This window comes from Capricornis sumatraensis, chromosome 2, assembly GCF_032405125.1.
Source record: "Capricornis sumatraensis isolate serow.1 chromosome 2, serow.2, whole genome shotgun sequence".
Lineage (NCBI taxonomy): Eukaryota > Metazoa > Chordata > Mammalia > Artiodactyla > Bovidae > Capricornis > Capricornis sumatraensis.
In genome coordinates, this window is record NC_091070.1 from 136182995 (window position 1) to 136327173 (window position 144179).

Here is a 144179-nt window from a genome sequence, read left to right on the forward strand (position 1 = left end):
CAGATGGAGCAGTGCTCACTCTCCGGGTCCCAGGGCCCCTCCCGGGCCCCACCCCCGCAGCCTTTGCACTTCCTGCCGGTCCCAGGCTGCGCCTGGCCCGTCCCCCGCGCTTCTCGGGGAGGCCGGCGCCAGCGAGCTCCTCCCAGAGCCGCAGCGAGAGCGGCCACTCCCTGTGCGCCGAGGCGGCTCGTAGGGTCTCGGCTCGTCGGACTGCAAGTGGCAGTCCCTTAGCCGCCAGGCCTTGCCCCCCCTGAGCTCCCTCGGCTGGGCGGGCCAGCACCTCCGGGACCATGCTGCGCTGGCTGCGGGGCTTCGTGCTGCCCACGGCGGCCTGCCAGGACGTGGAGCCGCCGACGCGCTACGAGACCCTCTTTCAGAAACTGGACCGCAACGGGGACGGCGTGGTGGACATCAGCGAGCTGCAGGAGGGGCTCAAAAGCTTGGGCATCCCCCTGGGCCAGGACGCCGAGGAGGTGGGTCCCTGCGGGGCGCGGCCCGAGGGCCGGGAGGGCTGCAGGGACTCTGGGTGCTCCAGGACTAAGGCGGCGGCCCGCTGCTCTGCAGGAAGAGGCCGGACTTGAGGCGGCCAGCCCGCGAATGGTTCAGAAGCTCGGGGATGGGGACCGCGGCCAGGTACTCCGGAACGGATGCTCGTCGAGATCTGAAAGGCTACTGGTGTTTTTCCAGACAAATGAGTGCGGCAGTGCTCTAGCTCGCTCTTAACAGTTCAAAATCCTGTGCCCAATACTTTTGGTACCCCTCCACTCCCTTTTTGTAGCTCTCAGCCTCTGCACACATTTAATGAAGGTTTTTTTTTTTTTTTTAGCTCTCACACTTCAGTGGCTCCAAATTGTGTAAAAAGGCTCACATTTTGTATCTCTCTTCGAAGCAGCTTTCTTACACCAGACATCTTGCAGTTTTAGAACTGTTTGAGAAACCATCGTATTTCCCTCCCAACTTCCCGTTGAGGAGGAGAGGCAACATTCCATTGTTTAAGACATTCTTAATACCCAAAGTCCACAAGTTGACCTGAAGGGTTGGCCCGTCGTCTGAGCAATTTCGGCTTCTCTGAGTCATAATTGTGAGCCTGAGAGCAGCTCCTGTAAGCAGGGCGGAGATATTTGGAACCGCTCCAGCCCCCCTGAAACGTGAGAGGACACTTTGGCATTCTCTATCCCGAGAGGGAAAGTGAATACGTTCTGAGAGCCGACAACTGTTTTACAGTAGTATTTTAAGCTCCTCATCCAATGCCTGTAGCAGTTACAGGTCTCTTCAAGTGGCTGTTTCTTCTTGAGTCAGATTTAGTAAGCTACAACTTTTAGGAAACTGCCCGTTTTGTCTGAGGTTCATAATACTTAGATTCACTTAGGGTTTTAAAGAAGTTCTGACTGTATCTCTAGTTGTTTTCTTCTTCCTCCCACCTTCAATCTCACCAAATCTTTTTTTCTTGCCAGTCCTCCTCCCTGTCGCGGCCAACTGTGGTATTTTTCGCTGACTGTCTGTTTTTAAATTTTCTCCCGTTAGCTTTTGTTTATTTCTTTCTACTTTCTTTAGGTTTACTCATTTGCCCCTTTTCTGATTTCTTGAGTTGAATGTTTGATTCAGTCACTGACTCTTTGTGACCGCATGGACTGTACCCTGCCAGGCTCCTCTGTCCATGGAATTCTCCAAGCAAGAATACAGGAGTGGGTTGCTATTCCCTTCTCCAGGGAATCGTCCTGACCCAGGGGTCGAACCTGGGTCTTCTGCATTGCAGGCAGATTCTTTACCATCTGAGCCACCAGGGAAGCCCATTTTGAGCTACAATATCCCTTTGATCACTTTTTTCGTCTCATCCCATAAGTTTGTATTTTTGTCGTAACTTAGCTCCTAGTGTTTTCTAATGTCCAATATGATTTCATCCCTGACCCATGAATTATTTAAATGTGTGCTTTAGATTTCAAAATATATGCTTTCTTTGTTGGTTCTTGGAAAGTATGAATAAAATAGATAAAACCTCTGGCAAGACTGCTTAAGAAAAAGAGAGAACTCAGGAGTAAAAAATGTCTTCAGTTTTCTAAAATTTCTATAAGAATATATTATAAAATAAGTTGTGTAAAACTATGTGTATGCAAATCTATATAACAGGATGGCATGTATTTGTCACATACCTAATATATGTATCTTATACATATACATAAAATATATTTTACACACACATACATATACATACTATCACCATCTGTGCTCACGCCAGATATTAACTATTCTCAGTACTCTTTTTTGATTCTTCAATAAAAGTGTAATAATGATTGCTTTTGGATGGTAGGAGTTAAATTACCTTTTTACTTTCTTCTTCATAATTTTTGTATTATTTCAGTTTTTTAAAATGATCATACATTATTATTTTTATGATTGGAAAAAATAGAGGATTAAAAAAAAATTAAATATCATCTCTCTGGGATGAGCTTTTCCGGACCACCCTCTATAGACGAGTTCATCACTGGTCTCTCCAAAAGGTATTTTTATTTATTGACTGTGTCCTCCACTAATACCAAACATCCTGAAGATGAGGATCATGTCTCATGATCTAAGCACAGTGATACAAAAAGATGTAAGGCTTGTGATTTGAAATACCCTAAACAAGGCAGTGGCTCATTTGAAATAATTAAAAGTTGGTTATTAAAAATTAATCAATTAAATATTCAACTGTAAAGCAGTTGTTAATGGTTTTATTTCCAGCATATATAGGACAGAAAACCAAAAGTTCTCCTGTTGTAAGATGCCCAGAAATGCTGTATGCTGCTGCTGCTAAGTCACTTCAGTCGTGCCTGGCTCTTAGCGACCCCATGGACTGCAGCCTACCAGGCTCCCCTGTCCATGGGATTTTCCAGGCAAGAGTACTGGAGTGGGGTGCCATTGCCTTCTCCGAAATGCTGTATAAGATAAGATAAATATATAAAAGTATTTTTTAGAGCAGTTTTTAGTTTACAGCAAAATTGAGAGGAAGGTACAGAGATTTCCCATACACCCTCTGCCCCTAGACATCACATACATAAGCCTCCCCCACTGTCAACATCATTTAACAGAGTGGTACTTTTTTTTTTTTTTTTTTTTACCAAGGATGAACCTACATTGACACATCATTATCACTTTAAGTTCATAGCTTACTTTAGGGTTCACTCTTGGTATTGTATATTCTATGGGTTTGGACAAATGTATAATGACATGCATTCATTATTATAATATCATATATAGAGTGCTATTACTGCCCTAAAAGTCCTCTGTGCTCTGCCTATTCATTCCCACCCCCAACCACTGATCTTTTGTTTCCATAGTTTTGCTAGACAAACATCTTTTTGCACACATAGATGAACTTGTAAGAAAAGTCTAGCCAAACTATCTGGGTTTAAATCACGATTGTGCTACTTACTTGGTAACTTTGGGGCAAATTTTAAAATCTCTCTGGCCTCAGTTTCCACATCTGTGACAGAGGTGATATCAGTACTTATTTCATAGAATTATTGTGAAGTATAAATGAATTAAAATATGTTAAATACTTAGAATAATACCTGGTACCTAATAAATAATCAACTAATTATAGGCTTTAAATATCTAATACTGTTTTTATAGTCACTATTAAAAAGAAGTGTCAGAATCTCTGTAGATTTGCCAACTTTATAATTTTGTCAGTTTCCCCCTTTTATAGTTTAAAAATAGACTATAGTGGACTGTACACCCACTCCAGTGTTCTTGCCAGGAGAATCCCAGGGACGGGGAGCCTGGTGGGCTGCCGTCTATGGGGTCGCACAGAGTCGGACACGACTGAAGTGACTTAGCAGCAGTGGACTGTACTACTGGTGAATTCAGATTTAGCATTGTTATATCTTCTTGGTGAATTGCTCTTTTTATGGTTTCTTGCCTACCCTTGTAGCATCAGTTCAGTTCAGTTCAGTTGCTCAGTAATGTCCGACTCTTTGTGACCCCATGAATCACAGCACGCCAGGCCTCCCTGTCCATCACCAACTCCCAGAGTTCATTCAAACTCATGTCCATCGAGTCGGTGATGCCATCCAGCCATCTCATCCTCTGTCGTCCCCTTCTCCTCCTGCCCCCAATCCCTCCAAGCATCAGGGTCTTTTCCAATGAGTCAACTCTCCGCATGAGGTGGCCAAAGTACTGGAGTTTCAGCTTCAGCATCAGTCCTTCCAGTGAGCCCCCGGGCACAGTGCCTGACACACAGGCCAGAAGTGAATGCGCTACAGTTTCTCCTTCTGATTGACCCTGCCTTTACATGTTTCCAAATTGCCTCATTATGCAATTAATGTTTTAGAAGAGATAAAATTCACATTAAGTTCTTCTGGGGTTCAGGAATTGTTTGTAGAAGGTAGTATGAGAAACAAGGAAATACAGTAGTTATTACTAATATTCCCATAAGAATCTAGTAATTCTGTCTGCTTTTTTTTCTTAGAATATCCCTCTTCCCTTTCCCCCTTCCCCTCCCCTCCTCCCTCTCCTTTTCTTCCTTCTGCCCTTCCTCCTCCTCCTTGTTTTTCATCAAAGGCCACATTAAAACATTCTAAAAGGATATTAATATTTGGATATCTTTTGAGATACTCTGAGGAAAAAAATTCAGAACATCAAAGAGGAGAAGAAATAATCTGAATTTTAATTTACTGAAGTGGAAATCAGAAAAATAAACTGATGAAGAGTCAGCAATTTTACCTGGAAGTTCTTATTTTGATTCAGTTTAGGCTTGGAAAGCTTTGTAATAGTATAGGACCAAACAAACAAACAAAAAAATCTAGATTTAGAATGAATAAGGCAACATAATGAAAAAAGGAAGATCTTGACTTTTTTAATACAGATTTTTACAGATTATTTTTTATTTCTCCTCAAATCGTGGCACCATTTAGTAGTAATTCTTTTATTAATAGGGGAAGGGGAAATGGGGCAGACTGTGTAGCATATGAAGATATTCCTGTACCCATGTTCACAGCTAACTGATCTAACAGTTGTGTTCAGTTGGCCTCTGAAGTCATGGACAGTTTTAAAACTTAAGTTGCCTGCCATGTATTCACAGGCACAAACTCTTCTCTTACTGTAACTTTCTCAGGAGAGACTTAGAATCATAAGAGGCATAGGACTCTTACAGCTGAGAGGATTACCAAGAGCTGGAAGGTAAGCAGCTCAAAGAATTTCATATTTGTTCTGGAGCCACTGCAGAAACCCAGTGAAGATAATGACCTGGCGTAGGGGCGTGGGGGTGATCACAGAAGGAAAGGCCCATGCTGGCCAATTTTCATTCAGGTTCCTAGCATCGTTACAAGGATTCCCAAGTTCCTTAACCTTAGAAGAAGTCTTAAAAAGTGTGATTAAACAACTTAAAGAAAAAAAAGGTGGACCACACAGTCCATGTCTCAAAATTCCCCTACCCACTTTTCTCTAAAAAGAAGTTCTACCTTTAGAGACAGACCTGTGCAGAAGTCTTTCAGGAAGCTTCTGGAGAAAAGACTCTCTGGAGTGAGGTGGAAACAGGCTTTCTGATTGGATGATCAGGGGGTGAGGCGGGAACTCAGCGACCTCGCACGCCAGATCTGGCCCCCCTTCTACGTGCACCGTGTGCCTCTGCTCTGGAGCCGTTGCCTGCACGGTCGCCTTCCTGTTCTGTACCTGGCAGAAGGGCTTTGGCTTTGGTAGCAGAGAGACAGCTGCTACTTCAGGTCTCTTCCATCTCGGCCTGCGGTGGGCAGAGATTGCCATCTTGCCTTTCACATTCACCTCGAGACTCACAGGGTTACAGCGTGGACCACTCTAGTCGCTTCTCTCGCCAGAGACATCCCAAATGGACGCCTCCTATGAAAAACTGTTTTCTCACCTAGACCATAATGAAGACGGGACCCTGGACATCTTTGAGCTTCAGGAAGGCCTGCAGGGTGTAGGGGTCGTTCAGGATGGAGAGAAGGTGGGCTTCAGAGGGGCTGTGATCGGAGAGATGTTGGGCCTGAGAGTTCTGGCGGAGCCTTGGGCAGAGAAGCCTACGGTCAAATTTACAGGTTCCTAAACTTGATCTGGGCTGCCAGTGTAGTTTTCAGGTCAATTACCAACGTTACTGTAGGAAGAATAACAATGTTACTAATGGTCTTCTCAAGCATTTTTCTCAGTTTCCTCCCTGGCTCTAATATGATAATTTAGGAATATAGTAAGGAATACAATAACTAATCATTATTAAGTGTTCCAAAAGTATCCAGGGAAGGAAAAAGACTTCAAGGCAAGTCCTGAGACGAAATAACTAACTAGAGATGAACTCGGGCTTCTGAATTCAAATTGCTCTCAAGATATTGGATGCAGACTGGTTTTTGGAGTCACCTTGTTCAAGGTACTCACATGTTATTAGTAGCCTATGAGCATCAACCCCAAGAATGCTCCCTCCCCTCTTTAGGGAACTGGCATAATCACTATGTGTGTGTTTTGAGAGTTGTGTGGTAGTTGAAACTTCTCTAATATTGGACTTTGAAGGAGGACAATCAGTCTGAATGGCTTGTAGTCTTGGGGTCTCACCCAAGCCAATATGTCCTTATAACTTGCTTTAATCATCAGACTTTTAAAAATGAGCTTGGGCATTGTTTGCTTTGCAGATCTTTCCCCCAGCAACCTAGGTTAGAGGATCCTTCTCAGTATGTGATGCCACATGCATTTCTGTTATTTCCAAGTAATTTTCTGTTTGGAAGTTATTATTGAGTATAATTATTGTTTTCCAATAATATTTGCTCTTTGGATGTTTAACTCAGAAGACTGGGAGATCCATGAGAGGTAAAGATTGGCAAATTCATTTGAAAAATTGGCACTTCATCCTCAAAAAACTGTCAGTTGAGTTCTGTCATGTTAAGATTTGGTAAAACTCTTCTTCTTATAAGCTGTGTGAACTTTGGAAGTCTATATTTTAATCATCCATTCAGTCATTGACCAGTTGTATTTTGAGCACATTTTATGTGCCAAGCACTGTGTCTTGATTTCTTCATTTGTAACATCAGAGGCCTGGACTGCATGTTGTCTATAGACCAGTCCAGTCGAAAATATTCTCTCTGTAAATTGCACTTGGATTTTTATGTTTTTCTTTTTAAACCTATTGCCCTTAATGCTTTTTTAAAGCTTCTCTTGTACTTAGATTTTCAAGTGTGACTTTTATTTATTTATTAGGAATAAACTAACCTTTCATAAGAAATTCTAGATTATGCCATAAACAGGTTCAGTCTTTGAAACACTTTACTTCTTTATCAAAACAAAAATTTTGTTTGTTTGTTTGTTGTTGTTCTTGGTAATAGATGGTGTGAGCCATATAAAAAGGCTTTTTGATGCTGATGAGGGCTTACGTATCAAAACTCCAGTGGACTCTGCAGTAACCACATCAGTTCAGTTCAGTCACTCAGTCATGTCCAACTCTTAGCGACCCTATGGACTGCAGCACGCCAGGCCTCCCTATCCATCACCACCTCCCAGAGTTTACTCAAACTCATGTCCATTGAGTTGGTGATGCCATCCAACCATCTCATCCTCTGTTGTGCCCATCTCCTCTCGCCTTCAATCTTTCGCAGCATCAGGGTCTTTTCAACTGAGTCAGCTCTTCACATCAGGTGGCCAAAGTATTGGAGTTTCAGCTTCAACAGCAGTCCTTCCAATGAACATTCAGGACTGATTTCCTTTAGAATGGACAGGTTGGATGTCCTTGCAGTCCAAGGGACTCTCAAGAGTCTTCTCCAGCACTACCATTCAGAAGCATAAACTCTTCGGTGATCGGCTTTCTTTATAGTCCAACTCTCATGTCCCTACATGACTACTAGAAAAACCATAGCCTTGACTGGACGGACCTTTGTTGGCAAAGTAATGACTCTGCTTTTTAATATGGTGTCTAGGTTGGTCATAACTTTACTTCCAAGGAGTAAGCGTCTTTTAATTTCATGGCTACAATCACCATCTGCAGTGCTTTTGGAGCCCCCAAAATAAAGTCTGCCACTGTTTCCACTGTTTCCCCATCTATTTGCCATGAAGTAATGGGACTAGATGCCATGATCTTCGTTTTCTAAATGTTGAACTTTAAGCCAACTCTTTCACTCTTCTCTTTCACTTTCATCAAAAGGCTCTTTAGTTCTTCTTTGCTTTCTGCCATAAGGGTGGTGTCATCTGCATATCTGAGGTGATTGATATTTCTCCTGGCAATCTTGATTCCAGCTTGTGCTTCCTCCAGCCCAGTGTTTCTCATGATGTACTCTGCATAGAAGTTAAATAAGGAGGGTGGCAATGTACAGCCTTGACATTCTCCTTTTCCTATTTGGAACCAGTCTGTTGTTCCATGTCCAGTTCTAACTGTTGCTTCCTGACCTGCGTATAGGTTTCTCCAGAGGCAGATCAGGTGGTCTGATATTCCCATCTCTTTCAGAATTTTCCACAATTTTTTGTGATCCATACAGTCAAAGGCTTTGGCATAGTCAATAAAGCAGAAATAGATGTTTTTCTGAAACTCTCTTGCTTTTTCAATGATCCAGTGGATTTTGGCAACTTGATCTCTGGTTTCTCTGCCTTTTCTAAATCCAGCTTGAATATCTGGAAGTTCACAGTTCACGTATTGTTGAGCCTGGCTTGGATAATTTTGAGCATTACTGTACTAGTGTGTGAGATGAGTGTAATTGTGTGGTAGTTTGAGCATTCTTTGGCATTGCCTTTCTTTGAGATTGGAATGAAAACTGACCTTTTCCAGTCCTGTGGCCACTGCTGAGTTTTCCACATTTGCTGGCATGTTGAGTGCAGCACTTTCACAGCATCACCTTTCAGGATTTGAAATAGCTCACATGGAATTCCATCACCTCCACCAGCTTTGTTCATAGTGATGCTTGCTAAGGTCCACTTGACTTCACATTCCAGGATGTCTGGCTCTAGGTGAGTGATCACACCATCATGATTCTGGGTTGTGAAGATCTTTTTTGTATAGTTCTTCTGTGTATTCTTGCCACCTCTTCTTAATATCTGCTTCTGTTAGGTCCATACCATTTCTGTCCTTTATTGAGCCCATCTTTGCATAAAATGTTCCCTTGCTATCTCTAATTTTCTTGAAGAGATCTCTAGTCTTTCCCATTCTGTTGTTTTCCTCTATTTCTTTTCACTGATCGCTGAGGAAGGCTTTTTTTTTTTATTGCTTCTTGCTATTCTTTGGAACTCTGCATTCAGATGGGTATATCTCTCCTTTTCTCCTTTGGTTTTTGCTTCTCTTGTTTTCACAGCTACTTGTAAGGCCCCCTCAGACAGCCATTTTGCTTTTTTTGCATTTCTTTTTCTTGGGGGTGGTCTTGCTCTCTGTCTCTTCTACAATGTCATGAACCTCTGTCCATAGTTCATCAGGTACTCTGTCTATCAGATCTAGTCCCTTAAATCTGTTTCTCACTTCCAATGTATAACCATTAGGGATTTGATTTAGGTCATACCTGAATGGTCTAGTGAGTTCTAAGGAGTTCATGATTTGAGAGACAGCTACAGTCAGCTCCCGGTATTGTTTTTGCTGACTGTATAGAGCTTCTCCATCTTTGGCTGCAATGAATCTCTCTTTCTGATAGATGTGAAATCTATCTGATTTCAGTGTTGACCATCTGGTGATGTCCATGTGTAGAGTCTTCTCTTGTGTTGTTGGAAGAGGGTGTTTGCTATGACCTGTGCGTTTTCTTAGCAGAACTCTATCAGCCTTTGCCCTGCTTCATTCCATATTCCAAGGCCAAATTTGCCTGTTACTCCAGGTGTTTCTTGACTCCTGCGTTTGCATTCCAGTCCCCTATAATGAAAAGGACATCTTTTTTTGGTGTTAATTCTAGAAGGTATTGTAGGTCTTCACAGAACTGTTCAACTTCAGCTTTTCAGTATTACTGGTCTGGGCATAGACTTGGATTACCATGATATTGAATGGCTTGCCTTGGAAACAAGCAGAGATCATTTTTGGCATTTTTGAGACTGCATCTAAGTACTGCATTTCAGACCCTTTTGTTGACTATGATGGTTAATACATTTCTTCTAAGGCATTCTTGCCCATAGTAGTATATATAATGCTCATCTGAGTTAAATTCACCCAGTGCAGTCCATTTTATTTCACTGATTCCTAAAATGTCAATGTTCACTCTTGCCATCTCCTGTTTTTTCACTTCCAATTTGCCTTGATTCATGGACCTCACATTCCAGGTTCCTATGAGATATTGCTCTTTATAGCAATACAGTAACCACACAAAACCTTTTATTTCAGGGAATGCTATCTCTGGTGACAGTCCAAGAAGCTAAACAATGACTTAGGTAACAGCCCCAAATGGCCAGGAATTGATTGATCACTGACAGTTTCCCCTATTTTTGTCCCTGCTTCCAATTTAGGACTAACCAGAGAGAGCTAAATATGTCCCCCAACCAATCACACAGGGTGATCCACTTAAATCCAGAAGTTTTCCCAGACCAGCAGTCTCCAGTCAGGGCACACTGGGAAACTCCTTTTTTCCTACTATAAAGTTTCTCACTCTTCTTCCTGCCTCTGAGCCAAGACACAAGTGCAAATCTCAGTGTATGTATTGAGTAATCAGAAAATAATTTCTAGGTGAAAATCATCCTTAATCTAATTTTGAAAGTAATTAAAGATTAATAGTTATTTTTTAGTGACAATAAAATGTATTTGCTTTTAAAATGTAATGATTGGTGGCATTTGAATCAAGACTATTTAGGTTTCAGATAAGAGAATTCTACTGATACTAGTTTAAACAAAAAAGACCAGAATTCTTTGTAGATACTCTTTATTAGTTTGAGGAAGCACTACTCAGAGTTTTTAGTTTGCTCAGAATTTTTAGTCATAATGATGTAGAATCCATCAAAAATTTTTCCACATTTACTAGGGTGATCATATCACTTTTTTATTCTGTTACTGTGGTAAATTATAGGATTAAAAAAAAAAAGCATGTTAACCTAACCCTACATTACTGGTATACATTTATCTTTTGTATATATGTGTGTCCATATATAGTGTTATGTGTATACATATTATAGTATTATATGTGAATATATAGTATCCATCTTGTGTTGTATTCATATAATTATATACATAGTATACATATTATATTATTGTATCCATATACATTGGAAAAGACCCTGATGCTGGGAGAGACTGGGGGCAGGAGGAGAAGGGGATGACAGAGGATGAGATGGCTGGATGGCATCACCGACTCTATGGACATGAGTTTGGGTAAACTCCAGGAGTTGGTGATGGACAGGGATGCCTGGCGTGCTGAGATTCATGGGGTCGTAAATAGTCGGACATAACTAAGCGACTGAACTGAACTGAACATTATATATATATATATATATATATATATAGAGAGAGAGAGAGAGAGAGAGAGAGTGTATGTATATTATTGTTTATGAAATAATATTTCTCAAAACAAATGATTTTTCTTGATAGAGACAATTTGATAGACAGCTTTTTATAAGGATCATCTTTAGGAAAAGGTCATGTAATTTCGGGAATTCAAAGGGAAAAAGACTATTTTAAACATTTAAATTTAGGTCAAGATTTTGTCTTCTATCTTAGAATTTATAAAATACATTTCTTAATAGGAAAATAGCCAATTTGCTTAAAGTTTTTGTACAAAAAATTCAGTATTTTTAACCCATATAAAATATCTCTAATTTTTTTCTTTTTTATAGAAAATTTTCACTACTGGTGATGTCAACAAAGATGGGAAGCTGGATTTTGAAGAATTTATGAAGTACCTTAAAGACCATGAGAAAAAAATGAAATTGGCATTTAAGAGTTTGGACAAAAATAATGATGGTTTGTCTTTATTTTCTGTTTATCAACAGCTATGAAGAAGCACTTCTATGCTTCCAAAAGTCTAAAAGAATGTATATTTTAGTCTGTCTTTTTAAGATGATAATTATTGCTTATGTTAATATTTGTTTTCCTTAGTATATGATTTTTATATAGAATGTTTTTAGTGGGGAAAAGTTATGTGTAGTTTTGTCCAATGAATCATAAACTGTGAGTAGGGCCTTTTGTAAAATATTAATTATGGAACCTTATACTGATTTGACTTAAAGTTGTGGTTTAAAAATAACAATTATGTTTTCTTGCTCTCTGAGCAAGAGAGATTTATTTTTATTCATACTAAGCACAAGTGTTTTCCCTGGAGAAGGAAATGGCAACCCACTCCAGTATTCTTGCCTGGAGAATCCCATGGATGGAAGAGCCTGGTGGGCTACAGTCCACGAGGTTGCAAAGAGTCAGACACAACTGAGTGACTTCACTTTCACAAGTGTTTTATATTCTAAACTTTAAACAACTTTCAGATTATCTTATATTTGATAAGTCTTTTTGAAAGAATTACCTGTGATCAGAGAAGATACTCTCTGATTATGAAAGTTAGAAAAGAAAATAGCAGATAGATATTTAAATATATACCTTCTGATTGGGATTATCGTTTTTCTATTTATTAATAGCTTGGAGATAGAGTCCCAGTCATGTAGAGCAAAAAGCAAGGGCCACAGTAGGAGAAAGGAAGCAGCTATCAAACTCTTATCACCAGAGGCAACCTTTGATAAGAAGAGGGAGTTTATTTTAAAAATATATAATGTAGCTTCAGACCCCTCCCTATGTATAAGTGGTTGAGGCCATTTCATTCACAGATTTATTATTCAAGAAACAAGTTAAACAAATAAACAGAAAATATGGTTCATACCAGGGTAGGCAAACTTTTTTTTTTTTAAATAAAAGGCCAGATAGGAAATATTTAGCCTAGTGAGCCATATGATCTCAGTTGCAGGCACTCATCTCTGTTGTTACCCTGCGGAAACAGCCTTAGATAATATGTAAATGAGTGGGCATAGCTGTGTACCAATAAAACTTTATTTGTAAAAGCAGGCAACTGGCCTTATTTGGCCAGAAGGTTATAGTTTGCTGAAAAGTGAAAGTGAACGTCTCAGTCATGTATGACTCTTTGCAACCCCATCGACTATATGTTTGTTAGTCTCTCAGTCTTGTCTAACTCTTTGCAACCCCATGGACTGTAGCCCACCAGTCTCCTTTGTCCATGGGATTCTCCAGGCAAGAATATTGGAGTGCATAGCTGTTCCCTTCTCCAGAGGATCTTCCCAGCCCAGGGATCGAACCCAGGTCTCCCACATTGCAGGCAGATTCTTTACCAGCTGAGCCACCAGGGAAGCCCGAAGTGAGTCCACTCAATCAAGTCCTATTCTTTGTGACCCCATGGACTATAGAGTCCATGGAATTCTCCAGGTCAGAATACTGGAGTGGGTAGCTGTTCCCTTCTCCAGGGGTCTTCCAAACCCAGGGATCGAACCCAGGTCTCCTGCATTGCAGGCAGATTCTTTGCCAGCTGAGCCAAAAGGGAAGTGCAAGAATACTGGAGAGGGGAGCCTATTTCTTCTTCAGCAGATCTTCCCCACCCAGGAATCGAACTGGTGTTTGCTGCGTTGCAGGTGGATTCTTTACCAACTGAGCCACCAACGAAGCCCTGGTTTATACTGAACCTTAACTTTAGTTAGATTCAAGGCAAGTTCCTTCAAACAAACAACTAAATCCCTTGAATGGTTTTGATGATTGTTCAAATCTGTGACTCTCAGCTAGGAAGAACTGAGTTTGTGGTAGAAAGTAGTACTGTTAGAACATTTATTAGCACCCATAAACCTTACATTGTATGCCCCAACTCTACCTTAGTCTAATCTTACAGCAAAATTCAATTCTTACAGTCAACTTGGTTTCTTCCCACAACTTTCATCCCAAGACTGTCTATATAGTGTTAGGTCAGGCAGTTCCTGGAGATGGAGCTAACTAAGGATCATCTCCAGATGAGTAGAGGCTGATCATCCAGTGTGTATGGTGTGCACATATCAATGGTTAATTTCAGAAAGTTCTGAATGAACCAGAAGAAATAAAGGTGAAGTATTTCTATTTTATTTTTTAATTGAAGTATAGTTGACTTACAATGTTGTATTAAAGGTGAAACTTATGATACATTTGTAGTAGATAAAACAGTTTCCTCTCAATTTATCTTGTTTATATATTTAAAAACACTTTCTCATTATAGGTTCATATTTGTGTTTATTAGACTTTCATAAAGGAAACTGGGACTTCCCTGGTGGCTCATTGATAAAGAATTTGCTGGCCAATACAGGAGACATGAGTTTGATCCCTGGGTTGGGAAGATTCCCTGGAGAAGGCAGTATTCTTGCCTGGGAAATCCATGGACAGGGGAATCTGGCAGGCTGTAGTCCATTGGCTTGCGAAAGAGTTAGACACAAGTTAGCAATTAACCAACGACAAAGGAAAGCATATATAATCTATCCTAATTATTCATGAATTCTGTATTTGAGAATTTGTCTACTTGATAAAATTTAACTCCAGAAGTAACCCCCAAATTATACTCACAGTACTTTTGCAGTCATTCATGGATTTGCATAGCAAAGCCACAAGCTTCATTTTCTTGGTGAGCACATTTCTAGCTGAGACAGAATAAGGTGATGCTCTGCTTCCCTGTTGTAGCTTTTGTAGTGTAAATAAGTCCTTCTGCAGCCTATTTGGTGCCATGTCTTTTGCATTTTTGTGTTTTTTTGTTAATGATTTCACTATTTACAATGGCTACCAAGAGCAGTGCTAAAATGTCGATGTGCATTCCTAAATGTGGGAAGGCTGTGAAGTGTCTTTGGAGAAAAATATATGTATCAAAACACTTTACTCAGACAAGAGTTATAGTGCTGTTGACCATGAGCTCACTGTTGATGAGTCAGCCTTAACTTATATATATATATATATATATATATGTATGTATGTATATATAACTTAATATGTGAATAACATATATATATATATCGGTTTTTATATATATCAAGGTGAATTTAAACAGAAACACACAGCAAACAAGTTTTTGTATTGATCAGTTGATGAGAAAATTGATGAGAAAACGAGAGGCTTACAGGAACCTAACCCCATATTTCCCTTAGGAACAATGGTTCCGTTTCCCTTAATTCTGTGTTCACAGTGACCTTATAGGAAGTAACCAGCTTGAATAATGAAAATCAGCTGTATTTCTTTGGGAGGGCAGTTATAAAGGTGATTACTCAGAACGGTGTTTGAAGACTTTCATTGCTGAGAAGGCCGGCTGTTTCTGAAAGCCTCTGGCTGTCCAGATTCTCATGCTGCTCCGTTCTTCTCCCTAGAAAGTTCTCTCCCAATCCTGTCATCCCTTCAAAGTCCTTCTCTTAAATCCTGTCTTTTCCTCTCACCACTAACAGTAATTTTTGTCTTCCTCTTTTCCTGGAGAACTTTGCTGTTAATCCTGGTTTGGCATCAGACCCTCTCTTGTTTTGTTTCATCCTTTCCTATTCATACTAGTCTTAGGATCATCATGAGTCTGTGAACTGCTTCAGGGAAATGCAGTCTTACAATTTACTGCTTGTCCTTTCTCTTTCTTCTCCTCTGTTTCTCCTTTCCACAGCATGCTCTAATTGCTCTCATCATAATAATTTTCCTTCTTCTATCATCCTGCTATCCCTGCTTTCTTCATTTTTATTGCCAGATCTCTCAAAAGAATATTTCACACTCTTTGGCTTCATTTAGTCATTTTTCTACTTTCTTTTAACTCAGTGCAATACATCTTTATGCATAATAAATGCTTCATCATTTAATAAATGCATACTTTATATTTAAGAGATCCTACCTTAACTGAATTTACTTCAAAATTTGAGTGTCTTGGTTTGTACTTCAATTCTGTTGCTTCTTAATGTGGTTTCTTTGTAGGGCCATGTAAGCTCAGTCTCTTCTTTCAATGGAATCATTATTTACCTACAAGGCTGTTATGATTTTTGAATGAAATAATATATATGTACTTATTTAATATATTTGTTAAAATTTGAGTTGGTGTTGCAGTATGTATTTAAGCAAATCTGTAACTCATCTAAATTCATAATACTACCTTAATCAGTTCAAGGCTTTCCCTTATAAAGTAAGGGATTTGAAAGTCATATTTCTAAGGTCCTTGTCACTTCTGAGTTTATAATTTTTATTTTTTAAAGGAAAAATTGAGGCTTCTGAAATTGTCCAGTCTCTCCAGATACTAGGTCTAACTATTTCTGAACAACAAGCAGAATTGATTCTTCAAAGGTAAGCTCTTGATGTATTGACAACTGTTTTTGTTTTTTTTTTTTAATTTTAATATCCTGTGTTAAAGATCTGCATTTGTAAGCATGGCTTAAAACAATTCTCTGCACCTTATCATTCCTCACAATATCTTTTCCTGCTTTTCTCCCTTTTCATTTTGTGTGTGCTAATGCACCTAAAGTGTAGGAATGAGAAAACTCTCTCAAGGCCTCCAGGACTGGTAGAATGATAGGAAGGTGCTAAATCTCTACAGAAGGAGCCTAAAAGTTTTAGTGCTATCTTGTTTCCTATTTGGTTTCTAATGTGACAGTAGAACTCATTGTTTCAAGATGAGGAGTCAAGCAGATGCATCACTGCTTTATCTTATGCATGACATGACTGGATAAGAGAGAAATCCCAAAGGTCTCCTCACTGACTGACAAAGAAACTGATTTCAAAAGAACAAACAAGTCGAATAAAAAAATGGCAGAAAAACTGAACAGACATTTTTCCAAGAAAGATATACAGGTGGCCAACAGGAGCATGAAAAAGTGCTCAACATTGCTAATCATCAAAGAAGTGCAAGGCAGAACTACAGTGAGATAGCACCTCACACCTGTGAGAATGACCATCATCAAAAAGACCACAAATAAAGAATGCTGATGAGGACATGGAGAAAAGGGAACCCTTGTACTTTGTTGGTGGGAATGTAACTTGATGCAGCCACTGTGGAACACAGTATGCAGGTTCCTCAAAAAACTAAAAATAGAACTATTTGATCCAGCAATTTCACTCTGGGTATATATCAAAAAAAAAAAAAAAAAAAGAAAAGACTATTTCAAAAGATGCATGCACCCAGAATTCATAGCAGCACCATTTACAATAGTCAGAAAGAAGCAACCTAAGTGGCCATCAACAGATGAATGGGTAAAGAAGACATGGTAGATATATACAATGGAATATTACTCAGCCATAAAAAAGGATGAAATTTTCCCATTTGCAACAACATGGATGGACTTAGAGGGATTATGTTTAGTGAAATAAGTCAGACAAAGACAGATAAATACTGTAGATTATCACTTATATGTGGAATCTAAAGAACTAGTGAGCAGACTAGTGAAACAGACCCATAGATATAGTGAACAAACCAGTGGTTACTAATCAGGAGATGAAAGTGGAGAGGGCAAGATAGGGAGACAAGAGGTGCAAAGTACTAAGTGTAAAATAAATAGGCTTCAAGGGTATATTGTGCAGCACAGGGAATAAAGCCAATATTTTATGATCACTGTAAGTGGAGTATAGTCTATAAAAATTTTGAATCACTGTTGTACACCTGGAACTGATATATTATAAATCAGTTGTACCTTGATTTAAAAAAAAAAAAGAAAAAAAGAGAAAATATCCCCCCAACACACATAAAAAGAAATACCTATTTCTTTCAGAAAATAGAGGTACAGTTTGAACATTAATGCCCAGGGCAGTCAGATTTAGTGTGTTATTTCACAGGATAGAGTGATAATTTCTGAAGTCTAAGTGTCCTTGAAGGCTTTTTTGTTACAAATACAGTACAGGGACCAATTTAAAAAAAAAGTGTAACAGAAAATAGAAAAGGATAGTTACATTATATTAGTATTCTTGTCAGTGTTTCCAGTCTTCAACAGTACCTGAAAAGTTTCTTCCAAATGGCTGTATTGTCACGTTTATCTCCTTTTGTGTCTGTAGCATTTTCCTCCCTTCTGTCTATTCAGAATTTCCTCTGCAAGCAGCTGTGTAATAGGAAGGCCCAAATCTCAGAGCTATGCATTGGCGTCCCTTTTGTTAACATTGGATCGGAAAGGCTGTCCTGAGGAAATGTAAAGCTAAAACATGAAAAGGAGATAAACAGCAGTTTTAAAATTTTAATTTTTGGCCTCGCTGTGCGGTGTGTGTTTTCCCAACTAGGGATCCAACCCGTGCCCCTTGCAGTGGAAGTATGGAGTCCTAACCACTGGACCACCAGGGAAGGCCCTTAAATAGCATTTTGATAGTGGAATATGGGGTATGCAATATTCTTCCCCAAAGCCACATTTTTCCAGGAAACAGAGTATTTCTCTGATTTGCTGGCCAGAAATCCTATTCCTATATTCCTTTTGGTAGCTTTAGGACCAATGCAAATTCTAGCCTAAGCTCCAGAATATATCACAGGTAATATAGAGGGTGGATTTTTAAATGACACTATATAATTGTATATATAAATATTTTATGACAACCTTATTGATAAGTAGTTTACATACAAAAAATTCATTCTTTTAAAGTTTACAGTGGTTTTTACACTGGTTTTTACTATTTTCAGGGAGTTGTGCAACCATCACCATTATCTAATTTTGGAACATTTTCATCAACCCCCAGAGTAACTCTGTATTCACTAGCAGTCATTCCTTACTCCTCACCTTGCAAGCTCCCAGCAGCCACTGATCTACTTTGTCTGTTCTGGACATTCATACAAAAATGGAATCATTCAGCATGTGGCATTTGTGTCTAGCTTTTTTCACTTAGCGTGTTTTCAAGCTTCATCCATATTGTAGCATGCATCACTACTTCCTTCCTTTTTTAGACCAAGTTATATTCCATTTTATGTATATATTACACTTGATTTATCCATTCATCAACAGATGGACATTTGGGTTGCTTCCACTTCCAATATTTGTTGCTTCCAATATTCAGCTATCATGAATATTGCTGCTATGAATATTTGTGCACACAGTTTTATGTGAACTTGTTTATAATTCTCTTGGGTATATACCTAGTGAAGAATCGCTGGGTCATATGGTAACTCTGTGTTCAACTGCTTGAAGAACCGACAGACTGCTTTCTGTAGTGATTGCACCGTTTTACAATCCCAGCAGCAGCGTGTGGAGGGCCTGAATTTCTCCACATCTTCCCTGATGTTATTTTCCGTCTTTTGATTTTAACCGTGGGTATGTGGTTATGAAGTGGTATGTCATGGTTTTTTTGTTTCCCCAGTGGCTAATGTATATTCTTTTGCACTGTTAGGCTATTACTATTATTATTAGCATTTATACTTTTTCAGTACAAATTTTAGAATATGTTTGGATTAGAAAAAAAGCTCAATTTTCCCTTTTACGAGACTTCTTTGTTACTCCACAAAACACTTTACTTCTGAAGCTTCTGGTCACCAAATATGTGGGTTTCCCCCCCAACAGGCACTTCTCAGCGATGCCAGCTGGATGTCATACTGTGTAATTCAGTTCTAACATTGTCGACCTGGAGGTAGTGTCAGATCCCACAAGTTCAGGGCTCAGTTTCACAAGACTGCTCTCCACTTCGGATGCCAGTCACAAGGAGTAGGAGGTCCCTAGGTTACCCACATATTCTGCCTGACTTGGCTACAGATCAGAGGCTCCCATGACCTTCTCCCCGCTGGGTTCAGTTATTTGCCAGACGGGTTCACAGAACTTGGGGAAATGTGTACTTGTGTTTATCAGTTTATGAAAGAATATTATAAAGGATACAGGTGAACAGCCAATAAAAAGATACACACAAGAGGAGGTCTGGGAGGGTCCCGAGCACAGGAGTTGGGATATATCACCCTGCTGGTGTGTGGATGTGTTTATTAACCAGAAGCTCCCTGAATCCTATACTGTTGGGATTTTTATGGAGGCTTCTTCACATAGGCATCATCACTTATTAACTCCATTTTCAGTCCCTTTCCCCTCTCTGGATAATTGGGGGCTGGGTTTGGGAGGAAGGGGCTGAAAATTCCAAGCTTCTGATCATGGCTTAGTTTTTCTGATGACCATTCCTCATCCAGGTGCCCAGCCAGAGTTGCCTCATTAGAACAGGAGATGCCCCAGAGCTTGTATCACTTATAAAGTAGAAGGGCTATCAGGACTCTGAGGCAGGATCAGTGAACAGAGACCAAATTATACATTTTCTATTATCTCACAGTTGTGTTTTCAGTAGTATAAATCACAGATTTCCCCTTGAGGGCTCAGCCATCAGTGTGACTCATATACCTCCAAATGTCAGTTTCTTTTCTGCCATTTCACTGTCTCTTACCGTTTCCAAGACTGAATTCATGGAAAAGAAATGTGAAAGGTGCTGTTTGAAACAGCTGTGGCTGAATCATCAGAGTATGAGACAGGAACCATAGCCTATTGAAATATAGCCTCCTAGTTCTCCTTTTTCTGTAGAAGATATGGTGGGGAGTAGCTGAAGTAGGTGTCTATCCAAATATGTATGCTTCATGTATCTTTATCTTCTGCCCCCAAGTAAAAAAGCCACTTTCCTTTTAGGCTCTCATCTCCATCCATCTTTCCTCTTATTTCCTTGCCTCTAGTTCCCTCTCTACATCTATTGAGGACTTGTCAAATGGTCATTTTCTCTTTGTCCAAAGTCCTAGGAAGCTGCAGTATTCATGCTGGTGGTTCCCCTTCCTTTCTAGCATTAATGTTCCTCACTTTCCCCAACACCTGAGCCTTTTATTCCCTTTTGCTTCGGTAGCCCACTCTCTCTCCAGTTGTATCATAACTTGAAGCTGCTCCTCCTCCGAAGTCTTAAATACCTGTATCTTACCTTATGACCCTTCTTCCTCTAGATTCTACACTGTCTTGCTCCTCTGGTATTTGCATTTTGACTTACAGACCTCCGGCCCCTTCATTTCCACCAGTTCATCAATCTTCTCTTGATTCTTTCACCATTCCTACTTGCTTTCTCCCAATCCTGAACTATCCTCTCAATTGTTCTCTTTGCCCCAGCATTTGGACTGTGAAGTATTTCCAGAGAAAAATGAAACTGTACAGATCCAGGAATAACCAAGACATTCTTGGAGAGCCATAAGGAGCTGGGGGCCTGCTCCATCAGATTATCAAGAGTTGTTATAAGCTATAATTAAGATATAGTGAGTGGTGTTGCTACACAGATAGACAAATTGACAAATGGAACTTACCCTCCCAGTAACAGACGCATCCATGTTTGGGATTTGTCACATGAGAGAAGTAGCTTTGCAAATCCCTTTGAAAAGAAGAGACTATGCAATAAATGGTACTGGTGCTTCTGGTTATCCATGCAGACAGAAATACAGTTGGATACCTGCCTTACGCCATGCATAGAAATCACAGAAACAGAAGGCAAATTATGGTTACCAAAGGGGAAAGGGTGAGGGGAGGGATACATTAGGAGTATGGGATTAACAGATACAAACCGCTGAACATAAAATAGGTAAGCAACAGGATTTACTGTATACCACAGGGAACTATATTCAGTATCTTGTAATAACCTGTAACAGAAAATAATCTGAAATATATACAACTGAGTCTCTTTGCTATATACCTGAAACTAGCATAATATTGTAAATCAACTATATTTCAATTAAAAAAAATCAAACTAAATGTGTAATACCTCTAAGGGAAAAATAAGCAGATGCCTATATATCAGTATAGGGAAGAGTTTATTTTGAAAAACGCGGAAGTCAATAGCCATAAATGAAAAGATTGATAAATTCAGCTATATTAAAATTAAAAGCATCTAGGAGATCAGACCAGTCAATCCTAAAGGAAATCAACCCTGACTAGTCATTAGAAGGACTGATGCTGAAACTGAAGATCCAATATTTTGGCCACCTGTTGCAAAAAGCTGACTTATTTGAAAAAACCATGATGCTGGGAAAGAGTGAAGGCAAAGGAAAAGGGGGTGGCAGAGGATGAGATGGTTAGATAGCATCACTGACTCAATGGACATTAATTTGAGCAAACTCTGGGAGATAGTGGAGGACAGAGGAGCCTCGCGTGCCATAGTCCATGGTGACACAAAGAGTTGGACATAAATTTAGCGACTGAACAGCAACAATAATTCATGGATACTATAAATAAAGTGAAAAGACAAAGTACTTGCTAATTTATAACTTGAAGGATTAAATCGATTATATAAAAAACTATATACATTTAAGAAAAAGACACAGCCCATTAGAAAAATGGGCAAAAGATATGAACAAGCATTTGACAAGAAGAAAAAAATGAATAGCAGGTGAATAGGATAAATTGGTCAACTGCGTTAGTAATCTGAAGAGAAATACAGTTTAAACCCACCATGGGACTATTTTAAGTTTGTTGACACTGAGGGTTCTGTGGCTGTAAGCTAGAGTTTGAAATTCATTTATTCATTTAGTTAGTAATTTGCTCTGTGCCAGGCACTGTTTTGGACACTTTGGCCATATCAGTGAATAAAATAAACCAAACATCCTTGCCTTGTATAGGATGTTTGCATGTGGAGCATTGAGGGGTGGGATCAGATAATAAGCAATTGCATTAAAATGGAAAATAGCACTGAAAATAGAGTAATAAATATGGCAACCCTGAAGAATAATGTTATAAACATCAGTAGTAACTAGGACTTAGGCAAATATGAAATGTTAATACCTGTGTGCTAGAACAAATGAAAATTTAAGTGTAATTTCATGTGTGCAGATCAAAGTTAAAAATGGAGCTGGGAAATATCAAAAATATATGAAAATAGAATTTTATTTGTCTGATATCTTTATGCATCACTTTCACACAATTCATAGAATAAATTAAAAAAGGAGGAGATGCTTAGGCTTTTTTTCAGAGATATTCATTAATTAAACAAATAATTGAGCGCATTCTTTTTGCTGACCACTTTATGTCCAGGGTCTCACAGTAGTGAACAAAACAGTCAAAATCCTGGGCAGTTTAGAGTCACTTTTAGGGAGAGAAAAACAGGTACAAATGACATTATTGCCAAGAAACTTCTAAAACAAGCAAAAAGTTAATGAAAAATATTCAAAGCTACAGTATATTAACCATAAATATTGAAGATAAGGTACTAGGATTTCTTAAGACTCGAAAGGCTGAATCACCAAGTTTGATTTTTTAAAAATTCTGTTTCTTTTAAACTGATGGATGGTTGCTTTACAATAGATTTTTAAAGTATATAATCACTGCTAGTTTCTTAGCATAGAGAAAACTGGAGAAGGAAATTGATAGCGTATATTGAGTATATTCCAAAGTTATATCCAAATGTTAAAATAGAACATTAAGAACTATCTTCCTGAGCCAGTGTAATAAAAATGAATCACTAGTTTATTCATTACTACCCCCCATTTTTTTTTTAATTTTTGAAAATTTATTTTAATTGGAGGCTAATTACAATATTGTGGTGGTTTTTGCCATATAGTCACATGAATCATCCATGGACTACCCCCCAATTTTATCTTTGTTAGCTCATTGACTTGGAGTTTGATGGAGCACCAAAAGTAGCTTTTAGTGAGATCTATAAATTTGGAGTCCTTTTTATTTAAAATGGTTAAAACTAACAGATCATCAAATGCTTGTTGCCATTTGCCATTTCCAAAAACCTTAGAAGAATATTAAGTTGGAAGAAAAATTGTCATTCTGCAACATGGCCAATAATGTTATTTTTATTTAAAAATTATATTTTATTTTTTAACCAGCTTCGTTTTGTTTTCAGCATTGATGCCGATGGGACAATGACAGTGGACTGGAATGAATGGCGAGACTACTTCTTATTTAATCCCGTTACAGATATTGAGGAAATCATCCGTTTCTGGAAACATTCTACTGTGAGTCCATTTTATGTATTAATTGTCAATTATTTGGAGCTGTAAACCATTGGTATAGTTATCATCCAGGAGTCCTCTGCCACACTTGTGGGTCAGGTGCCTAAGTCTCTGTAGCTAGCTCATTGACTTATAAGAATTCTACATACTCTGTTAGGTGTGGGGACTTCCCTGGTGGCTCAGACAGTAAATCTTCTGCCTACAATGCGGGAGACCTGGGCTCGATCTCTGGGTCGGAGATCCCCTGGAGGAGGAAATGGCAACCCAATCCAGTACTCTTGCCTAGAAAATCCCATGGATGGAGGAGCCTGGTTAGGCTACAGTCCATGGGGTCACAAAGAGTCAGACAGGACTGAATATCTTAAAAAACAACAACAACAAAAAACAACAACTAAGACTTCATAAAGATTGCAGATGTAGTTCCTATGTTTGCCATTCACAAAACTTGGAAGAGCTACTGCCTTCCAGAAATCTTGTGAAGATGCGCTGCTCAGCTTTTATAGGCATTTAAGGATTCTGCCTTCAGTTCAGTACAGTTCAGTCACTCAGTTGTGTCCGACTCTTTGTGACCCCATGAATTGCAGCACGCCAGGCCTCCCAGTCTATCACCAACTCCCGGAGTACAACCAAAACCATGTCCATTGAGTTGGTGATGCCATCCAGCCATCTCATCCTCTGTTGTCCCCTTCTCTTCCTGCGCCCAATGCCTCCCAGCATCAGGGTCTTTTCCAATGAGTCAACTCTTCACATGAGGTGGCCAAAGTATTGGAGTTTCAGCTTCAGCATCAGTCCTTCCAACGAACACCCAGGACTGATCTCCTTTAGGATGGACTGGTTGGATCTCTTTGCAGTCCAAGGGACTCTCAAGGATCTTCTCCAACACCACAGTTGAAAAGCATCAATCCTTTAGCGCTCAGCTTTCTTCACAGTCCAACTCTCACATCCATACATGACCACTGGAAAAACCATAGCCTTGACTAGATGGACCTTTGTTGGCAAAGTAATGTCTCTGCTTTTGAATATGCTATCTAGGTTGGTCATAACTTTCCTTCAAGGAGTAAGCATCTTTTAATTTCATGGCTGCAGTCACCATCTGCAGTGAATTTGGAGCCCCCAAAATAAAGTCTGATACTATTTCCACTGTTTCTCCATCTATTTGCCATGAAGTGATAGGACCGGATGCCATAATCTTAGTTTTCTGAAAGTTGAGCTTTAAGCCAGCTTTTTCACTCTCCTCTTTCACTTTCATCAAGAGGCTTTTTAGTTCCTCTTCACTTTGTGCCATAAGGGTGGTGTCATCTGCATATCTGAGGTTATTGATATTTCTCCCGGCAATCTTGATTCCAGCTTGTGCTTCTTCCAGTCCAGCGTTTCTTATGATGTACTCTGCATATAAGTTAAATAAGCATGGTGACAATTTACAGCCTTGACATGCTCCTTTTCTTATTTGGAACCAGTGTGCTATTCCATGTCCAGTTCTAACTGTTGCTTCCTGACCTGCATATAGATTTCTCAAGAGTCAGCATAGGTTTTATAGATATATATATGTGTGTATATATATATGTGTGTGTGTGTGTGTGTGTATATATATATGTATGTATATACAGCATATAGAAACTGATAGGTTTCTATACTGTCAGCAAAAACAAGACTGGGAGCTGACTGTGGCTCAGATCATGAACTCCTTATTGCCAAATTCAGACTTAAACTGAAGAAAGTAGGGAAAACCACTAGACCATTCAGGTATGACTTAAATCAAATCCCTTATGATTATACAGTGGAAGTGAGAAATAGATTTAAGGGACTAGATCTGACAGACAGAGTGCCTGATGAACTATGGACAGAGGTTTGTGACTTTGTATAGGAGACAAGGATCAAGACCATCCCCATGGAAAAGAAATGCAAAACAGCAAAATGGCTGTCTGAGGAGGCCTTACAAATAGCTCTGAAAAGAAGAGAAGTGAAAAGCAAAGGAGGAAGGGAAAGATATAAGTATCTGAATGCAGAATTCCAAAGAATAGCAAGAAGAGATAAGAAAGCCTTCCCCAGCGATCAATGCAAAAAAAATAGAGGAAAACAATAGAATGGGAAAGACTGGAGATCTCTTCAAGAAAATTAGAGATACCAAGGGAACATTTCATGCAAAGATGGGCTCGATAAAGGACAGAAATGATATGGACCTAACAGAAGCAGAAGGTATTAAGAAGAGGTGGCAAGAATACACAGAAGAACTATACAAAAAAGATCTCCATGACCCAGATAATCACGATGGTGTGATCACTCACCTAGAGCCAGATATCCTGGAATGTGAAGTCAAGTGAGCCTTAGGAAGCATCACTATGAACAAAGCTAGTGGAGGTGATGGCATTCCAGTGGAGCTATTTCAAATCCTGAAAGATGATGCTGTGAAAGTGCTGCACTCAATATGCCAGCAAATTTGGAAAACTCAGCAGTGGCCACAGGACTGGAAAAGGTCAGTTTTCCTTCCAATCCCAAAGAAAGGCAATGCCACAGAATGCTCAAACTACTGCACAATTGCACTCATCTCACACGCTAGTAAAGTAATGCTTAAAATTCTCCAAGCCAGGCTTTAGCAATACGTGAACCATGAACTTCCAGATGTTCAAGCTGGTTTTAGAAAAGGCAGAGGAACCAGAAATCAAATTGCCAACATCTGCTGGATCATGGAAAAAGCAAGAGAGTTCCAAAAAAACATGTATTTCTGCTTTATGGACTATACCCAAGCCTTTGACTCTGTGGATTCTGCCTTAGGGAAGGGTAAAGGTTACAGGCTGTTACTTTGTACAGATAATATATCACTGAGATAATCTCAGTGCCTCATGGTTGATATGCCAAAGATCCCTTCTGAAACTTGCTTGTTCAGATTTATCTCTGGAATAAAGCATCTATCATAATAATCATTGTAAGTTAAATAAATGTTTGGCTCATCTGCTCAGCACTGCACACCTATCTCTCTGTATTCCTCAAAACTTTCAAATTTTAATTAAATTCCATTAATATCCTGCTGAAATATCTTGACCTAAATAAAAATTCACTTCAGTGTGCAACCTGTTCCTGGAAACAATGGAAACTCTTTGAGAAAATTTTAATTTTTCTAATAGGCTTGACTTCTATACTTATTCCTGGTTTTTAGTACATTTTATATGTACTAAATGAAGCCTAGCATTCACATTGCCACTAGTAACAATGCCTAACCTTACCTAGAAAATTGTAAAATGAATGGTGATAAATGCTGGCAGAGGATGAGATGGTAGATAGCATCACTGACTCAGTGGACATGAGTTTGAGCAAACTCCAGGAGATAGTGAAGGACAGTGGGACCTGGTGTGCTGCAGTCCCTGCGGTGCAGAGTCAGACATGACTTAGCGACTGAACAACAGAAAATGATGCCTTTTCAACTCTGAGTATAAATAATACTATATTAGTAGTTCAGTTGCCTTGATAAAATTTATGTATGCTTATGTAAAATCATATTTACATAATAAAATTATTATTTTATCTTTGGAGATAGTTAATAGTTGAGGCTATAACCGCATATCCATTTTTTGATAGTAAAAATGAAGTAGAGGGCTTCTATTATAGCATTGCTTCTAACTCTGACACTCTTACTTATAAAATCTTTTATACTAGAACCATTTAGATAATAAAGCTGTAAAAATATTATTATATGATTTTGTTTCTGTCAAGTTATATTTGTTATCCACTGTAATGTTTAGAATAGATTGAAAGGTAGATAATTTTAAACAGTACCTCCCTGTTAGCTAAATTTTTAAATGGCAAGTTAAATTTATAAAAATATTTATATACAGGAAATAAGTTTAGGGGCATTCACATTATAGTTTTAATTTAATTTTCATTTATATATTTAGTGCACATATCATGATATAAAATATAATGTAGATATAATTTTGAGATAAAAGGAATATCTTTGAAGAACTGACAAAATAATTCTTTCTATAGCTAGTAAGATTCTCTATATCTGATAAAACACTGCTCTTTCATTCTAACTGAGACCTGGAAAAGTTATCCTGAATCTGTTAAGAAAATTTGTAATTGTTGGTATTGTAAATTTGTAATTACTGTTAATTTTTTTTCCTTGTGGACTGATACTGTACTTTATTTAGTGTAAATAGGCTATTTATAATCATAAATGCTCAGATTGGTTCAGTATAATACTTTCTAAGGATTGAAACTGATCTTTATAAAATAACACGTAATTCTCTGAAAGAAACAAACCTCTTGGAATGATCTATCTTTAATTGAAGGAGCCTGGGGATTTTTCTTCCATTTTAACAGGGTATTGACATTGGAGATAGTTTAACTATTCCAGATGAATTCACAGAAGATGAAAGAAAGTCGGGACAGTGGTGGAGGCAGCTTTTGGCGGGAGGTGTTGCCGGGGCTGTCTCTCGGACAAGCACGGCCCCTCTGGATCGTCTGAAAGTCATGATGCAGGTGAGCTTTATGACTGTGTGTCTAAATGTGAACAAAATATTCTGAAATAGTGAGAAATGTGGTACTTTGAAAAAAGATAAAAGATATCTCAGTAATAATCATACCTTTAAAAAAGAGTCTCTCATTTTTATTGCTATTAATCCTAAATTCAGTCCATGTAAGTATTTACTTTAAGCTGTTGGTACATAGGTATGTGCTCAGTCACTCAGTCGTGTCTGAGCCTTTGTGACTCTATGGACTATAGCCTGCAAGACTCCTCTGTCCCTGGGATTTGCCAGGTAAGAATACTGGAATGGGTTGCCATTTCCTTCTCCAGGAAGGTGTGATGAATATGTGTTTAATGAACTTTTAATCTTGGCATCCTGTGCCTATTCAAATGTTTAATTAGAAAGGAAAATCTCTAGCCATTGTTGTAGTACTCTCCTTAAACTACTTATATTTTCCTTCTATTTTATGTACTTTCTCAAAAGAGGGTTTTTACTGAAATCTAGACTGTTGGAACAAAGATGTAATTTAAAAAGTTATTCTAAATCTGAGGTTAGTAGAAAGGACCTGGTTTTATAGATTGACTTTGCTATTTACTAGCAGTGTAACCCTGGCTGGTCAGAGTGGACAGAAAGAGGAAAAGGAAAGGATTAATATTTGGTCTTCATTATGGTAACCCATTTAATCTTCTAATAATGCAGCCAGGGGATTTTATCCTCATATTACCTGGCTCAGAGAGTTGAATAACTTTTCCTTCACAACAAATTAGGCAAGGAATGGAGTGTTTTTGACTGTATTTCTCATACTGCATGAAACCCCTGAGGCTCCATTTTCTTTCATTCTCGAATGGGAGCAAGACTATCTAACAAGAGTGGTAAAAACATTACACAATGTAAGTTATGGGAAAATGCCTAGTAGGCTGGAACATCCCACTAGAATATAGTAGCTGCTTTAAGAAGGTTTTTGAAAATTGTGTTATTATTCCTGGTCAGTACTTTTGTATTTGTCCTTAGATTTCTGTGCAGAATGATTTCTGACAATATTTTCAACTAGAATTCTAGAATTCATCTAGAATATATCTACATCTCAAAATATATTTAGGGGTAATGATACTGCTTTAAAGAGAAAGGAGAGAGAATTGGCATGTATTTTTGTTTTTAGGAATGGTAGTAAATTGACTTTGAGAAATTTTGAATAAGCATTCATCTTTCCTTTGTCATATTTTACTGTGCAGTTTATTTAAAATAAAATGGATATATTTTGACTTTATTTCCTACAAGTTCAGGAAGTTTCTCAAAGTACCTTCAGATTCAGTAATTCACAGAACTCACTTTAAGCTTTTATACTTATGGTTATGGTTTTTTAGAACTAAAGATACAGATTAAAATCAGCCAAGGATCATAGGGCTGAGTCCATGGAAGACTCTAATGCAGAATTTCTGTTGTTTTCTCCCCGAAGAGTCACAGTGTGTTATTTCTTGGCATCAGCCTGTGACAGCATGCACAGAGTTGCACACCAGTCAAGGAAGCTCACCTAAGTCTTTGATGTTGAAGGTTTTTATTGTGACTACATCACATACTGCCCTCATGGCTAACTTTTAATCTTCAGCTCCTCTGATCGTATTATTATTTTTTTTAATGTAGTAGTGACTCATTTTGTGTAAGCTGAAACAATCAGAAGAATAGCTGACTTTTGACAGAGAAGGAGAAATATTGTATGACTTCCCTTAAATGTGGAATCTAAAAAGAAATGGTACAATGAACTTGCTTCCAAAGCAGGAAGAGATTCACAGGCTTAGAGAACAAACTTATGGTTGCCAGAGGGAAGGGATTGTTAGGGAGCTTGGGATGGACATGTGGCGCACTGCTGTATTTAAAATGGATAGCCAATGAGGACCTACTGCCCCTGGTAGCACATGGAGCTGCTCAATGTTATGTAGAAGCCTGGATGGGAGGGGAATTTGGAGGAGAATGGATACATGTGAATGTATGGCTGATTCCTTTTGCTGTTCACCTGAAACTATCACAACATTGTTAATTGGCTATATCCCAGTGCAAAATAAAAACAAAAAAGAATAGCTGACTTCTTTATTTGGGGTTTATTATATGTAATCAGTTTTAGATAGAGGCAAGCATAAGGTCTAGTTTATTTAAACAACTATGACATTGGTAGTATGAGTCAGGTAATTTATCGATACTCACTGGGTCCGGAGTTCACACATGATACCTCAAGATAAGCCATAGAATGTACAGGTTTTATTTTTGGTGTCAGGCTATGTATATCCTAGTCTTTGTGGTTCTGATAAACATAATATCCAAATTGTTTTCAGTCCCATTTATATTTCATGTCTGTCTTATTTCTCAGGGAGGAGGAATAATATATTGCCTTCACTATATTTTTCTAATTTTTCTTACATTGAACTTGCTCATATGCCAAAGGGTGTTTCATAGCCTAATAAGTATTAAGTTGGTTCATTTTATCTTATGGGTGTTGTTCATGATTTTAATTTCAATCATGTCTTCTCTGCTTTCCCAAAATGAGGATATCATTTTTTCTTAGAGTCAGGCTCCTACAATGGTGGCAATAGTTCTTCCCATCATATATTTTCTCAACCTTCTATATTTTCAAATACATCTTTTGGTAGTAATAAACAGTATTGAAGAAAAGAGAGTGGTTGTATTGCTGCTTTAGAAATAGTAATGATAACATCTTACCAGTATTTTATATCATTTTGCTTTATTTTTAGGTCCATGGATCAAAATCAGCGAAAATGAACATATATGGCGGCTTTCGGCAGATGGTGAAAGAAGGAGGTATCCGGTCGCTTTGGAGAGGAAATGGTACAAACGTCATTAAAATTGCTCCTGAGACAGCTGTTAAGTTCTGGGCGTATGAACAGGTAATAGTTATCGCCTATGGAATTTGTTAATAAAGGAGTCAAACTGATTCAATAACAATTAAAATATAATGCATTTTAGATTATTTATTTTAATACCTGATAATTTTCTACATATACTCTATGAAGAATTTCTGTTACAGGAGATTAGATTAATTTAGAGATTCCGCACTAAATTCTGGGATTCTGAATTTCATATTACTTATATCAGAAAGGTTTTTGTGTTTTCTAAGTAGCTCTTAAAGGAAATGCAAGATTTTAGCTTACTCATTTTGGATTCAGAATAGAAGTTGCACATGAACATAAGTTTTTATGAAAGTGTCCCCATCCAGAATTTGGAAGGAAAACTTTTAAGTTCAGATCCTTTGCGTAATCTGACATTGCTATAAAACTGAGTTGAATTTAGAATAAAGCTCCATCAGTTGGGGGCTTGGCTGCTTCTCCATGCGCTCCAGCACATGGACAGAGCCTGGCATGTGATAAGTCTTCAATAAGTGTTGAATGAATGAGTGAATGAGTAAATGAATGAATGTGATTTACTTCTGAATTAACCTTTCTGTTAATTTGATGTTAAGAGGAAATACACTAGTGGATTTTAGAATTGGCTTCTCTTTATGGTCAGTAGCAGAGTTGTCTAGTTAAGCATGCACAAAATTATTCTTTCCATGATTTATTTTGTCATTGTTAACCATTGATAATAAGAACCTTGAAATTTAACTCCACCTTATAAGTTGTATTATTTCAAATAGATTTTTGAGTGTTCAGTTTAGTTTGTTTTTTTTTTTTTTTTTAGTGTTTAGTTCTTGGGCAACAGAATACTCTTGAGAAGATTACAAAGTCTAGAGGAGTCTTTTCTTGGCTTAAAAGAATAGAGAAGCAAAGAAAAAAATTGAAAAAAAATCTAGCCTCTATGACTTAAATTACAGCCTGTCATTGGGAAGGATATTTTCCCTCTATGAAATCATGAGTTACTGCTTACATTTTAGATACCTGTAGGTTATTCTGACCACATACTGGATTTTATGATAGGAAAGCCAGAACCTAAAACAAATATTGAAGTATATTAATAAAACCATTATTCCATAGGCAGGAAGTCAATGTTTGCGGAAGTTTGTATTAGTGTAAGCAGTTATGTGTATTACACTTAATGCTACTTGGCTAATTTTCATCTTGGACACCACCAACAGGCATCCTCTGCTTCCATCCAGCCAGACTCCTTTCTGAGTGCTCTTCACAGTATTCTAATTTCTGCATGATAACTTTTCTTAGAGATCAGGAGACAGCTCTCTGCACAAGGTGGTGCAGTGTCCTTGTGGTGGTCTCTGGGGCCTGTTTTACCTGTTTATTTTCTCTCCCTGGTGTAGGTATGTTTATCCCTCAGGGCTCTGTTAAGTCCAGCTTCCTATTAGAAGCATTTCCTAAGCATCCCAACCAAAACTGATGCCTCACCTGCCTGACTTCCTTAGAATACTATATTATGGAATATTCAGTTTTCCACTGGATAATAGAAAACCCATTCTTTTTCCCAGTGAATTGTAAACTACTTTGGGATAACTATTATTCTCAAATTTCCCAGAGTATCTAGCTAGCTTCCTTCTGGATTCAAATAGGTTTTGTTTCATTGAAAAACTAACAGTTTAGAAAAATGAAGAAAAGGATAGTGTCAGTCTGGTATGTAGATCTCTTAAACACATCAACAGAGGATAAAGTGGTGGTCCATTTTGGTTCTCACTGGTGTAACAGTGCAGTTTTATCAGGATCAGGGAGGCAGTGTGGTGTTGTGCTCTCATGGTTTCAGCTGCCATCTGTATTCTAACTGCCTTCCCTTCTAGCATTTTTCTATTCATCTTGGTACCTACCCATCCACCTGTGCACTGCATATCTGTGCATCTCCACCTAGATATCCCAGGGGTACTTCACAGTCATCCCTCCACCACCCCAGCTCTAGTCACACAGACAGACACACACAGACACACACACACATCCCATTCCTCTTTCTCTAGGTCTTATGGTGGTAAACATGCTTCAGCACTTATACGGGAGAGTTATTTCCTCCAGGAAACCTTCCCTTTGTTTTCCTCTGTGAGCACTTTCATCAGAATTCAGTACTGAATTCAGGACTGTGAGCTTCCTTAGGCAGTATTTGTTTTCAGTGTATGTTCCAGTTCCGGAAAATCCCTGTTGAATGAATGAAAACAAAGAACTGCCAGAGCTGGGTTTGGAGCCCAAGGTTGCCCTCAGTCTTAAGTTCATTAAGATGAAGGGAAAGGTATTTTTAACAGAAGTGGCAGCCTGTGGACAGAAATGTAGGCACAGGAGAGCATCGTTCACTAAGCAAGCTAAAGTTTCACTGGGCTCAAGTGTCATGGAGTGTATGTCCAGGAAGATGATGATGAAAACAGGCTGGACAGATAGGCAGGAGCCAGATGTGATGGGAGTCTGGATTTTATCCTGAATGTGGGGAGGACATTATTGAAATGTCCTATGTAGGGAAGTAGAATGAGTATATTTGTATTTAATATCAACCTGGGAAGTAGAGAGGTGTTGGAAGAGAGTGAGGCTCCATTGGAGGCAGGAAGACTATGTAAGAAAATAATTCAGGGATTCAGGTAGGAAATGATGAGTGTCAGTATAAGGCAGTGGCTGCAGTGATTGGAGAAAAACTGATGTGAACTGAAAAATATTTGGGGAAACAGAAATAACAGAACTCACTGAGTGGATGTGGAGGTGAAAAAGAAGAATCAAGAATGATTTCTGATTTCTAACTTGAGCAACCAAATACACAGAAAAGACAAAAAGAAGAATCAATTTTGAGATCAAATGACAGGTTGCATTTTGCACAGGCTGGGTTTGAGCTCTTTCTGTAACATGTAGAAGGAGTAGACCATAGGACCTTTGATCTCTGATAGGTTGTCATTGAGGTGAAGGCTTTGGAATGGATCGCTCAAGAAGAGTTTATAAGGCTCGGAGAACCGCACTCTGAAAAGGACACTCAGGGACAGCCTCTAGAGGACTGACAGAGTTTATGATCTAACTGCGCAGTTTTATAATTCTCAGGGAATAGAGCATAAGGCAGACTTGCACGTAGCCATTCCAGATAAACACTAAAGCATTCAAGCATAAGATACAGTTCCCATTGCCCAAGACATAACATAGCTTTGGCGAAACTCTAAAGGGAGTCTTATCATGAAACAACAGTCCTTGCTCCCAGAAACAGGTGGTCATAAGGAAGCCTTCGAATGCCTCAAGGCCGGGTATATAACCCTTCGTTATCCATTCCCAGCCTCAGGTACTCGGTGAACGCTCATAACCCTTTGTTAGGCTCGTTCCAGCTTCCAAGCTTCATCATGAGTGGAGCAAATACATTTTCAGTGTTTGCTCAAAGCCTTCCAGCTCCTCCACAGACTTATAGAATGTGACGAGTTCTGGGGATAGGCCCAGGGAGAAGTAGAAGGAGAAACCTGCAAAGGAGACTGAGACAGAGCAGCCAAGGGGACAGAAAGGAATCTACAGAAAGTGATGGCCTAGAAGTAAGAGGAAGAGACTTTCATGAAGGGTAGGAAATATGATAAAAAGTTTTATCTTTTAGGATTTATCACCTCAGGGATAGGAAAACTTGGTATAAATGTTTCAGAGAAGTAATGAGGTGAGAAACCAATTGAGATGAGCCAAAGGGAATGGGAGGCAAAGAAAACTGGACAGTAGACATGTTTGTTAGGAATTTACCTTCAATGAAAGGAAGGAGAAAAGACAAGGGAGAGAGTGACAGAATGGAAGGATGTTGGGTTTTGATATTTTGTTTTCATGGCATGCCTGTGGCTGAAGGAAGCATGTCAGTACAAAGAAGGAAGTCAAAAAATATAAGTGAGAGAGTTAGACAAGTATTGTAAGTATTCAGGCCAAGTATGTGTGTGGGGTAGGGAGTGGAAGGGCAGAGGAAGAAATGTTATCCAGACTGTGACAGGATTTGCCATTTGACTGCATGGAGAACTCTTGTCATGTCAGCTTAGGAAGAAGTGAATGTGGGTGATTTGTGGGAAGTGGACAGAAATACCAAGATATCCTTGCCTGTTGGCCTCTTTGTTCTTCCTTGAGTTCCCAAGAAAGGACCTTTCTTTTTAGAATAAGGGAGGAAGTGGTACTGGAAGCTGGAGGAGAATGGAATGGAGAAGGTTGAAATAGATATTCTGACAAATGGAGAGAGAGTTGACATGGATGGGGTGGATGGAAAGAAAAACAAACTGGAAGAAAGAAAGGAAAGAAATTGAAATCCTGAAAAGGTTTTCAATGCCTTTGAGAGCCCATCTAAACCTCCTTTGAAAAAGTCAAATTCTGTGGCCTTGAGCAAGCCTCTTAAAGCCTCTTTCACCTGACACCACATCCCTGGGGTAGAAACTAAGCTTGGGTGACACAGGGTTAAGCCCTTGTCACTTTGCCTAACCCTGTATCTCTGTCCTCAGCTCTTCCCTTTGTGCATGGTATGTTTTGGGGTGCAAAAGTCCCAAACCCATACTCTTAAAATGTTTATTTTCTACCAGTCACTAAGTATTTACTGAGTACTTTTGATGGGTGCTTTGGGTTGGGGTACAGTATGTAAAAGATATGTCTTCAAGGTTCCTATTCACATGCAGGATGGCTTTCGATAAATTGTATTTAATGATTGTGATGATCTAACATACAGGAAAATTAATAGGGCCTATGCAGAAGAGGAGTTTTGGTTATTAACATTATGATGTAGTTCAAGAAATAGAGCCCATAGAAACATTGACTTTTGGGGGAGACAGATATCTGCCATTTGGGGAACTTTTTGAAATTGTATTCAATTTTCATTATGAGCAGAGAAGCACAACTTTATTAGGACAAAGTATTCCTGTAATTTTGCACTAAGTTCTTCTGATTTTAAGAAATTGAACTCTGGCTGGCTCAGGAAAGCCAGGTGGGGGTGGGGGTAGGGGTCGCTGTGGGGATGCCTGGGGCATTAAGGGGAGGAGCCTTAGGAAGTGCAGAAGTGGAACCTCGCTGACCTGTCCCTTCTCCATGTGTCTGCTTCTTTGTCACTTTGTCCATTTCTCCCTCTGATATCAGTGCCTAATTACACTTATAGACCCATGTCACAATTCTAGGAGAAAGAATCTGATTTGCTTGGCTTCTAACCACAGTCTAATTTGAGCAGAGGTTTTCTCGCCAAGCTGTATACAGATGATAATGATAATAATAATAACAACAACAACATTTATTGAGCATTTGCCCAGCACTGTGCTAACTGTGTTATGTGTATTACCTAATAACTCTTTCATCAAGCCCGTTTGGTATAGGTCTTGTTGTCACAGATGAGGCACCTGCAGTTTGGGTATGTTTGTGAACTTACTCAGAGCCATATAGTTCTGGGGTTCCATTTCAGGTCTGCCTGCCTTTGGAGCCCATGATATTAACATCCTGCCCCATCGGTACTTTGGCTGCACTTGTGCCAGACTTCCAGCTGTGGCCAGATCAGCCTTGTCACTTGCTTTAGTACTGGTGGGCCAAGGGGTCTGGGGTTGTTTTGTTAGTGTAATCATATGTATTATCTACAAAAACTGTTTTTCTAAGTTGTTTTATTATGTGTTTGTTTATTTGTACTGGTGAAAACCATGGGGACAGTATCTAAAAGCTGTGAGCACTTTATTAACCTGTGCATCTGGAGAAGAATGCTGTGATTCTGTTTCAGCAAAGGAGCTACAGGGTCACCTCTGTGGACCATCTGTGTTTTGTGGAATTCTAACTTGAAAATCCCTCTCCAGTAAATGAGTCTATTAGCATTCAAGCCTTGCTTTTCTGTTAGATACTGTTAATGCAGTGTGTGCATTTTGAGAAACATCACATTGTCAATTGATTGCTTTCTAGGAGCTGATTTGTATTTTGGTATTGTCTTAGCTTGGGCTGCCATAACAGAGCACCATACGCTGGGTGGTTTAAAGAATGGAAGTTTATTTCTCATGGTTCTAGAGCTGGGGAATCTGTCATCAAGGTGCTTTGGTTTCTGGTGAGAGCTGTCATTTTGGCTTGCAGATGGCCACCCTTTCACTATCTGTTCCCATGGCCTTTCCTTGGTGCATGCATGTTGGGTGAGGGGGGAGATAGAGAGAAAGGAAGAGGCAGAGAAAAGCGAAGGGGAGGGAAGGAGGATGAGATTGAACATGTATGTGGGAGAAAGGTAAAGAGAACTCTGATGTCTCTTAGAACACTAACCCTGTCATGAGGGCCCAGTCTCATGATCAGACCATAATTTCTCCCAAAGGCCCCATCTCCAGATATCATGCATTGGAGGTTAATGCAGTTTCAAAATATGAATCTGGGGTGGGGGGCGGGTGGGAGGGAGAAATGGGGGAAGAACACAGTTCATTCTATAGCAAATATTAATATGCACATTTAAAACTTCATTTATACAGTACAAGAAGTTGCTTACTGAGGATGGACAGAAAATAGGAACCTTTGAGAGATTTGTATCTGGTTCCATGGCTGGAGCAACTGCACAGACTTTTATTTATCCTATGGAGGTAAGTACTATTATGAAGTCTATTGTATTAGTGGTGTTTGTATTTTTATCTATTGCTGCATAATAGGTATCCCAAAATTAATAGTTTAAAACATATTTATCATCTCACAGTTTCTGTGGGTCAGTAATCTGGCCTCTGGTTCAGGATTTCTCACAACCTGCAGTCAGGGTGTCAGCCAAGGCTGCAGTCCCTGCAGGTATCAATGGGGGATGGACTTCCTCTTAAGTTTATTCCTGTGTGTATTGCCAGGACTCCATAGCTATTGGTTGAAGATATCTTTTCCTTATTGCATGGGCCTCTCCATAGGATGCTTGTGTATCCTCATAACATGGTAGCTGTATTTTTTTCCAAATCAGTTATTAAAGAGAACACCCAAGATGGAAATTGCACTCTTTGGTCACATCTGCTCTACTTTGTAGGTTGCACAGACTGCCCCTGATAGACTGTGGAAGGGGATACACATGGTATAAATACCAGGAGGCTGGGAGAGTTGGGCTTTATCTTGAAGGCTGGTTGCAATAGTGTTAATAAGAATTAGAACACCCAATTCTCTCTAAAGCGTTTCTATACCATAAATTTTATAATGGAACCTTAGAATTAGATTAGGTGATGGTAATCCTAACTGGACATCCTTCCATTAGAGCATAGATTAGCAAACCATGGATCTGTGAACTATTTTGTACAGCCTTTTTTTTTTGTTTTTGCATTTTTACCTTTCAAAGGTGGTTTAAAAAACAAAACCACACAATACAAAACCAAAGAATTTGCAAAAGAGACCTGGTATTTTAGTCCTACAGAAACTAAAATATTCACTTTATAGAAAAAGTTCACCAACTCCTCCTTTAGGGTAAAAATAATATTATAGATGTAGATATCTTTATTGATATGACAAAGGGTTTTTTAATAACTGAAAAGACCTAAGAAATACCTTTAATTTTCATCTTTATGGTATGTATGTTAATATAGCTTTCCTTTCAAGCATCTTAATATTATTGTTCATATTACTCCACATACCCCTCAAAAGATATCCTGATTAATATCTAAGCTTCCTCTTACATCCTCCACCTCAGTTAATAACATCACCTTCCCTCTATCCTGCTGGTCACATCCTGAGTTCCATGCTAGAAACTCTTGAGTCATCCTTCCCCCACCCTCCATATCTAATTTGTCACAGTTTTGTTAAGATATCAATAGATTACCTTCTGTTTCCTCTGCCACTGCCCTAATTCAGATTCTTTTTACAATTAAAGCATCTTCTGGACTCTGAGCTTAGACCCTCAAGAGATATACTGTGTAAGAGTTTCTTACACATCAACAAATTGGACAGTCATTTGAGTGACAGTATATGCTAGGTATTTGTTCTCTGTAAAATTACTTCTTTCAAATTCTATGATGTGTTAATAATAATATTTGTTATATTCTTTCATAACCAGGTTCTGAAAACCAGGCTGGCTGTAGGCAAAACTGGACAATACTCTGGAATGTTTGATTGTGCCAAGAAGATTTTGAAATATGAAGGCATGGGAGCTTTTTACAAAGGTTATGTTCCCAATTTATTAGGCATCATACCTTATGCAGGTATAGATCTTGCTGTATATGAGGTGAGTTTGTAGCAATCTTTTGAATCCAACAATATAGTTAAGTAGTTCTCATTGTTAGAATTTGACTATATAGAGAAGTACATGTCTGTCAGGAAACAGTTTGTAAACGAAAGTAGATTCAAGGGTGTATTCTTTGATCTTTCTGAGACCCCATATGCCTGTGATCTTTTGTGTTAGATTTCCCTGTTAATTATTTTTATTAATGAAGATAATAGACTCATATTCAGATATAGTTGTTTAATTCTCTAATACCATATACAAAAATAAAATAAAAATAGATTAAAGTGCTAAGGCTGGATACCATAAAACTCCTAGAGGAAAACATAGGCAGAACAAATCTTCAACATAAATCACAGAAATATTTTTTTGGACCCATCTCCTAGAGTAAAGGAAATAAAAACAAAAATAAACAAATGAAACCTAATTAAACTTAAAAAGCTTTTGCACAACAAAGGAAGCCGTAAACAACATGAAAAGACTGCATGTAGACTAGGATAGAATATTTGCAAACAGTGCTACCAGTGAGGGGTTAACTTCCAAAATTCACAAACAGCTTAATATCAAGAAACAACCCAATCACAAAATCAGCAAAAGGCTTAAACAAACGATTCTCCCAAGAAGACATATAGATGGCCAACAGGCACATGAAAATATGCTCAATATCACTAATTATCGGGAAAGTGCTGATCAAAGCTACAGTGAAGCATCACCTCACAGCAGTCAGTTGGCCATCATTAAAAAGTCTAAAAATAACAAATGCTGGACGCAGTGTGGAAAAAAGGGAATTCTTGTACATTGTTGGTAGGAATGTTAGTTGGTACAACCATTATGGAAAACAGTATGAAAGTTCCTTAAAAAAACCTAAAAATACAGCTACCATATGCTTCTGCAGTTCCATTCCTGGGTGTGTATCCAGAGAAAACTTTAATATGAAAAGATACATGCACCTCAGTGTTCATATCAGCACTATTTAGCCAAGACAAGCAAGCTACCTAAGGTCCATTGACAGATGAATGGATAAAGAATATGTATTTATACACAGTGGAAACTCAGCCATAAAAAATGAAATAATGTCATTTGCAGCAAGATGGATGGACCTTGTTTTGTTTAGTTGCTAAGTAGTGTCTGACTGTTTGCGACCCAGTGGACTTTAGCCTGCCAGGCTCCTCTACCCATGGGATTTCCCAGGCAAGAACACTGGAATGGGTTGCCACTTCCTTCTCCAGGAAATCTTCCCAATCCAGGGATTAAACCTGTGCCTCCTGCATTGGCAGGTGAATTCTTTACCACTGAGCTACTGTATAACACAGGAAACTATATTCGATGTCTTGTAATAACCTATAATGGAAAAGAATCTGAAAAAAAAGACTGTATAACTGAATCACTTTGCTGTATACCTGAAGTAACACAACATTGTAAATTAGTTATACTTTAAAAAAATTATTACAGATGTAGTTGTTCAGCTTGGAAGATGATACTACGGCTTTTAAGGAGAGAGATAATAAGCAAAAATGGCATATTTTCTTTGGTTTGTAAAAATTTCATTTTGATAAAGCCAAGAGACTGATGTGTGAGTAGCACAGATTTATTCTTTGTACTTGCCAGCCTGAAGAAACCTAGCAGGAAATAATCAAACACAAATCATTTATTTGGGATCAAAGAATTGCAATTCAGTGCACCCAGATTTGGGTAGCAATATCAACATTGCCTGCTAGGGAGTAAAAGGGGTTTTTAATGGCAAAGAAGGGAGGTTTTCATTACAAAGAATTTTAGAGGGAGCTGAAGGCAGAATTTAGTTAGCTAAACATGATTGATGGCTAAGGCTGTCACTGGAGGGAGATAAGAATTCATTACTGTGACAAGTTGTCAGTGTTCTTGCAGAGTCCTTGGACTATCTGTGGTGTGGCCCAGTTCTTAAGTTCATGGTTCTACCTGGTGAGACGTACATAAGGTCTAACTCTTGAATGGCCTTTTGGCTTCATTTTAAAACCCCTTGGCATAAATGATGCCATTTTATTTCACATATCGCCCTTTGGATCAAGATCATTCTCTAAAAGCATTGCCAAACAATTTAGAGGTTTACTTTGTCCCATATCTCTGGGATGGACCTGTGCCATAAAATCATGTTCCTTGTTGCGGAGAATTTTTAATCTCCAGTGCTTATTTCAGAGAGTCAGTGTCATAGGGTTAGACCACATTTGAGCAACAGGGAGATATTCAGGAAATGACTCTTGGGCAGATTTGGTGACTCATAAGGAAGTTGTAAGTCACTGCTAAGGGTTAATAACTGACCAGTTAGGATCAGACAGTAATGAGTAGTTTTGCCACTATGTAAAGGGAGAAGAGTTGCAAGGTTGAGCTTGTTGTAGCAGGAAAGGGTTATGTCACAAGTTAGTAATGATACTTCATATGGGGTAAGACAGCTTGCAGAAAGGTATTGAGTGTGATGAGAATTGAGCAAGCCTCCTGTTGCATGGGGGAACATAGATATATAAGTGGAGAGACTGTAACCATTTCCTCAGTTATGTTGTAAGGGCTGCTGCTTCTGAAATAGCTGTTATGCATGGAGGCAGACCTCTGGCCACAGGTCCAACTGTTGAGTGTCATAGCCAAGGGATTGGTGTTGACTTCTGTGCCTTTGGGTAAGCAATCCTAATGCATTTCTCTGCTCTTGAACATGAGGTAGAAAAGGGGAAGCTGATAATTAGAATGTCCTAAAGCAGGAGACAATAAACTCCACTTCTCAGGTTCTGGAGCCATAAAGATGTCTTCTTTCTACTCTAAAGGATCTTGTCTTTGAGCTTTGAGCAATGAATAAAGAGGCTGGGCAACTAAAAGTGTTTGGTCAGCTCAAGATGTTTTATTTATTTATTTTAGGCTGGTGGACTTTATTTTTTAAATTAATTAATTTATTTTGATTGAAGGCTAGTTACTTTACAATATTGTGGTGCATTTGGCCATACATTGACATGAATCAGCCATGGGTGTACATGTGTCCCCCATCCTGAACCCCCTCCCACCTCCCTCCCCATCCCATCCCTCAGGGTCATCCCAGTGCACCAGCCCTGAGCACCCTGTTTCATGCATCAAACCTGGACTGGCAGTCTGTTTCACATATGATAATATACATGTTTCAATGCTATTCTTTCAAATCATCTCACCCTTGCCTTCTCCCACAGAGTCCAAAAGACTGTTCTTTACATCTGTGTCTCTTTTGCTGTCTCACATATAGGGTCATTGTTACCATCTTTCTAAATTCCATATATATGTGTTAGTATACTGTATTGGTGTTTTTCTTTCTGACTTACTTCACTCTGTATAATAGTCTCCAGTTTCACCCACTTCATCAGAACTGATTCAAATGCATTCTTTTTAATGTCTGAGTAATATTCCATTGTAATATGTACCACAGCTTTCTTATCCATTTGTCTGCTGATGGACTTCTAGGTTGCTTCTGTGTCCTGGCTATTGTAAATAGTGCTGTGATGAACATTGGGGTACACGTGTCTCTTTCAATTATGGTTTCCTGAGTGTGTATGCCCAGCAGTAGGATTGCTGGGTCATATGGCAGTTCTATTTCCAGTTTTTTAAGGAATTTCCACACTGTTCTCCATAGTGGCTGTACTAGTTTGCATTCTCACCAACAGTGTAAAAGGGTTCCTTTTTCTCCGCACCTTCTCCAGCATTTATTGTTTGTAGACTTTTTGAGAGCAGCCATTCTGACTGGCATGAGATGGTACCTCATTGTGGTTTTGATTTGCATTTCTCTGATAATGAGTGATGTTGAGCATCTTTTCATGTGCTTGTTAGCCATCTGTATGTCTTCTTTGGAGAAATGTCTGTTTAGTTCCTTGGCCCATTTTTTGATTGGGTCGTTTATCTTTCTGGAAGTGAGCATAGGATTTGCTTGTATATTTTTGAGATTAATTTGTTGTCAGTTGCTCGTTTGCTATTATTTTCTCCGTTCTGAAGGCTGTCTTTTCACCTTGCTTATAGTTTCCCTCATTGTGAAAAAGCTTTTAAGTTTAATTAGGTCCCATTTGTTTATTTTTGCTTTTACTGCCCTTACTCTGGGAGGTGCTCATAGAGGATCCTGCTGTGATTTATATCAGAGAGTGTTTTGCCTATGTTTTCCTCTAAGAGTTTAATAGTTTCTGGTCTTACATTTAGATCTTTAATCCATTTTGAGTTCATTTTTGTGTATGGTGTTAGAAAGTGTTCTAGTTTCATTCTTTTACAAGTGGTTGACCAGTTTTCCCAGCACCACTTGTTAAAGAGATTGTCTTTTCTCCATTGTATATTCTTGGCTCCTTTGTCAAAGATAAGATGTCCATAGGTGTGTGGATTTATCTCTGGGCTTTCTATTTTTTGTTCCATTGTTCTATATTTCTGTCTTTGTGCCAGTACCATACTGTTTTGATGACTGTAGCTTTGTAGTATAGTCTGAAGTCAGGCAGGTTGATTCTTCCAGTTCCATTCTTCTTTCTCAAGATTGATTTGGCTTTTCGAGGTTTTTTGTATTTCCATACAAATGTTAAATTATTTGTTCTAGTTCTGTGAAAAATACCATTGATAGCTTGATAGGGATTGCATTGAATCTATAAATTTCTTTGGGTAGTATATTCATTTTCACTATATTGATTCTTCCAATCCATGAACATGGTATATTTCTCCATCTATTTCTGTCCTCTTTGATTTCTTTCATCAGTGTTTTATAGTTTTCTATATATAGATCTTTTGTTTCTTTAGGTAGATTTATTCCTGGGTGTTTTATTCTTTTCGTTGCAATGGTGAATGGAATTGTTTCCTTAATTTTTCTTTCTGTTTTTTCATTGTTAGTGTATAGGAATACAAGGGATTTCTGTGTGTTACTTTTATACCCTGCAACTTTGCTATATTCACTGATTAGCTCTAGTAATTTTCTGGTGGAGTTTTGGTAGGGTTTGCCATGTGGAGGATCATGTCATCTGCAAACAGTGAGAGTTTTGCTTCTTTTCCAGTCTGGATTCCTTTTATTTCTTTTTCTTCTCTGATTGCTGTGGCAAAAACTTCCAAAACTATGTTGAATAGTAGTGGTGAGAGTGGGCACCCTTGTCTTGTTCCTGATTTTAGGGGAAATGCTTTCTATTTTTTACCATTGAGGATCATGTTTCCTGTGGGTTTATCATATATGGCTTTTATTATGTTGAGGTATGTTCCTTCTGTGCCTGCTTTCTGGAGGGTTTTTATCATAAATGGATGTTGAATTTTGTCAAAGGCTTTCTCTGCATCTATTGAGATACTCACATGGTTTTTATCTTTCAGTTTGTTAATGTGGTGTATTACATTGATTCATTTGTGGATATTAAAGAATCCTTGCATCCCTGGGATAAAGCTCACTTGGTCATGATGTCTGATCTTTTTAATATGTTGTTGGATTCTGTTTGCTAGAATTTTGTTAAGGATTTTTGCATCTGTGTTCACCAGTGATATTGGCCTGTAGTTTTCTTTTTTTGTGGCATCTTTGCAAGGTTTTGGTATTAGGGTGATGGTGGCCTCATAGAATGAGTTTGGAAGTTTACCTTCCTCTGCAATTTTCTGGAAGAGTTTGAGTAGGATAGGTGTTAGCTCTTCTCTAAATTTTTGGTAGAATTCAGCTATGAAGCCATCTGGTCCTGAGCTTTGTTTGCTGGAAGATTTCTGATTAGTTTCAATTTCTATGCTTGTGACGGGTCTGTTAAAATTTTCTGTTTCTTCCTGGTTCAGTTTTGGAAAGTTATACTTTTCTAAGAATTTGTCCATTTCTTCCAAGTTGTCCATTTTATTGACATATAGTTGCTGATAGTAGTCTTTTATATTCCTTTGTATTTCTGTGTTGTCTGTTGTGATTTCTGCGTTTTCATTTCTAATTTTGTTGATTTGATTCTTCTCCCTTTGTTTCTTGATGAGTCTGGCTAATGGTTTGTCTCTTTTATTTATCTTCTCAAAGAACCAGCTTTTAACTTTGTTGATTTTTGCTATGGTCTCCTTTGTTTCTTTTTCATTTATTTCTGCTCTAATTTTTATGATTTCTTTCCTTCTGTTAACCCTGGGGTTCTTCATTTCTTCCTTTTATAGTTGCTTTAGTGTAGAGTTAGGCTATTTATTTGGTTTTTCTCTTGTTTCTTAAGGTAAGCTTGTATTGCTATGAACCTTCCCCTTAGCACTGCTTTTACTAAATCCTATAGGTTTTGGGTTGTTGTGTTTTCATTTTCATTCATTTCTATGCATATTTTGATTTCTTCTGTGATTTGTTGGTTTTTCAGAAGGGTGTTGTTTAGCCTCCATATGTTTGTATTTTTAATAATTTTTTTCTTGTAGTTGACATCTAATCTTACAGCATTGTGATCAGAAAAAATGCCTGGAATTATTTCAGTTTTTTTGAATTTACCAAGGCTAGATTTATGGCCCAGGATGTGATCTACCCTGGAGAAGGTTCTGTGTGCACTTGAGAAAAACGTCAAATTCATTGTTTGGGGGTGAAATGGCCTATAGATATCAATTAGGTCTAACTGGTTCATTGTATCGTGTAAAGTTTGTTTCCTTGTTAATTTTCTGTTTAGTTGATGTATCCATAGGTGTGAGTGGGGTGTTAAAGTCTCCCACTATTATTGTGTTATTGTTAATTTCCCCTTTCATGCTTGTTAGCATTTGCCTTACATATTGCAGTGCTTCTATGTTGGGTGCTTACATATTTATAATTGTTGTATCCTTTTCTTGGATTGATCTTTCTTTGTCTCCTGTCACAGCCTTTATTTCAAAGTTTATTTTATCTGAGTATTGCTAATCCTGCTTTCTTTTGGTCTCCATTTTCATGAAATATGTTTTTCCAGCCCTTCACTTTCAGTCTGTATGTGTCCCTAGGTTTGAGGTGGGTCTCTTGTAGACAGCATATATAGGCGTCTTGTTTTTGTATTCATTCAGCCAGTCTTTTTCTTTTGGTTGGAGCATTCAACCCATTTACATTTAAGGTAATTATTGATAACTGTGATCCCATTGCCATTTACTTTGTTATTTGGGGTTTGATTTTATACACCTTTTCTGTGTTTCCTGTCTAGAGAAGATCCTTTACCATTTGTTGAAGAGCTGGCTTAGTTGTGCTGAATTCTCTCAGCTTTTGCTTGTCTGTAAAGCTTTTGATTTCTCCTTCATATTTGAATGAGATCCTTGCTGGGTACAGTAATCTGGGTTGTAGGTTTTTCTCTTTCATCACTTTAAGTATGTCATGCCATTTCCTTCTGGCCTGAAGAATTTCTACTGAAAGATCAGCTGTTATCCTTATGGGAATCCTCTTGTGTGTTATTTGCTGTTTTTCCCTTGCTGCTTTTAATATTTGTTCTTTGTTAATTTGATTAATACATATCTTGGGGTGTTTTGCCTAGAGTTTATCCTATTTGGGACTCTCTGGGTTTCTTGGACTTGGGTGGCTATTTCCTTCCCCATTTTAGGGAAGTTTTCAACTATTACCTCCTCAAGTATTTTCTCATGGCCTTTCTTTTTGTCTTCTGGGACTCCTATGATTCACATGTTGAGGCATTTAACATTGTCCCAGAGGTCTCTGAGGTTGTCCTCATTTCTTTTAATTCTTTTTTCCTCTCTGCTTCATTTATTTCCACCATTCTATCTTCCACCTCACTTATCCTATCTTCTACCTCTGTTATTCTACTGTTGGTCCCCTCCAGAGTGTTTTTGACCTCATTTATTGCATTATTCATTATTGATTGACTCTTTTTTTATTACTTCTAGGTCCTTTTTAAACATTTCTTGCATCTTCTCAATTCTTGTCTCCAGACTATTTATCTGTAAATCCATTTTGTTTTCAAGATTTTGGGTCATTTTTACTATCATTATTCTGAATATTTTTACATTTAAACTCCCTATCTCCTCCTCTTTTGTTTGGTTTGATGGGCATTTATCTGTTCTCTTACCTGCTGAATATTTCTCTGCCCTTTCATCTTGTTCAGATTGCTGTGTTTGGGGTGGCCTTTCTGAATGCTGGAAGTTTGTGGTTCCTCTTTATTGTGGAGGTTCCTCCCTGTGGGTGGGGTAGGACGAGTGGCTTTTCAAGGTTTCCTGGTTAGGGAAGCTTGAGTCAGTGTTCTGGTGGGTGGAGCTGGATCACTTTTCTCTGGAGTGCAATGAAGTGTCCAGTGGTGAGTTTTGAGGTGTCTGTGGGTTCGGTGTGACTTTTGGCCCCCTGTATTTTAATGCTTAGGGTTATGTTCCTGCATTATTGCAGAATTAGCTTGGTATGTCTTGCTCTGAAACTTGGCTCTTGGGTGGAGCTTGGTTTCAATGTAGGTATGGAGGCTTTTGGATGAGTTCTTGTCAATTAATGTTCCCTGGAGTCAGGAGTTTTCTGGTATTCTAAAGCTTTGGATTTAAGCCTCCAGGCTTTGGTTTTCAATCTTATTCTTACAGTAGCCTCAAGACTTCTCTATCCATAATGCACTGATGATAAAACATCTAGGTTAATTGAGAAAAAATTCTCCACAGTGAGGTACACCCAGAAAGGTTCACAGAGTTACATGGAGAAGAGAAGAGGAAGAAGGGAGATAGAGGTGATCTGAAGGAGAAGAGGGGGAATCAAAAGGGGAGACAGCAAGCTAGTCATTAATCAATTCCCTATGTGTTCTCCACAGTCTAGAACACTCAGAGAGGTTCACAGAGTTACGTACAGAAGAGAAGAAGGAGGAAGGAGATAGAGGTGGCCAGGAGGAGAAGAGGGGGAATCAAAAGGAGAGAGACAGATCTAGCCCATAAGCAGTTTTCTAAGTGTTCTCCACAGCCCAGAATACCCAAAGAGATTCATAGAGTTGGGTAGAGAAGAGAAGAGGGAGGGAGGAGATAGAGATGACCTGGGGGAGAAAACAGAGTCAAAAGGGGGAGAGGCCAATTAAGCCAGTAATCACACTCCTAAGTAAAAATGGGTACTGAAGACTGGATTCTTAAAGGTACAAAATTGATAACCAATACCAAAAAGCAATGATTAAAAATCTAGAGTAGAGGTTAGACTCTCAAAAATACAATATTAAAAAAACAAAGCAAAATCACAAAAATTATTAAAAATGAAATTTGCTTTAAAATAGGGTCTTTTTTTGCAAGGTAATAGTAGGTTATAAAAGTGAAAATTAAAGGAGTAATAATGATCTTAAAAATTAAAAAAAAAGTTTTTAATGATAACAATAAAATATATCTAGGAATTTCTCTGGAGCTGTTGAGGGCAGTGTGGGGTCAGTTCAGTTTCAGATAGTTCCTTGTTCCAGGTTATATTTCTTCTCCAGGTCTATAGGCCCTTTCCAGTATAGTCGGTGCTAACTACAGAGTTTTAATCTGTTGCACCTGTCACTTCCAAAGCGGTTCCCTCTTTGTTTATTTTGGCTTCCTCTGTTTGCAAGTCTCTACAGTGTCTGATTTTCACCCTGACACAAGGTGGTGAAGGTGGTCACTATGTAGGCTCACTTGTTCAGTCGTGCTGTTGGGAGGGAGAAATACTGCAAACAAATATCACTGGCATGTGTGAGGAGTGCTCTCAGTGTCTGGGTCACACTGGGTTGGCCCCTGCTCATGGTGTGTGTGCTTTCCCAGTCTACACTGCTCAGGTTCCAGGTTGCTCTGCAGGGGAACTGTCTAAAGCAGGCCGTGGGTTGCGTGCACTTCCCAGGTCTAAGCCGCTCAGGTTCAGGTTCTTGGGTACTCCACAAAGGCACAGACTTGGTTGGGCCTGAGTTTTGTGCCCTTCCCAGGTGCAACCAGCTCAGGTGACCAGGTGCTTGGCGAGCACACTCTCCCCAGGTGGGGGGTGCATCTTATCACCTCCCCAGTCCCAGCCGCTTGGTTTCTTGGGTGTGCAGTGGGGGCATCATCTCAGGTGTGCTGTGTGTCTCCTCTGGGGAGCTGATCTCTGGCTGTGGCCCTCCTGGCAGATATCAACCATCCAGGATCCCAGGAAGACTTGGTTAGCAACTGGGGGCCTGATCACAGTTTGGTAGAGGATGCTGTCCCTGGGGCTGAGATTGCCCCTCGCCTTCTGGCTCTGGGTGTCACCTGCCTGCCTCTCTGCCTCCAGCGTGGGATGGGCTGGTCTGCACCTGGCTAGCTGTCCTCTGATATTCACTCAGTTCTTTGTTCTGTGAGCTGGTCCGGCAGTGCCTTAGGTTAGAGCTTTTCATGGGAAAATTCTCTCTTTCTCTCTTTTCTCTCTCTTTCTGGCTATCCCACAGTTTGGGTTGCTATCTCACATTAGCTCCCTCAGATTGTCCTCAGGGCATTCAGGCCTGGTCCTTACCCTAAGCAGTACAGCCCGCGCCTCCCTGTTCAGCCCCCATTTGCTGCTGGTGAATGTGAGCGTCTGAGCTACTTCTCTGCTGGGAGTTGTGGTTAGGTACACAAAAAAACCTGTGGCTTTTTTTTTTTTCTTCCCATTTATGTTGCCCTCTGAGATTCCAAAATTCCCCACAGACCCACCAGTGAGAGGGTTTCCTGGTGTTTGGAAACTTCTCCTCCTTCACAACTCCCTCCCCAGGTCAGGTCTCTGTCCCTAACTCTTTTGTCTCTCTTCTTATCTTTTATGGACTTCCCTGGTGGCTCAGACAGTAAAGCATCTGTCTCCAGTGCAGGAAACCTGGGTTCAATCCCTGGGTCGGGAAGATTCCCTGGAGAAGGAAATGGCAACCCACTCCAGTACTCTTGCCTAGAAAATCCCATGGATGGAGGAGCCTTGTGTCCATGGGGTCCCAAAGAGTCAGACATGATTGAGCGATGTCACTTTCACTTTATCTTTTATATTTTGTCCTACCTCCTTTTGAAGAGAATGGGCTGCCTTTCTGGATGTCTAGTGTCCTCCGCCAGCATTCAGAAGTTTTTTTTGTGGAATTTGCTCAGTGTTCAAATGGTCTTTCAATGAATTTGTGGAGGAGAGTGGTCTCCCTATCCTATTCCTCCGCCATCTTAGGACCGCCCGCTGCAGATGTTTTAAAGTTGTCTTTTGGTCTGTGGCTGTGGGAAATTTAACACACTTTAAATCCTAGTAGGGTCTAAAAGGAGTCCTTAATCTGAGGTTGGGTGTCCTAGGTATTTGACCTGTGTTTGAACAAGTTGTAATTTCTCTTTGGAGACCTTCATGACCTTCAGTTGCTAACCAGCTTGAGGAGATGATGCTGACTTGCTCACTTGCTTCCTTGGAAGAGAAGAAGAGAAGGTCATCAACATATTGCAAAGAGTGGGCACTTATGGAAAAATGACAGATGCTAAATCTGCTTTTATTATCTGTAAAAAGTAGGGCTTTCAGTCTAGACTTCTAACATGTCCAGGTGTATTGTCCTTCCCACATGAAAGCACATAACATTTGACTTTCACAATCCACGGAGATGCTGAAAAAGGTGCTACAGAGATCAATTATGATGAAAAACTACTCTCTGTAGGAATTGCCATTAAACGAGCATGAAAGTCAAGGGCAACTGGATAGCAATTAATGACAGTGTTATGAATAGCTCTCAAATCTTGGGCAAATCTCCATTCTTTGTGGGATTTCTTAATAGGGAGAATGGGTATATTACAGAGACTAGTGCAGGGAACTATGAGGTCTTGTGTCTTATATTCATGTACGATTGGTTGAATTCTTGCTAAGGCCTCAGGACTTAAAGGACATTGTTTGATGTTAGGAACAGACTTACCATGGTCTATTTGAATTTGAATTGGGGGACTCAGATGAATCTGCCCAATGTGGGTTGTGGATTTTGCCAAGTCTCTCAGAGACTTCTTTGAGTTTCAAGTTTTTGTTACCTTCTGAGCTTGTTTTAAAGGCAAAAACTGCTGACAAGGTTGAGGAACTTGGAATGCCACCCATTGTTGAGGGGTTGAATTAATTTCAAGGATAATTTCCCCTTTTGAGAAGAAGGGATACAAATATTTCTTCAAGTCCCCGATTTCAGTTCGTTTGGGTGTATACCTACCAGTAGAATTGCTGGGTCATGTAGTAATTCCATGTTAAGCTTTTTGTCAGTTCAGTCACTCAGTCTTGTCTGACTCTTTGGGACCCCATGAACTGCAGCACACCAGGCTTCCCTGTCCATCAGCAACTCCTGGAGCTTGCCCAAACTCATTTCCATAGAGTCAGTGATGCCACCCAACAATCTCATCCTTTGTTATCCCCTTCTCCTGCCTTCAGTCTTTCCCAGAATATGGGTCTTTTCCAATGAGTCAGTTATTCGCATCAGGTGGCCAAAGTATTGGAGTTTCAGCTTCAGCATCAGTCCTTCCAATGAATATTTAGGACTGATTTCCTTAAATTGACTGGTTGGATCTCCTTGCACTCCAAGGGACTCTCAAGAGTTCAAAATACCACAATTCAAAAGCACCAATTCTTTCACGCTCAGCTTTCTTAGTGGTCCGACTCTCACATCCATACATGACTACTGGAAAAACCATAGCGTTGACTAGATGGACCTTTTTCAGCAAAGTAATATCTCTCCTTTTCAATATGCTGTCTAGGTTGGTCAAAGCTTTTCTTCCAAGGAGCAAGCATCTTTTAATTTCATGGCTACACTCACCATCTTCAGTGATTTTGGAGCCCAAGAAAATAAAGTCTGTCACTGCTTCCACTGTTTCCCCATCTATTTGCCATGAAGTGATGGGACCAGATACCATGATCTTAGTTTTTAGAATGTTGAGTTTTAAGCCAGCTTTTTCACTCTCCTCTTTCACCTTCATCGAGAGGCTCTTTAGTTCCTCTTCGCTTTCAGCCATGAGGGTGGTGTCATCTGCATATCTGAGGTTATTGCTACTCCTCCCAGCAATCTTGATTCCAGCTTGTGCTTCATCCAACCCAGCAGTTCACATGATGCACTCTGCATATAAGTTAAATAAGCAGGTTGACAATATATAGCCTTGGTGTACTCCTTTCCCAATTTGGAACCAGTCCATTGTTCCATGTCCAGTTCTAACTGTTGCTTCTTGACCTGCATATAGATTTCTCAGGAAGCAGTTAAGGTAGTCTGATATTCCCATCTCTTGAAGAATTTTCCACAGTTTGTTGTGATTCACACGGTCAAAGGTCAATAGATGTTTTTCTGGAATTATCTTGCTTTTCTGATGATCCAATGGATGTTGGCAATTTGATCTCTGGTTCCTCTGCCTTTTCTAAATCCAGCTTGTACATTGGGATTTTCTTGGTTCATGTACTGTTGAAGACTAGCTTGGAGAATTTTGAGCATTACTTTGCTAGCATGTGAGATGAGTGCAATTGTGCAGTAGTTTGAACATTCTTTGGCATTGCCATTCTTTGGTATTGGAATGAAAACTGACCTTTTCCAGTCCTGTGGCCACTGTACCCTTTTTCATTCCCATTAACAGTATACTTTTCTACATCCTCACTAATATTTGTTAGTTTCTGGTTTTTTGATAGTATCCGTCCCAACAGTTGTGAAACAATATCTCATTGTGCTTTTGACCTGCATTTCTCTGATGATGAGTGATGTTGAGGATCTTTTAATATGCTTGTTTTCCATCTATTTATTTTTTTGGAGAAATGTCTATTCAAGTCTTTTGCCCAGTTTTTAATTAGGTTTTTAACGTTGTTGTTTAGTTTTAGAAGTTCTTTATATATTTTGGATATTAACTACTTATCAGATATATGGTTTGCAAATATATTCTCCCATTCTGTAGGTTGCCTTTTTTTCTCTCTCATTTCCTTTGCTGTGCAGAAGTTTTTAAGTTGATGAAATCCATTTTTCTATTTTTGCTTTTGCTGCCTGTGCTTTTAGTATCATATCCAAGAAATTGTTGCCAAATCCAGTGTCCTAAAGCTTTAATTATCCTGAGTTTTCTCCTAGGAATTGTATACTATTATGTCTTATGTTTAGACCCTTAATTTATTTTGAGTTAGTTTTTTGTGTATATTGTAAGAGAAGGGTCCAACTTTATTTTTCTGCTTGTGGATATCCAGTTTTCCCATTTGAGAAGAGAAGTTATTTCTGAGTTCTATTGATCTATGTATTCATCTTTATGCCAGCATGGCACTATTTTGATTACTGTTGCTTTATAGTATATATTGAAATCAGGAAGTGTGAGGCCTCCAACTTTGTTCTTTTTCAAGGTTATTTTGGCTAGCTGGGGACCCTTGAGATTCCATTTGGGTTTTAGAATTTTTCTTTTTTATTTCTTCAAACAGTATGATTGAAATTTGAATAGTGATTGCATTGAATATGTAGATTGCTTTGGGTAGTGTGCTAGTTTGTTTGGACTGCCATAACAAAATACTAGATACCAAGAATTCTGAGGTGGTCCAGTGGTTGGGACTCTGCACTCTCACTGCCCAGGGCCTCAGGTTCAATCCCTGACTGGGGAACTAAGATCTCACAAGCTGTATGGGATGGCCAAAAAAAAAAAAAAAAAAAAAAAACCACAGAAAAACCAAAAAACAAAACAAAAAAACCCCGGAGACTGGGTGGGTTAAACAACAGAAATTACTTTTTCACAGTTCTGGAGGCTAGAAATCTAAGATCAAGGTTCTGGCTGATTTGGTTTGTGGGGAGGCTGTCTAACTGGCTTGCAGACTGCTGTCTTCTTGCCATGTTCCCAGAGGGAGAGTGAGTGAGTGAATTTTCTGGTGTTTTCTTTTTATAAAGATACTAGTCCTATTGAATCAGGACCCTGTTATGACCCTGATGTTGCCAGAGAATCTTCATAAGGAGATAAAATTTTGAGGGGTACAGAGCTGATGAAGAAGGAGAGACAGACAGAAAGAAATAAAAATAAATAAGTAAAAAAGTTTAAAAATATAGCATGACCTGAGAGATAGGTAATGATAATGGCCCTTAGCATGAGAAGAAAATGGATTATGGAATAAACAGAGAGGACTGCAAGATCATATATATTTTATAGAACTTTAATTGTTCCAAGAGTATGTTTTCCTCCTGTTCTAGTCTTCACAGTGTAAACAGTTGATTAGTTTCTAGTCAATCACTTCTTTTATTTCTGCAGTTCAGACATGATTATCTTTAGCCTTCATGACTCTATTTATTGTCATATATTATAGTACTAAGTGAATATTAAATAAACACTTAAATGTAATTTTTGCTCCCAAATATATAAAGCTCTTTGTGTTATATAATTGTGAGGTCCAAGTATGCAAATAAATTTTTCATTAAAATATTTTAAGTAGTGTATGATTTCTCCCATATATTAGCATATATTTTAAAAATTAAGATATTTTTATTTAAAAAGTAAATTAGCATATATATTTTATATAGTTTCTCTCAATTATGGCCTGCTCATGGAAATACAGGGGGCCAGGATAACAGGGAAAAAGCGTGGCCTGGGGATCAGTACACTTGATTCTACACCCTTGTTTAAAAAACACTCCACTGAGTCTCATTTCTAAAATCAAAAGAATAGCTCCACCTTTTGTAGAGCTTTTGTAGAAGAACTGAATGAAATATATGTAAAGTAAAAATCAGATGTACTTCATAGTATTATGTTATTTTCATTGATACTGTAGGAAATATTGTTTAGATCCTACATTGGTATGTGATTGATCCTCACATTTACTCAGAAGGAAGGGCGCACCCAGTGCAAGTTGTTGGTGTTTTGAATCCCTGGTGGCTTCCTTGCTTCTCTATAGAGCTGCTGCCTCTGCAGTAGCTGCTGCTCCTGGGAACGGGTTGCCCAGCGTTGCAGAAGTGTAGCCTGTTGATTCTACCAGGATGAGAGCTGCTGTGGGAATGTCCCTGTTGAGTGCAAGCAGTTGTAAGTAGCTGTTTATTATTTTTCTTTTCTGTTTCTCTGGCAGCTCCTAAAGTCTCATTGGCTAGATAATTTTGCCAAAGACTCTGTGAACCCTGGAGTCATGGTGTTGCTGGGTTGTGGTGCGTTATCCAGTACCTGTGGTCAGCTGGCCAGCTACCCCTTGGCTTTAGTGAGAACACGCATGCAGGCTCAAGGTGAGTTTTGAATGAAAGCAGGACACTGCTTTAAAAGTATAGCATCAATAACGTGCTTCTGGAACTCTCAAGTTCCACTAAGACAGCAGAGTGTGGTTTTAAGATAATATTTCTTAACCATTTTTTTACGTTATTGCCTCCCTAGGGAAGCTTTTTAGAAATTCTTTTCTAAATCAGTTCTTCTTCATGAAATCTTAATAGCACAGATACACTATGCATATACTGAATGTGTGTCTGTGGTTTCTTCACAAATAGAGTAAGATTTTCATGCTTATGTTGAGAATGCATGTTTTAAGAGTACAGTTGGCTGTCCCCATTCGTGGGCTCTGCATCTGAGGATTCAACCTACCGTGGATTGAAAATACTCAGGGGAAAAACTCCCAAACTCCAGAAAGTTCCAAAAAGTAGAATGGGAATGTGCCATGCAGTCCACTCTTTACATTGTATTTACAAATCATCTGCATTGGAAATGCTGGTTAATTAATGATTGACTGCTTGGTTGGGGGATGTGTGGTTGGTACTTGGAAGAGAGGTTGTGGATAGAGGTGTGGATGTTCAGGGCGTACTGTTTAAAGAAATGATAGTGGATGAGATAGGCCAGGGATGAGATGAAAAGAGAGGCACAGAATTCATGCTATTTAATATAGCAATGCAATGCATTCATGCATGTGTGCTTGGTCGTATCTGATTCTTTGTGACACCATGGACGGACACCAGACTCCTCTGTCCATGGGATTCTCTAGGCAAGAATACTGGAGTGAGTTGCCATTTCCTTCTCCAGGGGGATTCTTCCCAACCCAGGATCAAACCTGCATCTCTTTCATCTCCTGGATTAGCAGGCGAATTCTAGTCAGCAAATTGTGAACAAAGAGAACAATTAGTGAGATGACAGGAGATCCAGAAGGCATGGTGTAATCAAAGCCAAGGAGACAGTGTCACAGTGGGGAGGAATCACAGTTCAAAAGTGTTAGGTCCTATAGTAATAAAAACTCTAGCCTCCATTTACTGAGAATTTGACAAATGCCAGCTGATTTACATAGTTGTTACTGATTCTTACAACACTGTACAGTTTTCATTCCCCATTTACAGAGGAGAAAGACCATCAGCTGTCAGCTCTCCTACTTGCTGGCTAAGTGTGTTGAGACAAGTTTCTCTATCTTTCTAAGATTCCTTACTTACTAAATGGATATAATAACTCTTACCTTGGAGGATTGGTATATCAAGCAATTAACCCAACATCTAACACAAAGTGATAGTACCATTGTTATTCTTACCAGAGCACTCACTCTTAGGTGCTATCCAGGGAGAATTATATAAAGGGACACTTTTTGAGGACCCTTGGAATAAATTTTATCTGTTTATTGTATTCTAGAGTATCATTCTGAATCATAATTGCATATAGTCATAATATAATGTGTGAATATTAAATTAGCCTGATTTCTTTTCTTTTTTTTAAATTTTCTAGCCATGATAGAAAGAAGCCCACAGCTGAACATGGTTGGGCTCTTTCGACGAATAATTTCTAAAGAAGGACTACCAGGACTTTACAGAGGCATCACCCCAAACTTTATGAAGGTGCTCCCTGCTGTAGGCATCAGTTATGTGGTTTATGAAAATATGAAACAAACTCTAGGAATAACTCAGAAATGACATGTTGAATTTTTTGCTTTAGCATGATTACTGAAACTTTCTACTGTCTCCAGAGTGACATTTTCTCCTAGAATTGAAACAAATCTATGGCAAAAAGAAGCTTTATTTATTTATTTTTTTCACTAAAAGGAAGAGCATATTAATGATAATTTCAGACATTTGAACTCAATTTTATATATTCAGAAATATATAAAAAAATCATAGTTTTGATAAGCTCATACAATCTTGAGAAGGCCACAAAATTATAGTTTATCTTTTCTTATTAGTTCTTTCTACAATCTCTGCCCAGAATCCTAAATCTGAAGAAATGTACTTGCTTGAACTAAATTTGTGTGCTAGAATTTTAAATCTTTCATCTTTATTTTGGTTGGTTCAAGTTTATGCCAGTTCCTTTATACTTAAGTATCATTTTCGTAAAAACAAAATGATCAGAAAACTTGGAAACTTAAATTGTTCATATACTTTGAATTTCTTAAAATTTCCTTGTAGGATCATTAATGGAGAATCATTGCATGAAAACATACCTTACAGCAGCCAAATAGGTATAGAATTTATATTCTTTCTTTAAGCAGAATAAGAATGAACGTTAAATGGCAGAATTTCAAGGCATGTGAATACCCTAGTCCACTCATATAATTTTTGTGTAAGGAGGAGTGACAAAATAATATTTATTTCAGTGACCACTTCTCCATTTTGCTTGTACTATTGTTTGGTTTTCAGGACAACACACTGATTGTTAGCATATCACTGGTAAATTGCCCACACAAGGCAACTTATTTGAGAGATTGTTTATTATCATTGTTTTGAAAAGCATCAGGAAACAAAACTCCTTTACTTATATCAGTCTCTAAAGAGCACCTCTCTTCTGTTTGTCCTTTGTCTCCTACTTGAATCAAACTCCTGTTTTCACCAAGAAGGCTTCTGGAGGCCATTCCTGGTTATCTGAAATTTCTTAATTACATGAAATAGGTTGATCATGGGTGAATGGCATTCTCTTTACCCTCTCACCATTTATTTGACCCTGCAATTCTCAACTTGGGCAGTGCAAACCTAGCAGAATAGTATGTATTAAAAATAGTATATATTAATTCTGCATATTTGGGGCCTATAATGAAATGAAAGGCCTGGTTTATAAACAAGTACATTCATATTTTCTCTCGCCCCCAGTTTTAGGAACATGTTTTGATTTAGAAAACTTAAAATGGAGCGAGAGCATGATTTTATTTTACTGAAGCCATTTTTATAATCAACTGTCTTTTCTGATTTGTGTGATTAGGACTTAGACAACTATTTAGTAGTTGAAATTATTCTTATCACTTTTCAGTGTAATTCTTAAACTCAAGTTTGATTTCTAGCAATTTCTGTCATAAATTGTCAACATTTTAATGAAAATCTGGTGACATAGTAGGCATTTACTTTATTTGAACCTACCTCTCATGTTTTCTAAACCAAAGAGAAATGTTGAACTTGTGTTTGTGTAACGTATCCTAACATATAGTTTTCATTATATTTGTTATGCCTGATAAATATCTCAATGTTTTTATAATACATATAATAAGTGTGAAACTCTGTCTTCAGGGTGTTTGTACTTTTGAGTAATGCATAAATGATAATATTAAGGTACTAGATTAGCTCTTTTTTCACTCATAAAATTATAGGATGAGTAAAATTTCAGGCTACTGAAAAAATTCATTGTTCATTATGAATTTAAATTGTTTTCTATTTAACATTTGTAAGGTATGAATGTGATTTATCTGTGTATCTTGTATCTTTTGAAAAAATCTTGTATTTTTTGAAAAGAGCCCAGAGTCAAGAATAGTTTATTTCTGGCATTACTGCATATTTGCTTTACATTTATAATTAAAAATACATATTTGTTTGTTTTTGAAATGTCTTGTTTCCTCATTAAAAAAAAATAGTGTAACTGAGACAAAAAAATGGCTGTTATATAGTTTATATCACTGGCAGCAGTTTGAATAATGTTTATAGTATTATTGGGTAAGACTTATTATAGTCTTTCCAAATATTTTGCCCTTTTCTGAACAGCTGCAACAATTGTTAAATCTGTCATACATTTTGGTATAAGATGATGTTTTTTGTGATGTCCAAATTCCACATTTACCAATAAGGGTGATACCCTTGGGGGTCACAGGCTTCCCTGGTGGCTCAGATGGTAAAAGAATCTGCCTGCAATGCAGGAGACCTGGGTTTGATTGCTAGGTTGGAAAGCTCCCTAGAAAAGTGAATGGCTACCCACTCCAGTATTCTTGCCTGGAGAATTCCATGGACAGAGGAGCCTGGCGGGCTGCAGTCCATGGGGTCACAAAGAGTCTGGTACAACTAAACAGCTAATACTTACCTACCTGGGGATCACAATGCCAAGGAGAATCTGAAGTCACAGTCTTCTTGGTACATTTGGTGGAGTATCAGTTTGTCTTGAAGTTGTGGGAAACAAAACTAGGTATATTTGTGTGTGTGTTAGTCACTCGGTTGTGTCCAACTCTTTGCAACCCCATGGAATGTACCCAACCAGGCTCCTCTGTCCACGGAGTTCTCCAGGCAAGAATACTGGAGTGGGTAGCCATCCCCTTCTCCAGGGGATCTTCCCGACCCAGGGATCGAACCCAGGTCCCCTGCATTGCAGGCAGCTTCTTTACTGTCTGAACCACCAGGGAAGCCCCCAAGTAAGTTTACTGGTAAGTAATTAAGCAATTATTTAATTCAGATTTATAAATTTTGCTTAAAAAGATAAAACATAAGACTGCAAAGAAATTCTGTATTCCAACCTGAATGCTCCCCAGCCTCTCGGAAAAACCCCTTAGCCCTCTTTGACTCTCAGGGACCCTTTCTTAGAAAAATGCCGCCAGTTTTTTTCTTACCTGTCTGTCTTGTATCCCCATCCAGAGGGTAAGTTTCACAGGAACAGACATTGTATTTTGACTATTTTGTACTTTGAGCTTTACATCAGGTCCCTTGTGTAAAATCGTGGCATGGTTTCCCTATCCCCAAATAAGAATATTCCTGGTTCTTTTGCTCTCATGGAATTTCTCTGTTTTGTGAAGAGCACCAAGGAATAATTAGGTGTAGAGGGGAGTGACCGACAACCCCCCTTCACCTCCTTTGCCACATGCCCCACTTGAGAGACGCACAGAGCAGGCTGAACTTGTTTAGACCGTTGTCTGGGACAGCACACCCTGCCCAGAGCTGTCTGCCCTCCTGCTTCCCTGCAGGACAGAGCTGTGCTGAGGTCCAAGCTGCCTAGGTCTGAACCTGCTGCTGCCCTCTGACCACAACTGAAGACACCTATTCACAACTTTCTGTGTATGTTTTTTTTTTTTTTTGCTTGTTTAGTTTGTTTGTCTGCTAATTTGCCCGTTCTCTCGTTGTCACTGGGCTCCACAGCCCTATATTCGGATGCCCGGCCACAGCCACTGCAGCACTGTTTGCTGTGAAAGCGGAAGTGCTCCAGGCCTGGGCCCCTTGGCATTTATTCCATCAACATTCACTTGCTCTTTGATGCTTTCGAGGAGTGTTTGCTAACTGCCTACTGTATGCCAGACACTTTTTGGGACTGAGGTCACAGCACTAAACAGGACTTTATGCCTTGCCTAATGGAGATTATCCAGTGGAGACAGACAACAAAGTAAACAAAACACGTCATATGTCAGATGGTGGTAAGTGCAGAAGGCAGGGCTGAGGCTGAGGTGGTGATTTTAGGTAGAGAAGAGCTTGCTGAGGAGGTGCTGTTTGAGTAAAGGGCTGAAGGGGGCGCGGGAATGGGCCACACTGATGTCTGTCCAGGAAGGGCATTCCAGGCAGAGCGAACGCAGGAAAAGGCCCAGGTTGGAGGAGAACATCCAGGAGGCCAGAGTAGCTGGAGTGAGGGGAGCAGAAGGGCGAGTAGTAAGTGGTGGAGCCACAGAGGGCTGGAGGGAGGCCAGTCGACTTAGCATTTCCAGTACTGCAATGACCGCAGTTCCGTGGTGATGCTTCATAACCACGTTTCAGATGTCTCTCCTCTAGGGGTAGGAGTCTCATTATTGGAAGCATCATTGGAAAACACCTGCACTCTTGTAACCATCGTGTCCATCACACACAGAATGATTTTCCCTGCAACTGCTGTCCCAGCCTAGTGACCCCTTCCCCAGGTGGTGGGTCTGTTGGCTACTCCCTGCCTTACCTCTCCAGGGAGGATTTTGATTTTTTAAAAAGAGAAATTAGAGACCCTAAAATCTTTCTAGAGGGTTTTCTAAGAGTTAGAGAACTTGAATCTTAGCACTTAGCAAACACACACGGCTATGTTGTGCTCACTCCCTTCTCTGACCACCTTGTATCTGCCCAGGATCTGCTTATAATTTGTACAAGCTGTACAATATTGCAAGCAATCCTTTTATTTTTTGTTAGTTGATATTGTCCTGCTTTGAATTACTTTCTTGAAGTCAAGATAATAGCAACCAAAGACATGATTGGTATTTTGTTACTCTTAAAAGAGGGCCAGGGATTCTAAAGTATTCTAAAGTACTCTTTCAAACTGAAACTTATCGCAAATGCTTGGTGTTTGCTAATCAGGTGTGTTTTTGAAGCGTTTACACTCATCTCTTTACACACCATTCCACACAGTGCAGTCACAACCATGAGTTTAGGATGAATTGGCTTCAATCCCAGCACCTGTGATCAGTGTCAGCCGCAAATATGCATCACTCAGCCTCCACAGGGAGTCCCTTTGTGAATCTTGGGGTGGCAACTGACATGTGAAAAAAAAAAAAACAACAACGTGACATTTCTGAAGCCTATTTAAATTAGCTTAAATCCAGCTGGAAGCTCTGTACTACTCAGTGTTGTGCCAGTGACCTGGGATCTTGGCCCTCTAGTTGGCCCCACCAGTTGCTGCTAAGGGGCCCTCTGTTGCAGCCTGCATGGTCTCTTGGATCCAGAGGCTGTGCTGGGCTTGGCATGGTAGTAGTTGGTAAGACATGGGACATCTGAGCCTGGGGCCTGGCCTGTGCATTCTGCAATGCTGAGGAGTTGAATGTGATTCTCTCATTACCTTGGGATCCACCAACCTTTATTTCCTTCTAAGTCCCTAGGTTTGACCCTTTGTCTCTTTGCTCTTAAAGGCACCTATCTGCTCATCCCCTGGGACTCCTGGCATCTTATCTGCAGGTAACTTGCAAGACAGAAGAGCCTCTGATTGAAAGTGACTTCTGTTTCCCATTTTTAAAAATCACTGAGGGGAGGTGATACTAAAGCCTGAATTCCTGTCTGAAATGAGATGAAGGGGAACATACAGGGGAAAATGAATATATATTAATCTCTCGGTTATTTTACCATAGGCTCTCTAACTGCCTCCTACCCCTTGTACTCTGTGTCTCAGGAATGAGTGTCATTGTGCCACAGAGTGGTGGGCTCTGCTCACTTGAAACAATACATCCTTTGCCTACTGAATCTCTAAATCCCCAGAATGTTACCGGTAAGTGGCAATGCAACTTCATGGCCAGGTGGTTCAGTAAACAGTGTCCTAAATGAAAAGTCAATAGTATAATTCAGAGTTGATACTTTTCAAGGGCTTAGGAGGTGATGGAATGTAGAGGGTAAAATTAATTGTAATGTGGAAAAGGATGATAAAATTCTTCAGAGTTAGAACTGTTTCTAAATCTGTTTTGTTTCTGGATGATTTAGGGAATATGAGTGTAAGCCTTCAGAAGACATGGGTGATAAGGCATGTGTAGACTTACAGGTGATAATAATGACTCAGGGGCTCGAGGCTCTTACAGTAGAAGGATCTGCAAGAAAACAAGGAGGCTGTGCTGGGCTTTAAAGTCCATCCACTTGTGATTTGTTCCTCCTCTGATTTTGTTTTCTCCCTCTTTACTCTTTATAAAGATGTCCCTCCTGGACAAATATGAGAAAATCATCCATAAGATAATAAAACTATATCAAGGCAAGGAGAAAGTAAACAATTGAAGAATTTTGCTATAGTTTGAAAGTTTGGCTCTTTTGTGTATTTGTCTTCTTTGACTGGTAAAAATGTACAGCTATTGTTTTAGGGAATTCTGACCAGATTATGGGAAATGCTCCTATTTCTACCAGCACAAAGATTGACAACATCATGAGACATACATCAATTCAGCAAAATTCTTTCTATTTTTTTATGGCACAGTTCAGTTCAGTTCAGTCGCTCAGTCATATCCGACTCTTTGTGACCCCATGAGTTGCAGCATGCCAGGCCTCCCTGTCCGTCACCAACTCCCGGAGTTCACTCAGACTCACATCCATCAAGTCAGTGATGCCATCCAGCCATCTCATCCTCTGTTGTCCCCTTCTCCTCCTGCCCCCAATCCCTCCCAGCATCAAAGTCTTTTCCAATGAGTCAACTCTTCGCATGAGGTGGCCAAAGTACTGGAGTTTCAGCTTAATTAACTAATAATCAGATGATGACTGCTGGTGAGATATTTCCCTCCCCCTCTCAGAACACCCAGCAGTGGAGTTCCTCTTGGTCAGGAGGGGCAGGAAGAAAGACCTGGAGAGGTTGGTTCAGTACAGATCTATGGACATGCGCTTAAGGTGAGATTTGAACCAACAGCCTTATTTTCACTATGATAATTGCTCATTGTTGTTGTTCAGTTGCAAAGTAGTGTCTGACTCTTTGTGACCCCTTGGACTGCAGCATGCCAGGCTTTCCTGTCCTTCACCATTTCCCGGAGTTTGCTCAAACTCATGTCCATTGAATCAGTGATGCCATCCAACCATCTTATCTTCTGCCACTGCCTTCTCTTTTTGCCTTCAATCTTTCCCAGCATCAGGGTCTTTTCCAATGAGTTAGTTCTTCACATCTGGTACCCAAAGTATTGGAGCTTCAGTTTCAGCAGCAGTCCTTTCGATAAATATTCTGGGTTGATTTCCTTTAGAATTGACTAGTTTGATTTCCTTGCAGGCCAAGGGACTCTAAAGAGTCTTCTCCAGCACTACAATTCTAAAGCATCAATTCTTTGGTGTTCAGCCTTTTCTGTGGACCAATTCTCACATCCATACATGACTACAGGATAAACCATATCTTTGACCTTATGGATCTTTGTCAGCAAGGTGATATCTCTGCTTTTTAATATGCTGTCTAGGTTTGTCATAGCTTTCCTTCCAAGCAGCGAGCATCTTTTAATTTCATGGCTGCAGTCCCCATCCACAGTGACTTTGGAACCCAAGAAAATAAAATCTGTCACCACGTCCACTTTTCCCCTTCTGTTTGCCAAGAAATGATAGGACCGGATGTCATGATCTTTGTTTTTTGAATGTTGAGTTTCAAGCCAGCTTTTTCACTCTTTTTTTTCACCTTCATCAAGAGGCTCTTTAGTTCCTTTTCATTTTGCCATTAGAGTGGTGTCATTTGCATATCTGAGCTTATTGATATTTCTCCAGGCAAACTTAATTGTGGTTTGGAATTCAGCCTGGCATAGAAAGTCCTTTATCATGTATATACTTTGAAAATATTCTCTCAATCTGGTGCTTGTCTCTCTCTCCTGTTAGTTATGTCTTTGAAGAGCAGTTTTTAGTTTTGATGTAGTCCAATTTATCAATTGTTCTTTTTGAATCATAATATTATATCCAAGAAAAATTTCTTAGATTTTAAGATTTTCTTAAAATTTTAAGAACATTTTCTCCTAGAAGTTTTGTAATTTAAAGATTTTGAAGTTAGGTCTATGATCAGCTTTGAGTTAATTTCTGTGTATGATGCAAGATGTGAATCAAAGTTCAAGCTTTTGTGTATGAATATTCGATGGTTCTGGTACCCTTTGTTGAAACGACTATTGTTTATCTACTGAGTCATCTTTGTGCCTTTGTTGAAAGTTGGTTATCCATAGATACGTGGGTCAATTGCTGGACCCTGTTCTGTTTTGTTCATCTGCTTGTGTGTTTTAATGCCACACTGTCTTCATTACTGTGGCTTCGTAAGTCTTGAAATCAAGTACTGTAAATTATCCAACTTCATCCTTCTTTTTCAAAGTTGTTTTGGATACTCTAGGTCCTTTGCATTTCCATATGAATTTTGGAATCAGCTTGTCAATGTGTACAGTAAAGCCTGTTGGAAATTTAACTGGCATTACATTAAATCTGTAGATTAATCTGGGGAGAAGTGACATTTTTCTGACCCATGAAAAAGGTATCTCTCTCCATTTATAAATTAAAAAAAATTTTTCTTGATAATATTTTGTAGTTTCATAGCAATATGTGTGAATCTAACAAAAGCCATAATTTTGAGTAAAAAATGCAAGTTGCATAAGAATATTTATAGTATATCGCCTTTCATATATGTTTAAAAAACTCAGCACAGTGAGTTACCAGTAGAGTATTTAAGGTAATATATAGTTTAAAATTATAGTTTTAAGAAAAGCAACATTCAGATTAGTGCTTGTTGGTGGGTGGAAGGGGATTATGATTTAGGGGACATTGTGGATACTTCAGCAATACTGTTAAATCTTAGGCCAAGTAATGGAGACACATTATATTTTATATATACACACATTTTATATAGAATATTTCATTGGGATATTGAATCAAAACTGTAAAATTGCTGTATTATTTCTAATCTACTTAAAGAAGACCAAAAAAACCTGAGAACTTACTCAGCCTAACAGATCTGAGCAAAGGGGTTGTAAAAGAAACAGCATGTGTTATGTACATATCATATGTGCACGTGTTTATAAAGCTTGGAAAGGCACAGATAAGGATCTCTATTGAAACAGTGTTATTCTCTGGGGCAGGGAGTATCCTGGGTGGGCTGTGCATGAGACTTTCACTATTTAATGTAGACCGGCTTATTGTTTGAATTTGTACAGCTAGTTATGTTTGACTTTTATAACCTTTAAAACCATAAAAAACAAAATGAGATTGTGTTCTGTATGGCATTTTGTCATCTTAATTGTCCTGATCCTGGGCCTTTCTGCCTTCAGATTTATTCCTTGCCCTTCCCCTTCCTTGCTCTATATTCCTGGGTATGACTACTTGCTCCCAGGTCGACCTGGCCAGTGGGGGCACTGGCAGGAGACTGGAGGGCAGAGGAAGGGGGAAGCCAGGGTATTTCTTTTCCTCCCTCTGCCTTTGGAAGCCTCTTTGGTAGCTGCTGCCTAGCACGATCAGTTCAGTTCAGTCGCTCAGTCGTGTCGGACTCTTTGCGACCCCATGAATCGCAGCACGCCAGGCCTCCCTGTCCATCACCAACTCCCAGAGTTCACTCAGACTCACGTCCATTGAGTCAGTGATGCCATCCAGCCATCTCATCCTCTGTCGTCCCCTTCTCCTCCTGCCCCCAATCCCTTGCAGCATCAGAGTCTTTTCCGATGAGTCAACTCTTCACATGAGGTGGCCAAAGTACTGGAGTTTCAGCTTTAGCATCATTCCTTTCAAAGAAATCCCAGGGCTGATCTCCTTCAGAATGGACTGGTTGGATCTCCTTGCAGTCCAAGGGACTCTCAAGAGTCTCCTCCAATACCACAGTTCAAATACCTAGCACGATACACACATACAAACACACACACATCTAGACCTGCCATTGCAAAGTTCAGAACACCAAGGAAAATGAGAAAAGATCTGAATAGGTTCCAAAATGGAGAAGGAAACACCTCCATCTGCAAAGGAACAGAACCAAAATGCATCAGACTTTGCAGCTGTATCCCTAAAAAGTAGGAAAATGATAATTGAGAATCTAAAGCAATACAACTGATTACTAAACTGAAGAGGAGAACAATAAATTTCCAAAGTGAAAGGAAGTTTACTTCCCACACATTCTTTCTTAGGATATAACCAAGTAAGGGAGTAAATATTCCAGGCGAAAAAGAACAGGATATTGTCAACAGTGGATCCAACCAGGGAAAGCAGTGTCAGGGAGTCTGAGGCTGGCAACAGACACAGAGAGAAGGACTCCAGATTGGAGCATCACCATGGAAGGCACTGCAAAGAAACTCTATGCAGGAGAAAGGGGTCTCAACAGAACCCCTGATCCCTGATGAGTCAAAGAGGTTAAGGAAAAACATCATTAGGAAATAGAGGCAAAAATGCAAGAACCCTGAAAGACAGAAACTTCAGGACAAATGAGGAAGACTGAATAAAAAGGAACTTACAGTGAACACTAGGCATGCAATGAAAAATACTGTGCAGTCACGTAATTGCACTTTTAAAACTAACCTGAATTCCCAGGACTTAGTACAGGACTATGTGACCGAGAAAGCAAATACAATCAGAAGTTGAGAGGTAGGAGACTGCAGGATGGGGTGGTGTCTGAAAATCATCTTAGAGAGCAATGGTTCCCAACCTTTTTGGCCCCAGGGACTGGTTTCGTGGTAGACAGCAGATCCCAAGGAAAAGTCACACAATTAGTAATCGCTGTAGAAATTAGGTGGGATTTGTTAAATATTTAAAACACTCAGTACTTTACCTAAAGGCACTACTTTATGTGCTTGTAGAGGGAACTGCTGTGTAGCTGTCATTTATAGGAAGGAACATTTTGTGTCTTGGGTTTGAATATTGCGTCTTGTTGGCATTCTCCTAATAGTACACCATGTGTCCAATGGAACCTATGACCCAGGACGCTGTAGAAGCAGTTTGTGTGTGGGTTAGTTGCTCAGTTGCGTGCGACTCTTTGTGACCCCATGGACTGTAGCCTGCCAGGCTCCTCTGTTCATGGAATTTTCAGGGCAAAAATACTGGAATGGGTAGCCATTCCCTTCTCCAGGGGATCTTCCCTACCCGGGTCTCCTGCATTGCAGGCAGATTCTTTGCCACCTAAGACCCCAGGGAAGCCATTCTTGATGCCCCAAAAGTCCCGGCACCAAACTATTACAGTATTATACCATTCCATGGTATAATAATAAGTGTAATGTCCTCAATCCTCCACCGGGTGGCAGACTTCTCCCAGCTCTGCAGACCTGCAGATACCTGGAGCCTCTCAGCTTTCTCTCCCTTTGCCTGCAACTGGAAAATCACTGAGCTGCTTCAGGCCAGATTTGAATTTCCTGCACAAACCATCATTGCCTTGTTTAAAGGAGGGGAGGTAGGTTCGGTTTGTTACCATTCCAGGAGAGAAGGTGACAAAGAAGTTCATTTATGTGTAGCATCGAAGAGAAAGGCTTGTTTACTTTTTTTTTAGGCAATTTTTCAAAAATAGAAAAATTCCATGTTTTGCAAGTCAAATTAGAAGTGATTGGAAAAAAAACAGCATTACTTCTCATACACAGTTATATTTAAATGTTCCAGTATGAAAATTGTGACCTTAGAAGATAGTTTGGAACATTTGTTTTCATAGTGTGATGAATATTTTTTCATTTGCTTAAAATATTTCAAGAAGTGTATTCATAATTCAAGTCTGAAGTACAGGGAGTTAACATAAGTATAAAAATAAAATAAAACAAACAAGTAAAATGCACCACAGATTTGAGTTTTGCCCCATTCTCCTTTGGGTGGTTTTGTTTGTTTTTAAACAAGAAGCTGTTTTCCTTAATTGCCCTTTGGTTGATGTATTTTAAAAGAAATACAGTTTAGGTTTCAGATTAAGACAAGCTTGCTCTGATAAATCTCTGGAATAATTAGCATCATGGGAAGGATTTAATATTACCATTAGACAATTCAATCTGTATTATTGGATTAATCTAAAGTATCCTTCAATTCTAGTAAACAGGGGTTTTTTAATGCTAAATTTGTATTTCAATGGTATGCAACTATATAAATATAAACATTTGTTCAATATACAGTTCTGACATCCATAGGGAATTTCTTAGGGGAAATATGACTGCAGACACTTTATTGCACAGACCCTAACAAACATACATTTTGACCAGAGATAAACAGAGATTAGGATGGGGAGCAGAAATACTCAGTTCTGATGTGATGATGGGCCCCCTTCACAGCGTCCACCAGCTGCTCACCTGTTTCCCATATCCCACTGATAACAGGAACTGAGAAGTACTGGCCCCACCTCCTTTGCCTCTTCCTGCCTCCTTCCTCTCACCTACCACTCTTTGAGCTGTTTTTCTGTATGATTTTTAAAATTCTCAGTTATCGCTTTCCCCCTGTTTGTTAATTTACTAAAAAACTGCAAGCTGGTCACTGCACAACCTAATGGCTTTGGAGGAAAGTGCTTGAGAATTGAAAAAGAAAATCAAGGTAATAAAATTGGCCTTGTTAAATTGTTAGTCTTTCACCCTGCCTAAAATTGAGATGAGTTTTTCAGCTCATTTCCCTCAAAATTTGAAAAAATGTCGGTGCTTGAAAAGGAAACACAGAAAGAATCTGGAGCTGAGACCTGGTGATATTCTGGTCAATTTTTAGCCAGGGGTTAAATTTTCTCCTCAAATGATCAGGGTTTAGAACTAATAAAACAGATTCTTACAAAAAAATGAGAAAGAAAAGATTATAAATGATTGCCACAAGGCTTGTTCAAGAAGAATAGAACATATTGATATAGATTCCCAGTTTTTATTATTATTATTATTTATTTTACTTGGGGAATATTGTTTTTAGTATGTGACACTGATTCTGAAATCTACTTGACATTTAAATAATAAAATAGTACAATTAAATTAAATAGTACTTGATTAGTACTAATGATTTTCACCAGGTCTCTCTCGCGCTCTCTCTCTCTCTTTAACCCTTAAAACTGGGCTGGGTAGGAGGGCCAGGGAGTGGTATTTAAAAGTCTAGGGCCATGCCCCCCAGACCAATTAAATGAGAATCCCTGGAGGTGAAACACAGGCACCAGTGTTTTTTAAAGCCTCACCCCTCCCCTGTTCTCGATGATTCCAGAGCGCAGTCAAGTCTGAGAACCACTGCAGACTGGTTTCCTTCTGATCACTGCGTATAAAGGACGTTATTAATTGAGATGAGAGACCTATGGATAAAGAGTAATGTTCTTCAGCCTCCTACACAGAGGAGAACGGGACAGAGGGCTGACAGGATTTGTTGACAGAGAAGACAGGGGTTTAAAAGAAATTGTTGAGTACAGGGTGACTAAGTTTTTGGACCAAGAAACATAGGACAGTGGAGTTGCCTTTTATTGAGATGGGAAGAGTACGTTAACACCAAGAGGTGGACTGGGTGGGAAGGTGGAGAATTGGATTTGGAGCATTTGACATTTGAGATTCCTATGAGATATCCAAGGTAAAATTCAAGAAGGCATATCTGGAATTCAGGGGACACAGACTTAGACTTTCGGGAGTTATCAGCATCCAGGTGGTATTTAAAGCCAGATCAGGTATTTACAGAAATGAGGACAGATAAGGAGGAGAAGACAAGGGCGGAAGACTGAAGCCTCTAGTAAGAGTTCAGAGAGATGAGGAGGAAGCAGTCCAGGTGATGAGAGACTGGAGGAAAATCTGAGACATGGGCGGCGTTGGATGCCAGGGAAGGTGAGGCCTGAGGAGGGACGGAGAGCTTTCCCTCCATGAAGCCCGCTTGGGCAAGGAGAGGACGAAGATAAGAAAACCCTGTCCTCCCACACTTGATTTCCTCTGGTATTGATGTCCCTGATGTAAGCACCAAGACAGCAGATAGCTTGGTTAATTGAGTAGGTGCCGTGAACGCACAGACCAGAAAGGAATTGCGGAGGCTGGAGAGGGAGTTGAGGACGTCAGGGTCGCGGAGTCAGAGCAGAGTAGGGGGAAAGCAGGAGATGGACGCACAGAGCAGTGTGGGGGCTGACGGTCCGGAGGTCCTGGTGAACGCGAAGAACAAGGTTGTGGGAATGATTGGTATATAAATTGAGGGAGGGTGGGTCAAACAGAGATTTTGAGTTATAAATCTGACAGAGAACCAGCCTGGGGAGCCGACCATTTCTCGTGTCCCAGCTACCTAAAGTCTTTAATGAACGAGAGCACGTGGCGAGGAAATAGAGAAAAGTGTTGACTACCAAGGGAAGAAGTGGTCATGGCAGAGCCTGTGGTGGGATGGGGTCTCACGAGAGATGCCTATGTGGGGAACGGTCTAGAAGTGGAAGTGGACAGTGAGGAGCACACACATCCCACCTTTCACTTAGTGGAGGGCAAGGGGTGTGTCCTCATGGGCGCAGGAGAGGAGAGGAAGGGAGAGACTGAGGGTGACATTAGACCTTTATGAGGCTAAAGACTTCGGGAAGCTGATGAAAGGGAGAATGTGAAAAGCGTGGAGATAGGACTGTGCTCAGAAATGACACCTGCTGGTCTCCGTGCCCAGCTGTGGGGGGAAGTGCTCCTTGAAGCTTGTTCTTCCAGGGGTCCTCCTCTGTGGCCTGAGGCAGGGGACCGCTTGGTGGCGATCACGGAGAGAGACAGCTCAATCATGGAGAGAGACAGCTCATCCAAGCAAAATCATCGATTCACGATGCTAAGAAAGTATGGGGCCACGGTACAAACCCCAGACGTAGGCGTTATGATGGTATGAGACATAATGGGAGGCACAAGTGGGCGGGGGAGCAGTGAGCATCCTGCAGGCAGAGCAATGACCTGCTTTTTCTTGCGGTGACTTTTTAATTCAATCCCAGTGAGGTCTAGTGTGTGTGGGCATGGTTCATTTACAAGGAATAAGATGAGCGGAAGACAGGGTTTTCAAAGAGGGATATGCAGTAATTACTGCACAATGACAAAATTAGAAAGAATGAAAGGAAATTAAATATTGTAAACTATAGAGGCTTTGCCTTTTAAATCAATAATAGCCAATTAAGCTGTTTTGTTATGGAATATCTCATTCGTTTGTTGTTGAATTACCTCTGGCTGTAGGTACTGTTGCCGTGAAGTTAATTTTTCTTCCATTATGAAGAAATAAATCCAGTGAAAGGAAATCTGTCCTTATTGCTATCTACAGGAGGAGGGGCTTTAGCCAAAAGTCTTTCATGGTTTCATATTTTTGGTTTCAATTTAATAAAGAAGAAGAGCCTGAGGGATAAGAAAAGAGGTCAGGTTTTGCCGTTTCCTCTTGAAGTACATAAATAGAACAAAAGGAAGCAGGGAGATGAAGACAATGGTAAAGAGCATGCAATCAACCCAGGACGTATTAAATGCTGAGGGAAAGCCCGAGCACCGAGGATTTGTGGTACCACTGAAAACAGAGTAATTAATTCAGCACGTTTTTATTGATGTCTGCGCTAGTAACAGCATACCAGGGACTATGCTAGGCATTAGACATGTGTGAAAATAAATAATGTGTAGCTTTTGTTCTTAGAGCTCACAGCCTATTGAAAAGGCTGACATGAAAAAACAATTTCAATTTAAAGTGATAAGTGCTGTAACGAGTTTGTACAATGTACAGTGGGAACAACAGATGGGGTGTTGACAAGGCATCTTAGGGGAGATGACGTTTTTGCTCAGTCTTTGAAAGATGAGGAGAATTTTGCCACACAGGGAAGATAAGCAGGGGTGTTTCAGAGAGAGGGAGGGGAGAGCTAGTGTAAAGACATATAAGCATGAAATGGTGTGTTTGGGGAATTGTGTGTTGTTCTATGTGACTGGAGTGTTTACTGGAGATAATAGCTAGACAGAGTAAACCCAACCAGCTATGTGTCATTCTGAGAAGTTGTGTTTAAAAAGAGACCCATTGGAGGAATTCCATCAGAAGGGAGTAACAGGACCTACCAAATCTTTGCAGAAGGTGGTTGGGTAGGAGGGGAGTGAATTGGTGGCTGGTACAGACTGAAGGCTTCTCTAGAGGCTCCGTGGTAGAGAATCCACCTGCCAATGCGAAAGATGTGGGTTCGATCCCTGGGTTGGGAAGATGCCCTGGAGAAGGAAACGGCACCCCACTCCAGTATTCTTACCTGGAGAATTCCATGGACAGAAGAGCCTGGTGGGCTACAGTCCATAGGGTCGCAAAGAGTTGGACTCGACTGAGCAACTAACACTGTCTCACTCACAAACTGAAGGCAGAGAGAGACTACACTCTCGTTTTTCATGTCTGCATCCCCAGGGTCAAGAACATCATTTGCCACACAGTTGGTGCTCGACAGATGTTAAATGAAGAATACGTGAAGGAAGGCAAGGCAGGACTACTGAGTTGGGGTGGTGGATGCAGGATGTCAAGAAAAGCTGTATGTGAGGGTGGTTGTGTCTCCCTTCCATCCCTTGCCAGATCCACTCACCCATGCCCCACCACCCTGCCTACTCATAAAGGCAGAGGGCCTGTGATGAGACTGAGGAAGAAGGAAGCACCAAAGAGCTGGCATCATAGAACCTGGATGTGAGAGTGTCACAAGGCAAAACATCACCATCACATGCAGCAGGAAGCCCAGCACGGACAGGTCCTTGGGCATTGCCAGGACTGAGGTCCCAAGTGCCTGCAGTGAGAGGAGTTCCCAGGAGTGGCAGCAGCAGGCTCCAGGTGGCCATGGAGGAATGACTGGCGGGGAGGAAGAGGAGAACCCGAGGGTGGACATTTGCTCAGAAAGCTGGCCTGTGAAGGGAGGAGTAGGGAGGGAGGAACTTGAGGGGGAGGCAGGATTAGAGGGATACTGTTTTGTTTTGAAAGCGTGATAAGTTTATGATCTTGAGAAAACCCAGCAGAGAGCAGAGGTTCAAGCCAGTGGGTAGAGACAGAAAAGGGAGATGGGTTTGGCCAACTAGGGATAATGAAACATTTTCAGTTTTAAAATTGAAACATGCATTTGGAAAGAACGAAAAATGTCAGTAAGGGCAATAGGGTAGGGTGGAGGAGAGAATGCTGGATGTATGATAGAAGTCCTGAGCCCTAGTCTTGTCTTTGTGACAACCCAACTGTGTGAACTTCACTAAGCTGTCCACCTGCTCTGAGCCTTCGTTTCACTTTAAAAATGCATGACGCTCTGTGGAATGGTCTCTTTCAGCCATGAACTCTACAATTCAAAAGTGTTATATGCTTGGTTCTATATATATATGTAAAATAAGGCTTTTCCCCACATAAAATTTGACTCAAGTCTAATTTAGGTTTTTTTTTTTTTGAAATTTTCTCTTTATATTATCTTTAGAAATAAATGAGATCGTGTGTAAGAAGGAATTTTGGAGACATAGGGAGGCCTGGCGAGCTGCAGTCCAGGGGTTGCAGAGAGTTGGACATGACTTAAAGACTGAACAAGAACGAAGTAAAACAGATAAATTTCTGTTCGTTAATAATCACAGTATTCCTGACCCAGGGACCTCACACGTTTTCCCCTTTTTTGTATATATTACCCCAGAGTATGATAAAATCTTAGCAGAAGGGGAACTAAAATTAAATTAGCTCCTTATCTAAAAATTTAGATGCCCTGATACAAACCTCTCAAGAATAATAAACTAATAATTTCCCTGCGGATGGTGAAATTACGGTTTGCATAATTATTTCCTCATGATTTAATTGAATATATTAAAGATTAGGCACATGCGTACCAGGGACTCTAATACAGGATAACACATTTCCCTCTTTCTCTGCAACCCTTGCAGCCGATAAGGTTTAAATGAAAGCAGAAATGCTTGTGAAAGACATTTCTGCATTTAGATGTGAGTTGGGCCGTTCGAGGGTATATTTGAGCACTTGGTCATGAGCCACGAGGTGGAGGCTTCTGTGGAGAGCAGAGGCCAGCAGCTGTCTTGTCCAGTGTCAGGCTACAGGATCTGGTAATGCACCCAGGCATTCACACCTCAGACCTGCAGCCCAGCAATCGACTGGCTTGTTCTTACGCCAAGCTGGTAAACAGACCTGCTGCGTGGCTCTCTCCACCACCGCTTGAACCCTGCGTTTCAGAGCTATGACCAGTCACTGGCTAGAAACCCAATGCCATCCTCAGCTTCTTCCTTTTTCTCTTCCCCCGTGTCCAATGCATTAGTTACTTTGAATTTTGCCTCCAGTGTAGCCTCTCTTCTGGGTCCCTTTTGCTCTTACTGTGTTTGTTGCTCTAACTTCAGTTATATCTCCCTCCTTTTTCTCCTACTTCCCAGCTTCACTCCCTTCAAATCCATCCTCCACCTGGCTGCCAGGTCTTAAAGATGGCATTTCAAGACCTCCCTGTTTGTTTGGGCCTCTGAAGCGTCTAGAGTCTCCTCTCTCACCCCTGTGACTACTTCCGTGTCTGGATTCTGGCAAACATCAATGGTGCCCTTTTTCATCTCGTTGCATATGGCTTCCACTTGGCCATACTGCCCTTATCCTGACTTTTTCTGCCTTTTATTCATATTTCTATTCATGTTTTCTACCATCTTCCCTTCGAAAGCTGTTTCTGTTCCAATCTCTCCAATGAACTGTGGAAGGCATGGCCAGTTTCTCTTGTTACACAGATTAGAGGTTCTACATAGTACCTACAGGTTCAGTTTCACTTGTCTCCACAACTAGATTCTGAGCTTCTTAGTGGCAGGAGACTAGGTCATGCTTATCTAGCACATAATAGGTGCTTAATACATGCATGTGAAATGAAAGTAAATTTTTTTACTTTCCTTCTTTGCCAGCTATATAACCCTTTCATTTTTATTTTCACAAACATGTTTCTAGTAAAAAAAGAGAGCTTTTCTTTGGCTTTCACACATATTCTAATAATAATGATAGCAATAATTATTACTTCCAGTTATTGAATGCTTTTCAAATGACAGGCATCATTCTAAGAATTTTACATACTTTCTCTCCTTTATTCTTCACAACAGCCATGTGAGGGAAGCATTACTGTGCGTATTTCGTGTCTGAAGAAACTTAGCCTCAGGGATGAAGCAACTTGACTAAGGTCTGGCAGCCGACTTTGGAACGTACCTGCAGATGTGGGTCTCCTGAGAGCAAGGCATATGCTTTCAGTTACCTTGCACCTGCCTCTTACTGATAGTAATTACCATTGGTTGAATAGGTTTGGGAAACATGATCTTTGTCAATTGTTTTTAAAAGATATTTTAAAACATGCATAATATGTGAATACCTTCTCTTACTTAAAAGAAAAACATTGCAGAATCTTTGACCACTCATCCCAAACCCATCCCCCAGCTAGGAGGAAACTACTGTGAGCTTTGTGTGTCTAGATCTTTCTCTGTGTTTACACACACTGCACATACCCACATTGTACAGTTGACTCTTGAACAATCTGGGTTTGAACTGTGCAGGTCTACTCATATGTGGATTTTTTTTTCACTAAATATGTGGCAAAGAATCTGTAAATATGTACACAAATCTCTGGATGTTTAACCATGGATGTGAGGTCCTGCAGGGGGAGTGGGCACATTTAACCCCTATGTTGGTCAAGGGTCAACTGTATTAGTGGGGTCAAAGCAAGCTACTTCAGCAAAGAGGACCCCAAATATAGCTGATTAAAGAAAACCAGACATGTATGTTTTCTCATGTGATAGTTGCAAGGTGAACAGTTCAGGTAGCAAGGTGGCTTTGTCCACACAGCCAATAGCAGACCTTCCTTCTCTTTTTTCATGGTTGAAGTTAGGTCAGAGATGGCTCCAAATCCCATTGTCAGGAAGATGCCTGGAGGAGCTTACACCTGTGTTCTCAGGAATAGACCTACACATGTACACCCTCACTTTCGCTGATGCTCCATTGGTGGATTATGACCACTTCAAATCTAAAAAAATTCTGTCAAATAACTTTCTCTTCTGGGGAGCTATACCTATTCACATGGTTGCCACCTGTATATGAGAGGCTTTGTTTCCTAAATTATCATTACCACTTGATACTATTAGATTTTTTTTAATTTTTATTTTTACTTTATTTTGCTTTGCAATACTGTATTGGTTTTGCCATACATTGACACGAATCAGCCACAGGTGTACATGAGTTCCCAATCCTGAACCCCCCTCCCACCTCCCACCCCATGTCATCTCTCTGGATTTTTTTTTTTTTTAATTTTACCAATCAAAACAATGAGGAATCTTTTTCTTACTGATTGGTAAGTCTCCATAATAGACTCTAATCTTTTATTGGGGATATTTATACCAAACAGCTTTTCTTTCTCTCTAACTTGTCTGTTGACATTGTTTATGGTTGGGTTTTTCAACCTTGGCAGTGTTGACAGATTGGGCTGGATCAGCCTCCATTGTCTTGTACATTGTAGGATGTTTAGCAGCAGCCCTGGCCTCAATGCATTTAGATGCCAGTATTATCCCACCTCACTTCCCAGGTTTGGGCAAGTGAGAATGTATTGCCAAGCGTCCCCCAGGGGGCAAAGCTTAATTATTAGTACAATTAAATTGAAAGTGCTTTTTATTATGATTTTGCTTTTTTGCATCTTAAGATAGCCTTTGCTACTCCCAAATAGCATAGCTATGCTCTTCTATTTTCCTCTAGTGTTTTTATAGTTTATTATTCTTTGGGGGAATAGTTAAGCCTTTAATGCCCTGGAAATTGTGTAAAATGGGACATGGAGATCTGTACCAGAGCCAGCTTCTGGCCCAGCCTGGATCTGGCCACCGACCCTGTTTTCCTGGCCAGATGGCTCTCTCTGCTCTCCCGGTCCTAATGCCGTGGCCACTGAAGCCGTAGACAAAGGTGTTCTTGCTTGGCACTGACTGAGGAAAGTCCATCATACCTGCACCCTGATTCGATGGGACCTGGGAGGGGGCTTGGACTTCTCCAGGGCCTGCCTGGCAGGACACACAACCAGGGAGGGTGAGGGAGTCAAAGCTCCAGCAGGTGGATTTCTACCAAGACGGAGAAGAGAGGAAGGGGAATGTCAGCCTTTAGATGGCTTGCCCATCCTCCTCCAAGGAGTTCTAAGACACAGTGGTTTCATACTGCTTTTTTCGAGACATCCTGCAAGACTAAGCCGTGAGCAGTATTGGTTGCAAAGCTGTGGCTCTCACCTCCCTGTATTTGTTCTCTCTCCTTCCTGAAATACAGAGTTAGCATGTAGGCATTTCCCAGGCCTAACTGGAGTTAGAATTCCTCTAGTATTTACCTCATATCCATAGCCAGTTTCCCTACTTTTATACAATTCTCCCTCCCTTTTATTCAATCTGAGAATGATTTTTTGCTATAACAAAATTGCAACTAAAAGTAGCAGGGCTGGGACTTCCCTGGAGGTCCACTGGTTAAGACTTTGCCTTCCTATGCAAGTGATGAAGGTTTGATCCCTGTTTGGGGAGCTAAGATCCCATATGCATTGTGGCCAAAAAACCAACACATAAACCAGAAGCAATACTGTAGCAAAATCAGTAAAGACTTAAAAAAAAAAATCCACATCAAAAAAAAAAATGTTAAAGAAATAGCAGGAGTATGACTGGGGTGAAGTAACTGAGGGATTGGCCTTGGGTGTAGATTTGGGAAAGGGCACCAAAATAAATAATAAAGTCAGTAACAAAGATTAATATCATTCAAATGCAATGTATTTATTTTGTCTTTTTCATTTCAACTATTTTTAATTAATTTATTTTTAATTCATTGGTGATTGGTTTACAGTATTGGTTTTATTTCTGTCATGCATCAACATGAATTAATCATAGGTGTACATATGTCCCCCTCCCTACTGAATCTCCCTCCACCTACCACCTAATCCCATCCTTCTAGGCTTTTACAGAGCCCCAGTTTGAGTTCCTGGAGTCATACTGCAAATTCCCATTGGCTATCTATTTACCTATGTTATTGTATATGCATCCTTGCTACCCTCCCCATTTATCTCACCCTCTCCCTATAAAACCACAATGAATAAATATTGAAATTTTAAATGAAGTCAGAATCTAATCTTACATTTGTTCAATTTACACACTTCCCCTAATCCTGGGAGAATTTTGTAATGAGTAATCTGTTTTCCTTTGTGACTACATGGACTGCAAGATGACAGGCTTCCCTCTCCTTCACTATCTATTACTGTTTGCTCAAACTCATGTCCATTGAGTTGGCGATGCCATCCAACCATCTCATCCTCTGTCACCCCCTTCTTCTCCTGCCCTCAGTTTTTCTCAGCATCAGTGTCTTTTTCAATGAGTCAGTTCTTTCCACCATGCAGCCAAAGTATTGGAGCTTCAACTTCACATCAGTCCTTCCAATGAATATTTAGGGTTGATTTCCTTTAGGATTGACTGGTTTGATCTCCTTGCAATCCAAGGGACTCTCAAGAGTCTTCTCTAGCACCACAGTTTGAAAGCATCAATTCTTTGGTGCTCAGCTTTCTTCATGGTCCAACTCTTGCATCTGCATGTGACTAGGAGAAAAGTAGCTTTAACTATGTGGACCTATGTTGGCAAAGTGATGTTTCTACTTTCCAATATGCTATCTAGGTTGGTCATAGCTTTTCTTTCAAGGAGCAACTGTCTTAATTTCATGGCTGCAGTCACCATCTGCAGTGATTTGGGAGCCCAAGAAAATAAAGTCTGTCACTGTTTACATTGTTTCCACATTTATTTGCCATGAAGTGATGGGACCAGATGCCATGATCTTAGTTTTCTGAATGTTGAGTTTTAAACCAGCTTTTTCACTCTCCTCTTTCAATTTCATCAAGAGGCTCTTTAGTTCTTTGTTTCCTGCCATAAGGGTGGTGTCATCTGCATATCTGAGGTTATTGATATTTCTCCTGGGAGTCTTGATTCTAGCTTGTGCTTCATCCAGCCTGGCATTTCACATGATATACTCTGCATATAAATTAAATAAGCAGGGTGGCAATATACAGCCTTGATGTGCTCTTTTCCCCATTTGGAACCAGTCCATTGTTCCACATGCAGTTCTAACTGTTGCTTCTTGACCTGCATACAGGTTTCTCAGAAGGCAGGTAAGGCGGTCTGGTATTCCCATCTCTTTAAGAATTTTCTACAGTTTGTTGTGATCCACACAGTCAAAAGCTTTAGTGTAGTCAATGAAGCAGAAGTAAATATTTTTCTGGAATTCTCTTTCATTTTGTATGATCCAACAGATGTTGGCATTTCAATCTCTGGTTCCTCTGCCTTTTCTAAATCTAGCATGTACGTCTGGAAGTTCTCTGTTCACGTACTGCTGAAGTCTAGCTTGAAGGTTTAAGCATAATCTTGCCAGCATGTGAAATGAATGCAGTTGTGTTATAGTTTGAACATTCTTTGGCATTGCCCTTCTTTGGGATTGGATTAAAAATTGACCTGTCCAACCCTGTTGAATTTTCCAAATTTGCTGGCATATTGAGTACAGCACTTTCACAGCATTTAGGATTTGAAATAGCAAAACTGGAATTCCATCACTTCCACTTACTTTGTCCATAACAAATGCTTCCTAAGGCCCATGTGACTTCACAGCCCTGCATGTCTGGCTCTAGGTGAGTGATCACACCATTGTGGTTAACTGGGTCATCAAGACCTTTTTTGAACAGTTCTGTGTATTCTTGCCACCTCTTCTTAATATCTTCTGCTTCTGTTAGGTCCATAGTGTTTCTGTCCTTTATTGTGCCCATCTTTGCATGAAGTGTTCCTTTTCCTTCAGTTCAGTTCAGTTCAGTTCAGTCGCTCAGTCATGTCTGATTCTTTGTGACCCCATGAATCACAGCACGCCAGGCCTCCCTGTCCATCACCAGCTCCCGGAGTTCACTCAGACTCACGTCCATCTAGTCCATGATGCCATCCAGCCATCTCATCCTCTGTTGTCCCCTTCTCCTCCTGCCCCCAATCCCTCCCAGCATCAGGGTCTTTTCCATGAGTCAACTCTTCGCATGAGGTGGCCAAAGTATTGGAGTTTCAGCTTTACCATCAGTCCTTCCAGTGAACATCCAGGACTGATCTCCTTTAGGATGGACTGGTTGGACCTCCTTGCAGGACTCTAATATTCTTGAAGAGATCTCTAGTCTTTCCCATTCTATTATTTTCCTCTATCTTTGCGTTGATCACTTAGGGGGCCTATCTTATCTCTTCTTGCTATTCATTGGAACTCTGCATTCAAATGCATGTATCTTTCCTTTTCTTCTTTGCCTTTAGCTTCTCTTTTCTCCGCTATTTATAAGGCCTCCTCAGACAATCATTTTTCTTTCTTGTATTTCTTTTTCTTTGGGATGGTTTTTGGTCACTGCCTCCTATACAGTGTTATGAACCTCCATCCATTATTCTTCAGGCACTCTGAAGAACTATTTGTTGAATTATTCTTGAATCTATTTGTCACTTCCACTGTGTAACCATAACAGATTTGATTTAGGTCATACCTGAATGACCTAGTGGTTTTCCCTACTTTCTTCAATGTAAGCCTGAATTTTGCAGACTTACAAAATCATGATCTGAGCCACAGTCTTGTTTTTGCTGATTGTATAGAGCTTTTCCATCTTTGGCTGCAAAGAATATAATCAATCTCATTTCGGTGTTGACCATCTGGTGATGTCCATGTGTAGAGTTGTCTCTTGTGTTGTTGGAAGAGGGTGTTTGGTATGACCAGTGAATTCTCTTTGTAAAACTCTGTTAGCCTTTGTCTTGCTTCATTTTTTACTCCAAGGCCAAACTTGCCTGTTACTCCAGGTATCTCTTGACTTCCTACTTTTGCATTCCAGTTCCCTATGATGAAAAGGACATGTCTTTTTGGTGTTAGTACTAGAAGGTCTTGTAGCTCTTCATAGAACAATTCAACTTCAGCTTCTTTGACATTAGTTTTTGGGGCATAGACTTGGATTACTGTGATGTTCAGTGGTTTGCCTTGGAAAGAAACCAAGATCATTCTATCATTTTTTGGATTGCACCCAAGTACTGCATTTCAGACTCTTTGGTTGACTATGAGGGTTACTCCATTTCTTCTAAGGGTTTCTTGCCCACAGTGGTAGATATAATGGTCATCTGAGTTAAATTCACCCATTCCCATCCATTTTAGGTCACTGATTCCTAAAAATTTGATGTTTACTCTTGCTATCTCCTGCGTGATCACATCCAACTTACCTTGATTCATGGACCTGACATTCCAGGTTCCTATGCAATATTGTTCTTTATAGCATCAGACTTTACTTTTACCACCAGACCCATGAGTAATATAATAATAAGAAATTACTGTATTACATGATGAGAAATCCCTAGGAAGAAAATGGTAGGCTCCAGGCATGTTACAATCATCAACTCAGTTATGCCATCGAGGCCGCAGATTCCTTTCTCCTTCTATTGTGCTATCTTCACTGTCAGCTTCAGCCCAAGGCTAGTGTTCCAGGGGATTGTAATTTGCAGCAACATCCCAGAAATTACATTCAGAGAAGACACACCTGCTCGTGTAATTCTACTAAGTTGTGTTTTGGACAAAAAAAGGAGAGCCTTTGTGTAAATTAACTCAGTGATATGTTTTCTTCCTGATATCTAGTTTAGCTTCCTTGAGGCAGCTTGAGTTTGGGGTCAGGAATAATGATGGGAAAACTAGAGACTTAATTTTGTGATTTTGGGGGGACACTCCAGAGAGAAGAGATCTGGGTGGCCTCTGGGAAGCTGAAAGTGCAAGAATACTGGGAACTTTGGGCAGGAGATGAGGTGCCAGAAGGAAGGAGAGAAATGAGAAGGAGGCTGAGGATTGACTGCTATAAAGTATGTAGGACCTGCCTACTCCCTCCTCGCCCTTCAGGACCTTGGATAAGGGTTTCAGATCTAGACAAACTTGACCTTCAGACCGGGGCCACTGTTTCACTTGATCCAGTGAGTGGCTCCATTGACATTTACTTGGGAACCTGGGGACACTTCCCAACCTGGCTAGACAGGGGCCTGGAAGCTCGCTCCCTCTGTATGTGTGCCTTTCTGTCTCCATGGCACTGTAAACGGTATCAGCCTGGTTCACAACATGAAAACCTCATTTTCTTTGTTTTTTGACAGCTGCAGCAGCTCAGGCCAGGTGTGGAGGGCCTTCTCTTGGTCACCTGTCACACTGTAGTGTGACAGTGAGCCGTCACACTAAAAAGGGCTGGCCCTTTTTAGGCTAAGCATCATGACCCCAGCCTGGGGTTCACCAGATTGTTGGCTAACTGATTGCTGATCTGGTGGAGGTGGGTCTTTCCAGGATGAAATGATGTATCTGGCCTTGTACTTAATCCATGGCCCAGCTCATTCTTCCCCACGTGTGGGGAATGGGAGGAAGTAACTTATTTGATTGACTTCAGAAAGAAACGAACATGTTGGACCCAGCCAGCCTCCCTCCACTTTCACTCTTTTGGAGCTGCTCATCCATAGAGTAGGCTTAGAGATCAAATTGCCAGCATCTGCTGGATCATCGAAAAAGCAAGAGAGTTCCAGAAAAACATCTATTTCTGGTTTATTGACTATGCCAAAGCCTTTGACTATGTGGATCACAATAAACTGTGAAAAATTCTGAAAGAGATGGGAATACCAGACCACCTGACCTGCCTCTTGAGAAACCTGTATGCAGGTCAGGAAGCAACAGTTAGAACTGGACATGGAGCAACAGACTGGTTCCAAATAGGAAAAGGAGGACGTCAAGGCTGTATATTGTCACCCTGCTTATTTAACTTATATGCAGAGTACATCATGAGAAACTCTGGACTAGAAGAAGCACAAGCTGGAATCAACATTGCTGGGAGAAATATCAATAACCTCAGATATGCAGATGACACCATCCTTATGGCAGAAAGTGAAGAGGAACTAAAAAGCCTCTTGATGAAAGTGAAAGAGGAAAGTGAAAAAGTTGTCTTAAAGCTCAACATTCAGCAAATGAAGATCATGGCATCTGGTCCCATCACTTCATGGGAAATAGATGGGGAAACAGTGGAAACAGTGTCAACAGTGTCAGACTTTATTTTGGGGGGTTCCAAAATCACTGCAGATGGTGAGTACAGCCATGAAATTAAAAGACACTTCCTCCTTGGAAGGAAAGTTATGACCAACCTAGATAGCATATTCAAAAGCAGAGATATTACTTTTCCAACAGAGGTCTGTCTAGTCAAGGGTATGGTTTTTCCAGTGATCATGTATGGATGTGAGAGTTGGATTATGAAGAAGGCTGAGCACCGAAGAATTGATGCATTTGAACTGTGGTGTTGGAGAAGACTCTTGAGAGTCCCTTGGACTGCAAGGAGATCCAGCCAGTCCATCCTAAAGGAGATCAGTCCTGGGTGTTCATTGGAAGGACTGATGCTGAAGCTAAAACTCCGGTACTTTGGCCACCTCATGCGAAGAGCTGACTCATTGGAAAAGACCCTGATTCTGGGAGGGATTGAGGGCAGGAGGAGAAGGGGATGACAGAGAATGAGATGGCTGGAAGGCATCACCAATTCGATGGACGTGGGTTTGGATGAACTCTGGGAGTTGTTGATGGACAGGGAGGCCCGGCATGCTGTGATTCACGGGGTCACAAAGAGTCAGACATGACTGAGCAGCTGAACTGAACTAAACTGAATCTGATTTCTACCATACTCCATGTGGCCTGATCCATTCAGGAAGGCCTCTGATTGTTCAGCTGGAGGTGAGGATTGGGTAAGTCTCGGGTAAGTCTCTTCATTCTGGAGGCCTTAGAAAGTCCATGTAATTACACATCCACACCATATACTCCAGTCCGATTATGTCAGAAATAAGGCTGTCTGATGACTTCCCCCTCACCTCAATGACTCTGAACTATTGACCCCTAAAATCCTAACCCTAAAATGAAATTTATCCCAAAAGAGAGAGGTACATAAAGCATCTGCTTCCACAGGAAACTTTAAATTTGCTCATTCATTCAACAGATACTTAATAAGTTCATACTATATGTACAGTGTGGTGCTTGGTGCTGGATATGTTGTGGTGACCAAATCCAGCATCACAGAGGTAATAACCAGTGTGTGTGTGTGTGTGTGTGTGTGTGTGTGTGTGTGTATGTTGGGAGTGGCAATGGGGAGTAAGGTCAGTAAATAGAGAAATCCCTAAATTAGTTTATGACAACTGTTAAGGAATTTTACTTGAAGGAAAAGTGCTATAAGAGTCACTAGTTCTCAGCCAGATCAGTCTGCCCACACAGAGCCTCAAAGACACCCTCCCACACCCCATTTCCCATTAGGCAGAGGGCAACAGACAAAGCGAGCCCTGGAAATACCCGTATGTGTCCCCGGGGTAGATACACATGTTATAGTAGTTCTAGGTTACAGAAGTATCTTTAATTAAAGATGTTAAATTGCCAAATTAAGAGAAGAGGGAACACCCACCAAAAAGAAAAGAGCATTGCATCAAGGAAATAATTGCTTCATCACCCCCATGCTGTCCTACACTTTTAAGAACAGGAACATGAATGTTTTTTGGTTCAGAGCAGGCGTCAGGCTCCTCTTAGAAGTTGGGTGCAGTTCTTAAGTTGTTCTTTAAAGTATGTGGGTGTGGAGTGAGGCCCCAAAGATGCAGGGAGACCTCCTATTGAAAAATATCTTTCCAGTGTTCCCACAAATGAGAAATTTTTCCTGACTTACAAATAACTGATTCTAAAGATCAAATATGTTAATAATTTTTTGTATAAATTAAGGTAATCTGTATTGGGATACTAGCAGTTTTGAGAAACTGAGGCAGTAATAGAGTATTGTTTACTGAGAATTAAACTGACTGATTTCCAGAAATTATCTGGTAAGAGGTTTTTGAGGTGTGATTATCCCAATGGGTTTTGAGAAGGTAAGGGTCTTGCTGAAGGTTGTACTTCTGTCAGTCAGCATAGCTGTGATTGGAACCCAGAACATTTAAAAAAATTTTTTTGTTTGGGTATGCCAAGTCTTAGCTGTGGCATGTGGGATCTAGTTCCCTAACCAGGGAACAAACTCAGACCCCCTGCGCTGGGAGTGCAGAGTCTTAGCCGCTGAACCACAAGAGAAGTCCTAGAATCCAGGACAATCTGACTCAGTCAATGCTTTTGTCTCATGGAGCATTTCTGGGAAGGAAGGGAGAGAGTATCTCTGCGACATGAGAGGGAGATGGAACAATAATAATAGTATTAAGTCAGGTGTGTGTGTGTGTGTGTGTGTGTGTGTGTTAGTTGCTGAGTCGTGTCCGACTTTGCAACCCCATGGATTGTAGCCTGCCAGGCTCCTCTGGCCATAGGATTTTCTAGGCAAGAATACTTGAGTGAGTAGCCACATCCTTCTCCAAGGGATTTTCCTGACCCAGGGATCAAACGTGGGTCTCCTGCATTGCAGGCTGATTCTTTACTCTTTGAGCCACTGAGGAAGCCCATTAAGTCAGGTAGCTGCAGTTTACTGGGTACACACTCTTCTCAAAGCATCTAATAAATGTAGTAACCTTTGCCCTATCAACAACCCAAGAAGGGGGAGGGTAGTGTGTGATCCTTACTTTACAGATGAGAAAAGGGAGAGTGAAGAAGTTTGCATGACATGCTCAAAGTTATGCATCTTCTAGGTCCAGAAGGCAGCTTGGGATGCCAGATAAAATGGTATCACTGCATTCCATCCCTAGGGCTGAAAACTGCTGTTGCTTTTGAGAGGACATGCTGTTAGAGGCGGGAAGTAGCCTCAGGTTCGTGATTCTGGGCATTAAAGTACCTTGGGAAGCAATTGAGACCCAAGAACTAGAATTCTGTTAAGTTTATTTTCCTACTCTGAATGTGTTATATTTATGCATGGAATTAGCTCAGAATCACATTTAGAGTTTAATCCATACCTCTTCCATGGGGAACTTTGGGTGTATTGCAGGAACTCGGTTTACACTGGTAGTTCTTAACCCTGCAGGGAAGGGAGGGGAGAAGAAGCAGGAAGAGGAGATTCTGATAGAGTCAGGGGGTCTCTCTGGCTGCCTGAGAGTGGGCTAGTCTGGACATACTTTAGCTCTGCTTCATTTTCCCCAGGCCCCCAATTTCTCCCATAATGGCATGAAACCAACTGCCTCAAGTTGTTTGGTGTTATTCTGTCAAAGTCATCAGAAGAAACCCCATGTTCGAGACGCTAATGAGCATGAGCCCCGAAGAGGTATGGAGGGGACCACCAGTCTCTTTTTAAGAATGTAATAATCTTCTGGGGAGAAATAATCTGTGTTGTGGAAGCTTTTCATGGGGACTAAACCCCGAAACACAGTCATGGTGGACTCAGGAGTTTGCTGCCACAGGCTGGAGCAGATGAGCTCCTATCACTGTTGCTGCTGAGTGTGTGTTAGTCACGCAGTCGTGTCTGACTCTTTGCTACCCCATGGACTGTAGCCCTCCAGGCTCCTCTGTCCATGGGATTCTCCAGGCAACAATACTGGAGTGGGTTGCCTTGCTGCTGAAAGCTAAGCCCAATTTACATTGCTCCAACTACCACCTGAATCCATTCTTCGTGAACTCCCCGGAAAGCCCCAGGTGCTCTTGCCATGCAACTCAAGTCCCAGGAAGTGGTTTGGGTTCCCCAACTTCTCTTGGTGTGTAAATGCAAACTAAGTGTGATGCCAGGCCATGTGCACAAATTTAGAAGGTCAATTAACTGTTTCAGGAAGTAGAATTAGGCATGCTAATAAGACCTTAAGTGAAACACAAGTTAGGCTGTCTGATGAAAAAGGGCTTTGCTGACAACTTCATTAAACTTATATGAGGAAGTGAGTCAAGCATTTCAGCAGAGGAAATCCAGTAGACAGTGGGCAGGAAACTATAGGAACACCAGCAAGGCTTAGAGACATGTGAACACAAAGCATAGTTCACAGGATTAGAATAATTGACTTTCGGATGGATGCATGCCATTACATAGAGTTAATGAGGCTTTGTTTATTCACTCATTTAAAATAATTTGTGGGGCTGTTTTTCCATCCCAGGTCCTGTACTAGATAAGGAAAAAGGTATGAAGAACAAGATTTAGAGCCAACTAAATCTCAGTACTTACATAGTTTAATGGGCTAACATTATCAGGAGTTTTTAAGAGAACTAGATAGGCTAGTGGACAATTTGAGCAAATATTCTTGTTTTTTTGAATTCTGAAACATTTAGTCAAAGTGCATAAACACAAATGTACCTTTTAATGAAAAATAAGAAATACCTGCAGATCTATGGCCCAGATTAAGGAACAGAACATTACTAAAACCTCAGAAGCCTCCAATACCTTGGGAAAAATACCTTCCCAATTCAATTCTCTTCTCAGCCCCACCTAAACATAGATACTCAAAAATTTGTCTTAAGTATTCTCTTCCTAGTTCTTTTCCTTTTGTATGTTTCTGTGAACAATATTTTGGAAATCTGTAAAGTGTATACGTGATTCTAAAGGTCATTTTGATAAGAATTATCTTCAGTATGATATTAAATCTTTCTCACTAGGAATAGGGTATGTCTCTCCATTTCTTTAGATCATTCATGCTCTTGCAATAAAGTTTTACATTTTTTCTATAAAAAGATGTACATCTTTTGTTACATTTTTCCCCTAGCTAAATGTATTTTTTAAAAAAAGTATATTAAAATGTATCTATTAAAAATTATGATTTCTGACTGGTTGTTGAGGGTGCAGAGCAATGTGATTGACATTTTCATGGGATTTTGACTGATTTGTAGCTGTTTTTGAATTTGTATGTGGACAGTCATATGATATGCAGATATTGGCCTATTTATTGCTTTCAAATCCTTTAAAAAATATTTTTCTTACCTTACCTGTAGTCTAAGATCTCTAGTACAATGTTAAATAGAAGTTATGGTAAATAGGCATCTGTGTCTTGGGCCAGTCAGTGACTGAGAGTGAAATGCTGAAAGCAGTACATTTAAAAATTTTATCTTTATTTATATATTTGTTTTTATTAACATATAATTGACTTACAATATTGTATTAGTTTCAGGTGTACAGCATAGTGATTTGATGTCCCTTTACATTACAAAATGATCACCATAATAAGTTTAGTTACCATCTATTACTATACAAAGTTATAATATTATTAACCATATTCCCTGTGTTGTGCATTATATCCCCATGACTTATTTAATCTATAACTGGAAGTTTGTACATCTTAATCCAGCTGTTTTGTCCATCCCCATACTATCCCTGCTCTGGTGACCACATCTCTTCTTTGTATCTATGAGTCTCTTCCTGTTTTGTTATGTTTATTAGCTTTTAGAGTTCGCATGTAAGTGAAATCTTAAGTATTTGTTCTTTCTTTAAAATTAAAAAAAAATTTGTTTTGACCATACCACATGGCACGTGGAATCTTAGTTTCCTGAGCAGGGATTGAACCCATGCCCTGTCCATTGGAAGTGTGGCATCTGAACCAATGGACCACCAAGGAAGTCCCAGTATTTGTCCTGAAACCACTGCTTTAAGTACGGTTGGCTATCGGTTATTTTAGATACCTTTCAATAAGTTAGAGACTGTTTCTACTTTCTTAAGGTTTTCAAAAATAATTGAATTTTATTAAATTCTTATATCTGAAAGTGAAAAGTATAAGCTGCTTAGTCGTGTCTGACCCTTTGTGACCACATGGACTGTAGCCTGCCAGGCTCTTCTGTCCATGAGATTCTGCAGGCAAGAATACTGGAGTGTGCGTAGCCATGCCCTTCTTCAGGGGATCTTCCTGAGTTCAGTTCAGTCTCTCAGTCGTGTCCGATTATTTGCGACCCCATGAATCACAGCACGCCAGGCCTCCCTGTCCATCACCAACTCCCGGAGTTCACTCAGACTCACTTCCATCGAGTCGGTGACGCCATCCAGCCATCTCATCCTCTGTTGTCCCCTTCTCCTCCTGCCCCTAATCCCTCCAAGCATCAGAGTCTTTTCCAATGAGTCAACTCTTTGCATGAGGTGGCCAAAGTCCTGGAGTTTCAGTTTAGCATCATTCCTTCCAAAGAAATCCCAGGGCTGATCTCCTTCGGAATGGACTGTTTGGATCTCCTTGCAGTCCAAGGGACTCTCAAGAGTCTTCTCCAACACCACAGTTCAAAAGCATCAATTCTTCGGTGCTCAGCCTTCTTCACAGTCCAACTCTCACATCCATACATGACCACAGGAAAAACCATAGCCTTGACTAGACGGACCTTAGTCGGCAAAGTAATGTCTCTGCTTTTGAATATGCTATCTAGGTTGGTCATAACTTTTCTTCCAAAGAGTAAGCGTCTTTTAATTTCATGGCTGCAGTCACCATCTGCAGTGATTTTGGAGCCCCAAAAATAAAGTCTGACTCTGTTTCCACTGTTTCCCCATCTATTTCCCGTGAAGCGAGGGACTGGATGCCATGATCTTCGTTTTCTGAATGTTGAGCTTTAAGCCAACTTTTTCACTCTCCTCTTTCACTTGCATCAAGAGGCTTTTAAATTCCTCTTCACTTTCTGCCATAAGGGTGGTGTCATCTGCATATCTGAGGTGATTGAGATTTCTCCCGGCAATCTTGATTCCAGCTTGTGTTTCTTCCAGTCCAGCGTTTCTCATGATGTACTCTGCATAGAAGTTAAATAAGCAGGGTGACAATATACAGCCTTGATGGACTCCTTTTTCCTATTTGGAACCAGTCTGTTGTTCCATGTCCAGTTCTAACTGTTGCTTCCTGACCTGCAGACAGATTTCTCAAGAGGCAAGTCAGGTGGTCTGGTATTCCCATCTCTTTCAGAGTTTTCCACAGTTTCTTGTGATCCACACAGTCAAAGGCTTTGGCATAGTCAATAAAGCAGAAATAGATGTTTTTCTGGAACTCTCTTGCTTTTTCGATGATCCAGCAGATGTTGCCAATTTGATCTCTGGTTCCTCTGCCTTTTCTAAAACCAGCTTGAACATCAGGAAGTTTGCTGTTCAAGTATTGCTGAAGCCTGGCTTGGAGAATTTTGAGCATGACTTTACTAGCATGTGAAATGAGTGCAATTGTGCAGGAGTTTGAGCATTCTTTGGCACTGCCTTTCTTTGGGATTGGAATGAAAACTGATCTTTTCCAGTCCTGTGGCCACTGCTGAGTTTTCCAAATTTGCTGGCATATTGAGGGCAGCACTTTCACAGCATCATCTTTCAGGATTTGAAATCGCTCAACTGGAATTCCATCACCTCCACTACCTTTGTTCGTAGTGATGCTTTTCTAAGGCCCACTTGACTTCACATTCCAGAATGTCTGGCTCTAGATGAGTGATCACACCATCGTGATTATCTGGGTCGTGAAGATCTTTTTTGTACAGTTCTTCCGTGTATTCTTGCCACCTCTTCTTAATATCTTCTGCTTCTGTTAGGTCCAGACCATTTCTGTCCTTTATCGAGCCCGTCTTTGCATGAAATGTTCCCTTGGTATCTCTAATTTTCTTGAAGAGATCTCCAGTCTTTCCCATTCTGTTCTTTTCCTCTATTTCTTTGCGTTGATCACTGAAGAAGGCTTTCTTATCTCTTCTTGCTATTCTTTGGAACTCTGCATTCAGATGCTTATATCTTTCCTTTTCTCCTTTGTTTTTCACCTCCCTTCTTTTCACAGCTATTTGTAAGGCCTCCCCAGACAGCCATTTTGCTTTTTTGCATTTCTTTTCCATGGGAGGTCTTGATCCCTGTCTCCTGTACAGTGTCACAAACCTCCGTCCATAGTTCATCAGGCACTCTATCTATCAGATCTAGGCCCTTAAATCTATTTCTCACTTCCACTGTATAATCATAAGGGATTTGATTTAGGTCATACCTGAATGGTCTAGCGGTTTTCCCTACTTTCTTCAATTTAAGTCTGAATTTGGTAATAAGGAGTTCATGATCTAAGCCACAGTCAGCTCCTGGTCTTGTTTTTGTTGACTGTATAAAGCTTCTCCATCTTTGGCTGCAAAGAATATAATCAATCTGATTTTGGTGTGACCATCTGGTAGAGTCTTCTCTTGTGTTGTTGGAAGAGGGTGTTTGCTATGACCAGTGCATTTTCTTGGCAAAACTCTATTAGTCTTTGCTCTGCTTCATTCCTCATTCCAAGGCCAAATTTGCCTGTTACTCCAGGTGTTTCTTGACTTCCTACTTTTGCATTCCATTCCCCTATAATGAAAAGAACATCTTTCTTGGGTGTTAGTTCTTAAAGGTCTTGTAGATCTTCATAGAACCGTTCAACTTCAGCTTCTTCAGCATTACTGGTTGGGGCAAAGACTTGGATTACCGTGATATTGAATGGTTTGCCTTGGAAATGAACAGAGATCATTCTGTCGTTTTTGAGATTGCATTCAAGTACTGCATTTCGGACTCTTTTGTTGACCATGATGGTTACTCCATTTCTTCTAAGGGATTCCTGCCCACAGTAGTAGATATAATAGTCATCTGAGTTAAATTCACCCATTCCAGTCTGTTTTAGTTTGCTGATTCCTAGAATGTCGACATTCACTCTTGCCATCTCTTGTTTGACCACATCCAATTTGCCTTGATTCATGTACCCATTCCAGTGTTCTTGCCTGGAGAATCCCAGGGACGGGGGAGCCTGTTGGGCTGCCATCTATGCGGTCGCACAGAGTTGGACACAACTGAAGCGACTTAGCAGCATGGACCTGACATTCCAGGTTCCTATGCAATATTGCTCTTTACAGCATTGGACCTTGCTTCTATCACCAGTCACATCCACAGCTGGGTATTGTTTTTGCTTTAGCTCCATCTCTTCATTCTTTCTGGAGTTATTTCTCCACTGATCTCCAGTTACGTGTTGGGCACCTACCGACCTGGGGAGTTCCTCTTTCAGTGTCCTATCATTTTGCCTTTTCATACTGTTCATGGGGTTCTCAAGGCAAGAATACTGAAGTGGTTTGCCATTCCCTTCTCCAGTAGAACACATTCTGTCAGACCTCTCCACCATGACCCACTCGTCTTGGGTGGCCCCACGGGCATGGCTTAGTTTTATTGAGTTAGACAAGGCTGTGGTCCTAGTGTAATTAGATTGACTAGTTTTCTGTGAATATGGTTTCAGTGTGTCTGCCCTCTGATGCCCTCTTGCAATACCTACCATCTTACTTGGGTTTCTCTTACCTTGGGTGTGGGGTATCTCTTCACGGCTGCTCCAGCAAAGTGCAGCCGCTGCTCCTTACCTTGGACGAAGGGTATTTCCTCACCACCGCCCTTCCTGACCTTCAACGTGGGATAGCTCCTCTAGGCCCTCCCGCGCCCGCGCAGCCACCGCTCCTTGGATGTGGGGTTGCTCCACCCGGCCGCCGCCCCTGGCCTTGGATGCGGGGTAGCTCCTCTTGGCCACCACCCTTCGGGTATGGGGTCCTCCCAGCTTCTGCCCCTGACCTTGGACGTCGCAGCCTCCCGCGCTGGATCTTCCTGAACCAGGAGTCAAACCCAGATTTCTGGCATTGCAAGCAAATTCTTGACCACGTGAGCTACTTGGGAAGCCCTTTCTTAAATCTACTGAAATAATATTTAGGTTAATCATATTTAATCTTAGGTCAAACTTTCATTCCTGAGAAGAAAATTAACTTGATCATGTTACATTATCATTTTATAAATTTTGGGATTCAGGGTTACAATATTTTCCCTAGGATATTCTTTTGTTCTTAAGTAGAGCTTAACTTGGCGATCAGCTTCCATTCTTGTACTGTCTTTGTCTGGGTTAGGTATGGAATTATGGTAGCCTGAAAATATGAATTGTGGAGGGGGAATAATTTTTTTTAATGTGCTTTGGAAGGATTAATGTAAGATTACAATTATTTTTTATAAGAATATTTGATGGAATTTGACTGTGAATTTCTCTGAATCTAGTTTTCTTTGTGTCTGTGTTAATCGCTCAGTCATGTTCTACCCTTTGTGACCCAGTGAATTTGATGATTGTAAGAATATTCAGATTTACTATTTCTTCAGTTATTGTTGGTAAGGACTTTCCCCCCTAGGAATTGATTTGTTCTATATGGTTTTCAAATTTACAAAAAGCTGTTTATCACATTCTCTTTTTGGAATCTGTGTTTAAAAAATAGACCCAAATCCCAGATAAGCACATTATCTTTACCCTGAGCCATTGTTCCAATGAGAGGATTTATTGGTTATTACACTGCTGATTCAACCTCTACTGACAACCTCTACTATCATTTTGATGGTAGTGATGACTAATTCAGATGTCCCTACCTTGACTAGGTATTTGCCCCAAAGCTGAGTTTTAATTGGCCTTTGTTGTACCAAAACTTCCTGAATGTTATCTTACCCCAAGGTTGAGAGGCACTGTACAAATTCCTCGGTTTGTGGACTCTGTTCTTTCTTGCCCTTTTCTGCAAATCTGCCAAATTTCTGTGAGCTCCTGTCTTCCCCCTGGCAACTTGTTGAATGCAGCCAATTGTAACTAAAACATATGACTAACATTTTGGTTTTTGAACTCTTTCCCTAGGGTTATAAATTCACTAGATACATCTTCCAGATTACTTCAGTGACAGTTCTACCAAATGCTTCCTATTGTAGGCAACTGATTGCCATTCTAGTTTCTAATTACTTTCCCTGTTACTCAGTTCAGTTCAGTCACTCAGTGTGTCCAACTCTTTGCCACCCCATGGACTGCAGCACGCCAGGCCTCCCTGTCCATCACCAACTCCCAGAGTCCACTCAAACTCATGTCCATCAAGTCGGTGATGCCATTCAACCATCTCATCCTCTGTTGTCCCCTTCTCTTCCTGCCCTCAATCTTTCCCAGCATCAGGGTCTTTTCAAATGAGTTAGCTCTTCGTATCAGGTGACCAAAGTATTGGAGTTTCAGCTTCAACATCAGTCCTTCAAATGAACGCCCAGGACTGATTTCCTTTAGGATGGACTCCTTGCAGTCCAAGGGGCTCTCAACACCACAGTTCAAAAGCATCAATTCTTCGGTGCTCAGCCTTCTTTATAGGCCAACTCTCATATCCATACATGACTACTGGAAAAGGACATTACTCAGGAAAGGACATTACTAAGCCAATGTCCCCTATTGAGGGTTTTTTTGTTATTAGCAGAGTCCTTCAAAGTGGTAGAATACCAATTTCTGTGTCTTTCAAGCTAAGCCTGGGTTGTGCTGTAGTACCAAATGACTTCAAAATGTTGGGTGGCTGCACACAGCTTTGAGAGGTCAGTGTAGACGGGCAGAGGCTTTCCACCTCATGGTCACTGCTTGACAGGCACTGCCAGGATGACAGCAGCAAGGGAAGGGATGGCTGCACTGGTCGCTTGCATGTTTGCTTGTGGCCCTTTTCTTTGCCCCTCCGCTGCTTTGCTCTCTCATGTAGGGAGCTGACACATAAGGCCCTGTTTCATGGGTTCCCATGTCGGCTGGCTTCCTCATGGCTTTGTCAGTGGGAGACACTAGAGGGCAATTCCTGGGTATCTGAGATTCTGAAAGACAGAGATTACTGTCCTCTTCCACCCCCAATGTGTCATTTTTGCACCAAGATCCGTAGCCCATGAGGGTTCCTCATAGTTACACTCATTCTCAGGTCTGCTTCCCAGCTTTCCACTTGGGTGGGGAATCTTTGGTGGTGAGCATTTGCCAGCATCTTTAGCTTGTCCAATTTAGTTTCAGGGTGAGTTTCAGAGAGAATCAATAATTTCATGATGTTGCCATCACTCTTTTTCAGGAATTCCCCTGGGGCCACTTTAAATTTGAATTTTTGGATCACAGAGTTGATGTGAACTTACACTGTGAACCCATGAAAGAGAGCCCTCTGGTTATGAGATCTTAAGTGGAATTTTTTCCTCTTCCAGCCAGCATACAGGTGGAGGTAGATTGCTCCTTCCAGCAGAGAGAGGTTTGGTTTCATTACTTTTTTCCTGGGTGTGTGGACATTTGCCATCTCAACTTGGTACAGAGGTCTTCTATTTGATACCCTACCTTGGATAGTATCTGAGGTTTTCCTTTCTACCATGCATCCTGCGGATTTATTGAATGTGTCTCCAGAATTAGCACAAACCGTCGAGGCAGAGTTTCATACTTGCTTACCACTTGGAGTTCCTGCTCTCATTTCATTTCTGGATTCTACAGATTCCTGTGAATGTGACTCAGAAGCATTCAAAGTATTCTAAGAAACATTTTATCCTGCATTTTAGTTAATTCAATTGTGAGATTGTTCAGAGTATCTAATCTGTCCATAATGCCAGAAAAGGAAGCCTACTTCTAGTCTTTACATTTTATTCCCTCTGTAGCACCAGAGGTTGCTGGGACAATGGTCTCCATTTTAAAGTACTCTTAAAAGACAGGAGAAATAGACGACTGGGTTAGTATCAATTACTAGCTAGTAAGGTAAATGGATGCATTACGTATTAGTCACTTGTCTGGAGTTTCTCAGGTCCTCCTATCTCCTAGAATGTTGGGAGAAATGTTTAATCATCTCAAATTAAAGAGAGAAACACATAAAAGATTCTTGGGTGGAAGAGGCTTGTTACATTTAGCAATATACTACTTTTTAAAATATAAACATGTTTCAGGCAATATTTGAGATATCCTTAGACCAAAAAAAAAATGTGATCTGAAATTAAAATTTGTGGGTGTCTTTTGTTTTATCTAGTTACCCTGCTTGCATTTCTCCTAGTCACCTCTTGCTTATATATTCTGCTCACAAATTCTTCCTCTTTCTGTTTCACCTTTCATGAATATTCCCTTTTCTTTGCTCCTGGTTAACCTGAAGGAAAGAATTCTCTGATTGCTTTGAAACGTATTGTAGGTGTTTTACTCATGATGTGTGGAGGTTGGTGTCAGGTTTGTGTGATATTGCAGCAGAGCTCATCAAGCACTTTGAAATAGATATTAGCTGTACTTGTTCTTCAAGATCCACAGTTATGCCCACAACCTTGAATTTATACACAGCCATCTGTTCTCTGGGCTCTTGTTACTTTACCAGCCTTCTCTCTCTATGATGAAAGGAAAATCAAAATGGAATTAGTATTGCTAAGAGTGCTCTCTAAAATGGAGCTGGGAGGCCATTAAGGAAGCATCACTTTTGCTCGTCTCAGCCTGGATGGAATCAAACCTTTGACCTGATGAAGTCATCTGGAATATTTGCCAGAAACTCAAGACATTTATCAGATCCTTACCCTAAACTTACTTGTGACAGTCTATCTACTTACCAGACCCCTACCCTAAAACAATTTGTGATTCCTTAAGGACAAATATTGATTTTTATTTTTATTTTAAATTGAAGTATAGTTAGTTACAATATTGTATTAGTTTCAGGTATATGACAAAGTGATTAAGTTATATATATATATATATATAAATATATATATATATATATATATATACTCTGAAATAATATAACAATATATTAATATTATTTCAGGTCATTTTCCATTACAAATTATTACCAGATATTGAATATAATTCCTTGTGCTACACAGTAAATCCTTGCTGTTTATTATGTAGAGTGGTTTGTGTCTATTAATCTCATATTCTTAGTTTATCTTCCCTCTTTCCCCTTTGGTAACCATAAGTTTGTTTTCTATGTCTGTTAGTCTATATCTGTTTTGTAGGTAAATTCGTTTGTACTATTTTTTAGATTACACATATAAGTGATATCATATTTGTCTTTCTCTGACTTATTTCACTTAGTATAATAGTCTCTAGGTCCATCCATCTTGCTGCAAATGGCAATATTTGATTCTTTTTTATGGCTGAGTAATATTCCACTGTGTGTGTATACCACATCTTCTTAAGCCAGTTATCTGTTGATGGGCACGTGGGTTGTTGTCATGTCTTGGATATTGTAAATAATGCTTTTACAAACTTTGGGGATGCATTATCTTTTCAAATCCAAGTTTCTGTCCTTTATGGATACATGCCCAGAAGTGAAATTGCTGGATCAAATGATTGCTCTATTTTTAGTTTTTTTTAGAAACTTCCATACTGTTTTCCATAGTGGCTGCACCAATTTACATTCCCATCAATAGTGTAGGAGAGTTCCCTTTTCTCCACACCCTCTCTAGCATTTATTATTATTATTTTGGCCACACCATGTGGTGTGAGGGATCTTAGTTCCCAGATCAGGGATCAAATTCATGCCCCCAGAAGTAGAAGCATGGAATCCTAACCCCTGGACTACCCAGGAATTCTCTGCAGCATTTATTATTTGTAGACTTTTCGATGATAGTCATTCTGACTCATGTGAAATGATACCTTATTGTGGCTTTGATTTACATTTCTCTATTATTAGTGATGTTGAGCATCTTTTCATATGCTCATTAGCCAGTTGTATTTGGCCCATTTTTTGATTGAGTTGTTTATTTTTCTGATACTGAGTTATATGAGCTGTTTGTACACTTTGGAAACAAATCCCTTGGTGGTTGCATCATTCACAAATATTTTCTACCATTTGCTTGTCTTTTTGTTTTGTTGATGGTTTCTTTGTCATGCAAAAGCTTTTAGGTTTGACTAGATTCCATTTGTTTGTATTTGCTTTTATTTCTTTTCCCTTGGAAGACTGTTATCTAAGAAAATGTTGCTATGATTTATATCTGAAAATGTTTTTTGCCAATGTTCCTTTCTAGGAGCTTTATGGTATAGTGCCATATTTATATCTTTAAGCCATTTTGAGTATGATGTAAGGGAGTGTTCTAATTTCATTGGTTTACATTTAGCTCTCCAGCTTTTCCAATACCACTTGTTGAAAAACTGTCTTCTCTCCATTGCATATTCCTGCCTCCTTTGCTGTAGATTAATTGAGCATATGTGTGTGAGTTTAGTTCTGGGCTCTGTTACATTGATTTATACATCTGTTTGTTTGTTTGTTTGCCAATACCACACTTTGGATTACTGTAGCTTTATGGTATTGTCTGAAGTTTGGAGATATTACTTCTTCAGTTTTGTTCTTTTCCATTAGTATTGCTTTGGCAATTCTGGGTTTGTTGTTGTTGTTGTTGTTATTCCATATAAATTTTAGGATTATTCTAGTTATATGAAAAAGGTCATGGGTATTTTAATAGGGATATCATTAAATCTGTAGATTGCATTGGGTGGTATAGCCATTTTAGCAATATTAATTCTTCCAGTCCAAGAGCATGGGGTATCTTTCTACTTCTTTGACTCATCTTCAGTTTCCTTTATCAGTGTTTTACAGTTTTCAGCTTATAGGTCTTTCTTCTCCTTGGTTGAATTTATTCCTAGGTATTTTTTTTTTTGGCACAATTTTGAACATGATTTTTAAAAAATTTTCTCTGATATTTCATTGTTAGTATATAGAAATGCAGCAGGTTTCTTTATATTAATTTTGTGTCCTGCTACCTTGCTGAATTAATCTATTCTAATGGTTTTTGTGTGGAGATTTTAGGGTTCTCTAGATAGAATATTATGTCATCTATGAATCTTGGCAGTTTTATCTCTTCCCTTCCAATTTTGATACCATATTTTTCTTTTTCTTGTTTGATTGCTGTTGCTAGGATTTCCCATACTATGTTGAATGGAAGCAGTGAGAGAGTGCATCTATGTCTTGTTCCAGATTTTCATGGGAAGCCTTTCAGCTTTTCACCATTGAGTATTATACCTTAGGTGTGCATTGATCATAAATTTCTTTCATTATGTTGACATATGTTCCCTCTATGCCCACTTTGGTGAGAGATTTTATCATGAATGGTTGTTGAATTTTGTCAAATGCTTTATCTGAGTCTATTGAGATGATCATGTGGTTTTGTCTTTCCTTTTATGAATGTGATATTTCACTTTGACTTGCATACATTGAACCATCCTTGCAACCATGGGATGAATATTTTCTGACTCAAGTCAGAGTCAATCACAAGTCTCACTGGGCACCTTAACATCCCCATGGCTTTTTGTCTTTACGAGACCCTGGGTCTTTCTCTTCCTCAGAACACTCTTTTGGGGGCAACTCAAATCTGTGTCTCTGGAATTGCAGTTTGTAAGAGCCCAAATAAACTCTCTTCCTATTTGCAGCTTCTTGCATTATTTTTTGGTTGATACCATTTTCATTTAGCTCCTCCCTCAGTTTCTACCTTGTTTTCAGATTCCACCCCTAACTCCCCCTTCCACAAAAACTTCTTATTACACAGGGCAATTTGATCCTCTTTCTTCACTTATTGCCCATCCTGCACTCATAAGGAATATCTTTCTACAGCCAGAGGCCAATCAAGATGCTATAAATATAATATATTTTTCTCTTATAAGGATTCTGCCACTAGTTTTTAAAACCAACATCTTTTCTCCTCCTTCTCCCCACCCTGCATGGGCTTTAGTGCTTATAGATGTGAGCATAAAAGAAGAGAGAAGAAAGAATAATCTGTAATTAAAGTACTGAGACTAAGCTGTCTTGAAAGGAATTAGGAACACCAAGTGTTGTGAAATTTAGTCTCACTGATGGCAAAATTATTCAAAGGCATTTATACCATTGGTGGATCCAACAAATGTTTTTATGCCTGCTTGCTAAGTCACTTCAGTTGTGTCCAACTCTTTGTGACCCCATGGACTGTAGCCCACCAGGCTCTACTGTCCAGACGATTCTCCAGGCAAGACTACTGGAGTGTGTCACCATGCCCTCCTCCAAGGAATTTTCCTGATCCAGGGATTGAACCTACATTTACTTATGTCGCCTGCGTTGGCAGGCAGGTTCTTTACCATTATTGCCACCCAGGAAGCCCAAGAATACTGGAATGGGTAGTCATTTCCTTCTCCAGGGGATATTTCCAACATAGGGATAGAACCCGTGTTTCCTGATTGTTGCTCTGTCAGGAAGATTCTTTACCATTGAGCTACGGGGTTTCTCATAATGTATTTATATTTTTCTTTTAATTGATATCAAAATAGTGATTATAAATACAATATATAACATCAAATTATACAGTTGCTTATCATGAAGACTTATAGTTAAAATATATGGTTTTCATAATATTATATGGTTAAAACATTTTTTGTTAGCTTTTTTTTTTAGTTATGGCATAAAAAAATTTTTTTTACAGCTCTCTATATACTCTAGTACTTATTATTACCAGTAAATTTTATTTGGTTTTTAAGACTATCAAAATGACAAATTAAAGCTTATTCATTTCCTGCATAAATAGTGCTGAGTACTAGTAGCAAATTGGTGCCTTTACGTGAAAGTGATTGTTGTTGCATGCTTCTGATGTTATGGTGACTGCCTTGCTGAGAGCAAATACAACTACTCCAAGTACATATGGCCCTTATCTCAGTCACTTTAGTATGACCATCACTCACTGTAGCTTCGAGTTCTAAGAGTATCACTTCTTCAACCAGCAGATTTCACACTCACTTTAATGCTTCTAGGATCAATCTGCACTTCTATGTGGATCTACATTCTTAATTGACAAAGGCCAGTGTCTTACAACGTAGGGAAGAAGTTTTCAAAGTTCTTGGCAACAAAAATTAGAGATTACATGTAATTTTGACAATGATCCTGGATGAGGACCTGTGACTTACTGCATTTGTATACCCAATTCTTTACCACTTCTTGCTTCTACACCCTTGCCATAGCCTTATTGTGGCTGAAAGTTGTTTTCCCACTCCTGACTTTGGGCTCAACTTGGTTGTTTTAATGGCTTGTGCACAGAGGTGGTAGTATACCCATTCCAAACCGAGGCAGGGAATTTCCATAGCACCTCTTATATCCTTGTCATTGCCATGAGAAGAACATGCCTGGACTAGCTGGAGGATAAGGGACCTGGGGAGCAGAGCTTTCCCAATCATGCCTAATCTAGATTAGTCAACATGAAGATGCATTAACAAGAGTAAATGAGTGTTGCTTTAAATCTCTGGATTTGAGGGAGATTTTTGTTTTGTTTCCTTACCATTTTTAAGGCAATAGATCAAGATCAAGAGTTTCCTAAATTTTTAAAAGTAAAATGTTACAAAGATTGAATAAAGTATGACAGTTTTCAACTTTCTTGTTAATTCTGATTGATGTTACTAGTTGCCTGATGCATTGTTCTGAAAAGACACTTGAAATTGAGTCTAAATTTAACACAAAAGTGATGGGATTGATTATTAATGTCTGCCACAGGAGTGGGAGGGGAAAGTGGAAGAATGTATGCTAAACATCTTCCCTCCTTACTCAGACTCACCTTAAGTGTGACTGGCTATTAATGGCTGGTGGGGTAAATGGATCATCAGGAGCTTTCTGAAGTAGATTATAACTTGTCATTGAACCCCACTCAACTCATTCTATTTGTATTTTGTGTGTTGTTAGTCACTCAGTCGTGTTCAACTCTCTGTGACCCCATGAACCATAGCCCTCCAGGCTCCTCTTTCCATGGGGTTCTCCAGGCAAAAATACTGGGCTGGGTTTCCATTCCCTTTGCCAGGGTATCTTCCTAACCCGTGGATCAAGCCTGGGTCTCCCACACTGCAGACTCTTTACCATCTGGGCCACCAGGGAAGTACTGTGTCTCTGTGTCTGGAGGATGCTGGGTTTGCTGTGTCTCTGTGTCTGGAGGATGCTGGGTTTGTTGGCCTTCTCCATGGCCACTGTAACGTTCTCCTAGTATGCATTCCTGTGCAGTAGAGGCTAGAAAGCTAAAAGGCACATTTTAAAGACTCCCTTAAGGTTATGGCTGTAATTTAGATTTTGCCAAACAGATGTACTTGTGTAACTCAGAACTGAGTTAAGTGGGAAGAGGGTCAAGGATTGAAGCATCATTGGGCTGAGCAGGATTGTGAAAGACTAGCAGTTTCTTCAATCAGCACAGAAATGATTTTCCTTCCTCAATTTCCTCCTGCCCTTCTTCCTGTCCCTCATCTTTGGTTCTGAATGACTCCATTCCACAGGGCCTCTCTCCTTATTCCAGTGGCAACAGGTAGGTGTGTCCTCCTGGCATCTCCTTAGACAGTGACTGGCTTTGTTCCTCCCCAACCCTCCTGACATTATTGGTGACAGCATTCCTTTGAAACAGTATAGTATTTGATTTTTATTTTCCCTGGGAAAAAAATCAGGACTAGCTTAGGTTACATGAGTCATGTAGATGCATTTCTGAGAGGAAGCCACACAATTGAGCATGGTGTTGGAACTGGGCTGCTCTTCAGGGTGGAGTGGGAGGAGGATCAGGTTTCTTGCCTAAGAAAACTCCTGTAGTCTGATCCTGGGACTGAATGACCTTATGTAGCTTGAGGGAAAAAAATCCAATCATCATTGCCCAGTTATATTTACCATTTAATTAATGAGTGAAATTTCTTACTCTTTAAAAATCAATAATAAAATGAAATATTGGAGGTAGAACGTATCAGACTTCAGGCATGAGGAAATCAATAGCCACAGAATAATGGCATGTTGAGTTGAAAGTGACTTAGAAGTAGTTTAATCTAATACCCTGCTCAATGAAGAAATGTCCTTTTACACCATCTGTAAGAGGGCTAATCTCTTCTAAAACATGCCAGCAAAAGGGTAATCACTACCTCATCAGAAAATTCCAACTCACCTCAACATTTCTCAAAGTGTGTTTTATTTTGGGAAGTGATAATTTGCATGAAAAAGTTCTGAGGTCAAATACATTAGGGAAACATTTTATAAAATTGTCCCCTCTTGGAGAGGCACCATGTAAAGTAGTGTAATAAGAGCTCTGCAAAAATCTTAAATGGTGAATATTTTCTCTTTTGTTTAACTCAGAATTTTCCAAATATTTGGCTATGGAACTACTCTGCCCCCTGCCCTTCACTAAGGTCACGTTTGGGAAAATGCTGCAATAATTATAGCTCTGTCTAATGAGACAAGATTTTTTTGTTCTTGCATCTTCTCTCACACTTACACCATTTGTCTTAATCACAACGTAGAAGCACAGAAACAAATGGATAATCTTATTCCCCATAAAAACCTGATATACAGTGGTCCCCTCAGGACTTCGAGTGGGTGAGGGGTGGAAGGTATGCACGGAAAGAGAAAGCATCATGAGGAATGGAGAAAGAAGCCAGTCTGTCAATTTGTCTTTCTGTCTGGCTTGTGAGACATATTCTACCCAAATTTCTTCTTCACTTTGCCCCATAGGGTGACCTTTCTAATCTGACCATGCTCTACCTTTTAAAACTTTAGTGCTTCCCATCTTGGTATAGGCTTCCCTGGTGGCTCATCAGTAAAGAATCTTCCTGCAATGCAAGAAATGTGGGTTTGATCCCTGGGTTGGGAAGATCCCTTGGAGAAGGGAATGGCAACCCTTTTCAGTATTTTTGCTTGGAGAATCCATGGACAGAGGAGCCTGGCAGGTTACAGTCCATGGAACTGCAAAGACTCAGATATGACTGAGCAACTAACACTTTGACTTTCACTTCATCTTGGTATGGATAAATTTCTTTTTTAAAAAAGTTATTAACTTTTAATTGGAGGATAATTGCTTTACAATGTTGTATTGGTTTCTGCCATGAATCAGCCATAGGTTTACACATGTCCCCTCCATCTGGAACCTCCCTCTCACCCTATCTCACCCCTCTAGGGTCACAGAGAACCACACTGTGCTTCCTGCGCTAATACAACAGTTTCCCATTACCTGTCTATTTTACACATAAAAAACTAAGATCATGGCATCTGGTCCCATCACTTCATGGGAAATAGATGGGCAAACAGTGGAAACAGTGTCAGACTTTATTTTTGGGGGCTCCAAAATCACTGCAGATGGTGATTGCAGCCATGAAATTAAAAGATGTTTACTCCTTGGAAGGAAAGTTATGACCAACCTAGATAGCATATTCAAAAGCAGAGACATTACTTTACCAACCAAGGTCCATCTAGTCAAGGCTATGGTTTTTCCAGGAGTCATGTATGGATGTGAGAGTTGGACTGTGAAGAAAGCTGAGCACTGAAGAATTGATGCTTTTGAACTGTGGTGTTGGAGAAGACTCTTGAGAGTCCTTTGGTCTGCAAGGAGATCCAACCAGTCCATTCTGAAGGAGATCAGCCCTGGGATTTCTTTGGAAGGAATGATTCTAAAGCTGAAACTCCAGTACTTTGGCCACCTCATGCGAAGAGTTGACTCATTGGAAAAGACTCTGATGCTGGGAGGGATTGGGGGCAGGAGGAGAAGGGGACGACAGAGGATGAGATGGCTGGATTGCATCATCGACTCGATGGACATGAGTCTGAGTGAACTCCGGGAGTTGTTGATGGACAGGGAGGCCTGGCATGCTGCAATTCATGGGGTTGCAAGGAGTCGGACACGACTTAGCGACTGAACTGAACTGAACTGAATGTATATGTTTCAATGCTACTCTCTTAATTTGTCTCACCTTCTCCTTCCCCTGCTGTGTCCATAAGTCTGTTCTCTTTGTTTGAATTTCTGTTCCTGTCCTGCAAATAGGTTCATCAGTACCGTTTTTCTAGATTCCAAGTATACATGTTAATATACGGTATTTGTTTTTCTCTTTCTGACTTACTTCACTCTGTATAATATGCTGTAGGTTCATCCACCTCAACTAGAACTGGCTCAAATTCATTTCTATTTATGGCTGAGTAATTGAAATGGATAAATTATCCTTGTCCCAAACCAACATCACCATATCTGTAAAGTTTTCAAGTTTTGCCTGAATTCTCCGCAGCCTAGATCCCCAGTAGAGTTAACCACTACTTGGTACTACCCTTGAATGCTCTGCATACTTTTTATTTCTTGGTCTTATTACTCATTGTTGTAAATATTTGCTTGTATGTTTGTCTCTTATTAGATATGGGTTTCTGAAGGGAGGGATTGTATTAGTTTCCTAGCGCTGCAGCAAGAAAGTACTACAAACTGGGTGGTTTGAAAACAAAAGAAATTTATTGACTTGTAGTTCTGGAGGCTAGCTGTCTGAAATCAAGATGCTAGCAGAGCTGTGCTCAGTCATGCTGACTCTTTGTGACCCCATGGGCTGTAGCCCACCAGGCTTCTCTGTCCACGGGATTTCCCAGGCAAGAATATTTGAGTGAGTTGCCATTTCCTTCCTCAGAGGATCTTCCCAACCTAGGAGTCGAACCCAGGTCTCCTGCACTGCAGGCAGATTCTTTATCACTGATCTATCTGGGAAGTTCTATGTGGCCAGGTGCCAGCCTATATTTTGAGTCTTTATTACTGAGGAAGAGAGTTCAAAGAACATATGTTGGGGGGGAAACTAGCAATCTCCAATATAAGTCCTCTCCCATTGGGATTTTGATGGAATTATATTAAACTTATGGATGAAGCTGGGGGTAAATTCAACTGTTACGAAACCACAGGTCGCTAACCAGAATCATGACCTGAATCTCCATCTATTGGGGTCTTCATTTATGTTTTTTCATTCAGTTCAGTTCAGTCACTCAGTCATGTCTGACTCTTTGTGACCCCATGGACTGCAGCAAGCCAGGCCTCCCTGTCCATCACCAACTCCTGGAGTTTACTCAAACTCATCTCCATTGAGTCGGTGATGCCATCCAGCCATCTCATCATCGTCCCCTTCTCCTCCTGCCCTCAATCTTTCCCAGCATCAGGGTCTTTTCAAATGAGTCAGTTCTTTGCATGAGGTGGCCAAAGTCTTGGAGTTTCAGCTTCGACATCAGTCCTTCCAATGAACATTCAGGACTGATTTCCTTTAGGATGGATTCGTTGGATCTTCTTGCAGTCCAAGGGACTCTCAAGAGTCTTCTCCAACACCACAGTTCAAAAGCATCAATTCTTTGGCACTCAGCTTTCTTTGTAGTCCAACTCTCACATCCATACATGACTACTGGAAAAACCATAGCTTTGACTAGACAGACATTTGTTGGCAAAGTAATGTCTCTGTTTTTTACTCTACTGTCTAGGTTGGTCATGACTTTTCTTCCAAGGAGTAAGCGTCTTTTAATTTCATGGCTGCAGTCACCATCTGCAGTGGTTTTGGAGCCCCCCAAAAATAAAGTCTGCCACTGTTTCCACTATCTATTTGTCATGAAGTGATGGGACCGGATGCCATGATCTTAGTTTTCTGAATGTTGAGCTTTAAGCCAACTTTTTCACTCCTCTTTCACTTTCATCAAGAGTCTCCTTTGCTTTCTGCCATAAGGGTCATGTCATCTGCATATCTGAGGTTATTGATATTTCTCCAGGCAGTCTTGATTCCAGCTTGTGCTTTTTTCCAGCCCAGCATTTCTCATGATGTACTCAGCATATAAGTTAAATGAGCAGGGTGACAATATACAGCCTTGATATACTCCTTTTCCTATTTGTAACCAGTCTGTTGTTCCATGTCCAGTTCTAACTGTTGCTTCTTGACCTGTATACAGATTTCTCAGGAGGCAGGTCAGGTGGTCTGGCATTCCCATCTGTTTCAGAATTTTCCACAGTTTGTTGTGATCCACACAGTCAAAGGCTTTGGCATGTCAATAAAACAGAAATAGACATTTTTCTGGAACTCTCTTGCTTTTTAGATGGTCCAGCAGATGTTGGCAATTTGATCACTGGTTCCTCTGCCTTTTCTAAAACCAACTTGAACATCTGGAAATTCACGGTTCACATATTGTTGAAGCCTAGCTTGGGGAATTTTGAGCATTACTTTACTAGCGTGTGCTGCTGCTAAGTCACTTCAGTCGTGTCTGACTCTGTGCGACCCCATAGATGGCAGCCCACCAGGCTGCCCCATCCCTGGGATTCTCCAGGCAAGAACACTGGAGTGGGTTGCCATTTCCTTCTTCAATGCATGAAAGTGAAAACTAAAAGTGAAGTCGCTCAGTCATTTCTGACTCTTCACGACCCCATGGACTAGCATGTGAGATGAGTGCAATTGTTCAGTAGTTTGAACATTCTTTGGCATTGCCTTTCTTTGGGATTGGAATGAAAACTGACCTTTTTCCAGTCCCTGGCATATTGAGTGCATCACTTTCACAGCATCATCTTTTAGGATTTGAAATAGCTCAACTGGAGTTCCATCACCTCCACTAGCTTTGTTCATAGTGATGCTTCCTAAGGCCCCCTTGACTTCACATTCCAGGATGTCTGGCTCTAGGTGAGTGATCACACCATTGTGATTATTTGGGTAATGAAGATCTTTTTTGGATAGTTCTTCCGTGTATTCTTGCCACCTCTTCTTAATATCTTCTGCTTCTGTTAGGTCCATACCATTTCTGTCCTTTATTTAGTCCATCTTTTGCATGAAACGTTCCCTTGGTATCTAATTTTCTTGAAGAGATCTCTAGACTTTATTATTCTATTGTTTTTCTCTATTTCTTTGCACTAATCACTGAGGAAGGTTTTCTTATCTCTCCTTGCTATTCATTGGAACTCTGCATTCAAATGGTTATATCTTTCCTTTTCTCCTTTGCTGTTTGCTTCTCTTGTTTATACAGCTATTTCTAAGGCCTCCTCAGACAGCCATTTTGCTCTTTTGCATTTCTTTTTCTTGGGGATCATCTCGATCTCTCTCTCCTATACAGTGTCATGGACCTCTGTCCATAGTTCCTCAGGCAATCTATCAGATCTTGTCCCTTAAATCTATTTCTCACTTCCACTGTATAATTGTAAGGGATTTGATTTAGGTAATATCTGAATGGTCTAGTGGTTTCCCCTACTTTCTTTTATTTAAGCCTGAGTTCGGCAGTAAGGATTTCATGATCTGAGCCACAGTCAACTCCCTGTCTTGTTTTTGCTGACTGTATAGAGCTTCTCCATCTTTGGCTGCAAAGAATATAATCAATCTGATTTCGGTGTTGACCATCTGGTGATGTCCATGTGTAGAGTCTTTTCTTATGTTGTTGGAAGGGGGTATTTGCTATGACCAGTGCGTTCTCTTGGCAAAGCTCTATTAGCCTTTGCCCTGCTTCGTTCTGTACTCTAAGGCCAAATTTGTCTGTTACTCCAGGTGTTTCTTGACGTCCTACTTTTGCATTCCAGTCCCCTATAATGAAAAGGACATCTTTTTTGGGTGTTAGTTCTAGAAGATCTTGTAGGTCTTCATAGAATGCTTCAACTTCAGCCTCCTCAGCTTTACAGGTCAGGGCATAGACTTGGATTACTGTGATATTGAATGGTTTGCCTTGGAAACGAACAGAGATCATTCTGTCATTTTTGAGATTGCACCCATGAACTGCATTTTGTACTCTTGTTGACTGTAATGGCTACTCTATTTCTCCTAAGGGATTCTTGACCACAGTAGTAGATATAATGGTCATCTGAGTTAAATTCACCCATTCCAGTCCATTTTAGTTTGCTGATTCCTAAAATGTTGATGTTCACTCTTGCCATCTCCTGTTTGACCACTTTTAATTTGCTTTGATTCATGGACCTGACATTCCAGGTTCCTATGCAATATTGCTCTTACAGCTTCAAACCTTGCTTCCATCACCAGTCACATCCACAGCTGGGTGTTGTTTTTACTTTGGCTCTGTCTCTTCATTCTTTCTGAAGCTATTTCTCCACTGATCTCCAGTGGCATATTGGGCACCTACTAACCTGGGGAGTTCATCTTTCAATGTCCAATCTTTTTGCCTTTTCATACTGTTCATGGGGTTCTCAAGATAAGAATACTGAAGTTGTTTGCCATTCCCTTCTCTAGTGGACCATGTTTTGTCAAAATTATATTTTGTAGCACAAATAAAAATTATTTTTCATAAAATTGATGCTCATGTCTTTTATTAAAAAATTATTTCAAAAGATTTTTAAGACTGCCTTCACTCAATTCCCCCTCCTTCTACTTCTCTTGCCTATGATAACTGTAAATCTTATCTCTTTTTCTATGTGTTTGTTTTTGAAGTATAATTGACCTACAATACTATGTTAGTTCATGTTATACAACATCGTGATTTAGTACTTCTAAACATTTCAAAATGATCATCATGAGTCTAGTTATGATATATCACCATACAAAGATATTTTAAATATATAGTTATTGACTATATTCCCCATACTGTACATTTCGTACTCATGACTCACTAAATTTCATTTGTAAGTTTGTTTCTCTTAATCTCCCTCACCTATTCGTTCTTCCCTCTATTTCCCTCTCTTCTGGAAACCATCTGATTGTTCTCTGTACATATAACTCTGTCTCTGGTTTTTTGTTCATTTGTTTTTTAGATTCCACACATAAGTGAAATCATACAATATTTGTCGTTCTCTGTGTGACTTATTTCACTTAGCATAATGCCTTCTAGGTCCATCCAAATTGTCATAAGAGACAAGATTTCATTCTTCATCATAGCTGAATAGTAGTCCAATATACATATAAATCACATCTTCTTTATCCATTCATCTACTAATGGGTACTTGTGTTATTTATGTATCTTGGCTATTGTAAATAATGTTGCAGTGAACATTGGGATGCATGTATCTTTTCTAATTAGTGTTTTTTTCCTTTGGATAAATACTCAGGAGAGGAATTGCTAGACCATATGGTATAGTAGTATAGTACAGTAGTTGTCTCTCAGTCATGTCTGACAGAGCATATGGTAGTTCTATTTTTAATCCTAAAAATAATTTTAATTAAAAAATTAAAAATTATAAATATGTACCTATCTTTCAACATTTATGTCTCAATATCTATTTTACTAATGTGAATATCTCCTTTCCATTATTTTTTATTATTTTTCTATCTGGCTAGTAGTATGTAGGAAAGTGATTAATTTCTGCCCATGCTTAAAACTGTTTACATTTGTGACTTTTCTTATTAGTTATAATAGTTCTTCAGTTGATTTTATTTTCTTGATAGACAATTATAACATCTGAAAGCAATGATAAGTAACTTTTTCGTGCTATTACTTATGCTTCTTAATTCTTTTCCTTCTCTTGGTGCAAGGGTTGGGCGAAGATTTACATGGTCAGATATACAATTCAGATACAAATGAATTGGAGAACAGATTTGAAGGGAAAAATTAGAGATAGGAGACAAACTAGGAGATTATTAAAATAGTGAGGTGAACAGATAATGAAGTCTTAAACTGATTTTATGAAAGTAGGGGTGGTAAGTAAGGAAAACACTAAAGAGATATTTGGTGGTTAATTAAATTGTGTTCTTGAGAGGGAAGAGTCTTCTTGGAGTGATTATTTGTGTAATTTAATGGAAGAGAGATTGCTATTGAGGCCATGACTCTTTGAATAAAGGTTCTGACAACTTGTATCCCATTTGATTTCTGTAAAAGGCAGGACAGAGATAGACTAGAAAAGTTCACTTTATTTTCCATAGAGCTTCAGAATCAAATGTTTATTTATTTATTTTTTTTGTAATAATTTTTTTTCCTTTATTTTAATTTACAATACTGTATTGGTTTTGCCATATATTGACATGAATCAACCACAGGTGTACATGCGTTCCCAAAGATGAACCCCCCACCCACCTCCCTCCCCATAACGTCTCTCTGGGTCATCACCGTGCACCAGCCCCAAGCATGCTGTATCCTACGTCGGACATAGACTGGCGATTCGATTCTTACATGATAGTATACATGTTACAATGCCATTCTCCCAAATCATCCCACCCTCTCCCTCTCCCTCTGAGTCTAAAAGTCCATTATACACATCTGTGTCTTTTTTGCTGTCTTGCATACAGGGTCGTCATTGTCATCTTTCTAAATTCCATATATATGTGTTAGTATACTGTATTGGTGTTTTTCTTTCCGGCTTACTTCACTCTGTATAATCGGCTCCAATTTCATCCATCTCATCAGAACTGATTCAAATGTATTCTTTTTAACGGCTGAGTAATACTCCATTGTGTATATGTACCACAGCTTTCTTATCCATTCATCTGCTGATGCACATCTAGGTTGTTTCCATGTCCTGGCTATTATAAACAGTGCTGCAATGAACATTGGGGTACATGTGTCTCTTTCAATTCTGGTTTCCTCGGTGTGTATGCCCAGCAGTGGGATTGCTGGGTCATAAGGTAGTTCTATTTGCAATTTTTTAAGGCATCTCCACACTGTTCTCCAAAGTGGCTGTACTAGTTTGCATTCCCACCAACAGTGTAGGAGGGTTCCCTTTTCTCCACACCCTCTCCAGCATTTATTGCTTGCAGATTTTTGGATCGCAGCCATTCTGACTGGTGTGAAGTGGTACCTCATTGTGGTTTTGATTTGCATTTCTCTGATGATGAGTGATGTTGAGCATCTTTTCATGTGTTTGTTAGCCATCCGTATGTCTTCTTTGGAGAAATGTCTATTTAGTTCTTTGGCCCATTTTTTGATTGGGTCATTTATTTTTCTGGAATTGAGCTGCATAAGTTGCTTGTATATTTTTGAGATTAGTTGTTTGTCAGTTGCTTCATTTGCTATTATTTTCTCCCATTCAGAAGGCGGTCTTTTCACTTTGCTTATATTTTCCTTTGTTGTGCAGAAGCTTTTAATTTTAATTAGATCCCATTTGTTTATTTTTGCTTTTATTTCCAGAATTCTGGGAGGTTGGGTCATAGAGGATCCTGCTGTGATTTATGTCGGAGAGTGTTTTGCCTATGTTCTCCTCTAGGAGTTTTATTGTTTCTGGTCTTACATTTAGATCTTTAATCCATTTTGAGTTTATTTTTGTGTATGGTGTTAGAAAGTGATCTAGTTTCATTCTTTTACAAGTGGTTGACCAGTTTTCCCAGCACCACTTGTTAAAGAGATTGTCTTTACTCCATTGTATATTCTTGCCTCCTTTGTCAAAGATAAGGTGTCCATATGTGTGTGGATTTATCTCTGGGCTTTCTATTTTGTTCCATTGATCTATATTTCTGTCTTTGTGCCAGTACCATACTGTCTTGATGACTGTGGCTTTGTAGTAGAGCCTGAAGTCAGGCAAGTTGATTCCTCCAGTTCCATTCTTCTTTCTCAAGATTGCTTTTGCTATTCTAGGTTTTTGTATTTCCATACAAATCTTGAAATTATTTGTTCTAGTTCAGTGAAAAATATGGCTGGTAGCTTAATAGGGATTGCGTTGAATTTGTAAATTGCTTTGGGTAGTATACTCAGAATCAAATGTTTAGAGTGTCTTTATTTTTCAGAGTGAGTTCTTAAAGTAGAATGTGAGTGGAATTAGTGATGACCAAGAATATTAATAAATTTTGAGTCTGAATTGTTGAATGTATAATCATACGGATGTTGAAGTTGTTCATGATAATAATAAAATTGGTGATCCTGGCCATGAATAAATAACAGCAAGGTGGAGGGACAGAATGTAGTGCAGCTGGCATGTATATCCTCGGAAAAAATGTTTGGGAAAGATGGCAGAGAGGATATGGTATGAATGTTGCAATGAAGAACTAGAAATTGTCCTAAGGAATATGGGTTGTGAGGTTAAGTAACAAAGTGATAAGAAGAGTTTGAATGTGTGTGAGTAAGTGTGGAGCAGATGTGACAGAGTATGGGTGCTCTTGAGTATGAGAACTGAGAGCCAACTGGAGGTTGCATGAGAATGGACTGAAAGTTTTGGGTTATTTATACAATACTAGGTCCGTCTATATTACGTGTAGTATATCTAGACGACTTCTCACATGGCTCAGATGATAAAGAATCTGCCTGCAATGTGGGAGATCTGGGTTCAATCCCTGGGTCAGGAAGTTACCCTGGAGAATAGAATGGCAACCCACTCCAGTAAAGAACTCTCCACTCCATGGAGAATTCCATGGACAGAGGAGCCTGACGGGCTACAGTCCATGGGGTTGCCAAGAGTTAGACATGACTGAGTGACTAACACAAGTACAAGGGGTTTGTATACTGAGTCATAATCTAGGAGTCCTCACTCCAAGTTGACATCAATCTTATGTGACTGCTGGAATTAAGAAGAAAAATAATAATAGGAGAATAAGCAACCCACTCCATCATTGCCTGACAAATCCCATGGACAGAAGAGCCTGGTTGGCTGTAGTCCATGGGGTCACAAAGAGTGGGACACAGCTGAGAAACTAACACTTTCACTTCAAGGAGGAGCAGGAAGAGACAGAGGAGAAGGAGAAGGAGAGTTGCTAGAAGAAAGAGAATGAGGATGAAGAGAAGGAGAGGAAGAGAAGTGAGAGGAAGAGGCAGAGAAGGAGGAGGAGGTGCAGGGGGTGGGGGAGCGGAATTCCAGCTTTAGGCTATTTACTTCTTCTCTTATCACTCTATTCCTACCTCTGATTACCCCTTCAACATGTAGTTAGCTATGTTGGGTAAATGAATAGGAAAGTGTTCTCTTTACTTTCTACCTGTTGGACTTTCACATTAGGGATGAAGAAAATGTATACCACTAGAAAACATTCTAAAGAAATACTCTGGCTGAAGTTTCAATAACAGTCATGTGAGGCAGACTTGGCATTCATTATTTTAATAGTTCTATGAGAATTTAGATAAAACTTGCCTCTTGCAAGCGTTTGGTTAGCTTAATTTTCCAAAACAAGAGATTACTGAAGTAGTTCCTGCTCAGTGTGAGAAAGAAATCCTAAAAGATTCTGGACTTGGAAAAATTACTTGCAACTGATATCAAGACATCATTAGCCTCAAAGGAGAAGTTATGTAAAGAGTTACTGAAAGAACTTGACAGATATCACCACTGCCTTTTTTTTTTTAAGCCTGCTATATTAAAGACCCTGTGTTATTATGTAAGAGATTTGAATAGCTGATTTTTGGGGAGGGTAGGAAAAATTTATCTGGCTACAGGGTATGTCTTATATTTTCTTTGATTTTTATGGAGTAGTCTTATAAAGTCAACTTTCAGACTGGGAGTCCCCAGGTAGAAGAATGGAGTAAGTAAAGCCTTCTTTGACACCATCAGATATTCTTAGTTTTTTGGGTGAGATGCTTCATTCCAGTTCATTCCTAGGTTGGTTGACAGGGGGCCCAAGTCGTCTTCAGGATGCATCAGCTTTAGATGCGCAATACCACACAGCACATCTCGTGATCATCCTTTTCTCTATTCTTTTAAAGTAAAATTAGATTAAAATGAACATCAAGAGCAGTTATAAAAGAGAAAAAATGCAAAGTGAAAATAATGACAAAAAAAAAGAAAAAAAAAAAAAAAGAAACCAGTGCAACAGGGGCATATCATTGACACTATAGCTTTGAAGAGAAGTGCTCTCCCTAGAAGTAGCATAGACTTTGATGTCAGATGGATTTGGCTTCAAGTCCCAACTCTGCTGGGGCTTCCCTGGTGGCTGAGATGGTAAAGAATCTGCCTGCAATGGTAAAAATTCTGCAGGCTGCCTGTGACCAGGGTTTGATCCCTGGGTCAGGAAGATCCTCTGGAGAAGGAAATGACAACCGACTCCAGTATTCTTGACTGGGAAATTCCATAGACAGAGGAGCCTGGCAGGCTACAGTCCATGGGGTTGCAAAGAGTTAGATATGACTTTCACTTTTTTTTTCACCCAGCTCTGCTACCTAGTAGTTGGGGAACTTTAGACAACATCTCTGCTTCTCAGGTCCCTCACTCAAAGAATGGGGATGATAAATACATACTCTGCAGGGTTGTAAGGATGATGTTCAAGAATTTTGATAAACAATGTTCTCAACAAAACTCCCGCTCACCCTTTAACTAGCATGTCCAATGCTGCTTCCTTTAAGAAGTCTTCCCTGACTTCCCCAGGGTAAGTACAGGTACTTCCTTCCTACTATGCTTCCATCAGAGTTCACACATACCTCCAGAAAGCAGCCATTAATTGTATTGTAATTGCATATTTGTCTGTCTTCTAATGTGGCTTCTTGAGGCCAGTGAGTGTCTTTTTCTTGGGTATCTCTGATATCAAGTACTGTGCCCCACATTTAGAACATGCTTTAAAATATTTTTGAATAAATGAATGAAGCACTTATTAAAATTTCTGGCACTTAATAGGTGTATAATAAAGATTAATTTCAAACTTCTTTCCATTGTCCCTTTTTACATTGTGGGTATATCCTTCAAGGGGTGGGAGGAAAGATGAAGAGAATACTCAGATAGAGAGGTGGGTTGGGTAGACTTATACATAAACATAAAAACATTTTGGTTTCCTCATCCTTCTGGCTGCCTCTCTGGGTCACACCTCATCTGTGTGATGAAAGGAGGCAGGGCCTTTCCCTCACTATCCTGGAAAACAGCTTTGATTTCACTGGATCTTGCATTCTCTTCCTACAGAAACGCTCATTTATTTCCCTAAGGGCAAATGTTTGTGGCAGGCATTGAATATAATAAAATACAGTTCATTTATCTATTGATTTATTTTGTCTTAGACGCCTGATTTTGAGGAACTTGTTGAATATGAAATACTAACAGATGCAGAGGGACCCAGAGTCTTGGGAGAAGAGTATGTGGTTCTATTTGGCAAGATAATTAGGACTCAGGCTGGCTTTCACAGTAGACTTCCAAATGCAGCATCCAGCTGATAACTTGCTCTCTGAAGACCCTGAGCTTGCACTGATGTAAAACAATTCCTTGGAGTCCCATTTGTTGACCCAATCTCTGAGCCTTGCTATTTGCTAAAGTGAGAAATGGTGTAAGTTGCTTCTCATAAGGTCAGTGCTCTGGGTTCCTAATATTATGAACAGATGTAAATATGAAAAATATTACAAACTTTTTCTAGGGAAAGTCTTCTTGCCAGTTCATCATCTCTGGAGGATTCCTGTATATCTAAGTACATGGATATCCAAAATGGTTCATTCATTCTCCGTTGATTTAGTCTACTAGGGTTGAATGACTATTTCTCATTTCTAGAAATCTCTTATCGTGAAAGGCCTAAGTACTTCCTATGTACTGTTTGACCATCAGGTTTGGCATGGTCCAATGAGTCTTTGGGAGTAAGACTGAAGGACAAGGAAGCCTGGTGTGCTGCAGTCAATTGGGTCTCAAAGAGTCAGACATGAGTTAGCTACTGAACACCACCACCACAGCACAAGAATAGAGGGTTTAGTTGTGCTGAAAAGCAGTGGAGGGGTTTGGAATGGTCTAAGCTAGGAGACATGAGACCACAGTTACAGGTTTGCCCCTTCATTTAATAATTAACTGTACTGAGTCACATTTAAAAAACCCATTTCCTTTAAGAATCATTTTTTCTCACTCAGATGTACATCCTATTTCCTGACATATTTGAAGCTAGTATCCAACATTTAGAGGAAGGGGTGGTGGGACTCACTAAGATATTAGCTTATAATCATTTGCCAAATCTAACATTTTTTGGAGAAAGTAATCTTTCTAAAGATTTAGTATTTCTAAATTCTTTGATAAAAGATTTCTGAATAAAACTTGTTCTGAAATATCAGTGACTCAGAACTCTCATGATTAGAAACATGTAAAGCAACAAATTTTAGTTTTAAATATCATGTGTCTCTAAGTGTTCAAAACAATTCTTTCTCTCTATCTTATTTTTTAGTTTTTGTCCTTACACTTGCATATTTTTAGATTGTTGCATTAACAGTACACATACTGCTTTGTATTCTGCTTTTGTTTTGGTAATAGATGAAATAATGGGTAATCAAAACAGAGTTATTTTGAATATAGATCATAACTAAAAATATCATTTACGAAATCACACAAGTAGGAGGAAAAAGAAAGAAAAGAGTGTCTTATTTGTAGAACCGGTATTGACAAAGCTACATCGGAACAATATTTTAAAATTTATCCTTCTTGCTCTTTCTGAATTTCCACTGCTTGAAAGAAGCTTACACATCTGTTTATGGAGCCATTGGGACAACTGGTAGGTGTTTGGGAACCCAGCAAGCTCAGGTGCCTCATTTTCTGTCTTTGTCCTTTGAGACTGCTGTAACAACGTACCACATACTGGGTAGCTTTTAAACAACAGAAATTTATTTTTCACAGATCAGGAGTCTGTGAAGTCCAAGATCAAGGTGCTGGCAGATTCAGTGTCTGTCCATAGATGGTTGTCTTTTCACTGGGTCCTGATGTAACAGAAGGGACAAGGGAGCTTTCTGGGGTCTCTTTTGTAAGAGGGCTAATCCCTTTCATAAGGGCACCACCCTCATAACCTAATTATTTCCCAAAGGCCTCACCCACAAATACCATCACTTTTGGGATTAAGTTTCAACACAGGAATTTTGGGAGGTCACCAACATTCAGTCTATAGTATCCCCGGTGTCATTTTCTGCTGTTGCTCTGGATACACCTGCTCAGCTGAAGTTGACCAGCAAGCCCTGGGGAGACGCTTCCCTGCTTCTGTGTGTGATGCAGTCTCCCATGGCCTCTGCCTTACTTTGTATTTTGTTATGCTGAGGTTATTCGTTTGTTCTCAATGAGGCAACAGTTCATCCCATTTACATAAAGTGGAAAGAATTGCTTCCTTGACTTGGCGTTATACATTCTTAGCAGAGTCCTAACTCCGGTTTAGGATTCTGCCTTCCCTTTTTGTGTTCTACCACCTTCCAGTAAGGGCTTCCCTGGAAGCTCAGATGGTAGAGAGTCTACCTGTAATGCAAGAAACCTGGGTTCAATCCCTGAGTCAGGAAGATCCCCTGGAGAAGGGAATGGCAACCCATTCTAGTACTCTTGCCTGGAGGATTCCATGGACAGAGGAGTCTAGCGAGCTACAGTCCATGGAGTCACAAAGAGTTGGACATGACGGATCGACTAACACAATTACCTTCCAGTAATATCCAGTTTGACACTGGTCACAGACATTAGGGGATTGTTGTCATTCCACATCCAGAGAAGCACTCCATAAACACATTCCTGACTCTCAGCTGTGCTGTACCTTGGCAGCAGGAAAGTTAATTTATGATCATCCTATTGAGTTTCAATCTTAGACTGGTTGGTAAAAACCTTGAGCTTCTTCTCCTTTAAATTACCTGGACAAAGCACAGCTCCAAACCCTCAGAGATAGAGTTAGGGTGTAAAATAAAAGATTTGCAGGCGGGTGTGTCAGCAAATGCTGGCTCATGAACTCAGATTTAGAATTTTGCTGAGGCTTTGAATGCATGTGCATAAATCTTTCCCCACAATGCCTCTGGAAGGGCTGGGGCAGCAGGTTTCCTCTGGGAGCTCCTGTCCCTGGGCTGCCCCTTTTGTCTGTCTTTCCACAGTACTGTCACAGTCATGACTTGATTGCTCCCTCTCAGACCTCTGAACTTGAAGGTTTTTCATTCTCTATCACTGATGAACCTGGGCTGACAGCAGTGGCAGAACTATTTTCATCACCGCTGCAACTCTATGATTTCCTACATTTTTTTTAAACTGAGGACCCAGCAGGACGAGTATTTATCATGGTGTAACTACAAGCTCATATCTCCCAGATGGAGAGCAGTTCTGTTTGTGAACCACCAAGGTCTTGCCAATAAAATTAGGTCATATAAATAAACTTTCATATGTTTTATGTTATTAATCATTTTATTATCAGTTTCTAGAAAATAGCAGTAGCCCCAAGATCCCTTGGGCCATGTTTTTAAATTGGACCCTTATGAGATAAAGAATACTATTTTTTGTTTATCCTGGTAAGTCCTATGCATTTGATAACACTCACTTCTTAAAACAGTTCTTGAAAACAACTGGCTTCCTAGCATTTGGTCTGGAGCAACCTCAATTTATGGCTTTGGTACACAGGTCTATTTCAGTACATCTATTCAGAATGCTGTAGTTCCTATTACCTTTAAATTTTTTCTTGTTTTCTGCAATCACCCAACAGGGCCATATGGACTACAGGACTTAGAAACAATTAGGTGACCATATATTCTGGTTAGGATAAAATTAATACTTAAGATATACTAGAGGCTTCCCAGGTGGCTCAGTGGTAAAGAATCTGCCTGCCAAGCAGGAGACACAAAAGACACAGTTTCAATCCCTGGGTCAGGAAGATCCCCTGGAGGAGGAAATGGCAACCCACTCCAGTATTCTTGTCTGGAAATTCCCATAGACAGAGGAGCCTTGTGGGCTACAATCCATGCCATAAGGTTGCAAAGAGTCAAATATGGCTGAGTGATGGTGCGCGCGCGCGCGCGTACACACACACACACACACACACACACACACACACACACACATACACACGCACACACACATTCTGCTTGGTCTAAGGCAAACCCAATTTTATGCCTATTATTTGGGTGTAAATATTAATAGAGTTTCCTTTCATGTTCAAATTATCCTGACCTGGACAATGAAGTGTATGATTACCCCTGAGATGATGTCATTAAGCACTGGCTGTAACCAAATGTTAACTGAAGGCAGAGCACTCTATCATGTTATTTTCAGAGTCAAGTTTCTTATACCCATCTTATGCTCTTTCCCTCAACACTGATGCTATTACACTCAGGAAGGACATAACCTTACTCCTTGCTTGTGTCTTCCTCCTCAGTGTCTTCCTCCATTCTCTGGGGACTGAAGAGTCTTTAAATCAAAAGTTTCCAAGAATTAAACTAAGTGTCCGACTTGCAAAAGCTTCAGGAGAGGAAACAGTTTCTATTTTTTGGTAGAATCTCCACTCAGGATAAGGATGAGAAAAATATCCAGACGCTCCCCAGTCTCTCACCTCTAGTACTGGCAAGTCCTTCAGATGGGCTGGGTTGTACTCTATTGGTGAATCACCCCTTACACACCCATCCCCAACCAGGCATGCAGTTGCTGCTGTAACCATCTCCTGGTTATCCCCACCCTTCTGCAAGAGATCCACCCTCACATACCAGGAAGAAGAGGAACGCATTTGGCCTTGGGCATGGAATCCCCATTCATAGGATGCTTGCAACAGGAGGGGCTTAGGTGATCATCAGGATGATTTTTAAATTATGGCCATTTGTCCCAGTTAAGACCTTCAGAGTACCAGATCCCTTCTGCTTTTCCAATAGTGCTAAACTCTTCCTTATTTCTCTTGATCCTCTTAGAAGGAAACATTTGAGAGCTGTCTGTAATATTCCTTTAACTTCATTTTCAGTGGAGTCCACCTGTCATCTCTGAGAGTCCATGCTTTCTTCTGTACACTGAAAGTGCATCCAATTGTTCCAAACACCAAACAGTTCTTCTTTTAGATAGAGTGATTAGTATGTAGGGCAAAAGTAAATGGGACAGAGATGCATCATCATTCTGGACAGTGCCCTCCCCCTCCCATCCCCCCATCCTGGTCATTCTCACTCAAAAGATGACCCCCAGATCCCGTTAGCCAAACTAGCAAAAGTCCAGCTTTCCCCAGCTTCATTCTTCCCTGGTATTTCTGGAATTACTGTGGTGGTTAGTGGCACTGACCCTCTAAACTGTTCAATATCTGCATAGAGTTTATACATGTTTCCTCCCTACCCAGAGTTCTGCATCTGTGGATTCAGCCAACTAGGGATCTTGTAGTCCTATAGTGTGTGTGTGAGTCACTCAGTTGTTCTGACTCTTTGTGACCCCACGCACTGTAGCTCTGGACTATAGCCCACCAAACTCTTCTGTCCATGGGATTTTCCAGGCAAGAATACTGGAATGGGTTGCATTTCCTTCTTGAGGGGAGGGATTGAATCTAGGTCTCATGCATTGCGGGCAGATTCTTTACCATCTGAGCCACCAGCGAAGCCAGCACTGTGTTTATCTGTGTATAAGTGGCTCCCTGTAGTTTGTGTATATCCTCAGTGATGTCTGACTCTTTGTGGCTCTATGGACTATAGCCGCCAGGCTTCTCTGTCCATGGGATTCTCCAGGCAAGACTACTGGAGCAGGTTACCACTTCCTTCTCCAAGGGATCTTCCTGACCCAGGAATTGAACCCATGTCTCCTGCATTGGCAGGCAGATTCTTTACCACTGAGACATCTGGGAAGACCCCCTGTAGTTCAAACCAGTGTTATTTTAGGGTCACCTGTACCTGCCGGTAGTTTAGGAACTCAAACATCTCCTTGAGGCTACCGCTGGCCATAGGAATTAGCCTCCAACTGAGAATAGCTTGCTCTGAAGTTGGCAGACCCCGGATGTTGGTGTTGCCTAATAACCCAGAGATCCAAATTTCACTCTCATGGGGATAGCTCCTCCTACGATAGACTCAATTGAATGAGCTCTGGGTGGTGGTAGAGAGAAGCCTCTAAGCAAGGTTGTTTATGCCCACTGAATTTTGTTTCTGTAGTGAAGTGGCTCTGGTCACTACCACTGGGACAAACTGGGTGGCCACTACCAGCTTTGTGGAGGCCCCTGGCAGCCCTGCAGGGATCTGGCCAGCTGAGCTCCTGCTTTTGCAGACCCCATTGCCCCTCTCCATTATCTACCAGCGTGAGGGAAAATGACAGCAGTGGAACCTCCTGGGCAGAAGGACTCATCTTCTCTCTGCCTTGTCTTTTGTGTCCCACAGAAATCCACCCTGGGCCCCAAGGGTTAAGGCCCTTCTAACACAAGTCTTCTCCAGGGTAGTTGAGCTGGGGAGGAGTTCTGAGTCAGAGGCTGCTAACCCGAGCCTTAGCTTTAATGCCAAGACCAATCCACTGCTCTGGATTCCTTCCGCCTACACAGTTAATTCCTTTTAGGATTTTCACTACCCTTTCTTAAGTTCAAACTCTGACTCTCTCACTCTCAATCCATCAGACAATTTACAAATACTTTGATTTTTTTGCAATCAATTTACAAATCTTTCAAAAAAAAGGATTTGGGGGTCTTTCAGAAGTCTTTAACTCTTTCTTAATTTATAGCTACATAAAGATTGTGGTCAGACACTCATTAATTCTCAAACTTTAATACAAACAGACATACTGAGCAAGACATAACGCAAATCTGTCATTTTCCTGAGTCTGGGCCAGCACTTGCCCCGCCAAAGTATCTTGCAAATTATGATCCCACTGAATATTCTTTTATTTATAGCTTTCATGTTTTTATTTCATGAACATTCTTCCGTGAAAATAAGTGTTTTTCTACAGCATCATGTTCATGGGTGCATAATATATTTTGCTAATCCTTTAATATGAGACTTTTATTTCAATTTTCTCACTATCATGAACAATGATAAGATGTTATAAACATCTGTGTGCACATCACTGATTGTGTCCTTAGGATGATATCCTAGAAGTAGAATTTGCTGGGGAAAAGGACACTCCAGTTACACCAACATCAGTAGCTTTGGGGGCTTTGCAAAGGGCTGTCAGTACTCACCTAAAATAATTCAAGAGACTTTCTGCAGTGGTTTTTCTTTTAAATGGTCTGTAAGAGAAAACAATCAAAGTTTAGAATTGCTCACACACACATACATGTGGCTACTACTGAATCTCTGAATAACAAGCTAGGATTGTACAGTTTAGTTAAATGCTTTCTCTCAAAATATCTCTTATTGAATATATTTTTAATATTTGCTTTTCAGCAAAACATAATGACAGCTGAAATACTAATAACTTGCCAGGAAGGGCTTTCCCTAATTCTCTGAGTGTTTGTGTGTCAAAGTACAAAATAGCCTCTGAAAGGCCTTCCCGTTGCGGGGATGTCTATGAGAGGCCCGGAAGTATTTGTTGGTGGGGGTAGGGCTGGTTGTCTCCCTCTCCTGCCCATCAAACTGTATGTAGCCTTAAGAATACTCTGTCTTAAGGAAGAGTGATGTTTGTCATTTTGGGTTTCAGTGTGTCTCCTGGGACCCTCTTCTATCCTTCTTATACTTCCTGCAGTATTTTGGCTCTAGAATTGTGACATTTTGTCTTTTTCCCTGAAGGCACAGGAAGAATGAGGAAACCATCTGTGCTTGTCCTCAATACTGTGTTTAAGAGATAAAGAAGCAATTACTTCTCTCCTCAGGCAAGCTCTTTTTCTGTCCAGCCTCTGCCTTGATCTCTCTTTAGTAAACAGTGAAAAGCAATGTAGCGATTCCACAGCCAGGAAAAGCCTGTGGCTGGCTGCTGCCCCCAGCTACTTCAGACTGCATTACTAAACATACAGCATATGGAATGAATAAAACACCCATCCCTGTGTGCTCTGCAAGTCTTCATCCTGCAAACATTTCCTATGCATTATGCCCTGGTCACTGGGCCAAATGCTGAGATTCATGGCTAAAATCACAGTCCCACATGTAAGGAACTCAGGGAAGGGAGACAGATGTAGCAACAAACAATTGTCATATGAGGATATCATTATTCTAATGAATATTTGTTCAAAGCGCAGGAGGTAGTTAAGGGGGTGGAACATCTGGACAGATAGCCCATGAGGTCTTAGAAGGGAAATGGATGGAGGATAAACCGGCGAGTGGACAGGGAATTCCAGGCAAGGCAACATCACATGCAAAGTCATGAAACTATACTGGTTCGTGGAAGGTTGGGTTGGAACATCAAGTATTCTAGTTTTGCTATGACAATATGAGGAGCGGATGGGCAGGAAATGCAGTTAGAGAAATAGGCAGGGGTAGGTGTTGGGTGTGTCTTATATGTCCCATGTGAGAGAAATCGTCCCCCAATACTTGTTTTCTCTTGTCTTCAATTTGTGAAGTAGTGAAGTCGCTCAGTCGTGTCCGACTCTGAGACCCCATGAACAGTAGCCAACCAGGCTCCTCTGTCCATGGGATTTTCCAGACAAAAATACTGGAGTGGGTTGCCATTAGCTATAGGCATTTTTCTGCTGAACAGCTAGCTGCTAGGATTTCTTAAGCTCCCTTGAAGCTAGGTGTGAGCAGGTACCTAATTCTGTAAACTGTGTCACCTGCTCCAGGAAGTCTGCTCTTAGGCCCTCAAAGACTGGAGCATGAGCACATTCCTTTCTGTTTGTGTAGTCTCTGTCCCTTTCTCCATCTAAATTCTGAAAAGCAAATCATGTCAGCCATATAGAACGAGATAAGTTGGTCCTTGATTTTCTGATACCATGGAAAGCCTTTCAGCCCCAGACCACCTACCGAGACGTCTACATGGGACAGAAATAAGTATCTAATTTGTTCAAACAAAAATTATTTTGAGTTTTTTCTTCCTGCAAACATACCAAATCCTGACCAACACACCATGAAAGTGAGTTTAGATTTTGTGCGATTGCTGATGGAGAGGCAGTGGGGAATTGCTGTAGGTGAGGCAGAGACATAGTTGGAACTGCATGTGGGAACCATCTCGTAAAGCCCACTGAAGGATGGATTGAATGGGACAGATTTATCATGGGCGGAGCCACATCATTATGTGGTGGTTTTCTACTGAATCAGCTTAGTTAAACTGGAATTTGGCTTTCCAGAATTTCCTCCTCTGGGTGGTTCTCAGTTAGGATTGGCTTCAAGTGAAAGATTTGAAAGGGGAAAGTGAAGCAGCAGCCATGTTTACATAGAAAGTCGATTTGGGGTTGGGTGCTGCTATGGTTCAAACACATAGTCTAGAATCTGCTGGTTCACCTTCTTTGCATGAGGTAGCAGCTGGGATGGCACCTATTTCAACTACTGACAATCTCCTCTTTCAGCTCCTCTGACTTCTGGGCCAACCATGGTTTAGGTTCTAAATAAAAGGTGAAGGCCTTCAGGTGATGGGAGACTGACAAACACCCCAGTTTCCCTCTTAAGTTCCAACTTACCCCTGCGGGTTCCCATTTGTCCTTGCTCTCCCACTTCCTGTCCATTTTTCATTCCCAACTTCCTGCCCTGCTGACTTCAAGCCAGCACCAAGTGAAGGAGCATCGACTGTATATAAACTCTTTAATCAGTTCCCTAAACTGCATACAGTCAAATTCCTATCTCTTATTACTCTGAGTGGTTCTACTTTTCTGATTGAATCCTGACTGATGTTATATATAAAGATGGTGAGGGCAGGGCTATAAGTTTCTTATTTCCTACTCTGTGTGTCTCCAGAGTCTAAAACAGTGCCTGGAAGATAATAGATGTTCAGTAGTTATTTTTGGATGAAATGCTGAAAAGGAAGACTACGAGAGAGCTTGGGAAAGCAGAATTAACAGGACTTGGTGATTACTTGGACAAGGAATTGAGATAGAAGGTTGAAACCCACAGCATCCCCATGTTGTTGACTTTTGGCAACTAGGTGAAGATGATGCCATATGCTAAGTTAGGGAACCTGGGAGGGGGATAAAGAGGGGTGTGTTTTCCAAATGCACGCTTCCTAGGATGATACTGCGTTGAAATCACCAGGTAGCTCTCATGAACTAAGGCTTGTGTTCTTAGAGAGTACTTGAGGTTGTGGGATTGGAGACTGAATCAGACAGACTATACAGCTCCGTTCAGCTTTAGAATCCTGATATAGTGGGGAAAAGATAATAAGTTCTGCTCTGAGTACACTGAATTTGAAAAGACTGTGGGATGTTGCTTTTGGAGGTATGTAGTAAACTGAAATTCAATTCATACTTCAGAAAAGGGATCTAGGTTTGGGAACTGTTTGTATCAAAGTAGTAGCTGAAGCAATGGACATGGGTAAAACAGCTTAAAGGTGATTAAGAGACCAAACTGAAGCCTTAGGGATGGGCGACCACAAGAGTCTGACAGGAGAAGAGCCTGCAAAGGACCCTTAAGATAATCATCAGTGAAATAATAGGTAAGCCAGAGAGTGCTCAAGAGACTGAGGAAGGAAATGGTTTTAAAAGAGAAGCATCACATATTGAGAAGCATCACTAAGCACCAAACACTGCAAGTGGATGACTTAGAAGTATTCCTAGAAAGAGCAGGAAATGGCAACCCACTCCAATATTCTTGCCTGGAGAATTCCATGGACAGGGGAGCCTGGCGGGCCTCAGTCTATGGGGTCACAACGAGTCATACACTACTGAGCAACCATCACTCACTCACTCACTCACTCACTCACTCACTCACCGGAAAGAGTAGTTTCTGTGATGCACTGGGGTGAGAAACCAAAGCGAAGTGAGTTGCGGAGTAGATGGGTGTTGATGGGTAAAAACTCTGTTCTTCTGAAGCTTGACTGTGGAAAAAAAAAAAAAAGACTGGGATAGGAGTAAAAGAGAATATGAAAACTAGATAGAGAATGTTTAGAATAGGACAGTGGGCTTTTAGAATTTCAGAGGGAGAGCTGCTGTGAATGATGACAAAGTCTGAGTGTGGATTTGGGAGTGGGTCGCTAAGGGTGAGTAGGATGAGGGCACCAGAGCTGAAATCAAGGAAGTGGAGACCAAGATGTAGACACACCATCAATGTGGGCATTGATGCCCTAGCAGATGATGACAAGATTGGAGAATAATGATGACCCCCAGGTTTATGATGGACAGGAGATCCAACCAGTCCATTCTAAAGGAGATCAGCCCTGGGTGTTCTTTGGAAGGAATGATGCCAAAGCTGAAACTCCAGTACTTTGGCCACCTCATGCAAAGAGTTGACTCATTGGAAAAGACTCTGATGCTGGGAGGGATTTGGGGACAGGAGGAAAAGGGGATGACAGAGGATGAGATGGCTGGATGGCATCACCGACTTAATGGACATGAGTTTGAGTGAACTCTGGGAGATGGTGATGGACAGGGAGGCCTGGAGTGCTGCAATTCATGGGGTCACAAAGAGTCGGACACGACTGAGCGACTGAACTGAACTGAACTGAACTGAGAGATTTGACAAGAGATGGGCATATTGCAGGATGCAGAAGAGAAGAGGTTGTTATTCTTGGTGGGTGTGGGTCTCAAAGGAAAATGAGGTGATTTGTTCATTCAGTATTCAATATTGAGGACCTACAATAGTGACCTGGGAGCATGGGTGGAGCATAACTTGGGGAACCCCCCTGCTGCAGAATGGTCAGGGGCGGTGGCGGGGGGGGGGCATCAAACGTGTTCACATAGGAAGGAGACAGATTTCCTAAGCAATTTTTTAACCCTGGCTGCACATTGGAACTCCCAGGAGAGCTTTTAAAAAGTACCATACCATGGCTCCTATGCCAGCCCAATGCTATCAGAATTTTGACAGCCTCATCAGCAGGGCAGCAACAGCAGCAGTTTTTAAAGGACCCCCAGGGATTTCCATCGTGCAGTCAGGCGAATCACTGGTGAGCAGGGAGTCCTTGAGAATAAAGAGGTTCAGTGCTGAAGCTGATGAGGGCCTCTGGGAGATGGAGGTGGGTGTGGGGGGTAGATGCCGAGTGGTATCTGCATTTGGGACTCATTAGGCAGGATGTATAATGGGGCCCCCGGATCTGGAGAGCTTGGATTGTCTGCAGCTGAAGCCCTTGGCTGGGGGACAGGAAGTGAAGCGGGGACCAGGTGCAGAGCATCTTATCTCTGCCTGCAGCTGGGTGCTGGTGCTGGAGGGAGGGCAGGAAGAGAGGCAGGCCCCAGCCATATTTCCCACTGGGAGGCTACTTTTAGTAAGTTCTGTCATCAGTCCTCACTACTACATTTGAAAAGTACCATGAGAAATTGGGGCCTGTCTTGAGAGGGCAAACAGGAAGGAGACAGTTCTGGAAGTCATGTCACATTAGGAATGAGAGAAGAAACTGGGAACTGGGAGAAGAGAAAAGCTTTGAGTGGCTCTGACAACTGTCATCAAGGAGTTGAAAGGCTATCCTGTAGAAGGGCGATTAGACACTGTGCTTAGCTCCAGAAGGCACACCAAAGAGTAGGAATTCAAAGAAAGAAGATTTCATCTCCGTTTAAAGGATGACATTTCTAACAACTAGCTTTCACCCACTTGAAAGGGTCACCATGTGAAGTGGAGCTTTCTTCTGGACTTTACCAAGAGGTTAGGTGGCCAGATCTTGAAATGGTTTAAGAACATTATAGCACTACTTTGAGCAGGAGACTTGATATCAGGATCTTTATGAACTCTTCCTAATCCCAGATTCTAGAAAATTCTTTGATGTGAACATTAAAAACAAAACAAAACAGACAGACAAACACAGAAAACCTGAAAAAATTCTTGGTGTATATTGGCCATTGTCTTGGGGAAAACAAAGTGTTTTCCTTTTCTTTTAATCTAGCATTGCACTTGGCAGATACAGATAACTATTAAACTATTCAAGCTGGCAGGTCCTTTTTTGAAATTATAAAGCAAATGCTTCCTTTGTTGTATATATCTATAATTTAACACATTAATAACAATATTTACAGGCCCTGGCATTTTGAGAACAAGTTCTCAGTTAATCCTCACAGTGTTTCTATTTAAGTAGGGCAGTATTTTTACAAGAGAAACTTGAAAAAGAGAGAAATCTATGTGACTTGAGGAAGGTCATAGCTTAAGTCAGCACTGTAGCCAAAAATAACCAATTGCCATAATTTGACAGGTATACAGCTCTGAGAGTTATTATACCAGCTGAATACATAATACAGAGCATATAGATAAATATAGTTCCTGTTCGAATGGATTTCCACATAAACCAAGGCAGATGACAATTAATACAGAAAGAAGGTGGCTTCTGCTTTTTAGGGTGAGGCAGTAGATACAACCTTGCTTTTCTTTGCTGGAATCTTTAAGACCTTGTGAAGAAACTATGTTGTAACCCTTTACAAATGGCTCTACTGTAAACATGTTTAAAATTTTGGAGAAATTAAAAAAAAATTTAGGAACAACTGGTCAAAACTGGAATAAAAACAACCACCCAGGGGTGGCTTTAGGAGGATGTTGTTTATAGCCTGTGGACCATAGCCCACCAGGCTCCTCTGTCTATGGGATTTCTCAGACAAGAATACTGGAGTGGGTTGCCATTTCCTTCTCCAGGGGATCTTCCCCACCCAGGGATCAAACCCACATTTCCTGCCTTGGCAGGCAGATTCTTTACCACTGAGGCACCAGGAAAGCCCTTAGAAAGATGTCGTAGAGCTAATTACTGGATAATTTTGTGGAATTAGACGCACAAATTCTCACGGCTGCACAGAACTTCAAATCATGGGGAATGGTAACTGGAAGAGTAGGAACTTGACCTCTAAGAATGCAAAGCTTCCCTTTTGGGGGGGTGGAAGGAAATGGCAATTAGTGATACCTGCAAATGTTAAGGAATGCATAATTGTTTTATTATGCAAGCTGTTGTTGTTATTTTGGTCTGTCCTGACCAAACGGAGCTAGTGGTAAAGAATTGCCTGCCAATGCAGGAGACATAAGAGATACAGATTCAATCCCTGGGTCAGGAAGATCCTCTGGAGGAGGGTACAGCAACCCACTCCAGTGTTCTTGCCTGGAGAATCCCATGGACAGAGGAGCCTGGAGGGGTACAGTCCATAGGGTCACAAAAAGTGATACACAAGTGAAGCAACTTAGCACACAACGTCACTGTTTAAAGAGAGTAAATAGAGAATATAAAACAAACTGCTAAGTCTCTATGAGAGGATATGGGCAGGTGTAAGAACACCCTGTTATGGATTAGGAGAGGTAAAGAGATGAAGGACCCCTTTTCTAGAAAGATGATAATGTTTCTGATGCTCCTGAAAACACAGTATGAAATGATAAGTCTCCAGGAAGTTTGGGTTACACAGGCTCTGACTTCTGACTGCAGAGAACGTAGAAAGTTTCTTCTTCAAATAAAAAATAGAAACCGTGTTGATTCAGTGGTCATTGTTTAAGAACTGATGTTTATAGTGTAAGAAGAGAAGCTATCTGCTTATTCTTAAATTTTAAGCCTTATTTAAAATTGTGTGTCACACTGTTTACAAATGGGCTTACACATTTTGTTACATCTCCACAGAAAGAGCGTGTGTCCTGAATTGTGAACTGAGAGCTATAGTACCAGATATCCCCAGCTGAGAGGGTCCTGTGCGGGGGGACCAGGTGAAGATGGCCCATGGGTACAAAGTTGTCAAAGAATAGAAATTAGTGTGTGTCTAAGTAGCAAGAATGAACCAAGAAGCCATCCGCAGGCACAAGCACCTTCACGTTTACCTCTATCTCAGGCCTTAGGCTAGAGATCACTTTCCAGGTAAGTGATGAAATGTCAGAGACAAAACATGTTTAGCTGTGAAATCAGATAAAAGGAAATGTATCCCTGTTGTTATCTAGGATGACTATAATGGGGACAAAGAATTAAGTCAAGGTGAGTGGCAAATGATGGGTGGCAAATGAGTGAAGGCCCTATAACTGTGGTCTTCATCCGAACCACTGAAAAATTTTGTTAAAAAACACATACATTCCCAGACACTACCTAAGAAGATGTATGGATGGCAAAGAAGCATGTGAAAAGATGCTCAACAATATCATCCATTGTTCAGTTCAGTTCAGTCGCTCAGTCGTGTCTGACTCTTTGCAACCCCATGAATCGCAGCATGCCAGGCCTCCCTGTCCATCAACAACTCCCGGAGTTCACTCAGACTCACGTCCATCGAGTCAGTGATGCCATCCAGCCATCTCATCCTCGGTCGTCCCCTTCTCCTCCTGCCTCCAATCCCTCCCAGCATCAAACTCTTCCAATGAGTCAACTCTTCACTTGAGGTGGCCGAAGTACTGGAATTTCAGCTTTAGCATCATTCCTTCCAAAGAAATCCCAGGGTTGATCTCCTTCAGAATGGACTGGTTGGATCTCCTTGCAGTCCAAGGACTCTCAAGGATCTTCTCCACAGTTCAAAAGCATCAATTCTTCAGCACTCAGCCTTCTTCACAGTCCAACTCTCACATCCATACATGACTACTGGAAAAACCATAGCCTTAGCTAGACGGACCTTAGTCGGCAAAGTAATGTCTCTGCTTTTGAATATGCTATCTAGGTTGGTTATAACTTTTCTTCCAAGGAGTAAGCGTCTTTTAATTTCATGGCTGCAATCACCATCTGCAGTGATTTTGGAGCCCAGAAAAATAAAGTCTGACACTGTTTCCACTGTTTCCCCATCTATTTCCCATGAAGTGATGGGACCGGATGCCATGATCTTCGTTTTCTGAATGTTGAGCTTTAAGCCTACTTTTTCACTCTCTTCTTTCACTTTCATCAAGAGGCTTTTTAGCTCCTCTTCACTTTCTGCCATAAGGGTGGTGTCATCTGCATATATGAGATTATTGATATTTCTCCCAGCAATCTTGATTCCAGCTTGTGTTTCTTCCAGTCCAGCGTTTCTCATGATGTACTCTGCATATAAGTTAAATAAACAGGGTGACAATATACAGCCTTGACATACTCCTTTTCCTATTTGGAACCAGTCTGCTGTTCCATGTCCATTTCTAACTGTTGCTTCCTGACCTGCAGACAGAATTCTCAAGAGGCAGGTCAGGTGGTCTGGTATTCCCATCTCTTTCAGAATTTTCCACAGTTTCTTGTGATCCACACAGTCAAAGGCTTTGGCATAGTCAATAAAGCAGAAATAGATGGTTTTCTGGAACTCTCTTGCTTTTTCCATTGTTAGGGAATTGCAATTTCTAACAACAAGGAGATATCACTACAACAGAACTTTAAAACTGGAAAAAAGAAAAAAAAAAACCTGATGATGCCGAATGCTGATGGGGTGCGAAGGAATAGGAATCCTCATTCACTGCTTATGGAAATGCAATATGTACAGTCACTTTGGAAAGCAGTTTGGCAGTTTCTTACAAAGCTAAATATGGTCTTAGCATATGATCTAGCAATCACACTCCTAGGTATTTACTCAATTGAGCCAAAAATGTATATGCATATAAAATCTGCACAAAGATGTTTACAGCAACTTTAATTGTAATTCCCCAAAACTGAAAGCAACCAAGATGTCTTTTAATAGGTGACTGGATGAATAAGCTGTGATATAACCATACAATGGAGTATTATTCAGCAATAAAAATAAGTGTGCCATCAAGCTATGAGAAGACATGGAGAAACCTTAAACTTATATTGCCAAGTGAAAGAAGCCCATCTAAAAAGGTTATATATTACATGATTTCAATTATTTGATATTCTAGAAAAGGCAGACCTATATAGCCAGTATATAAGATCAGTGGTGTCAAGGGCTTGGGGAGTGGGAGGAAAGGATGAATAGGTGGAGCACAGGGGATGTTTAAGGTGATGAAACTATTCTGTCTGATACAGTAATGATTTATGCATTTGTCAAAGCCTGTAACAGCTTTACAACACAAATGGTGAACCTTGATAATGCAAATAGAAAGATCCTTTCGGAGGTCAGGGGATCCCAGGAGAGACTGCAGACTTTGACAAGAGAATCTAACTGTATCACAAGCCTGTGAAATGCTCTCACTGAAGACGTGAGGGAAAAGATCCTGATTTAGGTTACTTTGGAAATGGATGGAGTCTGTAAGACCAAAGGCAAAATGGCGTGCATATGCGTACTCTAGCCAGAGAAATTGTTTCTCATAGAGGCTAAGTGTTAAAAATTCTGATACTGCTGTACATGCATGTCGGAATCAGTTAAGTAAGTGAATGGTGTGTGGTGGGTTCCAAGTACCTTCCTGATAAGAGTGGGAGATTTCAGAAAAGGGAGAGAATGACCCATATGGTAATGGATTAGAATTGGAAGCTCTTGTAAAAACTCATGTTAACATTGATACAAATGGTTAATATAGAAATACTTATAGATATATACACACACACACAGAAGGGGTATGTTAAGTGTGCACAGAAGCCAACTAAAAGAGCTCCCAAATGCCAAAGCTTGAACATTTTAGCAACAAAATAAAGTGCCTTTACATTATAATCCAAAATATAAAATAGATTAAAATGAATATCAACAGGTCCATACTGATATAAATAATTGAATAAATTGGGGAGAGACAAATTTCCCACCCAGACAAACGCTAAATAAACTATGAATCCTTCATTGTGAAGGAGGCGGGCATTAACCCCCACTCCTTCCTTACAGGCTGCCCAAAGTGACTTGCTTCCAAAGAGTGCAACGTGGAAAGGGGAAAAAAGGCAACTGTTTCCTAGAGAAACCTGACAGACACTATCTCGGCAGATGATAAAGGTCAGCAGCACTCATAAATCATGTTGAGTGTGTGTCCCCCTGATACACTATAATGAAAATGGAACTTCACCTCTGTGATTCTCCTCCCCAAACTCATAACCCACCTTTAATCACAAGAAAAAACATCAGACAAATTCCAGTAGAGGGCCTTCCTACCAAATATGTGACCAGGATGCCTCAAACTTTCAAGGGCATCAAAAACAAGTCTAAGAAATTGTCACAGTTAAGAGGGACCTAAAGACCCATGACAACCACATGCATAATGTGGTATCCTGGAACAGAAGAAGGGAATTAGGTACAAACTAAGGAAATATGAATAAACTGCTGATATTAGCTAATAATAAGGTATCAGCATTGATTCTTTAATTGTAACAAAAGTACCAAACTAGTGTAAGATGTTAATAGGGGAAGTTGTGTATATGGGAAACACATGTATATGTAACTGTCTGTATTATCACCTTAATTTGTTGTAAATCTAAGACTGTTCTAAAAAAATCAAGTCTATTTATAAATCAATTAAAAAATACACACTCCAGGCTTCTACAATCCAGGTAATTCTGATATATATTGATGTATGAAAACTACTTATATCAAAAATGCTACAAAGCCAAAAGAGGCCTTAAGTGCTAATCCCTTAATGGTCAGTATATTTTTTATAATTGTATGTGCTTGTTAGTCCCTTCAGTTCGGTTCAGTTCAGTTCAGTTGCTCAGTCGTGTCCAACTCTTTGTGACCCCATGAATCGTAGCACACCAGGCCTCCCTGTCCATCACCAACTCCCGGAGTTCACTCAGACTCACGTCCATTGAGTCAGTGATGCCATCCAGCCATCTCATCCTCTGTTGTCCCATTCTCCTCCTGCCCCAATCCCTCCCAGCATCAGAGTCTTTTCCAATGAGTCAACTCTTCACATGAGGTGGCCAAAGTACTGGAGTTTCAGCTTTAGCATCATTCCTTCCAAAGAAATCCCAGGGCTGATCTCCTTCAGAATGGACTGGTTGGATCTCCTTGCAGTCCAAGGGACTCTCAAGAGTCTTCTCCAACACCACAGTTCAAAAGCATCAATTCTTCGGTGCTCAGCTTTCTTCAAAACCAACTCTCACATCCGTACATGACTGCTGGAAAAACCATAGCCTTGACTAGACGGACGATTGTTGGCAGAGTAATGTCTCTGCTTTTGAATATGCTATCTAGATTGGTCATAACTTTTCTTCCAAGGAGTAAGCGTCTTTTAATTTCATGGCTGCAGTCACCATCTGCAGTGATTTTGGAGCCCAGAAAAATAAAGTCTGATGCTGTTTCCACTGTTTCCCCATCTATTTCATGTAAAGTGATGGGACTGGATGCCATGATCTTTTTCTCTGAATGTTAAGCTTTAAGCCAACTTTTTCATTCTCCTCTTTCACTTTCATCAAGAGGCTCTTTAGTTCTTCTTCACTTTCTGCCATAAGGGTGATGTCATCTGCATATCTGAGGTTATTGATATTTCTCTGGGCAATCTTGATTCCAGCTTGTGTTTCTTCCAGTCCAGTGTTTCTCATGATGTACTCTACATATAAGTTAAATAAGCAGGGTGACAATATACAGCCTTGACGGACTCCTTTTCCTATTTGGAACCAGTCTGTTGTTCCATGTCCGGTTCTAACTATTGCTTCCTGACCTGCATATAGGTTTCTCAACAGGCAGGTCAGGTGGTCTGGTATTTCAATCTCTTTCAGAATTTTCCACAGTTTATTGTGATCCACACAGTCAAAGGCTTTGGCATAGTCAATAAAGCAGAAATTGATGTTTTTCTGGAACTCTCTTACTTTTCTATGATCCAGGGGATGTTGGCAATTTGATCTCTTGTTCCTCTGCCTTTTCTAAAACCAGCTTGAACATCTGAAAGTTCACGGTACACATATTGCTGAAGCCTGGCTTGGAGAATTTTGAGCACTACTTTACTAGTGCGTGAGATGAGTGCAATTGTGTGGTAGTTTGAGCATTCTTTGGCATTGCCTTTCTTTGGGATTGGAATGAAAACTGACCTTTTCCAGTCCTGTGGCCACTGCTGAGTTTTCCAAATTTGCTGGCATATTGAGTATAGCACTTTCACAGCATCATCTTTCAGGATTTGATACAGCTCCACTGGAATTCCATCACCTCCACTACCTTTGTTCGTAGTGATGCTTTCTAAGGCCCACTTGACTTCACATTCCAGGATGTCTGGCTCTAGGTGAGTGATCACACCATCATGATTATGTGGGTCGTGGAGATCTTTTTTGTACAGTTCTTCTGTGTACTCTTGCCACCTCTTCTGAATATCTTCTGCTTCTGTTAGGTCCATACCATTTCTGTCCTTTCTTGAGCCCATCTTTGCATGAAATATTCCCTTGGTATCTCTAATTTTCTTGAAGAGATCTCTAGTCTTTCCCATTCTGTTGTTTTCCTCTATTTCTTTCCATTGATTGCTGAAGAAGGCCTTCTTATCTCTTCTTGCTATTCTTTGGAACTCTGCATTCAGATGCTTATATCTTTCCTTTTCTCCTTGGCTTTTTGCTTCTCTTCTTTTCACAGCTATTCATAAGGCCTCCCCAGACAGCCATTTTTCTTTTTTGCATTTCTTTTCCATGGGGATGGTCTTGATCCCTGTCTCCTGTACAATGTCCCAAACCTCCGTCCATAGTTCATCAGGCACTTTGCCTATCAGATCTAGTCCCTTAAATCTATTTCTACTTCTATTGTATAATCATAATGGATTTGATTTAGGTCATACCTGAATGGTCTAGTGGTTTTCCCTACTTTCTTCAGTTTAAGTCTGAATTTGGCAATAAAGAGTTCATGATCTTAGCCACAGTCAGCTCCTGGCCTTATTTTTATTGACTGTATAGAGCTTCTCCATCTTTGGCTATAAAGAATATAATCAGTCTGATTTTGGTGTTGACCATCTGGTGATGTCCATGTGTAAAGTCTTCTCTTGTGCTGTTGGAAGAGGGTGTTTGCTATGACCAGTGCATTTTCTTGGCAAAACTCTATTAGTCTTTGCCCTGCTTCATTTCGTATTCCAAGGCCAAATTTGCCTGTTACTCCAGGTGTTTCTTGACTTCCTACTTTTGCTTCCCAGTCCCCTATAGTGAAAAGGACATCTTTTTTCGGTGTTAGTTCTAAAAGGTCTTGTAGGTCTTCATAGAACCGTTCAACTTCAGCTTCTTTAGCGTTATTGGTTGGGGCATTGACTTGGATTACTGTGATATTGAATGGTTTGCCTTGGAAATGAACAGAGATCATTCTGTCATTTTTGAGATTGCATCCAAGTACTGCATTTCAGACTCTTCTTGACCATGATGGCTACTCCATTTCTTCTAAGGGATTCGTGCCCACAGTAATAGATGTAATGGTGATCTGAGTTAAATTCACCCATTCCAGTCCATTTTAGTTCACTGATTCCTAGAATGTCGACGTTCACTGTTGCCATCTCTTGTTTGACCACTTCCAATTTGCCTTGATTCATGGACCTGACATTCCAGGTTCCTATGCAATATTGCTCTTTACAGCATTGGATCTTAGCCCCTTAGTCATGTCTAATCCTTTGTGACCCCAGGGACTGTGGCGTGCCAGGCTCCTCTTTCCATGGGATTCTCTAGACAAGAATACTGGAGTGTGTTGTCATTTCCTTCTCCAGGGGAGCTTCCCTACTAAGGGAGTGAACCTAGGTCTCCTTCATTGCAGGCAGATTCGTTATCATCTGAGCCACCAGGGAAGATTTTATTTATGTTTAATTGAAGAATGATTGCTCTATAATATTGTGTTGGTTTCTGCCAAACATTGAGTCAGTTTTTTTTTTTTTTAATATACTAAAAAGCATAGCGAATTTTGCAATGTGGTTTTTCTGACATCTGTCCACTTGGCTGGATAGGTCAGGTATAGCAAGAAGCTCTCTGATGCTAGGTTGAGAAGCAGATTCTTTGTCATGGTTACCATGATACATTTTTGTCCATTTGGAATATACTTAAGAATTATTGGCTAAATAGATTTCTTCACAATGTAGTTGTCAAGGTGTTTATCAGGGTTAGATGCAATTAAGTATTGATATTCTTAGGTAAGTGCCATTACATCAATGATAAAATCATTTTGGATTTTAGGACCAACTGCGAATGGCTTTAGAGAACTGTCTGATTATAGCTGAGTATGAGTTATGATTTGTGTGTGTGTGTGTGTGTGTGTGTGTGTGTGCTGGGAGGCGGGGGCAGGGGGCAGGCACATACAACAGCTGTTTGGTTACAGGATGAAGCAGGCCAATTGGGAATTATAGAATTATTTATTTGCCCAGACCTTACTCAGAGTTTCCTGGTTTCTGCAAGATTGGCCTGTGATGTGAATGAAGAGGAATGGACAAGTTTCTACCCCATAGAGACAAAGCTCTTTTGACATGGTCTCTCCAGTTGGACTGGCTCCACACATGGCTTTGAGTATGCTTGTGATTTCACCACGAAAGATGTTCTCAAAATGCTGCATAGGGCTGTCCACTGCATCTGCAGCGTATCAGGGGGTGGGTACGGCAGAAGCTGGGGAGGAGAAAACACACGCACACCTGGACACCGACAGTGATCATCTCCAGCCTGCAACTCACTAAACACTGGGTGATCCGGAGCAGATTAATGACCCTGAGTCCCAGGCCCCAGCAGGAACCGAGTAATGACAATGCCTGGTTAAGGGACTCAAGCATCAGTCATTTTTTGAAGAATCCAAGTGATTCCAGTGTGCACCCACGCATAAAAACCACTGACTAGTAACTGATCGGTAGGTTCCCTTCCGGACCTGAAGTACAAATTGAACCTGAATTTTGACAGATGACTGACCGCCAGCTGTCCCAGCTCCTTCCCCTTGTTATTTTATTTCTTTTCTTAATTATTTTTCTAATTAGGATCATTAGCTGCTGCATCATAAGACATCTGTAGCCTTAAATCCAGAATCTGGAACGATACATTCAGCCTGAGGCTGGCAGGTCCCACCTCCCAGGACTAGCTGGAACTATGTGTCAGCCCCTCAGTGCTCTTTCCTTATCATTTTAATGAACTTCTTGTTATTTAAAAATTGGTGCTGGCAGTGTGCCTTCTCTAGGCCCATTTGCTAACAGCTGGTTATCACCCTAATTAGCATGTATTGACTTTCTTTTCAGTGCTATAATTTAGGGTGCAGAAGCTGCCAAGTTGAGGTCAGTTTTATTTGTGGGATCTGAATCTTACTAAACTGGCCTTGACAGCTAAAGCCTAAAACCTATTAGAGGATGTTTTTACCACATTAAATGACAGTTTATTAAGGGCTTTGCTTGTGGCTCAGCTGGTAAAGAATCCACCTGCAATGTGGGAGACCTGGGTTCGATCCCTGGGTTGGGAAGATCCCCTGGAGAAGGGAAAGGCTCCAGTATTCTAGCCTAGAGAATGTCATGGATTGTTTAGTCCATGGGGTCGCAAAGAGTCAGACATGACTGAGCTACTTTCATTCACTCATTCACTCCCAAGTGGCTCAGTGTTAAAGAATCTGCCTGCCAATGCGGGAGACCTGGGTTCAATCCCTGGGTTGGGAAGGAAGAGAGGAAAATGGCAACTGCTTGAGAGGAAAATGGCAACCCACTTCAGTATTCTTGCCTGAGAAATCCCAAGGACAGAGGAGCCTGGTGAGCCACATGGGATTGAAAAGAGTTGGACATGACTTAGCGATTAAAATAACAACATATTTTATAAAAGACTATTTTTCTATTACTAAAATTATCAATTGTAATTATATATGTTAAAAGCCCCCCCAGAATAAATTAATGAATGCATGATAACATATCTCCACTGGAAGTATTATTTCAAATATTTATATTATTTTTATTTCATAACATCCAGGGCATAGAATTATGGAAACTTAGGAGAATTACAGGTTCATCATTTTTCTATGAAATAAAAGATCTCTGCTGTCACCGATGAAAAAGTACTTACCTTCCAAACAGTTCTAATGATTGTAATTCATTACTATGTTCATTCCTTAGTGATTTATTTCTATTAAGCACTTATTTAAACTTTGAAATTTCTAATACCTATGCTAAATTCAAGGATTATACAGATTTAAGGGGAAGAACAGGATTTATTTTCCCACATCTCAGTGCAGGAAGCAAATAAGATACCAACTGTAACAATACAATAAAACACGGACTCTTAGAGGTAAAGATTTTTATGGGAGCTCCAAACCTGGTAAATAATTTTGCTTCAGACTCAGACTAGGAGGGGGAAAATGTTGTTGTTTAGTTTCTAAGTCATGTTCAACTCTTTTCGACCCCGTAGACTATAACCCATCAGGCTCCTCTGTCCATGAGATTTCCAGGGCAAGAATACTAGAGTGGGTTGTCATTCCCTTCTCTAGGGGATCTTCACCACCCAGGGACTGAACCCATGTTTCCTGCTTGGCAGGCAGATGTTTTAACCTCTGAGCCACCTGGGGAACTTTCACAGAGGAAATGGTATATGATTTATTTTCAGTCAAGAAAGGAATAAAAAGAAATAACAGCGGTACTGTAGGACCTCTCACAATCAAAACATCATTTCATCCTTTGTATCTCTAATTCTTTCTCTCTTCTGTTCCCTAAGACAAAAGATAATATATAATTTTGTTACTCAAAGCATGTCCATGCACCAGGAGCTTGAAATAAATGGAGACTCTCAGAACCCACCCTGATCTACTGAAGCAGCATTTGCACTTTTATGTGATTCCTGGGTAATTTGTATGTATATTAAAGTTTGAGAGACAGTGGGCTACACCTTGTGTCTTCATTTCCTTATCTCTCATTCAGACTTTTAAAAAAATAATTGTATTTTATAACTAACTAATGCATGTAGGTGTGTAGTTTAAGCAATCAAATAATTCTGTGACGTTTTTTAACAAAAACAACAGACTCCTTTCTATTCTTCCTAATACCTACAGATCAGTTCTGAGAATGAACTACTTTTACATCTTTTAGCTAATTCTTTTAATATTTACCTCCAACTCTAAAATTAATATGATATTACTATTTATAGATGTATCCATGTTAGAACTAACCTATACATCTTATCACAGAAAGTAAGAATTTAACTTTTTTTTATCACACTGTGACTTTCCTTCCTTCCCCTCCTTCCAACATAATTATATATACAGTTTTAATTAAACTAATATTTAGTATTTATAGTTTATGACTATAACATTGTTCATTAAACCAAGTAGTACACTTTACAGTTTTTTCCTGGAGTTAATTATTGCCTTGCTTTTTTTATTTGTTTAGATTTTTATGTACCTATACCTATCCCTAATTCTTCCTTATCTCTCCAACAGAACTGTACAAATCCTCTGAATACAGTCAAACTATTCTATCAGTTCCATTTGTTTTTCTTGGAGTCCTTTGTTAAGTTCTTGTATCCTCCTATTCTAATCTGGGCTGGCTGCTCTATAGGCAGCTAACACAGCTGTCATCCCTGGACTTCCTGTTTCCATTATCTTGAAAAGTTCTTTACCTTTCTTCTGTCCTGAATTTTCTGTTTTTGAACTGTGGTGTTGGAGAAGACTCTTGAGAGTCCCTTGGACTGTAAGGAGATCCAACCAGTCCATTCTGAAGGAGATCAGCCCTGGGATTTCTTTGGAAGGAATGATGCAAAGCTGAAGCTCCAATACTTTGGCCACCTCATGCGAAGAGTTGACTCATTGGAAAAGACTCTGATGCTGGGAGGGATTGGGGGCAGGAGGAGAAGGGGACGACAGAGGATGAGATGGCTGGATGGCATCACTGACTCGATGGACGTGAGTCTGAGTGAACTCCGGGAGTTGGTGATGGACAGGGAGGCCTGTCGTGCTGTGATTCATGGGGTCACAAAGAGTCAGACACGACTGAGCGACTAAACTGAACTGAACTGAACTGAGGATCTTACTTTCTCCTTTTTTTTTTTTAATTTAATCTTTCATTTTTGTGGGGCATATCCTCCAAAAGCTTCTGGAAAGATATATGTGCCAGATACATGTCTATCAGCTTTCAGTACCGTTCTCTCCCTGTAGGATACAGGCTAGAAGCCTGAGAACTACATTTCCCAGAATTCTTTGCCAACAGTTCTTGTTTAGTCTTCCATTAGTGTAGCCTAATGAAAGGTGCCCATATAACATTTGGAAGGAGAAAGTGAGAAAGGGTTTTTCTTCTTCCATCAGAAGTGGTGGCAGATTAACACGAGCTTCTGCAAGTGGCTTTCTAGCATTCACTATTAGACCTAGCAGGTGCAGCTTTAGTGGCAGATTTAAGTGGTTTCCTGATTGATGGGTACCTCCAACTCACCTCTTTAGACCGTTCAACAGTGTGAGATCACTATATTAGATCATTTCCTGCTTAGACTACCTAGAATAGATTTTTTTCTTGACTGAACACTTAACAAGAGTGGCTCCAAGAAAAAGACCTTCAAAAATAGTAATTTAAGCTTTGTTATTGAAGTTGCTATCTTTGAAACAGTGATGACCTACTTAGTAGTGATATCAATTAATGATCAAATAGTTATATAAATTATCACCTGTATTAAATAGAATGAAGTGTCTAATAGTAAAAGTACAGTTTTGGAAGGCCAAGTAACTGCTACAATATGTGAATATTGTTGGAGTGGGAACCACAGATATTTCTGAGGGCACTGGAGAGATAACGGAAGGAAATGATCTCAGGGTTTAAAAATGTCTGCTTAAGACATCCTCAGAAAACCAGAATATTTCTTTGGTTGAAAATTTTTTTTAATTTATTTTAATTGGAGGTTAATTACATTACAATATTGTATTGGTTTTGCCATACATCAACATGAATCCACCACGAGTATACATGTGTTCCCCATCCTGAACACCCCTCTCACCTCCCTCCCCGTACCATCCCTCTGGGTCTTCCCAGCGCACCAGCCCCAAGCATCCTGTATCATGCATTGAACCTAGACTGGTGATTCATTTTATATATGATATTATACATGTTTCAATGCCATTCTCCCAAATCAACCCACCCTCTCCCTCTCCCACAGAGTCAAAAGAAAACCAGAATATTTCTATGACTGCCCTCAGTCATAGAAATCTTATCTTTTATAATTACAGGGCCAAAGTAACCAAAAACCAGGCCAAAAGTTCACTCTTTTACACACTGAATAATTGTAAAACAAGTGAACTCACTAGCTTAAAAAGTCTACTATGTGAAAGTTAAAACATAATAGGAAAGAGTGTGTTATGGACTGCATTGTGTCACTCCAAAATTCATGAACCCCTAGCTAATAATGTGTCTGTATTTGGAGGCAGGGACTTTAAAGAGACAGTTAAGGTTAAACAAAGTCGTAAGATTGGGGCCCTAATCCAATATGACCCATGTTCTTCTAAGAGGAAGAGATATCAGGGAAGAATGAGTGCAGAGTAAAGGCAATGTGAAGACATAGAGAGAAGGCAGCCATCTGCAAGGCAAGGAGAGGGACCACAGGAGAAACAAAACCTGCCAATACCTTGGTCTTGGACTTCTAGCCTTCAGAACCATGGGAAATAAATTTCTGTTAAGTCACCCCATTGGTGGTACTGTGTTATGACAGCCCTAACAAGCTACTACATCTTCTTAGAGAATACTGCCTTTCTCAAAACTTGAGGTAAGACATCGGCCACAGGAGCACCAGCTTTCTTGGAAGTTCTTTACTGGCTGTCTGTAAAGGCTGGGGCTGAGGGCTGAAGATGGTATTGTTGTTCAGTCGCTAAGTTGTATCTGACTCTTTGTGACCCCATATACTAAAGCACAGCAGGCTTCTTTGTCCTGTACTGTTTCCTGGAGTTTGCTCAAATTTATGTCCATTAAGCTGGTGATGCTATCTAACCATCTCATCCTCTGCTGCCCTCTTTTCCTTTTGCTTTCAACCTTTCCCAGCATCAGGGTCTTTTCCAATGAGTTAGCTTTTCACATCAGGTGGCCAAAGTATTGGAGCTTCAGTTTCAGCACCAGTCTTTCCAGCTGAAGATACTGGCATAGAAATAGGCTCTTTGATTTAAATGTGAATGATGGATCTCAGAGTGATGGTCCAAGTAGATAACTGCCAAGCCAAGATAAGCTGAATAGTGATAATTAGAATGGTTTAATTACAGACTTTTCTGAATATGGCCAAGTGATTGTGGTGTCCCTAAGACTAAAATAGATGGGCAGCTTTACTTTTATGTGACAACGTTTTACTTTATGTATAAAATATAAAAGTTCTAGGTCTGTGATTGGAGACTTAATGTTTATCACTATGAGGAGTTAATGCTATATATTCTCTTTCTCAGACCTGAGTCGGTTCTCAAATATTGTACCCCATGAATAGAAGGAAAGGCCTGTCTCCTGGAGGAGGAATCCTGTGACAGAGCTACAATCATACATTGTAAGTCATCTACAGAAAAATCCCCAGACATTCCTGGGATTTCTGTATACTGCCTCTGAGATGACACTGCTTCCTAGGGTTCTTCGGAATGAAAGAACCATGAAAAATGCCATGATGTTCTTACTGGTTAGCATGGCAATCCATGCAGGTCAAATGATGTAGTATATTTTATTACTATTTGCCACATACTCCATTTTCTCTCCCTGCAGCCCTTCAAGATGGCAGAATTATAACATGAAAAACTCCAGAGTGGGATGTAGGTTTGCTCTGACTATGAAATGCAGGCAGAAATGTCACATGTCACTCTTTAAGACATAGACACAATTTTTTTTTTAATGGTTTGCATGTTTCTTTCCCCCATCTCATAAAGTAGGCAGTGCTCCAGAGAGCAGCAACTAGCCTGAGTCTTGGAGTGAAACACTGTGGGATATGGTCATACCTAATCAATGATGATATGGAAAATAAGTAATTATACTTTGTTTTTCTAAGATACCCATATTTGTGGTTATTTGCTATTGTTGCATAACCTAGACCATTTTGACTGATGTAGCCGTTAAATGGAGTTTACCCAACTCTTCATCACAGTGGGCTCCCTGGATCCACAGAGTCTTGTGGTTATTTCCCTAGGACCTAAATGAACATTTGGAATAGATGTGTTAAGAAACTAGCAAAATATTCACTCTGATGTGTAGTTTAGTATAGTAGAAATGACAAATTTGTGAACCGAAAGTAATATTGAATCCCTAGAGGAACTGTAGGGATTAATGCTAGTATCAAAGACTTGAAAGATGCGTGGATGGTGATGCCTGCAGGTGTACCTCAGAGATATGAAAAACTCCAAAATGACGTGGTCACTTCCTGTCATATCCAATCACCAACCACATTTCCCTTATTTGTCAGA

General features: G+C 40.1%; 1 protein-coding gene across 2 annotated transcripts; it reads left to right on the forward strand.

The window, feature by feature from the left end:
- The first annotated feature begins 227 nt into the window (after positions 1–227).
- On the forward strand, positions 228–58657 carry LOC138074573 (mitochondrial adenyl nucleotide antiporter SLC25A24). 2 transcript variants are annotated; one of them, XM_068966749.1, is made up of 10 exons: positions 228–473; positions 11698–11824; positions 16081–16168; positions 23630–23741; positions 28056–28214; positions 30946–31098; positions 37524–37631; positions 39065–39232; positions 55041–55191; positions 56657–58657. In XM_068966749.1, the coding sequence occupies exons 1-10, from the start codon at positions 291–293 to the stop codon at positions 56839–56841; spliced, it is 1434 nt and encodes a 477-aa protein (XP_068822850.1). In that variant the 5' UTR covers positions 228–290; the 3' UTR covers positions 56842–58657. The 2 variants fall into 2 exon arrangements, with proteins under 2 accessions (XP_068822850.1, XP_068822851.1); XM_068966750.1 differs by lacking the exon at positions 228–473 and adding an exon at positions 5825–5944.
- The last annotated feature ends 85522 nt before the right edge of the window (positions 58658–144179 follow it).

Bases quoted from the DNA above. Each gene is read 5' to 3' on its own strand.
- LOC138074573 (XM_068966749.1), top strand. From the start codon at position 291: ATGCTGCGCTGGCTGCGGGGCTTCGTGCTGCCCACGGCGGCCTGCCAG. The intron at 11,825-16,080 runs GTTTGTCTTTAT...TATTTTTTAAAG, and splicing joins TTTGGACAAAAATAATGATG to GAAAAATTGAGGCTTCTGAA. The intron at 31,099-37,523 runs GTAATAGTTATC...TCATTTATACAG, and splicing joins AGTTCTGGGCGTATGAACAG to TACAAGAAGTTGCTTACTGA.